A 124037-nucleotide genomic window follows, 5' to 3' on the forward strand; every position below is an offset into this window, starting at 1 on the left:
CTTCTACGGAGTCCAGAGAGGATCCAAGAAAAACCTGGCCCGCTGTATCAGTGTGTCAGTTGTGTCTACCACCCCAGCAGGCTGCATACAAGATGTCAACCCCAGTGACAACTGTTACGGAGTGCTCCATGTAATTTAATTCAAACACAAAATCACAGTCAACGCTAAAACCCACAGGACAACAGACACACAAACACCTGATATAGAATATGTTTGTCCAGTAAATAATTCCAGAGGGTTGGTTCCCGAACAGTAGAATTCATGGGAATTTGCCCAGTAGCAGGATCTAATCCAAAAATGTCAAGCTATGGGTAAATGAATAATGGTTTGGAAGTGTCCTAGTTTGAGGATAGCCCAAAAGATTTGACAGCATTTTGGAAGCTGTTGTGGTGAAAACGACCTGAAATTTGCCCATTGGGAGCTGCTGAGACTAAATCATGATACTCCAGCGTCATGACTGACTCTGCGATCAGTTCTTAGCACTTCAGGTTGACGGCCATGGGGGTGGACATGATGCTGAGCAGTCATTACCTGCCCACCCATCTGTAAATAAATAAAAAGTAAGTTCACAGTTACTGTTGTTATTATTAGTGTATGAGTTGGAACACTTGCTGAATCAGTTAAAGCCAAATGTAATAATAATAAATCATGACTTGCAAGAAGAATGTGGCCTAAAGTTGCATTTGAGCTTCCGCTCCACTGGAGAGACCGAAACAGAACGCTGTGTTCCCTTCGTGGCTTTATCTTTGCTTTGTGTGTTGGCGGTCTGGTGATTTTGTTGCATCTTCGTCTTCTGTTTCATTTCAAATTCGCACTACATTTGGATGGCTGTTGTTTTCCACGCATGCCAAATGATCTTAACTATGCAGCCATATTCTTGTCTTTGTATATTTGTGTGTTTGAACAGTCCCTTTGTTTACAGGGACATGCTTTGTCCTGTAAGGATGCACAACGAGCGTCTTTGTCTCGCCTGCACTGAAGAACGTTCCTCTGTTCCCCAGCAGTAATCCATGATACATGCCGCAATGACATCAGCAAATGTGCCCACGTGGAAGTTCCTGTAACTGACGTCCAAAGTGTAGAAGATGAAAAGAAATGAAGCAGAACATAATCTTTGCACAGCGTACAGGCCGCGGTGTTTGTATGTAAGGTCTGAGGCCCGCACACTAAATAAACCTGTGATTTGGTGAGAGACTTTGTAAACTTAAAATGAGTCACTGGAGCTGGTCTCAAGAAAGTGCAAGTCAGTCTGCATCGTCTCATATTAATTTCTGGAAAATAAATGCTGTAATTACTTGCACATCCTTGTTATTGTTTATCTGATGCTTTGAAAAACAGAGTAAGCGTGAGCTCGGAGCTGCTGACTCGCTATCAGCCGCTATCTTCCTTTGCCGCACTGTCAGCCATTAGGCTGTAATTTGTGCTTTCACACTCTCAGGGCCTCATCCTCAAAGCAGTGGCATTGGCATCCGCGAGAAAGTTTTTTCGCTTTCACTCTGTTGACGACTGTATACATTGACTGATAAGCAGAATCGTTGACTTCACGCCCACCGCAGGTGTTCGAACAAAAACGAAAAGGGTTCCCATTGGAGAGGAGGTGTGAATTAAACTCCGGCTCAATTTGGCATGAAACGTGACACACTTTTAAAGGTTAGTAAAAAAATAAATAAATGAAAAAGAAAGCCTGACAGACTCTGAATGAATATAATGGTGATGAAGAAACAGGAGCTGAAGCAGCTTCTTGGACACATTTATAGATTTTAAGCATTGTCAGATCAGCAGCAGAGTTTCCTGAAAGGAGCTCTCAGTGGTTTTTGCAGACTCGCTGCGTGCGAAACTATCTCAGCGTATAGGAAATTGATCAAGAGAACTAGGGAAAAGACCGCATAAAGCTGTTCTGTACACTGGACCTCTGAGAGAGGAGAGAACACTCAAAACAAATTGAGCTTGAGGTCAGGCATGGAACTTCACACATGACTGCGCCTTCCCATAATACATCTATTTTAGCCAACCTTGGGTGCAAATAATCCTCACAAATGAATTTTCATCATTTTTTTTTTTTTTTTCATTCCGAAGTAAGAAGGCAGAAAACACAGGGGGTAGGTCAAGGTCTTCTCAGGATTGCTTGTTGAAACATCCTTTTCACTTTTATTTAAATTCCTAGAAGGCCACGTTCACCATGCTAAGAACAACTTCCCAGCACGAAACCCACATTTTCTCAGCGGAGTCTCTTGATGTGGCCTGAGGCCGTGCTACTTCTCCTTTTCATCACTGAGCTGTTTTTAACACGCTGCCGAATGAGAGTCCGACTCCAAATTAGTGTCCTAAATCCAAACTCATTAAGTCTCAAACCGAACCAATCTGTGCCAGATCGTCTGCATCCTGATGTACGTTTGAGATTATCAGCATTATGATTCAGGCTTATTTATTTGGTAATCTGTCTGTGTGAGGATTTGTTCAGCTGTGCGCAGCGTCTTCCGTCAGACTGCATGTAAATTCAGAAGGTGCAGACGGTTTAGCATATGAGAGGTGCTGCAGACGGAAATAAACATGCCAGATAGTTTTGAAATCATCCCTGATATAATAGAAAGGTTTTTGCCTTTCCTTTGGGAAGTAGCCTAGTTTCGGTCTATTGATTTGTGCTGGGGTTAAAAGGCCCTTTGGTGTTTCTACCTACGCTGAGACAAATATCATTTGCAGTATTTTCTGTGCTAATCCAGACAGATTATGATTGTAATATTTGTCTTCTAATCTCCACACTTAATCTGTATCTTAATCTTTGGATAATAATCCAAGTCTTAGTTTATGTTTTTGTTCTGAGTGCAGTGGATTATTTTCTGAAAGCTGCTACAAAGATGGCTCTCACGATGACATCGTATGCTATGAGGTAAAAAGGTGTCTGAAATGATTGTGTTGACTGATTGTGTGATGATTTATATACGTGCCCACGATCTGGAAACGGACCTGAAGGAAAACCTTCCAGCATGCAACAGATTGAAGGACGTTCCCGCATTGTCACTGTTCTCATTGTGTTTAATGTGTCATCCTACCTTAATACCTCAGTCTCTTCAGTGTTGAGACACGTTTGGTTATTAAAGGGGAACTCCACAGAACTGATGCAAGAGTTCAGGTTTAAATGTCACATGGCTCACTAGTCACAAAAACCTACTGTCAAATGTCGCCTGAGACTCTGGACGAAGATTTCAAAAGTCTGAAATATTCCTAGGGGTAAAACACACCCTGATCATGAAAGCAGTTTTAGCCATCATAATAATAGACGTTAGATTGCACAGTTGTTCCTACCACAACTTTGCGAACTCTAGCAAATATATGACTTCTCTTCCCAGAATGGATTGCCCAAGCCTCCTACTGTATATTGGAATGGGACAGTTACTTCACTTCCATAGTGAATATTTCAACGCAACATTCAATCATTCTAATTGAAAAAGCATCGAGAAGGCAACAAAGGGATGGCAAGTTACCATTTGCCTTTGCCAAAAAAAAATGTAATCATAATAAAACACATGAGGACATAAAAGAAAAGAAGGAAACATCAGCAGGCTCAGCCAGCAGTAATATCTGCAGCAGGATTTCCCCCATGCCTTTGATTCTCTATGGTCGGTATAATTTAATCTTGTCAATACAGTTTGAGAGAATTCTCTGTGTAGCCCATTGTGAGGACGTCTATATATCCTGGCACCCAAAATTTCAAACGAAAAGCCTTAACGTGTGTAGTTTCAAAGAGAGACTATCGAGATGCATCGCGGGAAATGTAGAATTCAGTTGCGTTGATGGAACTCCATGCACCGTTCTTTATGCTTTGTGCTGCTTTGATTCAGGCCGTTTTTGTTTTTTTTTAATAAGGTGAGTTTCAGAGTTTCGTTACACTCTATACATCAACCCCAGTCACAACGGCATGACAAAATGTCTCTTCCATAACAAGCCGGTCATGTGAATATCCACTCCTGCACTCTTACATGTGCTCACATCTGAGAAAGCAATGACCTTTGACAGTTCAAGATTCCCTCCTGACGTGTTTTAAGCTTCAGGTTTCTCATTTGATGACGCACTGAAGTTATACTTAATATGACCCCCTTCCTTGAACACTATAATGTTATAAAAGCTGGAGCACATTAGCTTGAGTGATTCTTCCCTACAGGCTGCAGTTTGCTATAGCAGGGCCTTTCTCCCTCCAAATGCTTCTTTGCTGGTAGCCGGGATTTAAAGAGCAGCTGGTCTTACTTACATTTCCTAGAAAGGCTGAGATGATGAAGTTATGTTTTTTTGGTGTGTTTTTAAGGTAAATCACTTTATGTTTCAGCTTTTATGTATGAAAAGTTCTATATAAATACATTTTTATTAATTGATTGATTGATTTAATGAACAGCCACATAGGTGGAGTCTTGAGGGACATCATCAACGCCTGTCTTTGCAGCTTTCCATTTCATAGTTTGAAAAGGTCTCACTGGTGACAACTGGGATTCTCAGAATAATCCGCTGTTGCTGCTCCGTGGAGCTGAACCAACTATCTGCCTCTCCTACCTCCAACCTCCCCTCCCAGTGTCATCTGGCGGCATCGTCTACGGTACATGCAAGTGACTATAAGTTGCCTCGTGTGATTATGTTATAATTATAGTAACTTAGCATCACTGTACATTTTGTAGGAGGTGTTTCAGCGCCTTCCCTTCAGCTCAAACACCCTCAGCCGTTCAGAACAGAAGCTTATATCTTCACAGATTTGAATCTTACTTTTCCATAGCTGATTATTTTTGTCATCCAAATTGACCAAAATCCAAACAATACATTCTCACATGCGGTGGCAAACTCCTATCTGAGCTTCGTTTCTGGACCTAGAATAGACTTAAGGGGGACTTTTATCTCGTAATGGAGTCTCTTAACAGTATGATATTGGTGCTTTTTTCTCATAAAAAAAATCAATACTTTCTCATGCGATGCTTATTACATATATTTGTCCTCTTTGGCTGAGCCTAAACATTTGTCTAATAAGAGCAGCAGGTAAGCAGCAATCCAGGCTTTCGAGAACAATCAATAAACATGTATCACTGAATCGGGCAGAGAAGATGCTTTATGCCACAATCCAGTCCAATCCAATCCAGTTTGTATGAAAATCTGATTATCGATCTTTTGATCAAACAAAGAAAAATTGAGAAATAAAAGTTAAGGGCTTCATCTGAAAGCAGCACGTTCTGTTTTTACATCGTCTCTCATCCAGAGCAACAGCAGTGAAGGTGACGACTTTGCATAAATGTTGTATTGATCTCTTGTTTAACATTTTCTCTGCCTGCTCAGACTGTGTCACCTTCAGAGACATTTTGTGGCCGGATGCCTTGCTCAGGGGCACTTCGGCAAGACAGGAAGCAGAGGCAAACAATGGTTTCTTTAATGCCAGGCCACCCCGCTCCTCAACGCAAATGTTCATTTGGTTGTGAGGAGCTCGTTAAAAAGGGCCTCCGAGGGTCTCAGGTCAGACTCTGGGTTGGGGAGCACTTTGCTAAAACAGACCTCCACTCTCCACACAATGAAACTGTCTTAATCAAGCGGTGTAATGGCTGCTGGAGGGCCCCTCGTCTATGTCGGGGCCCTTGTTCGGAGAGGCTAATGGGCGGGGATCTGTTTGCGTGCCTTTTTTGAAATCCTCCAGGTCCCTGCTGCGATGCGTACTGCAGAAGTAGGCTGGGGGCGCACACACGCTGCAGCGCCACGCACCGCGCGCACACACTCACACCATTTCCAGTGGAGACTGGCACAGAGACGCAGCGCCACGACCACTCCGATTTGTCTGCCTGCCACGGACTACCGAAACTTCTGAGACAGAGAGGCTAATAGGTCATTCTAGCTCGCCGCAGATAGCGGATTAAATTCACGCTTTCCTTTCTTTGCTTTGCTTTTTTTCCCCCCTCTTTTTCTCCTCCTCCTCCTCCCCTGGTTTCGTGTTACAAAGCTCTGGGAGGGAGTTGCGCGGAGAGCCAGTTCTTCTGTGTAGAAACTGAATGACAGGATCATATGGCTTGATTTGCCTTATAGTCCAAACATTTACAATCACAGAGGACACAAGAGGAAAGAGGAGGCAAGCCGCGGACGAAAGCATCCGAGGCTGATGAAGATGTGGAATAATTTATAACTCAAATTCAAGAACAAACGCGAGATAACGGGGAAAGAAGAAGAGAGGATACTCGGTCTGTCGTCAGAGAACGACGGGGAGGAAAGCGCAGGACGCGTTTGCCAGACATCATCACCACCAGCACCGTAATAATATGGTAAGTTCGCAGGCGTCATTTATTAGAATGGTGCTTGCTGCGCTGCGAGGTTGGATTAAAAGTGAACGACGGAAGCAGAGCTAGAAAACATCCAGACCCGGAGCGTCCGGATCTCCAACTGTTGCCACGAAGCCCTCGTTTTTTTTTTTGTTTGCTTCTTGGAAATAGGACAGCACAACGCGTTGTCTAGACAGATCTTTGAGGTGTTGTAGGTCGCGAGCGTTGGGGCTCGACGTGATGCAACTTTATCTCCTTTTCGCGCAGTGTAAACACAGCGCACTGCGGTCAGGAGCACTTGGAGAGGAATCAACTCCGGGGGTTCACTGTAGTCCGTGCATCTATGTGCGTATACTCTCCAGCGCCAGGTTTGTGAGACAGTGTTAGGTGTAATATGTCAGAGTTACCCCAATGTGCCGCTGTAAGGAAGCCTAAATATTGCGTAAAATGCTTAATTCTTAATGTTTCTTAGTGGGGTTTGTTCCCTCGAATGAACTTTTAGGCACCTTTGTTTGCCTGGTGATACCTTGTATCCTCAATGTAATATCACCATCCTACAATATTCCAAACTTACTGTGCGACTGCTGTTGTTTGACAGTAGTTGGTAGAAATTTTCTGATATATTTCAAAGTGCTTATGCAGATGTTTTGATCAGAGGGTTCTGGGCGTCCTGCTGAAGGCAGAGGCATAGGTTTTGATTTCCTAGTGCCGGAAAAGCAGTGAGTCCCTTCAACTGCTGCCTGTTATTCCCCGCCTTACTCAGCTGACACTCAAAAATTAAGCTCTTATGGTGACAATAATCCACTGACTTGCGATATTACTTTTGGAGTGTTTTTTTTTTTTTTTTTTTTTTTTTTTAATGAGGTAAGTATTAGTTTCAGTTGAGTGATTATTGTAATTACCGGGGAGGAGGAGGAGGAGTGGAGCTCAGAGCAGGGGGCCAAGCATCCATCCTGGGCAGTGAGCAAGGGGTTGTGTAAAAAGGTGGTGGTTCAGACTAAGGAGTTTTTTTTTCTTTAATTTTATGTTATTTTTTACAAGCTGGATGGTGCCACTGACAGTTAACTAACAGACAGTGCCGGGAGTGGGGGAGGGGGGGTTGAAATAGACACAGTAAGTGTTGTGGGATAAGTAAGTGGAGGCATGTTATTGTGATGTGGGGTGGAGTAGGGGGGTTATATGAGAACTTTTGTGTGTTTTGTGAGGTTACACTTGCGTATCTGCTGTGATATTTGTGCTTCAATCCCATGACGGTTTCGAAAGATTTCTTACTCATATGGTCTGTGAGCAGGTAGTTCAATATCTCTCCGTGTTTGTGCACGCTTGTCTGTGTGTGTCAATGCGCCATTTGCAAAGATTAATGAAAGTAAAATACTCGTAGTATTTAGCGTTAGCAAGTTGACATTTGCAATGTGGAGGGATGTAGCTGAGTGTGATTCTGCCTAAATTCACTTTACTCACCTTTTCGTTTGTGGAATGAAGTTCACAGACCTTGTACATATACATGTACATGTACATGTAATCCTTAAGATAAGCACACACAGTAGATTATGGAGGGGTGACGCATGTTACTACCAGATATCTCTGAAAACTAATTTGGTTTGGGAGGGATTCCTCCTGCCATCAGCATTAGTCCAATACTGGAAAAAATAAATCTTGAAAATCCAGTTTTATCTAAGGCAGTTGCAACACACACGCACACACACACACGTTCACACGCACTGCAGCCCTCTGGCCCCAGATGTTAATGCCTCCTTTGAGAGAGCCACAGGACTCCTGCCGACTCGATCTCTTCATTGTCGAACAGACAATGGGCTCCACATCCTGACAGCCTGACTCCTTCCCATCTTCCCTCACACACTCCCTGTGCTGCTCTTCACACACGCACACACATGCACCCATGCAGTTAAACGCCACACAGTCATGCAGACAAAATGCACACGCATTAAACTCTGCAGGCATGTGCAGATTTGTTCTTATATTTTTATTGTGGGGTTGCCGAGTACAAGCTTGACAGAAGGGGAACGTCTTAAAACTTTTATCTCTTATTTGCTGCTTGAGTGTGTATTTATGCACACTCACGTCCCCGCCGATGGTGCCATCCGCTCCTCTGCGAGGTTGCAACTGACTATTACTCTCAAGTTAATCTCCTCTGATTCATTAACTCTTTAGAAAATGTTGGCCAAACAAAGAAAAAATATTGATAAATCATTTTGTTTCTTTACAGAGCCTCAATTAGTCAGCAGTCAAAATACTTCTATAGAAATAGTTCTATTTTCTATTTGCTGCCTGCATCAGTGAGTGTGTTTCTCCCTGCATGGGTGCGTGCGCACATATATGACAGAAGCGGTGTGTTTTGACACCTGAGGGTCGACATTGCGTCATAGGTGCTACACCGCTGCCGCACCAGATGTCTCGTGTCTGCTCTGTGCCCGTTCTGTTTGCGTGCGTTTAATTGTCATCCCTGTGCCACATGTATCACGTCAGCGCTACGGATGCTGTGGCCCCGCGTGGCGAGCAGCTGAATGCACAGTGAAATCCCATGATAACGGGATCATTTCTGATTATGTAACGGTGTATCTTCACATACAGGAACAGGCGCGCAGTCTGCTGGCTGTGGTGTCGTGTGAGCGCACGGATCTCAATCCGCTAACGATGATGTATTTAGATGGCTTTTTTTCTTTTTTTTTCATCCACATGCTGAGCAACAGTTAACTCGCCAGCTTCCCACAGAAGCCTTTTTTTCCCCCCTGAATATCCTTATTGTATCTGCCTTTCTCTCCTCCTTTAAAACGCCTATTTCAGAAACCGAACTGGTTTTGCTTTTTTTGCTGTTTCAAAACCGGTGTCCCGCTGAGCTGAAGGGAGCCTGCATCTCGAGCCTTGCCCTCTGTGTTCTGAGGCCGCCCGAACTGAATTGCACCGATTCTGTTTTGTGATGCTCCTCAGCATGTGTGTGTGTTGAACAGAGATATGGTTCACAGAAGGCCAGATGCGAGGTCTAGAGAGCTGAAGCAGATGGTTCGTGTGTGTGTGTGTGTGTGCTGGAGGGGAACAGCAGGAGGCAGGGCTGGGCTGGGCAGGCTCGTGTTTGGAGAAGAAGGAAGGGAAGCGGCCTGTTTACGAGAACATCATGGTAAATGGACTTTGGCGGGAGGGGGGAGGGTCAACGGGATATAAACTCGTGCTTTAGCGCCTTCGGTTTGTGTGAGGCTTCGTATTTTACATTAATTCGGGCTCCATTAACAAAATAAGGTCATGTGTGTAGCTGTGATGTTTGCACAGCTGCTTAAAAATACACCGAAATGTGGAGTCGCACTTAAACAAATACGAAGTACGCTTGCCAACTTTAAATAAAGAGGGAGAAACCTTCTATGACCCTTGGGATACATCTTGCCTTATGAGTGGTTTTGACCGTGACATTAGCTGTCTCTGTCTTGGCAGTGGCTGCGGTGAGGTACAGGAGGTGAGCAGGTGACATCGAGGCAGACAGCTATAGCAACCTCTGAGGGCGTCCATCACCCCTCTAAGCAGCCACACTCTCAATTATGCATGACTTCAAACCTTAATGTAAATTAAATGGATGAGTTATATGAAAAGTCACCCTGAGTACAGTTGTCATGAACGATGTAGTTAGCTACAGACACCGAGGCTTAGTTTTGGGGACAGACTCTCCGTTGGAGCCAGCCTCAAGTGGCCAATCGGGGAACTGCTGTTCGTCACATCTGGCGGTTGCCACTTAGTCGCACATTTGCCTGTGTAATTGACAACAATCAAAGCTCATTCATTAGACTGTTTCCTCTAAGAACAAAACCCATGAGCCCCCTCGTTCTTGTGATTTTAAAGCCTTTCTTTGCGCCTGTTTTTTTAGTTTTGACATATTTTTTTAAATGTTCTATAATTCCACCATTTATAATGAAAAAAAAATTAAACAGTGCACTCTATATCGTCTATGCTCTCAAGCAACTTTCCCTCTGCTGTTAATCAATCCACGAGAAAAACTGCAGTGTCCAGGAGAGGTCAGTGTAAAAGGAAACACATGCCAATGATTCCAAATGCTTTCTATGTTAAACCGTGCTCAGATAGTGTGCAGTAAACCGGGATGCAGCAGTTTGACGGTTTGTGATTTGTGAATGTGTGTCTTCTTTTTTCTTCAAGTAAATGTAGGAACCTGACCACCACCATCCACTGTCACCATTCATTAGAGGATGCCGTGTGTTTCGGCAAATCGTCCAGTTTCTTAAAGCCGGTGCGGTTGCATTTTATTGGTGAAATGCTGCAGATGGCTCTGTATCTGTAATGTAGAACTCAAGCTGGACAAGTGATACACAAACACACGAGTGCACAACCCCCAGCCCCATCTCAGTGGCTTTAAGGCCCACTGAGAAGTTTCCGTCAGGCAGCGAGGATGAATCCAGAGGGTTTTGGCAGCGGCCGTGATTGCAGTTGTTCCGAGACGAGAAGCTCCGGCTCTTTTGCAACTTAGCCTTCCCTTTGAGCCTTCTCTCGCTCTCTCCAGCGCTCTATTTCTCTCACCCACTTATGCACACATTTTTTTTCCCATCTTCCTTTTCCCCGTCTGTTTCGCCTCAATCCTGGTAGCATAATGAGGTCATTTTTGCATTGCCAAAGTGTAAGCGCTTACCACTTATATGGCTCAACTTTAATTGAACAGAGAAGTATGTATTCAACCTCCTGTGAATGAAAGCTGTGTTGGGATAGAGGAGAGGAGTGTAATTCTTTTGGTGGCTCTAATAGTGGTGCCAGCATCCTGAATCCCCCGAGGGCTGCCATTATGGATCTTTCTCTCTTTCTCCCAAAATCAATTCAGTTGAATTAAATGAAGTCCTATTGACATTATTGTCAAAAATGAACAATATTGCCAAAAACTGCTCTGCTCTCAGCATAAAGAAAACAAAGCGGCAATACATATCTGCCAACCTATGAATGATGCAGCTCCAGATCAATAAATAAATAAGTCCTCAGGGAGGAAAACTGTTTCCAGGACAGTCAGGCTGGTGGAAAATCCGATATGGAGCATACTGACACTCCTGGAGGCAAATGTGGCGGGGGCTGTGTAGCTGTGTGCACGTGTTTTTCAAGCAAGTGTTTAGCAAGTGTTTTTCTCTCCCGCCATGTGGAAGTTTTGTTTATCGAAGCTTTTCTTCCTGACCTGTAATTTCCCCCCTGTCGGCCTGATCAATGCCATTTTTAAAATGTCAGAATGCAGCAGTGAGAGCCATCACCCCAAATCTAATTACTGTTGTCTCAAACAAATGAACAAACAGATGGATGGTAATCTATTGCTCCCTGCTATAACGTAAAGGTTCGGGCTTTTCCTCAGCACAACAAACTCCATCTCCCTTTATGGGACTTGCTCTGAGAGTTAGTGGAGGCCTTTTGAAGACGCTCTGTGGAGCTGCTCTGGGTGGCTGGGGCCCTCTGCATTATTTATGAGTGGTAGAGTGGAGGTGGAGGAGAGTCCTGACCTGCTTGTTTGTTACCAGCTGACCACTATTGGCCATCTGCTGCCCGCCAGCCTCGCGCTCTCTGCCACTGTCTGTCCCTATGTCTGCTGTCATTAACTGTATTTTTATTCCCTGTCTGAAACAGGACACTTGGCTAGCTTGATATAGAGAAGTGTTCTCAGTAAAACCAGTATAGTAGTTATGGCAGAGAGCAACTTCCAGGAGAAACTTTGCAGGAACTCTTTACACAATTTTGTTTCCAGTGTTATTATACCATCAAAGAACTACTACTACTACCATCTGTGTCTTATCCAGTGCAAAGAAATGAGCGGACATCTAGCGCAAACGTTCTGTGCCTTCATGAAAGAAAATAGTGCTGCGGAACAGCAGGTGGCAGTAGTCCGTATTCGTCATTCTAAAAGGGAAACCAAAATTGCTACTATGGCTAGTGAGCTAGGAAGATCTACAAACCATTGTAGAGTACAGGCCGATCGACAGTTTTTCATATTGGAGGCTGCAAGGATCCAGCTAGTGCCAACGATGCATGGAGCAAAAACTAGGGTCACATCGGTTCATTAACAACCAAGCACCGTTAAACGGCCAACCCTTGGGTTGGTGTGTGGCCCTTTGAGACAGATCCAGTGCAGCTGTTTCATCTGCATTCAGAAACATACTAACTGTCATTATTTTGCACAGTCACTGCCACTGGAGTGAATGCTTTGTGGTTCCGTCTTGAAATTTTGGATGGCATTATGGGGCGGCTGTGTAGCGGTTCGGTCCTGGGAATGTGCCACATACCAAAGTGTCCTTGAGCAAGACACTGAACCCTGAGTTGCTCCCAGTGTGTGGCACTGGTGTGTGATTGTGTGCGTTCTTGTGTGAGTGAATGGGTCGATGTGTCTGTGACTGTAAAAGCGCTTTGAGTACCAGAAGGTAGAAAACGCTATATATATATAAGCGCCATAATACCATTATATAGTGGTTTGTTCTGTAAGTTCCTTTTCCAGAAGCAGCTGGACCCATCTGTTCTGTTTGAGGCTGCTTCCTGGGCCTGTCTTTGCTTGACTGTGGGTGAAATTTTAATGCTGGAATGGAATGAGATAGGAATACATTGGGCCGAACAAAAAAAAAAAAAAAAAAACCCTTGTCAGTGGGCCAGCTGTGTTTCGGGGCCACTGTGAAAGGTATTTAGCATGTTTTCTGAGGCCCCCCGTTGGCTGCTTGTTGTTTTGTTTGTTCCGACTCAGCAGATGTTTTCTGGCTCAGTTGTCCACACCGTGTTCCATGTATAGAGGGGCTGTCGGAATTGTTCTCTCTCTTTTTTTTTGTTCTGGTTTTGGTGACGCGTCAGTGCTGCTTGGACCCAGTGTGAATGCAGAGGTTCCTATTCTTCTCTGATAGTTGCAACATCGCTGTGTGTGTGAATGTGCGTACTCTGCATAGAGTGTCCATGCATATTCAGCGCTTGCTGCTTGCTGTTTTTCATCCATTATTTCCTGGATAGCGTATGTAAATGTGTGCAGCCCAGTAGCAGAGGCTAAAAAAATGAACAGCTGAGATTGTGAATATGGATGTAGCTGTAGTGGTTGTGTAGAGGAAAGTAGGGCCCTGCCCTCCTCTTCCCTGTGCTAAGCAGAGCATGGTAGTTTGTTTTTATGACAGCCTTTTTTTGGCATTGTTCTGGTCCGATGGAGCTCGCCCTCCCTACCGTGGGACCGGCCGTTAGTGGGCAGGAAGTGCCGGGAGCACGCAACTGGAGCGCACACACACACATACTGTATGGCCAACTCCAACGCCCAGCCCCTCCCGAGCTATCGCCCCACACTCACACATTAAGTTTTGAAAGGACAATAAAATAGTTGCCCTGCGGCTCACAGGCTGGTAAGCTGCAGCTTATCCAGGAAGAAGCTGCAGCCGAGCTAATGACCTCTCTCCAGGGTAGGTACAACAGAGGGGCCCGTGCAGGCGTGTAAGCAGCATGAAGGCCCCTACATGACTGCTCTCTGAGATCTCCTCTGAGCTTGTGTGTGGGAGTAGCTTAGCTTGCGTGGCTACCCTGCTTATTTCCTGCTGTGTTTGCTAGTGTTATCTTGGCCTGTAGGAAAATAAATGTTAGTCATTAGTCCCTCTGATGAAAGTATAGATGTTTTCCCGGTGTAGCACCTCTAATTGTGGATTCAAAGTTAACCTAATGTTCCTAATGGCAACTGGGAAGTCAGTCACTTACTGCTGGAAAATCAATGATAGAACAGTGTGGCTTTTAATTCTGCCTATTTTGGGCACAGTGTGTGACTTTTGGCAAATTGGAAGACGATGATGGACAATGTGTGCCAGCCACACTTGTCCAAATATCTTCACAGCTGCGGTGTATTTCTTCACCTTAATTGGAGATGTCTCCGTAAAGAACCAGCATGAATTGTAGTTTCCCTGTCCCCTGACAGATGAAACGTTGCCACATCCATGACGACTCCAGTGTGATTTGAGCCCATGCATCCCTGCTCCTGTCCTTTAGTGTAGCAGTAGCGGATCTTTACGAGAGAGGTAGCCTGTCACTGTTAAAAGGATTTGTTAAACACAGCCTTTTTCTTCCTCTTACCCAAATGAACGGTGAACACAGGCTGTAATCTATCATGTCTGCATATCCTAAACCCGCTGTTTGTTTTTGTTGACGATGCCACCTCCCCACCTACTCGTCTGCTTAACATATTGCCTGCGTTAGATGTGATGAGATCGTGCAGACAGGAATACCGCATTCAGTAAATACCTAGTGTAAATGAGGAGATCAAACTGACATATCTGTGCATTGATATGGAGAGCGTTGTACTGAGTGGAAATAGTGCTAATGTCACTTACAGTAAAGCTTTCGTCGTAAAATACAATGGTAGGTAATGACAGTGGCCTGCACACTGACACCACTAAGACGGATGAAGGCTCAGGAGAATCTCTTTAACCTCTGTCGTTAGATTTAAATCTAGCTTTATTGATTCACTTACTTCAAGTCTCCTCTACATGACTGCTAGCTTAGCTCAGTCGGTTGTTAGTGACCAGTGCTAGTTGCGGTTAGCACGTAATTGGGCTCACCTTGAATCCGGCCCCACAGCCTCCTTTGAGTCCAGCTGTATCAGCTGCTGCAGCCACAATAGTCCTGTTGTTGAGGTGTTGGTCTGGCTAGTGTGCTGTGGTGGGGGTGTAATAGAGAGACAGATTCAGTGCTTGCCCCTTCACCCACCCGAGACCTGCTGCAGACTCACCTTTGACCCTCGGCTGGTTGTGCCCCCACCCTCTCCGTCTCCCGCTGTTCTTTTCCAGTCCACCGCGCTCTGCGTGATGTCTGATTCGTCTAAAAAAAAAAAGGGGGGGGGTGGAAAAAAAAAACAAGACAGAGATTCTCAGTGGGACGAGGCCACAATGATATGACAGAAGGGAGATAAAAGAGGAGAGGGACAGAGATTGGGAAAATACAAGGGCTGGCAAGAGGATTAAAAAAAATAGAGAAACAGGTTGCCATGTTTGGTCCAGTCACAGAGAAAGAGACACAGATTGGAAACCAAGAAGGAAGCCAGCTCACTCACACAACAGCCCTGAGAAACCACGATAAGAGCCGACCAGCAGTCAACAATTACACCATCAATTTCCAGCCTGGCTTTCACCTTACTTTCTCACTAGCCCCTTCAATCTGTCTCATCTTTTGCCTCCCTCATATTCTCTTTCCACCACTTTAGTCCGCACGCTTAGTGTATTATTGTAATAGACCTCTCCAAAGCTATTCTGTTGCTTCATGCCTCAATTCATGCTTTCCAACAACATTTAGTCAAATATTGCAATTGTCGAGTCATGTGATACTTGATGTAATTTATGAAACATAAGCAAATGTGGATTCAATCAGTGTTTGATGTAGCGAAATAAGGAAAATTTGGAAAAAGAGTGGTGATAGTATTCGTGGTCCAGTTGCATGCAAAAATACACAAACTACTCGTGGTTTCAGACGCTTGGAAGAGAATCAGATGAAAACGGAGGGCCGGGCCGGTAGCATCTTCTCAGCCATGCACGCTCTCACCTGCGCTAACGCATTCGCACGTTGCTTGCCAAATGTACGCATTTGCACGCACACCTTTGTGCGCTCACAAATTGACTTTATCTTCTCTCCCGCTCACACTCAGCGCACACACAGATTTGTGGCATATGGAAGAGTTTATCTGGCAGAGTGTGTGTCTTTTTTTCTTCTTTTTTTTCCCTCTTTCCATGCCTATTAGGCAAAGTCTTTTTTAAGAACACCAGGGAGGAGAGAAAAGCAAACTCTTTATTATGATTTTTTTTTTCCTTCCTTTTGCCCGAGGTAAGACCAGCCACGGAGGGCACACGTGCACGCCCCTGACACACACTCACACACAGACCCAACCTCTGAATGTACGTGGCAAAAATCAATAATGTGTCTTTAGAAACAAAACAAAAAACAAAAACTAATGAAAAGTGACAATGAGGGAGTGAATGAGGATGATGATGAACCCCAACGCACACACCAGGTTTAATGCCTTTGTAACTTGCTCACTTGCTCACTTTCCAAATGCGTGGATGGATGGATGGACAGCAAAGTAGGTGAGCAAAAGCAGTCATGTAAAATTGAAGCGTCAGACTCAAATTGGCTTCCCTCTTTAAAATTCATTGATCGTCCGCCCTCCATCCCGCCGTCCCGTCATCCCTGCCTCTATCCATCCTGTCCGCTCACATCTCCGCAGCTGAGCAGCTCTGATTTGTGTACCAGGATTAAATTCCTCAAATTTGTCTTTCACTCCCTGTGGGAGAGGACTGTGCTTTTTAATTAATTGATTTTGAAATGAAGTTAGCTGCTGTGCCTCTGTGTGTGTGTGTGTGTGTGTGTGTGTATGTGTGTTATCATTTACGCGTGGTTATGGTGGAGCGTGTCTGAGTGTGCCTGTGTTGCTCAGCGGGTGGGGTCGTAGCGCACGCGCGTCTCGCCTGCGCCCTTTGTCCTCATCCACTGTCAGAGGCGAGGGAGCGGATGTCTGTGCCCAAATCTCACTCACCTTCCATTTATTTTTGTTTTGTCACTATTTCGGGGAACTTCCCTCATCAAGCTGATCGCGCTGGTAGCAGCTGACTTACGGTGGACTATATTCATCTTCATTCTCCCCGTCTTCTTTTTTAGACTAAGGTTTCCGGCTCACAGTGATAGACGCACTATCAAGTTTTTTTGTCTAATGCCTGCTGTAGGATCACATGAACCGACACGGCTCCAACAAGCAGGGCTGAGCTGCTGAGATAAATGGTATTCATACCCTTCATGAATAAGGTTCCCCTCAGCATAATTACATGCTTTTACATCTTTTCAGCCACCCACTTCACCTGCGTGCCTCCATCTTTTTTTTTTCCCCTCGACCAAATTCGACCTCCAGCTCCTGAAGTGTTTTTAACTCCTGGTCCTATTAATGCTTTTGTTTTATTTGTTTCATATTTTATTTTGCGGTTATCCTTGAAGCCCATGGCTAGTCATTGAAATTTCCACCTGAAAAACATCCCCGTTTTCTGTCAGCAGCAGATTCACAACTCTGAAGCCAAAATGAACAACCTTGGGCTCTACTTTGGAGAATTTTGAAATGCTGCGAAAATCCGCATCTCCATCTCTAGGCCAAAAAAACTAATTTCTTCTGTGTACACAGTAAATAACAGCCTTATAACGTCGAGTCAGTAAACAATATTTATACTGAACCATTTCCGTTTTTGTTATATAGGCACAAAGTACCCTCACTGAATGTGCAATGTGCAAAAAAATGGAGACGGCCTGATCTGGGTAGCTGGTCCTCCAGGCTGGAAAGAGTTGACAAGGTCACTAACTAGTTTTGTAGTTACTGTAATATACAAATAACATCACCACAAATCAACTTTAAGTGCAGGAAAGAAACCTGAAAAACAGCATTGCTGGACAACGGTTGTTCTAGATGAAGTTCAGGAGGATAAAATCATACGCAGGCAGGTCAAGGGCAGTGCGTGGGGTTGTGCCAGGAGGCGGTGTGTGTGTGTGTAGGTGTCTGTATATTCACACATAATTAAATCCCTCGCTCTGTGTGAGGGCCTGAGTGCGCTGCTCTGCTCCGCGCGTTCGTGTGCGATTTCTGTCTTTTGCAGCTGCGCGGACGCTCGCTTTGTTCCACAGAGCTGCCGCGGCGGTGTTCAACATCTCCCGCATCACGAGGAGCACAAAACAAAACGGGCCTCTCTGGAGCCGCGTTCGCTGCCGCCGCCGCGTCGCCTCTGCGGTTGTGGTGCGCGGGGATTGTACAAAATTGCCGTGCGTGACATATGTGTGTGGTTTTTCCCTGCTGAAGTGTGTTTGTCTGCTTCTTTGTGTCTGTGTTTGGACCCTTTTCCTTTGTGTCTCTGAGTCTGTGCGCCTCTTCCTTTGTGTCTGCATCTATGTAAGTGTGCACAAACCTGTGTGCATCTTTATCTCTTTGTGTCAGCGCGTGAGTGTGCACCGTGCGTATCTCTACACCAGTGTGTTTCTTCTTGTGTGTGCGTGTTATCCCAGTTATCCTAGACTTTATTAACAACATTTACTAGAATCTCTGCTGGGTTTATCTAAGCCAGGAGATTAAGATGTGCGCACACACACACACACACACACACACACACACACACTGAAAGGAGTGACTCACAACATCAAAGACTGTGGGTTTGGGAAGGAGATCCAGTGTGTGTGTGTATGTTTGTGATGGAAGCGTGGGGGGCATTGTAAAAATCAACAAACACATGCACTGTTGCATTCCGACACCTTCATACACACTTAGCTTTCGCATATTCTTGTTCTGTCGTACATACTGCATCACACCTCCCACACGCATACACACACCTGCAAAAACACACACACACACATGCACAAAGGCTTGTAATTAGAAGGACGGCTTTAAATGCTTTTAGTTATGATTAATCTCTGTCTTTTATCGCCTGTGCCGTAGCTCTCCGTGTGACAGGTCTTGCACACAGACATTGGAGCACCTGGGAGAGAGCACTAGGGTGTCATTAGCAAACTATGAAGACATCAGTGTGTCTCTTTGTCGCTGCGAAAGGCGCGAGTGCCTTTGCTGCATTGTGCCGTAGCAGCAGTTCAAGTGAGTCCATTGACTTATTGGTTCTAGCAGAGGGGACGTGGGGCCGTTCGATTCCTCATCATTCTTTTAAATGGAGGGACTGCACAGACACTATTCAAAAGCGTAAAGTTAAGCAGGAATTGTCGAGTGAGAAGTTCAGCCGGCATGCGGTGTATTTTCTCCCTTCCGAGATTGATGTGGGGGACGTGGATAGATCGTTCTTATCTTCGTGTGTCAAGTAGAGAGCTGAGGTCAGCATGTGGATCTCCAAGCTCAGCAAAAAAGACTGAAGGCACGGGAAGGCTAGCTTCAAAGTTGAAAAGCAAACCTAACACTTCCAAAGTATCTATTTAAAGTGACTAATTAAAATGATGCGTCTCTGTTGCGTGTGGATTATTCAGGGAGCTGGACACTGTAACTGTCTGCGCGATGCTCCAGCTCTTGGATTGCAAACTCATCCTCAAGCGTGCACAGAGAACTAAATAAAAAAAAATGCATAATTTGGGCGAATGTTTAAATCATATTGCAAGGAACGTGTAAGTTTTAATTAAATAGCGTTCCTGTTCATTTACCCAACAATATTGTACTATTTCTAGTGTCATTATACAGAAAGCTGCTGGACCCGTCCAAGAAATAATCCAGCCCTTGAACAGATTCATTTGTGACATTTAAAGGTTCTTGGCTTTTTTTAAACTTTGAAACAGGTTAAGTGTTTCCACGTTTTCAGTCTTTATTTTAAGCCAGCCTAACTGATGCCAACCTGCCGCTTCGTGTTTAGTGTGCAGCTGTGTTCTTGTGAGTTTTGCGTGATCATGTGACACCCCATCTTCAGTCGTTCAGACCGACCAGCACCCTTTGAGGAGGCACTGGCACACATGGGTGTATTCTAGGTGTGATGGTAGTGTATGCTGACGTCGGTGTGATGGAAATGGTTGAAATTAGCCCATGTTTGACAAATGGTTTGCCCCAGCACCTGCCAAGCATGTTTTGAAAGTTTCTACTTTTCCCCAAACAGTTTCCAATGATACATTCTTTGTAACAAACCATCTGCTGCGTCAGGCGATGAATCTTTTGATCTCTGCAAGAAAGCAAATAAGTGTGTTTCCCATGGGGTTGAAATAGACATTCAGAGAAAGTTTACTCAACGCAGACATGGAACGCAGACAGGGATGTCGTGTCAGGGAGCTAAACAAACTGAAAAAGGGAGAAAAAAGGAGACAGAAAGTCAGAAACTGGCAGAGGAAAAAACACAGCGGAGGCTGAAATGAAGCAAAAAAAAATGGAGAAAAACTTATAGAGAGCGTATGGGAGCCTCAGATGTGCCTGAGATGATGAAAGACACTCGGGAAAAAGTGTGATAGAGTGAGGCAAGCAAAAATGGGAAAGTGGCAAACACTTCAGATAGAAAACGCAGGGGCAGTGTGTGTGATTTTTGTCGCCTGAAGCTCACTGACTTCTACTTGGTGACCACAGGCCTCCTCTGCACTTCATTTATTGTCAGTCTTTATTTGATTTCTTTGCACCGCTGTCATTTTCCTCCACTCCCCGTTTGCCACCCAGACACCCTGCCGCTTTTGTTTTTCCATTGCAGCAACAAAATGGCCTAGTTCTTCTCTCCAACATTGGCTTAAAGGGCCAGGGAGTGCTCATTGTGAATATTTTATTGTGACGTGCTTTAATGTACATTTTAATCAGTTCATGTCAGCAGCTTCAGCCTTTGGACCATGCTGGATGTCTTGGCATGTGCTCTAACGTCCATGCAAAGCGATGGAAGAGAATGATAGCTGCGTCTTGGAGCTGACACATCCTTTTTAAGCGTACCAATTTGTATTTGCATGCTGCCTTGTCTGGCTTAACAGTCAGCCCACCACTGGGTTCGGTTGGGTGCAGATGTGGCTTCCATTTGCCAGACTGAAGACATTTTTCAATCTGAAATTGACTGCTGAGCTTTTGATTCAAGGGCTGACAGCATGTGTCAGCTACCAATGAGCATCGCATCTATTTGCAGGCAGGTTTGTTTATGTTGATATTATTCAAAATGGCCTGCAATTTGTGTCAGTTGATGGGAAGTTGAAAACGCTTCCCAGTGACAAAGCTGCATGTGATGACAGTTTGCATGAATAAATTACAGGTTCTAGAGGCTGATCTTTATGTTTTGGTTGAAATAATATTAAGACGAATTTATTGGGGCTCCATCTGGGATTGTGATGTAGATGGTGATAATTCTCGTCTGCAGCTTCTGGGCTCGGAGCCTGTAAAACTCTGCAGTGAAACAGCGTAGCGTCTGAAGGAGCTGCAAACCCACCCGAAGCAATTTGGCGTCAGTGGTTTTTATTAGTTGTCACATGACAGCGTAAAGGCAGCTTGTGATTGCTGTTTTTCACCCTGACAGGGATAAACTGAATCCACGTTGTTCTTTTGCGATTCAATCTGTCAAATTTCTAAATCCTGTTTATCCCGAACCCTGACAATGTAGCTTCACACTAAAGACATCAACCTTTAAAAATCCAAATCAAACTCCCATCTCTAACCTCGCCCTTCTCTAAGTATACTTGGAGACTTACATAGAGATTTATCCTTACAATATTACAAGCACATCGAACAGCCAGCAACTGCATTTAACAGGTAGCATTACACTTTAACACGGTTTCTCACTGTCCATTACTGCACCATTGATTTCAGTTAGGCTCACAGTGGAAATGGATGAATGTAAGTGAGCTGAGGGTTCGAGTGGAGAGTTTCATCTTCTTTCCCCCTGGTCCTGACCATTTGCTGCAAATCAAGCAATTGGCTCCAGGCTTGCTGTGATCTCATGACTCTCATGAGGTGATATAATCCTTGTTATTCATGGTGTCTGGGTTGCCAGTAGTTCACAATTTAGTGAGTGAGGGGGCCTGGCATCTGTGTCTGAACGTGATTGGATTTACATCTACTTATAATGTACCTTTGAGAATACATGAATGTGTGCCTAATGGTAGCAAGGTACCGTAGTCGTCCCTCAAGACCACAGGCACATTTAAGCTCTTGTATTCTGTGAGGATGCATCAGAAAATGGGCACATGTTGGAGAAATATGGCATGGGAGGGCCGAGAAGCATAACTCATACCAGCAACACAATGTGCTCAAGCCCAGCTGGCAGCGTTTGTGTTTGTACCCTTGGTGTCTTTGCTGTATCTTCACTCTGTTGCGTCTCAGAGATGCACGAACGCCATAAAACAGCATCGTTGAGGTGGAAAAAGAAATTGCTTTTCAACTAAATGTTAAATGCAGCCTAACCAGCGCAAATGGTGAAATTCACCAGCTGTTCTGCATTTACAGAGCAAGACGATCCACTGAGGTTGAAATGTGTCACATGCTCCATTCCTGATCTCCCTTGACGGTCTGGGATGACTTTCAGTTTATCTTGTTACAGAAAGTACATTGTGTAACCTATGACTCTCTGCATTATATTTTTCAAAAGGAAACATTTTGCACACTTATCTTTATTCACTTAAGAAAAACACTCGCGTGGTTAAACATACATCCAGTTTATTAGTTTGTTGTTCTCAAGCTTCGCTGTTGTAAACACCGTGTTATGTAAGTAGTGAAAAATCCTCTGGAACAAGTAGTATCATGGGAAGCAATGCGTCTCGTATTTGGCAGCAGGAACAGCAGTTTGTTTAAAATGACGAGTGACACGGTGGTTATAAAAGCAAAAGAGTGCCATCTACAGAAACCCATTCCTATCAAGCAAAAACATATCTATCATCTTTTTCTAGTCTATTTTCAGAATTATATTACGGTATTAGCATTGTATGGAAAGCCACAGCCATTTACAAGGCAACGCTGCATCGTAGAGGGACGCAAAAGGTTCCAGCAAAAAGAGGTGAAAGGTTGTGAACCTGCTTGAGCCAAGTTTCAATCTGAAGAGAGTGCTTTATTTGCAGGAGATTTAACCTCTGCTCATTCTTACAGATAACACAAGGTCATTTAATGTTTACTGAGGTCCTTAGCTACCAAAAAAAAAAAAAAACTGATATAGGTCAGTGAGAACGAAAAAAGCATTTAGATGAGTGGTGAAACGTCTTTGAGAATACTAAACCAAGTCCAGTTTTTTGCTACTTTAGTTGTTTATACGAGTTACACGTTTGGGTTTATGTGGTTAACATTGCCAGATGACAGAATTAGGTCCAACATAGGAGCTGTGAGTTGAACTGCTGCTTCTTTGGGTTTAATGAGTCTATTTGAGGCAGCTTGGGCATCTAATTAGAGCCCTTACTGTTGTTGAGATGTTCCATGCTCCTCCAACTGTTGAGGCCATGGGGAAAAAATTCTTAAGATGCTGCCTCATGGCCTACGTGACCGAGGAATGCCTCAAAACCAACCAGTAAGAAATGTCAGAGGGGCTATCTTACGCAGCAAGATTCCACCACAACTTGAACCTGGAGCTATTTCAAAACAAAAGCATTTGCGAACGATAGAAATGAACTCAAATTAACTGTCCTGTTGTATTGTTAACCATTTTGAGGTTTGATAAACACTTTCTTGCCCGTATTTCATTCGCTACTTCCTGTAAAAGGCCTCTGCTTTTGACACAAAGGAATATCCACCTGCTCAGACGCTCACATCCAGAGGAATCAGGGAGTGTCGATCGGAGTACTGAGGCCCTAGTCCTCCATCACAAGAGGTCTCACAGAGACAACGTCACACGCACACAGCACAGAGATGAGCCGAGACATGAGAAATAAACACGTTTTATCAGACCTTGATGCAAAATTTAGCTCTGTTCCTCTTCCACATCGCCCACACACACACACACATACGCACACACTCACCTGTCCTCCTCCCTTAGGCATGTCTTGTAGAGAACCATCCCTCTCCTTTCCTGTCAGTGGGAACAAATGAGCCGGGGCATGTTTCCTAGTGTGTGTCTGTGAGTGCCTAAACTTCCTGTCCGTCTGGCCTTCCTCTCTCCAGTTGCCCCCGCCTCAAAAAGCACATAAACACATAAACATGCAGGCATAAACACACACACAAACACACACACACCTGCTCCGCACTGTTACCCTTTGACAGATCACTGACAAGCTGTCTCTAGGCCATCCTGTAGTGTGTGTGTGTGCGCATGTGTATGTGTGTGCGCGCGTGCGTGTGTGTGTGTGCGCGTGTGTGTGTGGTTACAGACACCCCCCCACTGTGTCAGTCTGGCAATTGCCATTTCTCAAGGAGCTAAGTAAGGGAGGGAGCGTGGAGTAAGGGCGGAGGGAGGGCGAAGGCCTTGATGTAAGTGTGTTTGTTGTCAGAGGGTGTATTAATAAAGATGACCTCAGCCAGCGCTGCACAGAGGGTGTGTGTGCGTGTGTGTGTTTCTTTTCCACTCTTTCCTTCTAATTTCTCTATTTGTGCCTTTGTGGCCTAGTCAGATAATTATTATCTTGAGAAACAGAACGCCTTTCTTAATGTACTCGTACATACATGCATTTCAATACCCACTCCTGTCTCCTTGCTTTCTCCCTTGTGCTTTCTCCTCGTGGCAACGCTCTGATGTGCTGGCACTCCGTTTGCGTGGATTCGTAATGCGTCTTTGCAGCCCTTGCGTGCATGGAAGCTCATCGGTGCATTTGTGGGCGTCTGTGTGTGGGTGGGCGTGACAGGGATAATCCTTCTTGATATATCTCCTTTGTGTCTCAGCGTCCGTGGATGTGATTATGTGCTTCATTATGTCGGGCTAAACAGGTTGAGTCCTCTGCTTGCGTGTGTGCAGAAGTCAGTCACCCGCTGTGTGTGTCGGGAAGAGCAGATGTCCTCTAAAGAATAGTAAGATGAGTAGACCCGTCATCACTCCAACACAAGCCTGGTTAGTCAGTGCGGGGTCAGGTCTCAGATTACACCAGGTCCGGCGGTATCTGACCATATAGAGAGAGCAGGAAAACGTAGGTTTCCTGGATTGTTGACCCCGATACTTTGGATACTTCAACACAGAGAATGACGAAAACCAGAGGTTTCCTTGTGAGCTAACCCTGTGTCCACATAGATATTTCTCTTTTTTGGTATTTGTAGGCTTAGATCTCAGGCAGAACTCATGCTGCCTTCTGACCTTATTAGCAATGGCAAGAGCCTGAAAACTGAAACCTTAACAACAACAACAAACTTTAAATTCAGGATAGAATTCAGCAGCAGCACTTAGCGTTCCCATTAGCCACTTGCAGGTGCTGGTGGTAGGCATGTCATTATTTCTGTTTCTCCTGTGTTGATGGGATGTGACTGGTTGCTTTGCACTGGATTCAAACCGAGTGTCTGGTTTTACTGCAACACTTGAGAAAAGCAACACACACTGTTAATAACGACATCCAAATGAGGTGCGAGATACTCTACTCGAGACAAAACGAGTTGTTAATCATTTGTGAACCCCCTCAAACAACCGTGCAAGATTCTTAGCCAGAGAAGGTTGATAAGATGTATGGAGCCGGGTTAAACCGAGGTAGATGTTGTCAGCAGTGGAAGGTGATCTCATTTGTTTAGCTGTCGAGCTCTCCCCTGGATCTGTCCCAACGGGTTGGAGCTGGAGCCTGAGTGGGACAGCCAGCCAAGCAATGGGCCCCCTGGGGCTTGGCAGTTACCATGGAGGGAGATGGCGGGGCTCAATTTGCCCTCTGTCTGCCCCACCACAATGAACACTGAGGCCAATGGGGACAGGGTCCTCCTGCAGCTATGAAATGAGATAATGCACTGTGCTCACACTGCTGCTGTCACCCACACACACACACACGTATACACGTCTAGAGGCGGCTGTGGCTATGCTCACGTGCACCAATTAATCTGCACAAATGCATAACACCCAGTGGGAATATAGCTGCGATGCACGTAGGAGCGCACTCACAGGAGTAGGTGTATGAATTGATCCGCGCTCACATATATTACTCTTTAACCTCGCTCTCTGTCAATAATCCTCAACCCATGTAGGGCTCCCTGGCTGTTTGCTATTTCAGCTGCAGCTCCTTTGTCGGACAGGCGGCAGCAGGCAGCGAGAGGAAAACTAATGAAACAGGATATCCCTGCCTCTGGTTATTCCACAAGAGAAAAAGAAGACGAAGAAGAAGAAGGAAGAAGAAAACTCACATTCGCTTTGACCTTGAATGAGTCAATAAAATCACAGTATTTCAAAAACGCTTGCATGTTCATACAGTTGAGTTGGCCCACGCAGGACCTAAGACGCCCTGTACTCCCCCGTAATGGGTTTCTGTCAAAGAGACACTGAAATATACCAGTTAGTAATTTTCTGAAGGGTTCAATCACATATATGCAGGAACAACTCTGTGAAATTACAAAGGGATGGGGGAAAAAAAATCTTTTAATGGATGCTTCTTTTCTCACTGAGTGCGTCAAACCCACAGAGAATGTAGCATATTTGTGTTTCCACTTAACGACAGCATCAATGGAAAGTGAAGGACAAAATCATTCATTAACACTCACATATTATTACCCCATAAGGTAAGTATGGAAAATGTGCTAGCAAAGACACATTTACAAAGACACTGAGGAGTGCTAGCTTTTGTGGTTTGTTACTGGCAGCCTGACTTGCTTTAGCTTAGTTTATTTGGATACTAACTTTGTCTAAATAGTGGTTGATGCTGGACTGCAGGGTCACAGTTAGTTTAGAAGAGTAGTAGGTGATTTAGACTTCTGCCTTATGTGCCGTAACTGACCAGACTATGCGCTGCGTCAACATAGACCACAAGAGCTGTGATTGGTCCGCTTGGTAGTAGCTTATTTCCACTTCCCGACTGCTTTCCAATCGATTGTTTTCAATCAATAAAGAATCACAAAAGGTTAACTGAGGAGGTTTGGAGATGCAGATATTTGTATGACTCATGTCGCCACAGTTGAATGAATTGAATGAATTTGAAACAAAAATGAAGCTGACTGGCAAAAAAGACACAGCGCCATCCAGCGTTTGGGTGGTGTTGTTACAGAGCGAGCCAGAGTGACAAGCGCACAAGTGTAAATGGCCTCGCACCGGCACAGATTATGTGCGTAAGTACTCTAAAAGAACCTTAAACCAGTAAAAAAGAAGCAGTAACATTAAAGATTATGAAAAAAAAACACTGAGCTGAAAGACACTAGATAATAATACACCTGAGGAGAACCAGTACAATCAGTTCAGTTTTTCCTTACTAGACACGTTCCACATATTATTTTAATAATTTTTTTTGATAAAAAAAAATTTGAATTAGTGCAGCTTTAATCTAGTTTTAAATAAAAACAAGTGTCTCAACAGGCAGTATTCAACAAGGGTTGCTCTTGCATCAAGATGACCTATTTATTTGCTGGCTTTTATTCTGCAACCGCACTTTCACAACATTCACACTCAGATAGGGCACTGGAAAAGTGCATGGAAAAGTTGACTTGCAAGTTTGACACCCATAAAGTGCGAGCGGCGAGAAAAGCAGAGACCCAGGAGTGAAGGCGGCGCGGTGAAAATCCGCCCATGGAGCTCTGAGGGTTTTATCAGAGGGCACATCGGCAGGAGGGATTTGTTTGGCTTTTCTCCTTTATGAGACAAATATTGGGATGAATCTCCTCACAGCGCCGGGTTTTGTTGTGAAAAGGCCAGGGCCCAAGCCAGAGCTTTACCATCACATCCTCCCACTAATGTAAACACATGTCTCATACAACACACACATGCATGCGTGCACACAGACACCTCTCAGCCCGTGCAGTCATCCCAATCATATTGCAGGGCTTTCATCTGAAATACATTTATACTAATTTGAGTGAATGATCCCTCTCGCCTCATGGCGTGATTTCATCCCCTTTCACTTTCATTACCCCTTGATATAATACTCTTGTGTGTATTTTGTGGATCGAACCTTTTTTTTTTTCCCATCTCTGCGGGTCTCTTCTTCAGTTTAGCTCGCACACCAGGTGCTGCTCAGTATTTTGTGTCCACTGTGGCTCCCGTTGGTTCTGGCACAGTGAGAATAATAATCACAGCGCCTCAACTCAAACCAATATCAGCTGCCAAAAGCACCAACACAGGCTCTGCTCTTCACACAGGAAATGAGTGGATGATAGTGGTAGGGTCCCACTTCACTGAAAAAAAAAACAAAAAACAAAAATCAAAATCACTTTTCTGTCAATGCCAGCTTATTCAGAGCATTGTTTTCGCCACGGTGCAGAAACAATAAGAGTTGAAATTCGTTCGTTCACACCAGAAACTCAGTCGATGTGTTCTGATGGACTGCAGTGCCAGAGTCTTTGATAGCATCTGAGCTCTGGGCTGTAGCTACAAAATAGGAGGTGACAGGCTGGTATTTTACTCTTGCGCCGGCAATGTTGGAGCAGTCATGAAATATAAATAGCAAAACCTTTACTGCCCATCTCAACAACAATGGGTCCAGCCGCTCTCCATTTTAGCGAACTATTCATCTTTTAATGACTTTCTTCTTTGAGATTTCATCTCCCCGTCTCTATTTCAGACACGCTCGCATCTTTGAAAGCCTACCGATCTGAGAGAAACACATCTTCCATTTTTCATCATAACAGTTGTTGTCACCAAGGGGTTATAAGTTGTGAAAACTGACTTTCTGAGTAATTAGTGCTTTCTAGATCAGTTAATACCTTTTTTAGGAGAGCACTCCGCCATCGTATTATTATTGCACTCCGCGTAGCAGACTAAAGATGTTGTCTTCCTTTTTCTAAGGGTGTGGCTATTGAAACGTTTTCAGAATTAGCTAATTTATTTCATCACCTGGTATTCTTCAGCCCAATTCAACGCTAAGTAAGGTTGGATCATTCGCGGCAATTGATCATGAGCCTTTTACGACTTTTTTTCTAATCTCCCTTACACCTGCAAACAATCTTTGATGTATAAAGTCAGCACACTTTTATTTTTAAGAGAAAAGTTTGCACTGGTTAGTGTTAGTTTGCACTTAGTGTTTTATTCCTGGTAGTAATAGTGCAAGTAGCATGAGCCATGAGCTCATGCAACTTACAGAATGATTATATTATTATATTTAGATAGATATACCATACGTTGAAACAGGCTGGTAACAGAGCAGACATGATGCTCCACGTACAGCTCAAAGCATGAAGGAGACAATTGCAGCACTGTCTGCCGTGTATCCGTCATTTCAACCGTACACAGACTAATAAGCCCTTCAGTTAAGTATGGAGTGAAGACCCTCTTGGGCAATCTCAGTATGAAATGACTGCAGTTGGGCTGATAATAGCTTCGGCAAATTGCAGCCATCTCTAATTTTGGCCTGTAAATCACAACCATCGAGTAATGGGCTGCACTTAGCGGGGTCAAAGTTACGAGTGATTCACTATGCAGGACGAAGCCTGTTTTTCGAAGATTTTCATGGGGCGGGTTGGCAGCTGGAGTTCACCGCTCCGGTCTCGCTCTGCCTTTGGCCAGATGTCGGCCAAGAAGGAGCGAGTGTGCGTCGATATATAGCGCACGCGCGTGTGTCTCATCAGACGGGTTTTGGGAGAGTGCTCGTCTCTAATAGGGACTGGCAGGCATTTTGTTGGGCTTTATTGCCACATGCCTCTTCCAATCCTGCCGCTGATTAGAGCTGCCATTACTGGCACGCAAACGTGCGCACGCAGTCTTACAAGGCAGACTTTGGCACATTCTCAAAGCCCTGGCCTTTGCATATCATTAGCATCCCATTGAGTTGTCTTGTGCAGCGATCAAACGGAGCACGCGGCTGTGCTCTTGTCGAAGCCCATTGGAGGAAGTGACGGGTACAGCTTCGCTCCAACTTTTATACTGCTCATCAGGGTGCTGTCGTCTTAGACAATGTCAAATTTGCTGCAAAGCAATTAAAGACCCGGGCTGCCACAATTGAGCCTGATAGGGAAGGCTCATCAAGGGGTGGCATGCAAGCGAGCACATCAACACAAATGCAGATTCAGGTCTCCTAAACTATGTTCACACATGTGGGTATGCAGCACATCCACCCACACACACACACACATATTTACAATAAGCATGCAGGCGATTAGCTCAGAAAGTGCAGGTTTAAACTGTTAGTCACTGTGGATTCACAAGCAGCTGGCTGGCTTCCACGCAGCCACTCACCGTGCTGCCTGTCAAACGCGCAGGCAGCCAGCAGCTGGAGGTGTCTCCGTGTTTGTGTATGTGTGATTATATATGTGTGCAGGTGTTCTCGAAATCCTGAATTTTAACCAGTCCCCTCTACTCCCCCTCCGCCACTTTTCCTCCTCTCTGGCCTCACGTGCAAGCGTGTGCGCTTGGGGAGCGTTTGTGTGTGCGCCTCGGTTTTAATGTGTGGACGTGTGCGCATATTTATATGTGTGTGTGTGTTTGTGTGGAGCATGGCTTTGGCAGCTGCGTTCTCCTGGATGAGGCCAGTGGAAAGCTGAGGTCTGGATGACTTACTTATTTAGGAAAAATTCACCAGAGATGGCCCGCATGCTGCTGCGCTGTCACATAGTGGAGTACGTGTGCGTGTGTGTGTGAGTTCGAGTTCATCCAGCCTTATAGGTAACCAAGCCAGCGACCTCGGTAGCAGCAACATATTTCATCTTTTTTCTCTCTCTCCCTAACAGCCTTTTAAGTTATTCTGCTGCTGTTACGGCTTCAGCAGACACACTATCAGTTGGGTCCCAGGTGAAGTCTCTCACCGAAGGGTTAAATGCTCTACCAGAAGCAGTTAACACACATATGCACACACGCACGCGTCCTCATATGCTCATATGCTCAGTGCCGCAAGGTTCCCGATTAAGCCTAAATTCACTTTCCAGCACATTTAATCATTTAACTCAATTCTGACGGACCATCAAACAGAGTTTCAGATTTTTACGTAACTTGCTTATTACCTTCTAGGGGAGAACTTATCCTGGGTGTTGTTCTCTAGAAAAGCATGTACATTGAGTCATTACTGTCCAATGAAAACCATGAAAGCTGCCTTTGGGAGTTGAAAAGTTTCTCCTACTTTGTACTGTAAACAAACCTTTTTTAATAACTCACGTGGTTATTTGAAAAAAATGTCTTTGTGAAATGATTAAAATGCTTTTTTTTTAAAAAAAAATTGGAGATTTTTAGCTTTTTTATGCAAGAACACCATTCTATCCACAAATAATGTAAATGAGAGTGGTTTTATTACATATTTTTTTAGTGCAATTATGAAAGTATGCCAAGGCTCTGTGTACACTGTGTTTCATTTTCGTGTGCATGTGTGTTTAAATCAATAAAGTCTGATGAACAAAGCAGTTTTTTTCCAGTCAATATAGTGTAACAGCGTGCGCCCAGTGTAGCTGAGTTTTCAGAGCCTAGTTTATTGACATCAGTGAATGAACTATGATAGTGTCAGAGGTTTCGGTGTTGCCTTTGTGTGCTCCCTCTGTGTAACACTAGCTGGCCCATACGTTACTGACAGTTTCTGCTCGGCCCTTGGGGCCCTCGGTGAGGCATTGAAGTTGACATGAATCTCGGCCTGGCAGGGACTTTGCAGTTAGTTATGTGATATGCAGTGTTAACCATGAGACGCAATGAATGTGAGCCTCAAAGGTTGAGGTGTTTTTTCAGAGTGTGTCTTTCATGTGTGTGTGTTAATACCTGGGCACAGGAACAAACAAAGCAACAACATTTCAGCTTTTAAGGCAATTGTAATAGCTTGATAGCTGTGTTGCTACTTGGTCTGTTTAATCTGTTCCAGAACTGTGGAATGAGCATTCTGAGCATTTACATTGAGAAAGATTTAGGCACATTGCAGAGAAGTTTACCATATAAGTTAAAAACAAATGGCTTCTAATACAGCACAAATGAATCATTTCTTAGTATTTAAAATGACTACTGCTTCCATGAAATGGGAATGAAAGAGTGGGTTGTTGAATACCACCAATGAGAACCTTATATAGTAATAGATGTCTTTGTTGATGGTTACCATAATAGATAAAAACTATGGAACGTGGAACATGTCTGCCAGCCCATCTATCCACCCCAACCTCCTCCCCTTATGGACTGGCTTTATAATTATAACTATTTCTTCATTTCAATACGATATCCATTAGAATGTGCTCTCTCTCTCTCTCTCTCTCTCTCTCTCCCTCTCTGTATATGTATTTACATGTATAATCTGAACGGCTCTTCACAAGGAGCTGACTGCATGAATACAGTGTAGGGTTGCTTCATATGAAAGGACAAGTTTCAGATGTGTGTTCATGTGAAAGGTAGCAACTAGTAATTACGACACATGTGTGTTAATGGGGTTGTTACTTATGAATATGTGCAGATGGCCCAGCTCTGACAGGGACTTCAAAATCATTAAGGCTGCCTTCCCGGTCAGACATGAACATATGTGCACACGCGTAAATGCTAATAACCTCCACGTTCACTCATTACCCCTCTCTTCCTCTTCTTCTCCTTTAGCCCAATGTGACCTTCATCTGAGTCAAGTATCTTCATTCAACGCTCAAAGAAGACGGGAGCAGAAAAACACTGGGAGGCAGATTAAGAAGAGGGCAGCCAGACGCGTGAGGGAGGAGAAGAAAAACAAGTAAGGAAGTAAAAACAGAACAATGGGTGGAGAAGAAAAACACGGCAGCATCTCGTCTCTCCCTCCTCTGAAACCTTGCTCGGCAAATGGCACGAATCAGAGAATACAAGCGGGGAACGTAAGAGGAGGAAGGGGAATGGGGGAGGGCATGTGAAATGAGCGAAGAATCAAAAGAAATAAGAAAGTGAATATGAGGAGGAAAGGGAACACCGTGCGTGTGTGTGTATGTGCGTGTGGTGGGGATGGTTGGGGGCAGTTGTCAAAACAGGACGTGGAAATTACAGACATTTCGGGATCTCCCAGAAAGAAATTATTCTGGGGGCGAGACAAGAGGAGAGATGCAAGAGAGCCAGAAAATAAAAAGGAACCCGAAAAGAAAGAAAAGAGATAATTTGTGTGGGATATTGGATTTCAGATTTCAGAGTATATTGTTAAGGTAGATGCTGAAGGTTATGGGCATGAGATTGTATGTGTGTGAAGCAGTCACACCTCTTCCTGGTTGTCTATGTGTGAGTGAAAGTGGAAAGTGGTCGTATTTCACCTGTAGTGGAAAAGTGGAAACCAAGGAACAAAGGGAGGGAAGAGAAATATAGATTGCAGCACTGCCACAAGTAAGTACAATGAATCTGACCAACTGTGCACGGAATTGAAAGTTTTGGCATGCTGCAGATATGTTTTGTCCTCATTTCCATCCTACTCCGAAGCCTGAGTCTAAATGCGACTTAATTACAAAGTTAAGTAAAGTTGCAATTTTTAGTTTTAGTTTGATTTACTCTCCAAACTCCATCTGTTCAGGCCTCCTAAAATTGGAATTAGAAGGGACCATGGAAGTTGATAAAAATGTCGATTGTCTTTGATTATCACTGTGCACTTAAGAAGCAGCAGTAAGTGCTTAATGGCCTTGGGTTTGCCTTGAAGTTCTTGACACATTCTGCCCAGGCTTTTTGATGAATGAGAGTTTTCTGGTAGAAACATCTACAGATGTAACAACACATTTAAAAAAGGCACTATGGCAAATATAGCCCATTATGGATAAAAACCTTGCTGCATGCCCCATTTACTTATGTTTAGGGACTCACATTCTTGTCGAGAGTTTGATAAAATGACTGATATCACTCATACTTGAATGTAGATGAACATGAAAACAGGAAAACAGTTACTGGCTTCTCACTTGTGTTTGTAGCACTGAAAAACAACAAATGGCTTTTACATGTTCAGCTGGTTGCAGTGAAAAAAAAAAAAGAAGGGAGAGCAAACTGGACTCCGTCAGCTCTCCTCCAATCACTGCTCAGCACACAGGAAGCTGAAAACCAAGGCACCCTTGCAGGCAGGGAGGACGCACAGTGCTACACAAGCAGATAACACACGCCACATGATGCCCGGTCATAACACCATGTTCAACCAGCAGATGTATGCTAGTCATTGCGAGATGAATAGAAATTGACAAAAACATACCGTGCTAATGCTATTGGGGCTATTAGCATGAATGTTCTGCATCTTGTCCTTATGTACTCTCAGAGAGTTTACAGCATGTGTGAACAGGGACATTCTTTATGAAATAAAAGCCACACACTGCTCTCAAAATTAACACGAAGGTAAAGCAATTGTACAGCTCTTAGGAAGGCTACTGATCAAACCTGGATGAGAGGGAGAACACAGAAAGGGTGACATCTTTACTCTCGGTATTTCTCTTGACTGTGCCTAGAATAAAGGGATGATCCATAAGGAGAACTGCAGCTGAACTATAGTCCTTTCTCTTCTGAAACCACACCTATGCACTTCCACAGCGCAAAACACTCAGTCACTGTGTGTGATTGTGCGTATGTGCAAGTTAGCAGGTGGCCATCTCCTGTTTGAAGTGTGCGATGAAGGGCTCTCTCGTTTACGATGTGGTGTCTGTTTGATGGAGCGACCGGGAGCGCCGGCAGACTTTAGTAAATTGCCTCTGATGAAACAAGTAATTTGTATCTCAACTTCTACGTACAGAACACAGGGACGAGACGGCAGGAGAGGGATGCACTCAGACGCACACGCACGTGATCCGTAACAGCAGCCCCGGCTTTGCAATCACACAAACACAGAACTGTGAAAAAAAAAAAAAAACGCTTCTGGCAACATTCCTCTTTTCCTCAATCCATAATTTTTTCTGCAAGCGTGTGTTCCTCTCACTCTCTCTCGCTCTCTGTCTCTCACAATGCACTTATCCCTCGTTCTCTCTAATAATTCGGGTTCTCTCTCTCGTTCTATCTGTGACTCTCACAGTGTGTGTTTATCTCAGTGAGGATATTGGTTGCTGGTCATAAATAGCTTTTCTCTGACAGGGTGCCATCACAGACACAGAGAGAGCTCGGGGGGGAGGAAAAAGGGGAGGGGAAGTCGGAGGGGAAGTGGAGATGGGGAGGGGAGGCAGTTAGAGGGGAGCGATCTAGAGAGCGATAGAGGGAAGAAGACAAGAAAAAGGCAAGAATGATGGAGGTGGAGGTTATGTACATCATGCCAGCGTGACAGGTGTCAGGGATGAACAGATAAATGCGCTGCACTTAAATGCAAGCGCCCCTGCACACGGAACGACACGTAGCGCGACTCAAGCCAGCAACCTTAAATCCCCAACAGTGAACGTGGCTTTATTTACTGCAACATAGCAGGCCTTTAGTGAAAACAGGTTTACTGTGGACTCCCGTTTTAATTCTGTGTTCATGCAGCGTGGTAATATTGCACAACTATTCAAACAAACACAGAACTTTTTCTGTGTTTACACTGTTAAAGTCAGTGCAATCCACTTTTCTTTTGTCACCAGACATCAACCATACAGCATTTTTATTTTTTTCCCCCTGTAGCTCTTAGCTTAGCTTAGCTTAACTTAGCTTAGTTTAGAAGGCAGAGCTCCTGCATTATACTGATTTAATAAATAACAGAAGTGATTCAGCAAAAACGCTTACTAATGAATTCCAGTTAGATCTGCTTTGTTGCTTGTTTGTTAATTTTTCCTGCAACTGTGTTTCATATTAACAGCCTTTCAGTAGTTTTTACACCATAATCCTCTGTGCTGCTCTGCAGCATTTCGTTTTGGCTCTCAGCGATTTATTCAAAAGAAGCTTTGAGTTATACTGGTGGCAGATAAAATTGAAATTAAACAAAAATAAATAAATAACGCAGCAAAGCAGAAGCTAATGGAAGAAAATTAAATTAGAGAAGTATTTTGATTAGTCTGGTTGTAGTGATAGAATTGTACATTTGGCTGAAACGAGGCAGTGGAGTAAAAGCAATTTCTTCGTTTTTATTTGTTAATGTCAAGCCTTGCTTCGATTGGTCATTTTTTTAAGCTGTTGTTGATTAGTGCGATGCAGACACACACACGCAAAAAAACGAGATGAGTCCTGCCCCTGTCGCGCGCACACACACACGCGCGCACCGGTTCTGCTCCATCAAGTTTGATGAGGTGAACGAGTGCGAACCCAGCGCATTCCTCCATCCTCTCCCTCCACGCGGCTGCAGTCCTTGTCTTTCTATCGATCCCAGCTTATCTTCCCGTAAACCTGGACCTTTTTTCTCTCCTCCTCGCCTCGCCACCTCCTGCCCTCCTCTCCCGCCTCCCCGCTGCCATCGATCAACCCGTGTGTTCAACAATGTAGAGAGCAGGCAGTGGTTAATGTAGAGCCGGGCCGGAGGAGCCCTTCACGCGGTTTGAATATCGCCTTTCTCTCTTAATGGGCCCAATCAGGCTCTAATAGACCCTGGGTTAGAGCATCGAGGCCCGCCACTCTCTCCTCACTCCTCTCACTTTTCACTTCTCTTCGACGTGTATCTGTCTCACGGCGAATGTCTGCCAGGAGCATTTTGAGCTGATGACCGTTGAGTTCGCTAAATGATCCGATTGCTGTAGTTGGCATTTATATATATATATATATATATATATATATATATATATATATACACATATATATAAAATTATTCATTCGGGAAAGGATTTGAAAGGATTTTCTGCTGAGTTTGCACATGTGTCTTCAGAAATGTCCTGCCTTGCATTTTTTTACAGTAATGCACATTCATTCGTAGGGAGCTGCCCAGTAGAACCACAGTGTGCTAATTTTGACCTCTGGGAACTGCCCGATACCAGAAGCTGTAGTCTTTTATTATCGTCTGACTTCTTTCAGTCACCGAGCACATTCATTCGGACTGGGTTAAGTGCCTTGCTCAAGGGCTTTTTTCGCTGCAGTACAGTAGTTGTGGAGTCAGGGGGAAAGCGTCTTTCACAGTTTTCCTTTAGAGGTCCTTCTTGCCTTCCAGGGATATGACATGCTCATGAATGAGTAGTTTTGAGTTACACAAATATGAATCTTATTTGTATTAGAAAACAACACGCCTTGTGCTAATGCTTCAGAGGCTAATGTTACCCAGCATTTTAACCATCAGGGAGAATTAAATAAGGCATCGTTCCTTGCACAGTTGAATTTATATGCGAGCATATACAACCATCGTGACTGGAAATCTACAGAGGTGCACAGGACAAGCTATTTTTTTTTTTTTTTTTTGGTGTCAAAACAGAAGAGATTTCTGTTTGGTGGGAAAGAGCTACGTGCATCACAAGTAGCTCCCACTTTCATTTGAGGGGTCACAAGCCAAAAATGTTGTGGGAAAAGCTGCGTCTAATTTGGAGAGAAACGAGCACACTTGAAATACCAATAGTAAGTCCAGTAGGTCAACGGGATGTTTGCATGCTGTGACACGCCGGGTAATAATTCAGGCATTCACCTTTGTTCTCTGCTTCCTGTTTAAAACGTGTCTCATCATCTGAACCCTCATGTCGTTTGCCCTATCTGACTTCTCTTGAGTGGCGTTCCCACATCAGAGCAGCTACGTTCAAGTGGAATTATTTTTCAGTTATCGGTCCTAGTCATATCAGGTGTCCTCGTTCGCATCGCATGGCTTAAGCAACAGTACACACTTCAGTCCGATGGCGTGGCTCTGCGATCTGAATCTGAATGAGATGGACTGTTGCCGAGCGTGACATACACAGCGCCTGATGGACGCACACTGAGAGAAACATTTTACATTCAGATGAATCTAAATGCTAATACAGGCGGCAGGAGCTTGAAGGAGTTAAATGGGTGCAAAGCAGGGAGTGGTGTAGCATTGCAGCGTTCAGGATTGATGCATGCAGAAAGAGAGCATGTATGGTCCATCTAGTGTTAGAGTCTAGCCAATATACTCTATATATGGACAGCATATGTGCCTATAAAACAACTTCTAGCTACTGCAAGGCCCCTATTTTATGTCCATGAATAAAAACTATAAAACTTTATCTGTAAAACTTTATATTTTATAATAGCCTCGACTCGCAAAGTCACTTTTGCCCTGAACATTTACACTTCAGCTTTGTTTCTGCTGCACTGGCTGTCGTTCTATTCATCTCTCTGTTGGTGCCTCCCTCCCCACCTTCTCGCCACTGAGAGGTGTGTGGGCTGTTTCTATAGGAGTCCAGCTAGGTGTAACCTTTCTGGCCTGTGGCACCTCACTGGGATCCAGGGCTCTGAGCTCAGCGTGAACTCCTGAACTCTTCCAGACAGAACAGACCTGAGGAGAGGGGAGAGGACACAGAGAGAGTGGGAGGCAAAGTAAAAGAGCGATATCGGACAATTAGCCCCCCTACGAGCATCGTAGGCGGTCTCCCCGAGCCAGAATACACTGAGAGCCAGAAGGGGAAACCAATGTGAGGGTGAGATAGTGTGTGTGTGTGTGTGTGTGTGTGTGTGTGTGTGTGTGTGTGTGGGTGTGTGTTGCAGAGTTTTCTACTCACATGCCCAGCGGTTGTTGTTTCAAAATGAGACAGAGCGTCAGCTGCCCACAGGCGTCAATACGGCCATTTCTATTATTCAGAGCTGATTACAGCGCTAAATCATACAGCAGTGAATACTTTTTAATGAGCTTTGAAATGCAACAGAGGAAGTTTGTCAGCCTTTTTTGTCTGAACGTGGCTGGCGGGCGGAAAAGAGCGTATTTGCCGGAGTGATTTGATTAGTGCGCCGGTGTGTGAGGAGCAGGTTGCAATGTCTGTGAGTGGTGGATCTGAAAATATGAGCTTTGCGTGTGCGCGTATGACACGTGAAAGGAGGTTCCTTGAGTCATCTGGTCCACGTGAATTTGTTCGACATCCAAGATGTTTTATTGCCGCGTGCGCAGTAGGAACTGCAGTTCAGACCATACAATGAAAATCCTGCTTTGCATGTCTCCCTTCCTAACAACAGTATGTGAATAACAGAATTAGAAAACCTACAGAGAACAAAAAGTAAAATACAGAAATCTTGAGAAATCAAACTCTAAAAAATGTTGCAAGCCACAGTTGCCAGTTGATTCAGTACACTGTAGTCAAAATGAAAACGAATATCCAAAAAGATTATTGCCCAGCGATGGAGACCCCGTCAGGACACTTCCAGGGCTCGCTGGCTTCAGAGCTTTATGGATTTTTCGTATTTGGAACTGTCTTCAGCAAGAGTGAGCAAGGCAAAGTCAAAAACTGTCCAAATATGGTAGAATCTGGTATCTGATTTAACTGATCTTTTGTACAGAATGCAAGAGCATTCTTTGTGAATATGGAATTCTACTTGGTCGGTTGGTGCAGGGGGGTGGGATGGGTTGGGTGAGGGAGGGGGTTCATTTAAAAAATGCAGTTGGCTAAGTTGTAACATTTTTTTTTGTGTTGATGTTTAAAAAAACCGAATGAGAAAAAACTGTCCTGCACTAAATCTTAACTTGATGAAGACTATAGTATTAATCATTTGTTTAAATAACCGAGAGAGCATTTGTAAATGTATATTAACCATAGTGTTTCTCGGTGTGTCTATGTGTGTGTGTGTCAGTCCATTGCCTTGAGAGAGCTTGCTCAACCTGTGACCTCCTGCTGCAGCGACTGTGCACCAGCGCGTATGTGTGTATTGATGCCAGGTGAAAGCTCTGTCACGGCATCCCTTAGACCTACGCACAGGACAGCGAGGTCAAGGCGGGGCATGTGGGCTTTACCGTTTCCCGCTACACTCATGTGCTCATCAGAAACAACATATGCTTGGCTGACAGCACAAGGCTGGCCAGAGATAAAAGCAGGCAAGAGAGACCTAAATGGAGAGGATGAGGAAGAGGAAACACAGACAGTGTGTCTGTTTGCACGGAACTAACCTGGTTATTGTTGTTTGTGTTTTTCTGCTGTAATCACATTTTCTCATTAAATGGAAACGCTCCATCAGGTTATTACGAGAAAGCTCTTACCAACCTAGGTGATCCAAGCAAGTCCAACCAATCAGCCCACTCATCTGTGTTAAGTGCATAGCATTTATGTTCATTTTCAGAGATATGTGATAAACCGGCTTAATAAAGAGGTTTGCTTTTCTTTAACTGTTATTTTAGCTCTTGTAATCGTCGCTTAACTTGTCGGTAATGACTGACGTACCTGCCTTGTGTCATCATGTTCAGTTGGCAAGGAAGGTGTGCTAGCTTGGGGCGGTTCGCTTAATGGCTGATATTTCTGTAAGTGGATTTTCAGCAGCATCAACCTCATTTGTGCTGTCATCAGTTTTGCTGCTCTGGCGTGTGAACAGATGCCGTTCTTTTTCTTAATCCTGCCTTCACCTATCCTTGCATTCATCAGGACATATGTGTCAGTATATCATGATATGGGTCTGGACTTGCGTTGTCCATACATGTCACAAAGTGTTTCATTTAAAACCCTGGTCAGGTTTTGCTCATGTTATTGATTAAAAATTTTACAACGGAAGTAGGTGAACTGCTGAAATTAGCTGCAGCTGTGGGATGGCTGGAAATACAGCTGTGGCCCTGTAGGGCTCAGAGTTGAGAACCAGTGATTAAAGCCGTGCGTGAACAGTACCATGACAACTCTTCACTGTGACTCAAAGTTGAGAGTTGTTTTGGGTTGTTTCTCCTTGAGATAGATAAGGGTAGCTGCAAACTGATTTCCCAGATTCAGTCAGACACTGTTGAAATATTGTTTTGTTTAGTTTTTTTTTTTTTTTTTACACTGCAGACAATGAGTACTCTCCTTCTAGCCGTTGTTTAGTTTCCACTTTCCAGAGAGAAACTTCTTTGGTGCTGCTAGTGCACAGTTCCTCGGTTTATCTGAACTTTTCTGCTGAAAACAGCTACGTGTGGTAGATGGCAGCAAGGCCGATGTGAAGGGTGAATCCAAACTGAAATATTAAAGCTAAAAACAGTAACTAAAAGATGTTAAAATTCGTGTCTGAAATTGAGGGAGGCTGTGCAGGACTGCTGGCAGTGTGGCCATTCTAGGTTGGTTCATCAAGATGCCTGATGCTTTCCAAGAACATGTAACCATTTGATCCATTCTTGATGTAAAGTTGTAATTTGGTGGTGCAGCTTTAACATCTGATGTGAAGCTGTATCGGCTTCTTATCAAATAAATGCGACGAGTCATGGTTCAGGTATTCTTGAAGCTTTCGTGTGTGCAACGTACTCCTCAAATATTTAGTGGTCAGTCAGCGGTCTAGCATCATGGTCTAACATCATCCTGTATGCGTGCCCACCGCCACAGAGAGAAAGCACAGATGGGCTTCTTGTTGTCTGGACATCAGTGCGTCCAGTTTCATCTCGCCGTCTCCTCCTCCTCCTCTATCACTTCCTCAGGTCTGAGCAGGTGTTTGGCCTGCAGTCAGAGTCCAAATCAGATCCATTTCATCTGTAATCAGCTGGAGCCCCTGGCACTGATGGAAGAGATCAGAGCGGCGATCAAAGAATTATAAGCCGACCACGCCTGACCAGCCGACCGTGGCACGGACAAGGAGGGGTGGTGGGCGGGGGGGAGTGTGGGTGAGCAAGCATGAGCTACAGTAGGGATGAAAGGAGAAAAGATGAAGATTTGAAGGCTAGCAGAATATCCCAGGGGAGAGACATGAAAGAGCAAGGTGCTGGGGGGAGGCAGCAGTGAGGGAGGCTAAGACGTTACACTCTGAGCTCTCATGGGAGGGTTTCTTTTTTGACATTTCCATCAAGAGGAAATAGGTTGTTTAAAGTCAAATGTAGTGCTCAGTTCCACTTCAAATTGAGGTAATTAGGATGGGGAGTGAATTCCAATCACCACGTGGAAGGAAAGTCGGTGACATTACCTTGAAGCATTTGAGTTGCCTGATGCCCCGATGCTGCTTAGCAAATCATTAATAATATGCAAATAGGGGAAATCATGCGCTCAGGTTCATAAAAAAAATTGATGGGTGGCTCACACATTGATGATAGCATCTCTAAAGGGGCATTTCAAATGGGCTTTAGGGGCCGTAGCAAGGTACTGGAAGTGTCAGAGGGACACTACAGCAAACACACACACACAGACACAGACACACAATCCCTCTTTGATTATCAGCCTTTCATCTGTGCAAGCTCAACACAAACACACTGCACAATCAGCCAGCACACACACACACACACACACACACACACACACACATACGAACACACACGCAGGTCTTTAATGTGGGCTGGTCAGCATAAAGGCTAACACCCATTGGTTTACACCTGCCTGTATTCACAGATATGCTAGATAATGCTATCACTTAGATGCAGACGCGGCCGTGCTTAGCATTGCTTGTAACTGTGTATTCAAACCACACAACCTGCGCACAACCTTAAGTGTCCACCTGTGTCTTTGTACCGATACTCTGAGACGCTGAGTGTGCATAGTGTGGGCGGATGTGTGCGTGTTTCACTGTCAATGGAGTGTCCACGGTTGCTCCATTAACTCTAGGAGCCGGATAAAAGCACTGCGTCAGCTTTGTTGCTTCTTGTCATGTATATGGGAAAAGCTTCACACTTTTTTTTTTTCTCTCAACCCTGTTAAATGCATGTCTCTGGAGCACTATAGGAACAAGTGAGGAAAAATAGCAAAAAGAAAAAAGAAAAAATAGAGTCCCTCACACAGCTCATCAAATTTACCAGGAGCACTGAAACGGGAGGTTTTTTCACACAGATTTCACATCCGATTTGCTGTGGACTTGAACCTGGAACCCTCAAAGCACTTCTTTGATGCATTGCCACAATTGGAGTCACTGTATACTTTTGCATTTATATTCCAGACATTTAGCCAAAGCTTTCATATTACAGAATGGGAGCTCAGACTGAAATCATCAAAAATGATTTTGAGGGACCTCTGTGCTTTAAAGACTGATCTCTCGGCAAAACCTCTCTGCTGTAAAAACTCATCAAAATTGGAGAAATTATCATATGATACATCTTCTCCCAAGGCTCTATGGTGAGTTCACAGACACTTAGATAACATTTTGAACCCCTCAGAATGCATTCAAATCATGAAAATTAAAGTCGGTGAACTCGGGTCACAAATTATCATTTGGCGATGAATCATTCTGTGTGAAAGAAGAAGGTGTTTTGAACCATTTGTCTTTAGGAGCTGAAAGTAAAGTTCAAAAGGCTGAACTGTGCCACAAATTAAACTTTTCCTTTTTCAGGACGCACTATATTTTATTCCAGGGACATCCGCTGCCTGTAGGATAATGCTTGTCAAGTAATCCTTGTCATTCAGTTTTACACGTCCTTGAATTATAATTATAATGTGATTCCAATAAGCCAGTCAGCTTTATGTAGTGCACTTGAACTCATTCTGTTGTGGTGTCCTGTCTTGTTTCCATAAAGTTTTGAAAAGAACTGAAACTTAATGGAAAGTTTTCCAAGACAAATGCCAAAATGCAGCATGCTTATACAGTGGGGGAAATAAGTATTTGATCCCCTGCTGAATTTGTAAGTTTGCCCACTTCCATAGAAATGATCAGACTCTGGTTTTTATGGTTGTTTACTGGTTATGGGTTTAGACAGAATATCAGTCGAAAATGCATAAAAAACACACAATCTAAAAGTTATAAATTGTTATGTATTTTATTAAGGGAAATAAGTATTTGATCCCCAACAATTCACTTAGAATTCAGGCTCCTACAGATTGGCTGGTGCGCATGTGGCACACAGCTGTGCTCAGTCAACTAATTACCAATACTCCTGATCTTAACTCGTCATGTATATAAAGCACACCTGCTCTAAGAATCAGTTTCTTACATTCCAACTTCTACAGCACCATGGGCAAGACCAAAGAGCTGTCAAAAGATGTCAGGGACAAGATTGTAGACCTGCACAAGGCTGGTATAGGTTACAAAACCATCAGCAAAAGGCTTGGTGAGAAGGTGACAACTATTGGTGCCATTATTCGCAAGTGGAAGACCCATAAAAGGACCATCAACTGTCCTTGGTCTGGAGCTCCCCGCAAAATCTCGCCTCATGGAGTGAGTGAGATGATGAGAAAGGTGAGGGAGCAGCCTAAAACAACACGGCAGGAGCTTGTTAATGATCTGGAAGCAGTTGGGACCTCTGTCACCAAGAAAACAGTTGGCAACACACTGCGCTGTTATGGATTGAACTCTTGCAGTGCCCGCAAGGTCCCCCTGCTCAAGAAGGCACATGTACAGGCCTGCCTTAAGTTTGCTAGTGAACATCTAAATGACTCAGAGAAGGCTTGGGAGAAAGTGCTGTGGTCTGACGAAACCAAAGTTGAGCTATTTGGCATTAACTCGACCCGCCGTGTTTGGAGGATGAAAAAACGTGAGTATGACCCAAAGAACACCATACCCACGGTTAAGCATGGAGGTGGAAACATCATGTTTTGGGGCTGTTTTTCAGCAAAGGGTACAGGGCAACTTCACCGCATTATGGGGCCAATGAATGCAGCCATGTACTGTAACATCTTGGACAAAAACCTTCTTTCCTCAGCAAGAACACTGAAGATGCCTCGTGGGTGGGTTTTCCAACATGACAATGACCCAAAACATACTGCCAGGACAACAAAGGAGTGGCTCAAGAAGAAGCATATTAAGGTCATGGAGTGGCCTAGTCAGTCTCCAGACCTTAACCCGATCGAAAACCTGTGGAGGGAGCTGAAGCTCCGAGTTTCCAAGAGGCAGCCAAGAAACTTGAAGGATTTAGAGACTGTCTGTAAAGATGAATGGGCCAAAATCCCTCCTGCGCTGTGTGCAAACCTGGTGACCAACTACAAGAAACGTCTCATCGCTGTGCTTGCCAACAAAGGTTTCTCTACAAAGTACTGACTTGTGTTGTGCTTGGGGATCAAATATTTATTTCCCTTAATAAAATACATAACAATTTATAACTTTTAGATTGTGTGTTTTTTATGCATTTTCGACTGATATTCTGTCTATACCCATAACCAGTAAACAACCATAAAAACCAGAGTCTGATCATTTCTATGGAAGTGGGCAAACTTACAAATTCAGCAGGGGATCAAATACTTATTTCCCCCACTGTACATCACCAGCGACATGGCTTTAACAGGTTTAGTATTTCAATTTTGCCTGTTAGCATGCTAAGTTTTACGAATACTGAAGATGATACGGACGTCATTAGTTTTGCAAATGAACTAAACTCTTGTGCAAGCGAAACCTGACAGTGGCTATGCGATATATTTTCACACATTACACTCAAAAGTCTGGGAATCACTGGAATTCATCCTCTACGAACCACCCTTTCTTTTCATTTGAATCAAGTTTTTGTACTAGTATTTGTACTTTTAATTATTATAACTACCAGTAATTTTACAGTAGAATAATTCTAAAGCGTTGTTCGTCCTTGTTCCAGTACTTTTTCAATCCTCTTGCTTTTACAGAGACTACCCCGATAAGACTATTATTCAGCCAGGAAACTCACTTTTTGAAAGAAAAAATCAGCTTTGGGAGTTTTAGCAATCCATATGTGTCCAACCCTTAACACACCGCTGCTGCTTCTGCCTTGCACTATGATGATTGGAAGTGTGGAGAACGCGGCATAAAAGTCCTTGAGCTGCTCTCAACCCCTTTCGTCCGCGAGGTGTGAAATCGTTTGATCCAGCTTGTTCCATTTAGGTGAAACAGCCTTTATGGGCGTTTCAGAGTATTCATTTGTGTGTATGTGTGTGTTTTTTTAATGCTGCCGGAGCCGTTAAAGGTGGAGGGAAAGGGGAGGGTACAGGGTTGCCGGCAGTAAGGAAGGAAGGAAGGAAGAAAGAAAGGAAGGAAGGAAGGATAAGAGCTGACGGTAGTTCTGTGTTTGTTTTACATAGTGGCGAGATGAAGGGTGGGCTCTAGTCCATCCTGTCTCCGTGTGTGTACTGAGGGGGGCAGTTAGGGGAGGTGGGGGGGCAGTTACGGGTTAATGGACATTAAGTCTGTCCCAGTGTGGCGGTCGGGGTGGAGGGCGGAGGGTGAAGTGCTCTGACACTCTGCAACTCACATAAAGGTCAGAGGTCGGGGTTAAAAGTCAAACAATGCCTGGAAGGACTAGTAATCAGTTGGGACTACACCAGAGGTCTGCGTGTGTGTGTCTTTGTGCCTGTGTATGTGTGTTTTTGCTGAGGGTGGGGGTGTGGAAAGGAGGGGCAGGAAGAATGAAGGGCACAGGAAGAGGACAGCGGAAAACAGAGAGATACAATGGTGAAGAAAGGAGGTCAGACAGATGGGTTGAAAATGTTCTTTGCTCAGCCCCCCCTCGACATCCGCTTCGGAGGAACGATCCAGCTCCAATTCTCCCCACAGGGACTCGTCTTACCTCTAAAGACGCTGTGATACACCATGAATGTGCACGAACTACAAACGCACACACACATACACGCAGTGACACAAATTGAAAGACGCAAGCAGGAGCTCGGCAACCTAATCAGAACATGTGGCCGATTTGTGTGCATGTTTTAATGAGCCCTCCATTGTGGAGTGCTGACTAATATTATTATGCTGCCGTGCCTCAGCTCATTAGCTAAACCAGGCTCAACAACAACACCAGCAGCTAAAAGATGATTTGATACCGCCTGCAGAGTTATGTGACACCACAGGACCTTAAAGAGGCCGTGGTGAGAGACAAAGCAAATGAGTTAATTCGGTCATCAGGGGAGAGTTAGGCTACATCTACGTTCTTACGACACAACGAGGGAACATAAGCGAAGGAAAGAAAAAGAAGAATACATCATCAGACAACTTCAGCCGCCTCCCCCTGCGCTCGTAAAGATCCCTGCAGATGCGCCTTAAAGATTCAGTGTGCAAGTTAAGAAAAGTAGTCAACAATGCTCAATACAAAACGGTGCTGCAGGTTGTTAAACTTTGTGCACTGTTTGAACAGCTAAATGCACAAACTTTTAATTGCAGAATCTGCTTTGCATGTTTTAAAATGTTTCCTCTTTTTCTCAAAACTAATCAGGTAGCCTGTTTTCTGCTGGAAGTGACAGAATGAAGTGTAGTGGAGATTATAATACAAAACATTATAGAAGATAAACATGCTCCATATTTCAAAATATTTGATGTGTTTAAGTATATTTGGTTGTAAGTTAGTCTCCTTTTTCTTCAGCTGTAGTTTTTAGACCAACAATTGTAGACTGTTTGCCTACCATACTGACAGTTTCCAAGAGGCAGTTTTATTCATGGAGATTTAATTAAATGACTCAATGTATAAACCTTGTTCTAAATTTAATTCTTAAAGTTTTTGCAAAAGCTTCCAACTGTGCCTTCTACAGTCTCTGAATTGTGAAGTTGTGATCGTGATATAATTTAACACACCACACATTTTAAGAATTTCAGAGGTCATTTTGCGAATGGTAGACATTTGGAGGAAGCAGGAAGGTAACACCTGAAGGTGTGTCATTTGAAAAAGATATAAACAGTAGTTTCCTGGCAGTCAACATTACAAGTTTCATGACATAATGTTTAGGCGTGATCCTTTTGAGACGTCTCTGTGATATTTTGAGAAGAGTAAAAAACCTCTCTGTTCCGTGTCAGTGGTTGGAGTTCACCATAATGTATTTACTTCTTTGCTTCATTATTTAGCAAAATCTTACCATTTTGTTGTTGCAAAACAGATCTTCAGCGCACAATATTGCTAAAATCAGGTGTTTATGTTCAGTTCTCTTGTGTTTATTACTTGACATTGTTGCTGAGGTTGTAAAGCGTGTTTTTTGTCCTTGATGTCAGTTAATGCACCATGAGAGACGGAGGTTATGTTAGAGTTGAGAGTTTGTGCCGAGGGAGGGCCGCTTAGTAGAAGTGTCGGACTGACAGTTATTTATGGTGTTGACATGGTCTATGACTTTCAGTAATAGGAAGAATATTATATATATAAAGCATTAGCAGTAAGCATTACAGCAGTAAGCATTACTTACTACTGTGTTTTTATGTGTGACCTCATCACCTAGTTAACGTCAGTATGACTTTCACCGGTCGGTCGTTCAACCCAACTGATTTCCAAAAACAATTTTTGAAGAAGAACAATTCACTTATTATCCCTCACGGAGAAATTATTTTTCTTTGTTTGACACATCCATTTAACGCTGTAGCGTGTACACTCGGAGCCGTGGGCAGCCACTTGGGTAGGGCCCTCACCCTACCTAACCCTAGCCCTTTGGTCTGGGATCCAACAGTATACATTGTTGGACATTGTTGATCAATAAAGACAATAAGGAAAATGCACTCCGAATTGTTTAAGCTCCTCTGCAGACAGACAGAAGCCTTGAATCACTGCCTCCGTCTTCATCCTCTTACCCTCTGCCTCATCTTCCCCTGTGGTGTTTACATGCTGCCTCTTCACTTAATCCGGCCTTCAGGATGCCAACTTCACTTCGTTACCTCTCAGCACACGGATGGAACAGTGAATGCTGAGGCAGATTTTCTTTTTCTTCTTTCTCCACATCCCGCCCTCCCTCCCTATACACTCATCCTTCTAGCCCTTCATTCCTCCCTCCCTCCATCTCAATCTGTTCGCGGCTCACTCGAGCGTTGGCCCGGCAAGGCCTCCAGCATCGATCCAATAAAGCTGGGAGCCAGCACTGGGAGGCTCGGGGAGCTTTCACCCGAACCTGCCGTTTAAACACGCTCATTTAACAGCACATCGTTGTGATCTGATCTGGGGGAGGGGGGAGGGGGGGGGGGGGGGGGGGGGGGGGGGGGGGGATTTGAGAGGGGGATTTTTTTCCGAGTCTCTCCTTATTTTCCACTCAAAAGTATAATCAATAACAGTCGCACTGCTTGGACGTGAACACACACACACACACACACACACACACACACACACACATCTCTAAACCTCAATTACCTCCCCTGCCAGTCCACCAAATAGACCAAATGTTTGTTTGCCAGTGCTGGAATTTAATATTCACACATGGGAATAGAGAAGGAGATGCATGTGCACTACACGTACTGAGGCCATTTCAGTCTTTAGGTTAAAGTTTGACATTTTGTGCCTGTTTAAAAGTCAATGGGTTCCCCTCTCCAATGAGCACACATCATCAAAGGCACCATTTCACTCACTGATACACAGCAGCAGCAGCAGGTGCAGAGAGGGAGGCTTACAGATGGTGTGTTTAAGTGTGCGTGTGTGTGCGTATGTGCTATTTACATTTCAGTTCTTACAAGAGTACTTTCTCCTCCTCAAATGAATATTGACATTTAGATGCCTCCCATATCTCCCGTCTGCAAGTTCATTAAGTGGTTTAGCAACTAGCACTTAACAAAATTATAGAGATAGTGAGCCGAAGTTTCAGGTGCTGACTGTAGATACATTTGAAGTCTAAATCAAATTCAATTCTTCAAAAATGAAAGAGTAAATACATGCAAGTATTACTAGTGATGCGTCATCTTGTGAAGGTTTGCATGTTGTGAAGATTTGAGATAGCGTCTCTGAAATTCGTGCGACAGAAGTGAATTGACGTTTGCTTGCATTAGTCACAGCACTTAGAAATTGACATTTAGAATTGTTCCAGTGAGTGTCCCAGATATCCACAGGCCTCGCCATGTTTTCTACCTCGCAATAAAGAAATAGTCCTTATGAAAACTGTGGACAAAATATTTTTATCGATTTTCTTTAAGACCTGAAAACAGGGTGCTCACCAGGCCATGTAACCCAATTTCCAGTGGCACAATCTTTGATAATTATGTTGTAACTGGGACCTGAACCTGAACCTGTAACCAACTTGCAAGCTCCAGCTTTTCATTTTATTTTATGCAGTTTGCAATCAGCTAATTCAGCTTCTCCTTGCATGTACAGCTCTATGAACAAACTGAACGTCTTAGAGGGGAAAAGCTGTCGGAATCTTTTTAGAGTTGTCTCAATTTACCATTCCTTGTGTCAAAGCTACAAAGAGCTGTAGAGATCAGGGAGCAGCCAGGAGGAGGCGGTGACAGTTTTCCAACAGGTTCTGGGTTAAGACGGGGACAGGTGACATGATGCACAATCTTTAATTAGCCGTTGGTAATGGGGCCAATTTTGTGTATTTATGTTGCTGTTTCGTATTTTAAATGTATGTCTTCTTTTGTTTTACAAAAAGAGTCCCTCATTTGTTTTTGTATTCATGAAGCATCTGAAAACCCCGGTGACAGATATCTCCCAACCTTAATAAAAGCATCTATATGACTAAACACTGTGTTGAAATTTTCTTTTGTTTTTTGGAAGCGATGATTTTTCTTCTTTCTCCTTTGCATCTCTCTCTTTCTCTGCGTTGTTAATTAGTATTCTCGCCAGCAGTCGGACATAATTTAAGGCATTATTTTTCACACCGACTGTACTAGCAAAGAACAAAACATTTGTTAAGGACTGACGTCTTAGATTTGAGGCTGCTACACACCTGTAAGCGCCATTTCAAAATGACAGTAAGCACGAACACACTTTGAGGTTTAAGGACTGGCAGGTCCTCAGGGGTATACAAAAGCTAAATTTGCAGTGTGTCATTTCATTATGAAATTCCTCCTATTACCTTGTGCATCAATCTCACCTGCAGCATTTTAACAAGTCAATCATCCTGTCCTGTTATTTTGCTGTCATGCTGAGCTGTAGCCGCACACTTGATATGTTCATTAGGTATAAACCAATTCATTTACGACACAGTGCTATTGGATTGTCCTTGCCTCGACATTCATTTCCCAACACATTGGCGTTTGATGCGTTGCCAGTGGCAATTAAGTTTGATAACTCAGCCCCAGCCTAATATACTACCACTCAATTGGCTTGACAAGAGTGCGGCGATAAGCTATTTCTGAGCCTTCCGAGTAGCGATAGCTGGTTTATCGCTCGCAGTGAGGGAGGGACAGGGAAAACTTTCTTGCATAACCTCTCCGGCCAAAAGTCATTAACATCTTTGGTTTGTTTTTGTTGGCAGATGTGCAGACTCAAAGGGGCACATACTCTGATTACAGCTATGCCCTTGTAGGGTTTAACGATTTGCATAACTCTTTCCTGTTTTGATGGCTATGCTCAATTCTGCATTACATGTTTTCAAATTGATAGATTAATCTTTCGGTGCAGCTTGAATGTGTAAACCATTTTGCGTTGCTTTTGAGATCTGTGCATGTTGTAAATACTGAATGATCCTGATGAACAGCTGAGCCAATAAAGGAAGTGTATTGCTTCTTGCAGCTGATGTGTTGTTTTTCTTTCTCTCTGTGCAGGTTGCCAAAAGCTGAGTTGCTCCGTTGAGTCCCTCTAATCAACTGATTGATCCTTCGATCCATCACTCAACGCTCCAGTTCTTACGAATGGGAGCTGACATGGGAGCCATGGGCGGGACCAAGGTCTTGCTCCTGGTGTTTCTGGTTGGATGGGAGAAGTCGCTAGGCCTCAACTGGAACCCAGTCCCGCGCAAGACTGTTCGGTACCAAGGTGAGTGACAACTACCAGCGGATAGATGGATAAACAGAATCCTTCCCTTTGTTACTTCTGTCGGTAATTTGGATTGCAAAACTACAGAAATAATAATGGCCGGTGTATCTGTTTACCATTATTGGCTGAGATTTTTCCTTCGCTGCTGCAAACAATGCAGAATTTGGGGAAATGAAGTTCAGAATGCTTCATAACACTTTGGCTATTCCCAGGGCTAGTGAACTAGAGTAACCAACATGCTTACATGCTAACTCTCAAGGATTGGTTAGGTATGTTGTTAACAGGACATATATATATGTACCTGAAAAGTCACAACAGGTGTGTTCGTGTAGGACACCAGCTCTGCATTCACTCAAAGATCAGCACCGCTGTTGATCAGTGTCACTGAATCTGAACTTCTCAGGTAAAATCTGTGTGTTTTTTGCAAAGCTCCTTGCACATTCACTGGCTGAAACACTTTCCTTGGCATGAATCAAGTCTGCTGAGAACTTTCCTTCAGCTTTAAGTGCTGTTGTGACTGAACCTTTTAAGGATATTTATTGAACTGCCAGATGTTGGTAGAATTCTCCAACTTGTCTCTGCATTGATGCATCTGGTCAGACACCTGAAGCAAAACCAGCATTCCCTTACAACAATCAGGGAGAATTTTTCCATTATATCAGACGTGGATGATTTCTGGCTCTGTGGTAAAGAGGCCCACATGGTCCCTCAGTAAAACAACACATCAATCCAAGCGCTCAGCTGTATTTGCACCCTTTATCTCGGCCCTCCTCTGCAGCTAGACCCTGCTTTCTCCACTGAACAATGCCAATTGTCGAAAGCTGAGAAACAGTCTTTTTTAATCCCTCAAAGGGGAAGTGTTGCATTTTCTCTCATGGGGATTATGAAAATCCTATAAAGAGAGGGAAGAATATGGGGGGGAAAGTATATTTTCTCACCTCTCTGTTCCACCTATCCCACCTTTCATCCAATATCTATAACCTCTTTCCTGTCTGTTCCTGCTCTCTACCTTTGCCTTTTATCCACCCCTCTCTTCTTTTGCTTTGTATGCTGCTGCTCACCGTATGAACCTGAAATGCTCTTACGTTTTCACAAAGAGCTCCGATTTCAGCCGCTCTTGAGGTGAATGGCGCTTGGCGGTGGCGGAGGGGGAGGAGGTATGGTGATTGGGTGTGGGGGTATTTCAAAAGCCGCTATCACCCACCAGCCTTCCCCTCTTGCTTTTATATCCTGGAGCCCTCCTCCCTCGCTCTCATTCCTCCAATCAGCACTACTGTTGTGGTGGGATATGAGGACAGGGGAACTGGGAGGAAAATTAATCAACAAGGCGTCAATAGTTTGCGGTAAAATGCTCCAGTGAGACAAAGCCAGTGTTGGCACAGACTTGAGCAGAACTTGTGCTAAAAACAAACGCACTACTAGAGCAGAATCTCATTTTCGGTACTTTTCTAGGAAAAAGAGCAAAGTCACAGATAACTCCCCTCGCCTTATTACGCAGCTTTGCTTCTTGTACGGCGTCGTCTCGTCACGAAACACGGCAGAAGGCAGATCACGTCACTTCTGTCACAGTGGATTCGAGTGTGGCACTCGGGTGCAGAAAGATTCTTGACGCAAATTGATTTGCATTCAAAACAAGTGGGATTATCTCACCCGCTGACAGATTTCTCCACTTGGTTAAAGAAAAATGAGATTTTCAGGCTCAATACTGGGTTAAATGACTTATATGGATGGGTTCTCGCAATAGTGCTGAGGAGGAGATAGGACAGAGAGAGAGACAGAGAGAGACAAAATGGAAAAAAAAAAAAAAACAAAGCTGCCGAAAGAGGGAGGAATGGATCAGAGTGGTGAAGCGAAATGAAAAGAAAGAGTGGACATGTATAATGGAAAGAAAGGGAGACAGAGAGAGAGAGGGAAGCCAGCCACTAACTGCCTTAAAAGGACAGAAAGTAGCTTCAGACGAAGGACAGAGAGAAAGGGAAAGACACACTGCAGGCCGTTCACCCGGGCTCAGTTTGGTCTCGCACTGAAGCTACTCTGCACAGCATCCATATTGCAATGTGTGTGCATGTTTGACTGTGAGCTGTGAGTGAGTTGTTGTTTGCGAGCAGCGTGAGCGGTCAAAGGCAGACGCACAAAGACTGGCAATGGAAAACCGGAGTGAGAGAAAATATAGGGGCAGAACAATTTATGTAGAGAGAGAGGGAGAGAGACAGTGTGTGTGTGTGTGTGTGTGTGTGTGTGTGTGTGTGTGTGTGTGTGTGTGTGTGTGTGTGTGTGCGTGTGTGTGTGTGTAGCCGTGAATCAGCCTATCTAATCCCCCTTTGTTTATATGTGTGTGTGAGAGAGTGTGTACTGCTTAGGCTGGCAGTCTGAGGGATTTGGAGCTCCAGGCGTGTGTGTGTTTTTGTGTGTGTGTTTGTGTGTGCGAGTTATGGTGGGGCAGAGATGGTTGAAGAGATAATATTTACCCCCACCCACCAGCGCTGCTCCACCCCCACCCTGCAATTACATGAGGCTTAGATGGGGTTGCAGAAGAAGAAACACAAACATCCTGTCTCTGTGTCCTCCCCTTTTTCATCCTCTTGTCTTACTTTTTGTTCAAATTTAGGCTATTGTCATCCCACACCAGAAACTCGCCATATTTATGCTGGGAAAAAGGAGTCACTGTTGGCTTCTAATGAGACTTTTTGTGCACACACATTATGTATGGCTCTCATAGAGCTGCTAATGAGTGCTGTAAACTTAAATAGGTTTAGTTTTGTCTCATTATCCCTCATTTTAATCACTGACATATTGCAGGGATCTTGCTCATAAAGAACAAGTTTCATCAAAAAGTTTTCTCATCTTTCCGTATGTTGGTATTCTTTAGTGCCCTTACTGTCATGAGGTCTCTTGAAATCCACCCATGGGTGGGTCCATCTTTCATTACCTTATGAATTGCCCACTATTTCTGTAGCACTCCGAGCCCACTGGTTCTTGGAAGACCAAATCTTTAGCAGCCTGTCATAATTAGTTTCACGGATTTCCGACATTAGCCAAATATGGGGCACTTCATGGAAAGATTGACACACATTCAGAGTATGTACAGCGCCGACACCATGTATGTGGGACACTTTGGCAATTTAAAGCTACTGAGATGCAAGACACAGTGGATTTAAATATATCAGCCTTTGGCTATAAGGGCAAAACTTGACAGCAGGATTCAGGTCTTTTGGGTCATTGTTTTACTTGTCATGACTGAATTTAACGTTCTGAAGGAAACCAAGAACAAAACCTTCCAGTTCATAAAATGTGTGTTTTGAATCCCAAATTGTTGTTGTGGAAGTAATAATAATAGCATTAATTATGTTATGCTACCTTTGCTGCTAACCACCTGTCAGCTACTAAAAACTAAAATACTGCTCACAGTTTTTCAGCTAACATAATCTTTTCTGTTAACACCAAGGCTAGCCTCTGCTCCCTTAACTTTCCATAGTTACGCCAGACTAATGTTTTGAACTAACTGTAACTGAAAGTTTGTCTGAACTCAGCTTGACCCAGTGATATGAACTGAGTCAACACATCTGGCAGGATCAAGTCACTGATGGAACCTTTGGTGGGATTTGTTGACAACAAGAGAAACTGAATATCACCTGGCCTTGTCCTTTAATCTTCAACATTAAAGAGCAGGGGATTTGAGATTTTTCTTTTGTCCTCGCCTCACATTTGAGTCTTTCATTTTCTATGACTGACCGGCTCAGTCTTTTTCGTGTTTCTTCCCTTCCCGAGATGGCCGCAGCTGATTGTAGCATCCATTATGTTGTTTTAAACTACTTTCACACTCTTAACCCACCCTGTTTTGCATTGACCGCAGAAAATACTTTGCAACGCCACTGTGTTCTTCCACTCATTTCTGGCTCTCTCCCTCAAACACCATCCTTCATTTTTTCGCTTCTAGCTTTCCCCTGTTGGAATCGCACACACCACAAACACATACAACCGTGCAAGAAACTCTGCAGCAGCTGTGGTCAACGAAAGAAAGTGAGAAAGCGAGAAAGAAAGAAAGAAAGAAAGAAAGAAAGAAAGAAAGAATCTTTAGAAATTTGATATTTTGTTTGAAAACCTAGCCAGCTTTGATGTAGCAAATGAGCCTGTATCTTTAAAGAAAAGCCAAAGCAAATGTATGCCTCTTGATTTTGAAAAAGAAAGATTGAATGAGAGATGGTGGGTGAAAAAAAAACAAAAAAAAAAACAGGGAGACTGGAAAAGGGCCGGGCCTATGACCTCCAGAAACCACTCTCTTTCTCTTTCTCTTAACCAACTCCCCAACCCTCCTCTGTTTCTCTGCCGTATCTCTCCAAACCCTCCAATTACAGTAATGAGTGGTTGAGAGCGAGGCAGAGGATGCAGAAAGAGGCTGTGCGTGACTGGGAGGATAGATGTGGGGAGAGGGAGGGAGGCAACAGAAGGAGGAGATTGCTCACCGCATTTTTATTTATTTTTTTTATCTACTACGAGTGCCACTCATCCCCTGACCCTGTGCTGATTGGTCAGTGAAGATTAACAGCCGGGACCAGATGTCAGGACCTGGAGTGCTCTCTGGTGTCATCCTGACTTTGTGAGAGCTGATGTGTGGGCAAGTGGGCATGTGGATTAAAATGAAAATGCCACTCTGAGGCCGCTGTTATACAAAGCACTTTCCTGTAGCAGAAGTATCATGGTTGAATTAATTCATCGGTTTGGCACTGTTGACATTACTTTGAAAACCACTTGTACCCGCTGTGCTTTTCCTCAGAGCTATAGTGCAGGGCTTTAAATATGAATTAAAGCTAGTTGAAGCCAGATAAGTTCACACAATGCGGTTTGACCTTATCAGCGCCAAAAAGAAAACTCTAAACTATATTTTGCAGTGCACCAAAATCTGGTTCCTGTGGTGACATGGTCGTGTTGGTGCACTGCAGCGTTGTGTTTTGTCAGCCAGCAGTGATTTTTTTTTTTTTTTTGCTGAAGAGCAGCCGTGGAGATGGTCGCAGAGCGGACCACAGCAATTAGCGGTATGGGATTCTGTGAATTCACTGGCTCTGGCTGTCGCAAAGAATGAAATACAGTAGAATCTCTCCAAGAAAGGTGTCGGACGTTCCAGAGATAAAATAACCTCACCGTTTAAAAGAAAGGATTTCAGGCTGAAGTGATTGCTGCTGAGGACAAGCACCGGTGTTGAAAGAGTCATGTGCACACTAACAGTGTTTGTGTAATAGGTGGAAAAAGGTCTTCATTGTTGTTATATTAGGAAGATGTTTCACCTGATCTTGTGATGTTATTCCCCTTGGGAATACAGTTTGATTACATATTTACTTCATAACTTTTGTAGTAAATGTGCATTTAAAAAAAAAAACTTAAGTAATTAGGTAATCAGTGTAACAACCAAATTATTTATCTGTCTAATTTCAGTTTTGATAGGCAAAGCATACTGTACAATGCATCTGCAACTTTTAAGAATGTGTGGCTGTTCAAAATACAAAATGCCACGTGTAGGAATTGTCAAAACTTGGACGCTGCATACTTTTAAAGCTTAATAGAGGATTTGTCAGACCATAACCCTGAAACCTCTAAAGCAACATCTCTCCAAAGGCACTAGAAAACGAGCGGTGAATATTGTATGTTTTCTGTTGCCAGGGCGGTTCAATACCTAAATAATCCTGCTTGAACAAAACCTCAAATCGTTTCAAATCGACAAACGTGAACAATTTGACCAGTGTAGTACCTGTTTATGGATCAAATTGGAGGCTGGGAGTAATCACTTATGTAGACACCTGAATCAGTTGTGTACAGTATGAGTATGAGGATATTTAACCATCGTTATTGTGGGTTTTGGTGACTCACCATCATTGCATTTAAATGAATCAGTGAGTCAAATTCCAACAGTCATGCAGTGTCATCGAACTCCTCAGACTCCCTCTGTCTGTGTGTGTGTGTGTGTCATCACCACCAGTATTATACAAAAAAAGGACTAATTCTCCCCAGCTGGTGCCCACCGCTGTACCAGTCAGACATGTTGAACTAGGAAGCTGGAATGGAAAAACCTCACTTGTGGCATCAACCAGCTCTTGATTTGTTCTGCTTGTGGTGGATTGCGATGGCGACCCCCCACCACGCCAGGCTGTTTCACCCCCTACCCACCTCCCCCTTTCATCTTCCCTCCCCAATAACCATCCCCCCACTGAGCTCACTTCTTCTGTTGTTGCGTTAATCCACTTTTACCACTTCCTCTCCTCCTACTCCATCATGCTTTCTTCCTATTCAGCCGCTCAATTGGCATGACTGTGTATCAGATACAGTAATAATAAACACAAATGCTCCCTAAGCTGCAAAGAAGGCTTTACACATTGGAGTCATGCGCAGATAAGAAATTATTAAGCTTAAATACAGATACTTCTATTCTAATCATTCTGATTCAGTCATGACCAAGTTAAGTACATGAATCGTTTGTCTTGCTGTTTGAATAATCCCATAAATCTCATACATTCTCTATTAATTTATTTGCCCTGAGATGACAATAGGTACTTTTGCAGATCCGTCTAGTGCAAGCGTGGATATCTTTCCCTTTTTTGTCTCCCTCCGTGCTCTCATTCTGTCGTACACCTGACTTTCCTGTGAACTGCATCCTCTGTTCAGCAGACGAAGATTGTGTATCCACGTGGGAGTATGTGTGCCTCTGTGTGTGAAGTGTAGTTTTATACCTTCAAAGAGGGTACCTGCTCAGATGACGGTCTAACGACGCCGTGCGCGCTCGCATCTATCTACATGTCTGCGTGGGTGCTGCGCAAACTCCCTCCCTCCTGCCTGTCTGTCTGTCTGTGCCTCTCATTCGGCGTTTGTCGTCATTTCAAAGCTCTCCCTAAAATAGGCCTTTAATCATAGTTTGGTGTGCAAGTGGCTCGGCGGTTACGAGCTATAAGAAGAGGCTGGGTGTATTTATAGCAGACGGCGAGAGGGAGTCGTGGAAGCTGATCACAGACTCGTGGCCCGGATGGAGAGCTTTGCAGGCCGCCGTGAAGCAACAGGCACGCCCTCTCATCCCCTCTGCTTTCCTATCCTCCTCCACCTCCATAGGGAGTGCTGTTTGTTCTGGCTCGGGTAGGCATGGGAGGCAAGGTGATATGTCATGTGATATGTATAAGATATGTCGTGACCCTTTTATCCTTTCCACGTTGAAAATCCTTGGTTGACACGGGATTTTCAGATCTAGGTCTTGTGCTTTCACGTCGCTTTCACGTCTCCCGCTGTGAGAGCCGTGTGTCTGTTTTTAACTCCCTGTCATACGTCATTGTGTCGACAACGTCATCATTACACATTTAAGAGCTCCTCTTCTTCACCACGGATGCAGAGCAGCTCACATCGCCCAAAACTTTGCTCTGTTTTTGAGCTACTCGCAGCCCTGGAGCTACTACAATGACACAGTCTTGACAGGCCGTCCAGTGACAAAATCAGAATGTGACAGGCAGGTACATCATTGTCATCATGTAAACTAGCGAGTTGAAGGGACATTCCTGTTCACATCATAGCCGAGCAGAGCCGATAAAATCCCGGGTCAATTGCTGGGTCGTTCAACCCGGGTCGACCCTTTCACATCGCACGAAAAATCCGGTTCAAATGGTTTTACCCTTAAGTGCAGTGTAAGCATGCGTACATACACGTGTACTATATGGGCACGCAGTTTACAAATCCGTTTCCGTGAAGTTCAGTAGCTTGGTTTCATAACAACCAGCTATCGGTATCTTTCTAAACTAAAGGATCATGTTGTTATTGGTTCGGTTTTGCATATTTTAGACCTCTTCTGTTTATTTTTCTTTTGGTCGTTTTACAAAGAGGCCCATTCTATCTCTGCTTGATTTCCCACATTCAGCCTTTGGTTCCAGCTCATTTATTATAAAATCAATGCCACTCCATCAAAGTGAGCATTTTGTCCTTGATGCCGCCTTCCAAGGCTCTGATATGCTACCTTTTATGATAACAAATGAACAAATTCACATTATTAATTCCATTCTGACAAGGTTTTCTTAATGCTCGCTGCACCGGTCTCTTGATGATGTTGCATTATTGTTGCAAAACATTTCGCAGTATCTTCTCAGTGGTGCTTTCAAGGGCACACCGACACACCGACACATGTCGCTATTCTAGCATTGGGCCGATTTATCTTGTTGGGAAACTTAAATGCACAAACTATACTATATGTGTAGATGTATTTTTTTGCAATGCACTATTTTAGCTGTAGGCTCACTGTACTTTTGTCACTTTTCAGTTGCTTGGAGATATAAGCTGGCAGTGTAATAGTTTTCACTCAGTGACCGTCTTGAGATTTCTTATGTTTTGGTCTAGGACGTCATTATGTAAATGCAGACAATCTCCCCTTGTGCTTTTGCTACACTTTTATTGCAATTCCAAACACATCTAAATCCAAATAGCACACAGAGCCGAAGAAGAGGTTTTGTATTGCAGCGATCATCTCTGTTACCACTGGTGCTGACCTCGGTCAGGCCATCTGAGTCGTCTCTTTGCTGTTCTCCCTTTTATTCTGGCTTTCTATGTTTTCCCCTTTGTTTGTGTTTCTTCCATCGTCCGTTGAGCTCATTATGCCTCCCCTCAAGTTTGTCATCCACTTCTTATTTGTACTCTTTTATTTGTACTTTTCTTCTGCACCCTTCAAACATTTGTATCCAAGCATCAAAGGGCTTGTAATTTAAACCCAGCCGCACTCAGACATACACACACTCACCAGGTCCTTACAGTGATGGAGAAAGTCTTTAAACACTACTTTAGGGCTTTAAACAGCATTCAGATGTCTTATACAAGGTAATGTTTGAGCACATTCTTTCCAGTATACTGTGTAAGGACAGTGTCATGTGCAGTACTTTTCACAATATGCTCCTTTCGTGACTCCACATGATTGAAATATATCCTCCTTATTTCTTCTTCTTTTATGCTCAATAAGTAAGTGCTCTGAAATTTCTCAAACTTACAGATGCTGCTATCATGAATTTGAACTCACACAAGGTCTTTCATCAAACACGCACACTTGTTAACCTGCACACGAACACCGATGACCCACAGCTGTGTACAGTCTTGTGTCTGTTACGCAGGTTCCAGCCTCACACACACACACACACACACAGCGGGTAGCCTCAGGGCTACCACAGTGTGGTGGCAGATGGTAAGCGCGTCTCTCCGTATCACTTCTTAATGACAGAGCCGCTGATCACTTCAAACAAGCCACTCGGAGCAAAACTTTCCTTCTGTTGGTGTAGAGACGTTGAAATCACTGAGCAGGTACCCTGGAGAGATATTCAGGACTCTGCATGCAAGAGCGCGCGCGCCTGTGTGTGTGTGTGTGCGCGTGGGAGGTTGGGTGCGTACAGGCGCGCACTGGTTTGTGTGTGTGTAGTCACGCACCTCTGCACAAGTGTGAGGACGTGTGTGCGTGCGCCTCAGTAGTGCAGCATGTCAGCTCTGAGTTTTTTTTTTTTTGCCCGGCTGTGTGGAACACAGCAGATGTGCTCAGTTCTCCCCCGAGGAAGCCGTCTCCCTCCCTTCACTCACTCTCATCTAGCGCGCTCATCCCCACATACCCTCCAATGTTTATACGCTGCTGCTCTTCAGATAATAAGCTGACTTCAGTACTTATCCCTCTTCCTTCCTTTGGTCGCTTATTGCCTCCTCTCCTCTAGCTCTCTCCTTCCATCCTTGTGTACCTCTCAAAACACGTCGCCTCTGAGTTTTTTTTTTGTTTTGTTTTTTTTATTATTTTTTAACCTGAACTTCTCCAGTTGGAGGATTTCCGTGCCCTGAGACGGTCACACTGCTGCTTCAGAGATGTGGTGCTTTTCCAGAGTGGAATTCTGCTATTAAAAACATTGCGAAGATAATATCTGTTTTGTCCTCATTTCAAAAGTCTTGGTTCAAGGGTCTCAAGCTCTGACGGGGATCTGTGTGTGCAGGAAATCTTTGTGTTTACTCATCTTGCCAGGAAATGAAATGATGATGCCAGGGACAAATGAGTCAATGTAATTAATGTCACATTAATTAGCAGGCCATATGTGAACCATGAATATTTAAGATGTGAAATGAACTCTGGTGTACACACACACACGCACACACAATTTTCATGGGACCTGCCTTCTTGCTAATGTTAATACTTTCCGTTACACTGAGAACTTTCTTGTCCCAAACATCAAGCTAATTTTTCTTGATTTCGCCACCACCTTTGCTGCAACACGTTCAGTGCATCTGCATGTAAAAGGCCTGTAAAAATTTGAACGGGGTAAAGGTTTACAAAGGGATTATCTTGTTTTTGAAGACGCAAAATTAGCATCCTGCCAGAACTGTCGTTGAAGGACATTAAAGTTAATTAGTTACGCCAGCAAGCTTACTATGTTCTTCCCTTTCCTGACCTTGCTTTCTCTTCTCTTTCAAACATGCGTGCACACGCAGCTCCTTCACCAAGAACAGGCTTCTCCGTATGTATAAGTCTATTTAGCTCCAACTAGGCCACAGCGTCACATGAGCACTTAGTCACACCATAAATCACACTTGTTCCTGCCGTTCCCTCCGCGGATTTCAGCTGCTATTTTCAGTAGGGGAGAAAAAAAAAAAAAAACGTCAAAAGATGTGAAAATATTCATGGTGCAGAAAACAAAAAAAGAGAAATATTCCTATTCAGTTTATGAGATCGCATTACGTGCGGCGCGGGCTGTCGTCGCCTCGCGTCTTGCACACGTTCTATCAGCTCAGATAAAGTGAGAGAGGGGAGGAGAGGGAGGAACAAGGTGACACTACAAGCAACAAGAGTGTGGATAATGAAAACTAAACGCCATCCCTTTTCTCTTTCCTTCTGTCTCTGCCTGCTCTGCACCACTAGTTTGTCTGTATGCTACTCAGGGGGCTTTCGAGTGGCGTATGTGTGTGTGCGTTAGGGTGTGTGGGTGTGTGAGAATGGCAAACCGGTGGGTGCATCTTTTTAAAAAAATTTTCATGAAAAGAGTCAGCTCAAAGTTTTTGATTTCCTGTGATCTGTGAATGTGAATGCTCGTGCACGAACTCTGCGAGCAGCACAAATGAGAGACAACCCCGAGATAAATGCAATCTTTAAACGAATTAGACGATCCTGGGAGAAATCACATCGATTCATCCATTTGTTGTCAAAGGATCAATAACTGGCTTGACAAGGAGGCTAATATTCTGTTAATACTCTGAGTGATAACCTAATCAGAGTAAAAGGCCCCATTTAAGCTTTCTATTAAAATGCAATCTGCATATGGATGTGCAGGCCAGATAATGAACAATCTAATCACCCCCGTAGACTTATACTCATTATTAGTGTGCATTTAAATGCATTCTTCTTCTCTGCATTCTCCCCACGTTGTCACTTGGATCTCATTTTCCATTTGCAATAATGCAAACTCTAATTCCCTGTATTGTTGTGCGTGGGTCTGCTGTATAGCCTGGATTAAGCGGCTCCACTTTGTAATGCTGCAATGCAGAGTGTATAAGTCTTTTAAGCAATCTGAAGCCTGAAAGCTGTGTTAAATAGAGGCAAAGCACAATTTGAGTTGTTTTGCCAAACAGGTTTAAGCAATTTTCTTAATTTCAAAAATTACCTGTGTTGATGGATTTTTTATTGAACAAGTGCACGAATACAATGTCTTGACGTCTGGCTCAATAACAACCTCACTTTTACAACTCACTTTAAAGCGTTGGCTGATTTAAATTGTTCGTTAGACTCTCATGCAGCCTCTATATCACCTCGATGCCATGCTTTAATAGCTCCTGGTTTTCGGGAACCAGTATGCTGTTGAATCCTCGCTGGTGGCTGTAGTAGTACACACCACTGCACAATTCATCAAAACAAGGGCTGGTCCGAGAGCATCATTGCTTCGTGTTTATTTGCTCAGCCTTTCTAAATAGACGGCCACCTTATCTCCCTTCTGACGTGCAGATCTGGGACTTATCAGACCTGCCTTGAACACTGGCTTCTGCTCCAGGTTCTTAAAGTAAACACCCGGGCTTGGGAAGTGTTCCGTGCCGCGCTCCATCCTGCGGGAATAATTTACAACAGATCTCGAAGCGAGATATTGCGGGTATTTGCAGCAAACTTGTTAGGACCTGATGACTTATATGATGATAATTCTTCTTTTTCAGGACATGGAATTATGTGACGCTGCCTGTAGATTGAGTCAATATATGTTGTTTTATTGTAAATGCACTATGTCGGCTGGGAGCATAGCAGGTGTGTGAATGAGGTTGAAAGGATTGAGAGGGACTGAGAGAGCAGTTCATTATCTCTGAAGAGGACAACATGACAACTAAACAGTCATTTTGCTAAACACATAATGTTTTATACCAGTGCTGAAAGACTTTTTGGCAGGTAATGAGATGTAAATCAAAATGAATTGCAACTGTGTTAGCAAACATATGTCTATTTACATATTCAGCAGTCACTGAAAAACATTAGTGTATCTTTATAGCTGTGTGTCTCCCCACCTGGCAAATCTATGCCGGTCCAATATTCTTCTTCATTTGAGCTTCTAAAGGAAAAATGTGGTTCTTTGGCCGCTAAACGCAGTAATCCACAGCTAGCTTGATCTTGATAAGAGCATTGAGAACATATACTGTACCAATCAGCCACAACATTATGACCACTGACAGGAGAAGTAAATAACATTGACCATTTTGGGAAACTTTTGGACCTGGCATTAATGTGGAGGTCCTCCATCACTAGATCTCACTAGATCCCAAATGATCCACAGAGGCCCCTCCCCTCAACCCACAGGACCCACAGACCAATACTAAGAATATTCTGTTCCCAGACACCACAAGGCACCCTCAGAAGGTCCAAGTCTATTCCCTGATGAGTCACAACTGTTTTAGAGGCACAAGGGAGACCTAGACAATACTAGGAAGGTGGTCATAATGTTATGCCTCATCGGTGTGTAGCAGCAAACCCTAAAAACCAAAACAATTAGCTAAAAGACCAATAAATGTACTGTATAATTAATTGGAACTGTAATTTTTAATAAAATGTTGTTTAAAGAGTAGCTTTAGGCATCACATTGGGCTACGACATAGGAAATGGATTTCATAATATCAGGTTTATATGGGAAAATGAGATGGATGAAGATGAAGATGAAGAGAAGATCATGAGCAGATTATCTTACCACGGTGCTGTGATTTTCACAGCTAGTGACTCTTAGGCAGCGTGAAATACAACACACGGTTCTCAATGAAAGGAGTAAAGGTTCTCAGTCATTGAGGTTGTTGTCTATGCGAAGGCTAAAGCAAGGACGTCAGACTCTCGAAGACGTTTCACCACTTATCTGAAAGCCTCCTTCACTCTGAACAGACAGGTGGGAGAAATGTACAGTGCAGATGGCACTAAGCTGTCCGTGGTTGAGCTGGTGAGGCTCTGTGGTGAGAATAAGCAGAGACATCCACAAATTTCAACAAGGAAAGTGTGAAATGTTCTTCTCAGGTTTTATTCTGTCATCTGTCAACAGATCAGCTGACAGGAACCACGGGATACTTTGCAGCAACGTCATAACAGCAGTCTAATGTAATGGTGTAATTGTGTGTCTTTGTCCAGATGTGTTGGACAGCATGGCGAGATTCAGCGTGCAGGGAGTGTTCAACTACAGCATGCTGACTCTGTCCGACCACGAGAGGGTTCTGTACATCGGAGCACGGGAGGCGTTGTTCGCCCTGGACCCCAACGACATTAGCAGACAGCTAAGACCGCAGGTAACACGTACACACGCACTTTGAAGCAATTGTTTCTGTTGAGTAAGGACAAAGAAAGATTTCAAGCAGAATAATTACAGCCTAACTGACGACTACACATTCTGAAAGGCTTCTGTAGAAATGCAACAAATTAAATGATAACACACAAGGTTCAGTACCACAGGGCTTCATGACGGACAGGGTGGAACAAAACACATCCTCCACACGGGTTGGTTACTGAGCACTGCCGAGATAAACACACATTTCAAATACTTAATTTAAAGAGCCGGAATTCAATTATGATATCAATTGTGATAGAATTATTATAGAACATTTTCAATATTCAGCTTGGATAAGCAGGAAACGAAACATAAAACATAATCTGGCCAGGCTATTAACTTACAGACTGACCTCTTCTTCTTTCTTCTTCTTCTTCTTCTTCTTTTGGCAGATATTAAAAGAACTTCATAGTGCTCTCTAATAATAAGTTGACTGAGTCACACCAGTTGTTTCATTTTTGGTTGGTCTGGCCTGTATTTTTTTCATTTATTTTTTATTTTTTTAACAAGGCATCTTAGATCAGACAAATTGTCAAGTGAATTAAAAGCTTTGCAGAATATATTGAGGCGCCTCTTTGAAGGCTCCACCGGGTAATAACATTAATTAATTCCAGTTTTTAGCCAAGAGGTGTGTTAGCTGTGTCTCCATTACGAGATCATTTCTGCACAATAATTTTTTAAATAAAATGTGTAATAACATATATCAACTTAGAAGATAGATAGATAGAAGATAAACGATGTATAATATACTGAAACATTATCATATAGGTTGAATGAAACTACTTACAATATTGTTAGTTAAATTACAGAAAATTAATGACAATACTGTGGTCATGGAACTGGAAATTAGCTAGCTCATGTTTTATCTCAACAGCTAAAAGGTATAAGTTGCTGTTGGCACTACATTTATTACTTAAATAAATTGTGCTTGAAGCTGCTGTTTAACCAGTAATGTTTGCAGTTACGTTAACTGTACCCAAAATGATATTTTTAAAGCACCGCTGTGTTTGATTTAGTGACATCTAGTGGTGAGTCAGTGGTTATTTTTGTCACATTGAACTACAATAGAAACTTGGCAGTGCAATATTAACCAACTCTTTGAAAGACAATCCGAGCTATATTTAAGCATTGGCTAATTTGTATCTTGATACTTGTACTAAGTTGATCGTAGAGATATATCATACACATATTTTAGACCTCTTACAAGTCTGGATGCTTAACTGCAGTGCTTCAGTTGAGACAGAAAATTGCCTAAAACGTGCTTCATAACAAGAAAATAATCCTTCAGACATATATATAGATATTTTCACACATGCTTGTTAATCAGGAGTACTTTGGACAGATGTTACACAGACATTTGCCAGGTTATGACTTTATTTCGAAGTTATTTCTGCTATCTGTTCAACAGTAATAGTGTGGGTAAACTGCCAGCTATTAAGATCATTATATGTGCAGCTATTGGCTCCAATATTTCACAAATATATCCACTGTTGTGAATGTGTGGGAGTTGACAGGCACTCACATAAGCACTTGCACATACACACTTGCACAATCTTTGGCCCTGTTTCTCTGAGTTTGCGATGCATTTACGCAATCCTGAGGTGTTTTTTTTTTATTGTCCTTGTATTAATTTCTGTATCCTGTTTCACTGTGAATCCCTCCAGGGCAAACCTGTTCCTATCCAAAAAAATTCTTGACTTAACCTTACACACATACTCTCACTCATACAGAGATGCTAAACCTTCAGAGAGTCTGCAATCTGCTTCTTTGCTTCATTCCCTCAACAATTGGTCCATATTGCAATCAATACAATTACAGCGATGCGGGGAAGGTGTAGTGAGCAGCCCGCAGTGGTTTGGGGATTGCTATCTGATTTACTACCGTAATGAGCAGTTATTAGATGCACGCACACATACTCATACACACACTCTGCCACTGGCTGTTTGAGTGAGGGTTATGAGCCTTACAGTAATGATAAGACCACCTGTTGTCAGCCCCTAGCGTGCAATGTGGAGAGAAGGAGCCAACACAGAAAAATGACAGAGCAAGGACAAGGGAATAGTCCACCCCCTCTGTCACCATCTGCCCATCACTCTCTCCCCCCTCCTCCCCCTTTCCTTCCTTTTAACTGCGCCGTTTTTATTTGATTGCTGTAGCCCGACTTGCTGTCTTTCTTCAACGCTTTAATGTCTTGATGTTCATCTCTGACTTTCCGTTAGACAACAAGCTCCCATTTGTGTTTGAAGAACTTTTTTCTACACTAATTATCTAATTTCTTTTCTCTGATGATTTTGGATAGCTTTTCTCATTTGATTTATTCAAATTCATTTTTAGTTTTGCAGCATCAATGCACCGGTCCTTCTTGTTCGTGCTTTTTAGAACGAGCCCACTCCTGTACAGCAGACTCATTGCTCGAGTCTTTATTTGAATAACTAATCACAACAAATGATACCAGGCGGCACAGTGGGGTGGTGGTTAGCACTGATGCCTCAGAGCAAGAAGGTTTGCGGTTCGTGTCCTGGCCGTTTTGTGGAGTTTGCATGTTCTCCCTGTGTCTGTGTGGGTTTTCTCCGGGTACTCCGGCTTCCTCCCACCACCAAGACACGCTCGTTAGGTTCACTGGTGATTCTAAATTGGCCGTAGGTGTGAATGGTTGTTAGCCCTGCGATAGACTGGCGACCTGTCAAGGGTGTGCCCCACTTCTTGCCTGATGACAGCTGGGATAGGCTCCAGCAACCCCCACGACCCTAGTGAGGATGAGCAGTAGTAGAACAAATGATGCCAGATTTAATTCCTATTTTATTCACCCATCTCATTTTTCCTCAAATGCCAACCGGCACGTGAATTCCTTGCAAACTAGTGTTCTTTTTTTATGCATCTGCTAATGGCCAAAGCGTGGGCTGAATTTAGTTGTGCTGACGTAGTCAGAGACTAAACGTCAGAGATTTGCACATGCCTCTCAAAATGGCCATGTAATAGCGCTGCATGGGTCTTTCCCAAAATAAATGTTTCCATTTTGACCTTAACCGTGCTTCATTGTATTCTGTCTGTCACACAAAGATGTATCTAGATACTAATGTGGAGGGAGCTGAAAAATGTGCTTTTAAGTTTTTGCCCATTATTCGTGTGGTGCATTAGTGTGATATAGGAGACATTTACCTAGGCAGATGTGTCCTTCCAGGCCATTAGTTATTGACCCTGAGAGCAGCTATTGCTTGTTGATTGCCTCTTCTACCTTCAGATATTGTGTTTGGTTTAATACCTGATTTGTGCAGCGCAAATGAAGAGTTCATTTCCCGAGGGCGGCTAATGAGAATCCCTCGGGGACAAATTAGAAGTATCATACTGCTACTGTTGCTATGCTTAGCGGTGGCGGTGCTTTCTTTAAAAACGAACGCACTTTAAAAGTGCATTAGTTAAAATCGAGGCTCCTGCAGGTGATTTTTCACAGCCACTGATCCTAATTATTAATTCAGTTATTAAATCTTACCCACCGTAACTCCATCACCTCTCTAGTGATCATAGGACGTATGAAAATGAAATGTGTCTGGGGAATCATTTTCTATTGATTGATTCTTTATGTACAGTATGTAAAATGGATTGATCAAGTATTGAATTATTGTAGAAATACTCAAAACTGGCATTGCATTTCTTGCATTTCTTATGTGAGTCTAAATGGTAAATGTTGATATAATTGTTAAGCTTTAGCTCCCAGCATGACAATAGCCCATTGTTGGGTTGCTGTTTGTTTATAACCAGTCAAGTAAGTCAGTTTAATAATGAATTTGAAGCAGCTACCTGCCTCTAATTGCCAACACCATTATTTCTAATGGTGTGGAAACCTCTTAGTCTTCGTCCACGAGGCAAAGTTCAGCCACGTGTCAGTTAAAAATAAAACAGCAGCCACTGTAAATAATGCTACAAACTAAGGTCACTGGTTAAACAAAATATAAACATAGTAGGTGAAAGAGTGGGGCTTTTCATTCAGAGAAACCCTTTTGTTTCAGTTAAATTACATGTTTTGAAGGATAAAAGCCCCTAGTCGTACTTTCTACAAGCATATCGCAGCACACTCTTTTAAGGCTCTCTTTGATACTTCAATCAGTGGTATAAATGTCAAAGAACTGCTGTAAGGACCTCACCATTTCCTACCTACCACTGTTTGATGGGGCCAACACAGAAACTCAACTCTGGTCTATGCAGCTCAGTCCATTGTTCATTTAAAAATAATTATGGTCTAACTTACATTTGTGAAACATTTTTCTATGTATTCAGTGGATGGAAATGTGTGCATTCACTCCCATTAGTGCTTGTTATAGTCTGTCTATAAGACTTTCAGTGCTGAAACAAGTTTGTAAAAATTTACAGCTTTTGTGAGTCTGGGGTGGTTGCTATAGTTACGGCAGCTATAGGTCAAGAGCAGAGAGCCTTAAGCAAAAAGTGTGAAATTTCTTCGCAGTGATGGGCCTCAGAGCGCATCTTATTAGAGACAAATGATGGCACATTCTTTCCTGTTTAAATTTGGTGTAACTGCTCCGTTACATACCTCCAGAGGTAATACATGTGGGCGAACGCCTGAATTCACATTAGTTTCTTTCTCTTCTCCAGATCGACTGGCCGGCTCCACAGGATAAGAAGAGGGAGTGTGTTGCCAAGGGAAAGAACAACCAGGTAACAACCAGGGTGATACTTGACAAAGCGTTGTTGGGGTCGCCTGCCTTGCTCAAAGGCAGCATGGTAGTCGTTTCTAAATCAATGTTTTCTAAGAGCATAGGTCCTATTACTTGCTTCACTACTCGCTCAATTACAGTTTGTCAAGTCAGCTCGGGGTTTCAGACTGGAAAACTTCCAGTCATTACATTAGCGCACGGTGAAGTGCATCTTCCAGACAATGGCAGGATCAGCAGCTTTTAAGGTGGTTCAATTCAGGGTGTGTGGGTTTATTTATTTATTGAGCAATAAAAAGCCTGTGGAAGTCTTGTTCCAAAAAGGATAGACTGTGATGAGTGACCTGCAAAACAAAACAATTAATGAATTAATATTAAAAAAAAATTAATTAATATTCTTTAACTATATTTTATCAACACATGTTGTCTCTAGACGCTTCACAGACCCCAGAGCCTGAAACTCCCAGAGCAAACACTAAGGTGATGGTGGCAAGGAAAAACACCCTTTTAACACCTTGAGCTGAGCCCAGCTCATACGGGAAGACCCATCTGCTGGATGCTGGTTGGACAAAAAGACAGAAAGAAGGGACATGCAGCATATACAGTATGCATGATACAACCAAGATTAAACGATTATATATTATATTAGAATTACCCATCATAATACTGATCAGTATAACATGGTATAATATATAAAATACATCTCTGCCTGTACAGGTATTAAAAAGTTAAATGAGAAGACGAGCTGCAGTGTCACGTCTGCATGATTAACATGAAGATGTAAAAGACACTAATGTAGGAAAAAAAATAGAAATGGACATGAACGTAGTAATAATACAAATATGTATGGATTAAACAAACTACGTAATATATGTAGTTAATCTTCGAGAGGAGATGGTAGGCTATTTGTTTCTGAACGTCAACATGAACATGCAAGAGGCGATGGTGTCACAGAGGTGAATCTCATCATTGTGCATCAGACGGCACGATTCGCGAAGCGCAGTGACGAGGGAATGACTGGCTGGGAGAAGATGGGCAAATAGTTCAGTGGATGGAAGCAATGACGTAGCAGTCGGAGACGGACTGATTGTGACAGCGTGGGGAAATGGAAGAGATAAGGAAAGAGAGCGACAGCCAAACATTTACCAGAGGGGAATGAATGGTGAATAATTCTTCCTTATTGAACTTTCGCCTATGTTTCATCTATAGCACTTTGTAAACACAGATATGAGTCGCCCCCAGCCGGCTCCACGCTTGATTCTCTGCGAGAGCTTTGCAATGTGCGGGTTGCATAATGTACATTTGCATGAAATCTCTTCTAACATTTTGTGGAAACACAATGAGCTTCTACAAACGGACTTGAAAACTTTCTCGCCGCACAACAGTAACTTCGGATGACAGAGGGGAAAATGGTTCGTCGAAGTGAAGATAAAACTGGCCCCAAGTGAAATAAAAAATATATGTAACTGGATTCTTAAAAACACTTCAGGTGCTTCAAATAATCATCAAAAGTTAACGCACATTTAAAGTTTACCTTCTGAATACGGACTGCTTCTCCACATTTCTGTGTAAGCCTTTAAACCCAGTGTGAGCATTTAGTGTAGTCCTCCTAATTTACTCTGCACATTTCCTGTAGTCCAGCGACAAAAAGGCTCTGGCAGTGGCTACGAATGCTAACAGGAATTTACTCACTACGCAAGAATAACCATATGGTGTTTACAATGCCTGTCGTTACTTTTAATTGCTCGTCTTTTTATGTAATGTTGTAGAAAGAAGCCGGTCTGCCAGACACATCCCGATGATTCTCAGTCGCTGTCGAAGCTGTAAAACTGAATTCTTAACCCGCTGCATTGCTCATGTTACAGCCTTGAGATACAGTTATTGTTTTGATGCTTCTTCATCGACTGGATGCGCTGGATTACTCATTCCTTTAGTATGCCTCTTGTGTGAGCATCTGTTTCCATTTCCCGTCAAAGAACTTAACTCCTCATCACAGCGCAGACATTAAAGGGCGCTTCCCATAAAATTGTGCATAAATTATTCTGTTAATTATACCCGTATTCTTTGAATGGAACTATCAGTCACTTTCTTGTTCAGCTGAAAGATTATTCAGATAGCGTGACAGAACATTGGGCCGATATCGCACACATTAAAATAACAGTGGGCTGACTTTATACCTTCTTAATGTCACGACAGTATCAGCAAACATGATCTTGTTTCAAGGTTACTGTGGCGCTCCCGCTGACTGAGTGAAGCATTAGAGAAGAGTTTTTCAACCACTGTGTGAGAGATCGTCAGGTGTGCCGTGGGAAATTGTCCAAATTCACCTCATTGACAACTAATTGATTATTACCTGCCAATGATGCCATTGTGGAGTGTCTGTGCTGTAGTCTAATAGTCACTGGCAGTGTAATCATGTAATACTCTTCCTTATCACTAGATGGCAGCAAGTAGCGAATTGCATTGTAAGTTGAGACAAGAGAATTAGTGATACATGAATGCGACAGGTAACGGTGGTGATAGCATTGTGGCTAGCGAGACTGCGAAGACAGTCATGGAGAAGTTTTTGAAAAGGAAAAACGCTAACTCCGAACTGGGCCCCGGACAAAATTCGGACCCAGGTGAAGCCACAGCGAGACTTTCACCGGGCATGCTCCATTGTGCTTGGTGTGTGGTGAAAACTTATCCAACAGTGCTATGGTACCAAGCAAAGCTAAAACTCCATCTCCAAACCAAACAACATTGCAGACTATTTTGTTCTCCCGCGTGAACACACGGAGAAACAGGCAACTTTTATGAGAAAAACCACAAAGGTAAATGAGAGGGCCCTTAAAGCTAGTTAGCATCTCTTCGCATTTCTCAGTGTGGAACAGTGACATTTTCCCCAAATATTATTGCTTCTGTCAGAATAATCCCTGCTAACAGAGTGCTTTTGGACAGAAGTAGAGTTTGCGAAACACTTTGAAGTTTTCTATTACCTCTTCAGTTTTAAGACCACGTTGTTGTGTCATTTCATGTTCTAGTTGTATTTTTGAAGTGGACATGTTAATTGCACTTTTTATTTGAAAGAAGAAATATAAAGGATGATAAAATACTCTTTTTGTGTTTGATTCCCATTCAAGACACTTTGATGAGAATGGCTATATTGTTAATTAAATTGCCTTTTCAATTTGAAAGAAGAAATATAACAGATGATAAAGTACTTTTTTCTTTGTGTTTGATTCATATTCGAGACACTTTGATAAGAGTAACAATATTGTTAATATAGGCTACAGAGTATCATTTTTTTTTAACATCTTTGGTTGGTGGTGTGCGTTGGGATTTTTTTTCAATGAAAATAATGTACCCTGGCTCAAAAAAGGTTGAAAAACACTGCATTAGAGGACGGTTAAATCTCAGAGCGTGTGTGGGCATACTGAAAGTGTTCATGCTAAAGTAGGCTTCGCCTTAGCAGAGGACCAACAGCACTGATTGCCCCTTTAAAAGAAGGACAACAGCGCTCTAATAATTTTTTCCTCACTCCCTCGCAGACTGAGTGCTTCAATTACATCCGCTTCCTGCAGAGCTACGACAACACGCTCCTCTACACCTGCGGCACCTACGCCTTCCAGCCCAAATGCACTTACGTGGTGAGTATGCATCTGTGTATTTGTGTGTTTTCCCTCGATGGTGAGCCACGGCGACCCGGAGCTGACAGGTGTCAACTTGAGATGCCTGCCATCTGACCTGAGGCTAAGACCACTGTGTGACAAAATAAAAATAAATGCGATGGAAAATGAGTATATCACGCAGGGTTAGCTGAATGTGCGAAAGCCTGTGTGTGTGTGTGTGTGTGTGTGTGTGTGTGTGTGTGTGTGTGTGTGTGTGTGTGTGTGTGGGTATGCGTGACACTGATGGGATGGGACAGTGTGGCGAAGGTGAAGATGTGGCCCTTGCAACAGACAGACAGAGCTTGCAGCTCCACCGTGTGAGCCATAATACATAGTGACCAATAAACCACCTGTGTTCCTCATTTCGTGTGTGTGAATCTGCGTGCGCTTGCAGAACGCCGACTATTTCACCCTCAACACTGGAGCCATGGAAGATGGGAAGGGAAAATGTCCATATGACCCTGCCAAGGGGCACACTGGCTTGATAGTGGGTGAGTAGAAATGTATGATTGTTTCCCTGCACGGGTTTCAGGATCATTTTAACCAAAAACAGAGAGATTTGTCCTCAGTTGGAAATCCACTGGCATCCATAATCGAGAACAAAACACCCAGTCAGCCTCTGTTGTTCCATGTGAGCAGTGTGTATACTAAAGTGAACCGCCCCATGTCTTTACAGCTGTAAAGGAAGCATAAAATGCCCATCAAATCTCCAAAAACTGCTCTTGCAGAATTTCCCATCTGTTTCGCTGCTGTGCGATTGCATTGAGAGTCCAAGAGTCCAATTAAACTTTGCACGCTGCCTTCGTTTCATTGTAGACAGCGTCACTGAGCCTACAGGCACCCATTCTCCATCCTTCTTTGTGTCTCCCCACTGAATCACTGACCTTCTCTTATTGTGAGCCTGTAAAATTGTTGCTAAAAAAGACAACGTAACGCAGGATTGAACTGAAGCTTGTGTTTTGTTGCTACAGATAAGGAGCTATACTCGGCAACGCTCAACAACTTTCTGGGTACAGAGCCAGTCATTCTGAGAAACCTGGGCCAGCAGCATTACAGCATGAAGAGTGAATACTTGCCCACCTGGCTCAACGGTAAGTGGAAAAAAAAGACACGAGGAAAACAAAGAAAAGTGAAGTGGCAAAGTGAAAAGTTAGGAAGGAAGTGCGAAACCACTGAAACCACAAGATGCAATGAAGAAACTTACCATTCACCTTCTGCATTTCTGAAAACATACCTAAACACAACTCATGAATTCAACCTTTCAGAAAATCTCATTTCTAGTCACCAGTTAGTGAATACAGTGTGGTTAACATGACCCTATATAAATGCAGAAGAATCACTTGTCCTCCTCTAGTATTGCTAACTTTCTGTGCATCCTAGCACATAAGCTCCTTACAATGATTATGACATAGCTGAAAGTCCTTGATAATGTCGTTTTCACACAGAAGTAAATAGGAGCAGATTGTTCTGTTATAGGTATCAACCATCAGTTTCGGAGACAGAAATGAAGAGTGTTGCCTGCAGATTGCGTCGGCCGTAGCCAGCTGGCCCATCTCCAGCTCATCTCGACCTAATTTTTTCTACCGGCTTGTTTTAAAATGCCATGTATGTAACTGTGTTTTGTGCGTTCGTGTGATGCCGGAGTAATTGGAAAAATGAGTCTTTGAATCAAATTGACTTGAACAATTTTGCAAAGTCGGAACAATTTGGAAAGTCGCCAAAAAGACTCGGTACTCTCGCACACACGAGCATTTAACACCACACTTTTGAACAAATACAGATGTTGTTTTTAAGATTATGTGAATTTCCGTTGCTCCCCTAATACGTTTCCTTTGCTCTTCATTGTTAGCAAGTGCTGGTAACATTTACTGTTCCAGTGTGTTGTTTGAACATCTTCCAGATTTTGTTTTGCTGGTCACGTTGTTCTCGCTTATAAGCACATGAAGAATCAAAGTTAAAAAAAATGGCGTCTTTCCATCTCAGGAATTGAGATGAGTCGAGGAGCACTTGGCTTGCCAGGCATGCTTCAACATTTAAAGCTAACCCAAGGCAGATGAACTCACAGTTTAATGTGTCCTTTAAAAGTACTCAGTGTGTGTACCGGTGGAAATGACTAAGATGACCTTCATTACTTTGATTAGAATCCCATTGGACACCACGTCTGCTCTAGCTGCAGCACGCAGCGTGGAGATGTGTTGAGAAAACTGTCAAATTATAAAACTGTAAATTAAATTCACAGGAAATGAAATAAATAAAAAAATATCAACTGATCGATAGAATGTAGAATTAAACTAAAATATTCTGCATTAATTAAGTTTATTGTGTTTGTCTGCGGTACTGACCGCCGCCTTAACTATGCATCCTAAAAACGAAATAAAGAAACATCACAGAAAAGTTTGATGAGGTTGGCTTCTTTTAACCGAGTTTCATTAAAAAAAAAATAATAGCCAGAAACATGCGAAAGAACAAGAGAAAGCGAAATGAGTTGCAGGAAATGAAGCGCGGGCCTCGGCTACAGCCAGGGATCGTTATCTTGTGGGGGGAGGAGGCGGGAGAAAGGAGGGAGCCACTCTGAAAGAAATGAAGGGGAGAGAAGAGGATGAAGTCGCGGCGGGGAAATGGGTGATGAAAGAGGAGACATTAGGATTTGGCGATGAAAAGATAGAGGACGAGGTGAGAGGAACAGAGGAAGGAGAGAGAGGAGGAAGGAACGCAGGGTTTTGGAGCGGTATGCGCGGTCATTATTCATGCTCATACTGAGCTTTTATTAAAAAGTAGATCTGCAGCGAGGCTAGCCTTAATTTGAGCAATTTACTGACCATTCAAAAAGCGTTTAATTGGCCTTGGTTTTGAGGGAGATTTGTGGCGTCTCATAATAGCTTAAAATGCTGCTTCAGAGGTTTTTATAGTGAAAATACCTGTCTATCAGGCTGGGCAGCGTATCTTTGTAATTGCAAAAAAAAAATGTCTGAAACATATCATTCACGACCTAATGAGAGCAGGGCATAGAAACAATATCAGAAAGACAGCAGTCGCTGGAGGAAGTAGGGGAAAAATGTCCGAACGCTGGCCGTTAATCGGCAGCGCTGAAGAGGCAGAGAGTGAGAAACGAGTGGAGAGGAGGTGAGAGGAAGGAGAGTGGTGAGAAGAGGCGCTGAGGAATGAGATGAAGGTGTCAGGCTTATGTATCTATATACCATACGTGCGCGTCTCTCCTACCAGCTGAGGCTGTGTCTGTGCTATAAGTACTGATATTACTCTTCTGTGCGCGCAGAGCCAGACTTCGTGGGTTCAGCCCTGGTGAGGGAGAGCGGCGGCAGCAAAGAGGGGGATGACGACAAGATCTACTTCTTCTTCAGCGAGAGGGCGATGGAGCTCGACTGTGACACGGAGCTCACGGTGGCCAGGGTGGCCCGCGTCTGCAAGGTAACTCCACCGATCACCACCAGAACCGATCCCGCTGCAGATTCAATTAGGAATCTCCTGCCACCGCCCTAATCTCAGTCCCCTCACTGTCTTGTCTGTGTATGTTATGAACGGGAAAAAGCACAACTGATTCTAACTGTAATCAATCTGCTAGTGGCTACGAGTGCGCAGGGACCGATTTGACTGCAAAATCATAGTTTCATGCACACTTGGCTGGAAATCATCTGTTTGCTATTTTCTCCAGCTGTTTCAGCAGCTGTTTCGGAGCACATAATAATGTGAGACAGCACTTGCAAACTGTTTTGGGCTCGCACACTACAACAGCAGAGGCCCATCTAAGGAATCAACTGGTGGAGCTGTTTGTAGCCAGATACAGTGTGTAAATATACTGTATGTCCCGCTGAAGTCGGTGAGTCAGCCGGAGAAAAGCCAGACGTTAGAAACTCTGCTCATTTTTTCCAAATATAACGGGATGATGTTAATTTTAGATCCGAGGCTTGCTCCGCTCTTAATTGTATTTCCATGTAAAGGATACGAGCTGACAGAACTGGAAGCACGCGCTTTGAGCTTTGAGCTTTGAGCTAACACAAGGACCGAAGCTGTTCATTTAAATCTTCTTTATAGGACACAAAATATCCATAATGGTTATTTTTTCATTTATTTACGGACCTCCACTTTCATTTCTTCACTTGTAAAGCGATTTGGGCAAATTTTGTCATTGACTAAGCTTTCATTAAACCATTCTGCCCATCTGCCGTGGCATATGCAGCCCTGGTTATAATAAAAACATGATACTTTGTAGTTCTGTTATAAAAGCACAGAGAGACACAAGAGTGTATATCAATGTCAGTGTAAAGCACAGAGAAATGCACAAAGGAAAATAGCCGTGCTTTGTTTTAATCTGACCCAAAGCATCAGCAGCAGCAGAGTTTCAGCTCTTTGCCAGTTTACTAACAATGTGTTATGTGGAGACGGTCGCGCTGGCGTGGATCTGTTTGCCGATTAATGCATCCATTTGCTAAATTAATGGCCTCATTAGGGCTGCTGATTAGGTTTGATATACCACAGCGATTGCGGCCAGATATGCTGTTTTGAGGAGGTGCAAACGGTTTCTTTTTTTATTTTCTTCAATTTCAGTGACCTTTCTGTTAAGGGTTTAGTGTCAAGTTACACTCACTTATGCGATCGTGTAATCTCAGCGTAACCTTTAAACAGAGCAAACCAGAGACAGATTGTTAATCGTCTGTGGAGATGTGTGTAATTAAGTGTGCAATATATGCACCGGTTTATGGGAAGTGCCCTTTAATGCCTGCATGGTGACGAACAATAAAGCCATTTGAATGAAACCAGAAACAGATGCTCTCTCATGATGTGTACTACAGCAATGAATAATTCAGCGCATCCTGCTGACATTGCATCGCCATAATATGAGCATTTGCATTTTCTGAATCCGTTTCTTTTTTTACAGCCTCTGCGATCACTGGGGATGATGAGAATTAGACGTAGCTGGCATGAATGCCTCTTGAGCCCACAGAATGACAAATAAACAGTCTGCTTGTCCATATATGTGTCACGTTTATTATGCAACTGAATATTATTGTTACCATTGTTTTCAATTTCAATTACAGACGTGAACGTCTCAGGGTCTAAATGCTCCTTAAAAGCCGTTTCATGCGTGACAGCAGCTCAGTTAGACAGTACGATATCGGTATCGATACAGTTTAAAACCATGTGTATACAGAGATATTTGTCATTCATGGGATGGAGCTAATCCATCGTGTTTTTGATCTGTTCAAGAAGCATTGGAAACAATTGGAAACACGTGTAAGTTCGCAACATGAGTGCGAGGATTTTACTCTGAACAGACAGTGGAGAGCTGTGTTTTTATTCATTTGTTCTTTTATCCTGTTTATCTATATTCATAACATGCAGCACATACTTTAACGACCCAGCAATAATAAACAGCGTGAGTTTTTTTTTTCCTGCACGCAACAAGTAATCCGACTTCAGCGAATTTGATTTTGGGTCCTGGTGATGCACTGATGATGAAGGAAGACATCAACAAAACAGTCCAATCAGTATGTGTGCACGGCTTGATGTCGTACAGGCCGATGTTGTTCAGTGCGAATATGAACCAGGCCTGAATTAAAATTCAACAGTGCATCACATTGTAGTGTTTTACCCCGATATGTCTGCCTGATCCAGCCTGCTGGTTTCACTTAAAAAGACAGTATTTTTGGTTAAAAGCTCGTGGCAGACTTTCCCTCACAATAATATTTAATTAGCTCTTTAGATAATCTTTAAATTGTATCACTAGAAAGGGTCATTCTTGGAGTATTAAACTGAGCTTCACCGCTGTCCATTTAGAAGATGAAAACAGCCATAGTATCAAACTAATAAAGCTTCAACATCCAAAAGTTAAACAGTCATCCAGGTCACAGTACGACAACCAACAAGAAAACCACCGAATGTTGACGTGAATAGCTTTGGTGATGTCATTACAAATAAAGTTCTTTTGGGAAACCAGCTGAACATTGTTGGAGACTCAGCACATGCCCACGGCAACAGCAAGTGGGTTTTAATTGAATCTTCTTCCATTGTTTCCTGGTCTAAACATCGGTTCAAACCAAACTGGGATACACCCTGTGTTCTTTCTATCAGAACCAGCCTTAACTCTGTCAGCTACAGCAGCTCATCCCCCGAAATGAATCACTCACTCTGGGAACAACCCACTAGCAGTATAGTTTTGCAGATTCTCTGTCAGAGTGTCTCAAATTCCTCTACTCAATCTTTTTTCCTGCTTCTAACACGTCAACTTTGAGGTCAAAATGTTCACTTGCTGCCTAATGTATCCCCACTAATTACAGGGGTCGTGATAAACAGATAATGGGTGTTATTCACTTGGCCCGGTCGTAATGTCGTGACCGACTTGTCCCCTTCTCAGGGTGATCTGGGTGGCACCAGGACCCTGCAAAAGAAGTGGACGACTTTCCAGAAAGCCCGGCTGGAGTGCTCCCTCCCAGAGCGCCACGTCTCCTTCAACAACCTGAGGGCCGTCTTCACGCTGCCGGGGCAGGACTGGCGGGGGACCACCTTCTACGGCATCTTCCACGCCCAGTGGTAAGCCCAACGCCTATCACTCCATTCTGGCATCGCCTCCAGATGAATATGAGCAAATAAGTGCATATGCTATCTTCTGCCGCTCTGCCAACATGTCATATACTGGGCTCTTTTATTAAACTCAGCCATGGGCCAGCCACTCACTCTGATGTGATGGCTTTAATTATGTACTTCGTGTGACTGGGTATTTGCTGTGTAATTGAGTCTTTAATATAATAAGCCTTTAGCTGACACTAATGTCAGTTATTTTGAATGGATTTTGAGTGCCCAAAAATGTTTCATTGCCTTGATTTGAGATTGAATGTCACACGGATTTAATGTAGTAATGTAATAGTAATCCCATTTGCTTAACATAATCTAGTTGATTGAATTAATTTGTTGACCACAGAACACAATTTTTCACTGCAAGACTTGGGCCTTTTTTTAAAAAAAAAAAAAACTGTCAGGAGATTCAAAGCTTTAGTCACTGGTCAAGACAAAGTACATCAGACGAGAAAAGAACAACACTTTTCCAGTGTCACAATTCAACTATATTTTCCTGGGAGCAGCAGTTGTACAGGTCTGCAGTAAATGTGACCCTCTAAAATTCTCCACCAGAACCTTTTTGCTTATTTATTTATTTTTTAGAGAAACAGAAGAGCTGACAATAGTAATTCTGTGACCTTGGTATTAGTTGGTATTGGACTATTGATAAACGGTTAACAAGTTACTCATCAACAAAGAAATAGGAGCAAGAGCAGAAGGTTTTCTTTGGGAGGAAATTTGGAGACATTCTCTGTCTCTAGGCGCTGCCCTTTGATGTATGTCTTTTGTGTTCCTCGATAAGATAGATATCATATCACAAACTGAACCAGCTTTGAACTTCAAGCCTTGTTTCTGTGTTCCTACAGCTGCAAGAAAAAAAAAAAGCCTAATCCCTTTTCTCTGCGTGACTCTCAGGGGATTCCTTAAAGCCCCCTGGCTTTGATAGAGATAACATTAAGATAATTGGACATTATGTAAATGATGGCTCTGAGTTCAAGCTATAATGTGACTGAATGGGTCGGCTTTTTCACTTGCTTTCTTAACATGAAGACATCAGTGACGTCCTCTAGTTTTGACATTCACCTCTAAGAACGTGCTCCACATTAACCAAACTGCTCCCGACTGAAAAAAGTACTTCCCTCACAAATCATACGACACGGGCTGATGAACACAAACCGTTATTTTCCTGTTTACGGCTTCTAAAAAAACGCATTTCATAAGGAGAAAAACACAATTTACAGCAGTGTGTACGCAGTGTGTAGTCCACTTAAAGCTGCAGGCTTCCACGACTCTTTGAGCAAATAACAGCAGCAAATTGTGATGTTGCTACTTACCGAATACCAGGGTGCAAACTTTCCACGAAACTGTGCGCATGCCCGCGTGTCGCAATGTTGGCGGCTCAATTTGAGAAATAATTTAAAAAAAAAATCATACTTCTGTCAATGAGCGTGGAAATCAAACGTCTAATGAGTCCGTGTATAATTTAATGTGTGCGGGTCATACGTCAATACCCAATTTTGGTCCCAGCGGGGGTCTGAAATTGTGGTGTAAAGTGCTCCCGCATCCTCTGCCTCACCGTTAAATGAAATGCATTTCCAACTGATTGATTTCACTGGCATATGAAGGAAGTGATTACGTGTGCATCAGTTTGCCTCGCCGCAAACAGAGTGGAGATGTGTCAACACATGTAGTTCTTGCGGCTCACTCGATAAAACACCTTAGGTTGTAGAATTAATTATATTTGCGGCGTGATTATTGAGAAATTGATCAAAAGCACATTTGCTTGCTGCGACAAGATGTTTTTTTGTTTTGTTTTCTGTTTTTTCGCTCGTATTCGACGCATTTGACGTGCAAGTGATATTTCTATTTCCCTTTATTTTCACATATCCATCCTGTTTAGTTTATCTCTTGTCAGTGGATGACAGGTAATTCATCTCCCGGTTATTACTGCCACACATCGCTGATCCCTGATTCACCACCTTGCCGGCATGTTTCAGGGGTGACGTGGACGTGTCGGCCGTGTGCCAGTACCAGATTGCCGACGTGAAGAAGGTGTTTGAAGGGTCCTTCAAGGAATACAGGGAGGCGTCCCAGAGGTGGGGACGCTACACGGGCACAGTCCCCAGCCCACGGCCTGGATCGGTAAGGAACCGGGAAGCCTCGCAGTAGCACATGCGGTATTTCGTTTAATAAATGCAACCTCCAGACTGAATCAGGAAGCAAGAAAATAGTTACAGAAAAATACTTTCTATAACCCTTCTGCAAAAGGATGAATGAGAGGTGTAGTGATATAATGAGAGAGGAAGGGGAGAAGCACGGTGGTGGCAAATAGCGAAAGCTGGCACGACACAAAAAGCTAAGGATGTAATGATCCAGGACAAAAGAGACGGAAGCAGGGAACAGAGCGTGATGGCAGGCGGAGGTGAGAGTGAGAGAGAAGTAAAATTGGAGAAGAAGAAAGGAAGGAAGGGAAGGAGGGAGGGGAGTGATCTCCGAGCCAGCTAATCATGCCCACCTGTTTAGGCTACATCTAACAAGTTCCTCTCTTACCTTCCTGGCCATCTTACGCTCCTGTTTTCCTCCATTCCATTCTCCGCTCCATTTCCCTACCCTGTCACTCCTCTACCTCTTTCTGTACTGCAGTGTATAACGAACTCCGACAGAGAGAACGGCTACAACAGCTCCCTGCAGCTGCCTGACGCCACGCTCAACTTTGCCAAGAAGCACCCGCTGATGGAGGACAAAGCTCTGGCTCGCCCCCTGCTGCTCACCAAGGGCGTCAACTTCACGAGGCTGGCGGTGGATCGGGTCAACGCTCTGGACCAGCGCGCGTACAACATGATCTTCATCGGCACAGGTACAAGTTCCAAGTTTTGCTGGAAACTCGGGCTTCATCAGACGGTCCACACAAGACACATTTTACCAGCATTAGTCCAAGTACTTAAGCATATTCATTTTTGATTTTTGACTGGGAGCAACCTAGCTGCCCACATGGCTCGGACCTGTGATGAAACCGTTGCACTTCAGAGATAGCTCTTACACTTTCTTCTGCCTTCTTCTACTGAAATTGCAGCTTTCAATCAACACCTCACAGACAAACCATTAGGATATTAAGATATTTTAGTAGCACTTGTACTCACCAACGTTTGCTTGGTAAAATATATCACAGACCAATAGAATATCATGAACTGCATCTCCAAAAACAAAAGGGAAACATGTTGAATCGTCTCCTTAACAACACATAGTGTTGTGTGTTTGTATTGGATTGCATTGTATTATGAGCCAGTCTTGTTGTTATGCACAGTAGTGTGCTCTACTTTGTGTGGAAGCGAAAATCACCCTATGCACACAGTCTTTCTGCATATTCCCCTATCCCTGTCTGTGGATGAATGTGAGTGTTTGTGTGTGCTGAAGGGAGTTGCACACAGTGTTTGTTGAAGAGCTGAGAGCACACAGACCAGGACGGCAGACAGGGACAGGTACTGGCATTAAGTACGGTGGCACGAAAACAACATGCCATCTGGACAGACTTCAGCTGGGTTTCAATTAAGGGCTCGATTTGCATGTTGAGAACCATCTTCATCCATCAAAGAAAACTGTCTGTGTGCGCGCCGCTTAATTAATACCTCCAGTCAGTGGCCATCGGGCCGTTATGCAGGTGTCCGGTTTTGGCGCGGGGCAGAAATCTTCCAGAGCTTTAATCCCGAGTAAAACAGATTTGACAGTGGATTCCAGTGAGTGTGAATTTGAATGCAGCTCGTCTCATGAATGGAGAAGGAGAGACCGGGCTGCTTACCATTCAGATCACTGCAGAGGCAGAGTGACTGGGGCAACGCTGACAGTGTGACAACAGCGGACTCAGGGCTCCTCTGCTGGCGAGCGGAGAGGCCAGTCCGGACACGCACACACACACGGACACACAAACGCATGGGTGACAAATTGACACACGCACATACTCGCACTCCCTGAGCCAAGCGCAGTCATCCCCGCTTGTCGTGCTTCACAGCACAAACTCAACAGGGCATTGGCAGACGTGCGCTCATAGTGCCAATTGGGCTGCGGGCTTGATTAGCTATTAGCTGCAGCATAGCGACAGCTGATATGAGAGAGAGAGAGAGAGAGAGAGAGTGTGTGTTGTCGGGTTTTCTTTCTGAAAGAAACAGGCTACAGGATTGAGGGATTAGCTTACACTGGCCCCTGATGCCACGAGAGGGGAGGGAAATGATATGCCTGCTGTTTGCTGTGCCTGATTTTTTTCCCGTGTATCTAGGCTAGTTCCTTCTCTCCTGCCTCCCTTTGGCTTCCGGGTTAGCTTTTCATATTATCCGTGACAGCCTCTTAATCGAGAAGACCACACAGGAAAGCACATGTCAGCATGTAACACTATTCCAGCTTTAGACACACAAACACATCAAGGTCACCCCGGCAGCTGTGCCCGAGATACGGTACCTTTCATCGCGGCACATCTGAACTCGTTCACAATGCCTTACATGAGTGGAGGCTCAGGGTCTCTTCTTCCTCCTGACCCAGCATCATCTGGGGAAAAAACTAAAGTCTTCCAAGGTGTCTGATAATATTATTGTTACTTAAGGTGTTAAGGGCCAGGAACAGCTTCTCCTCTCTTTTAAACTCACCTTTAAATGTTTTGTTGTTGAACTGGCGCCCAGGAAGCAGCTGGATGTTCTGGCAGGAGAACTTTTCTTTTGTTTATTTTGCAGCTTGAAATTTTAAGCTTGAAACTCTGACACCGGTCCAGCTGGCGTCAAAGTTTCACACATTGATGGAAGCTGCAGACAACTTCATGACACTGCAGCTTTTGGCATTGTGGCAGTGAGCGCGGGCTTACACTGTCTCCTCACGTGTGATCGTTCTCTTCTCTCTATGCAGCAGACGTTATTAGCCGCAGGTTTTCGCAGGTGTGATTATCAGCATTATTGGCAACCGGCTCATTCGCATCCTGCTCTGTGGCGCGACTCTGCCGAGCAAACCGACGTGTTTAATGTCACTTTTTTAGTTTCACCTGCACTTGCTCTGCTGTGACAAGCCAAGCATTAAACCTCAAAAGAGACGTTGCTTTGTTTATTTTTACACGGCGCAACTGAGGAGCAGAGCGTGTTTCTGGCAGTCCATTCGGGGCTGCAGCTAAAGACGACGTGGACGGGGTGTGCGGCGTTTTTTCGGCTCGTGCGTTAATATTTAAATTGTTGCGTTTGTATATTATCATAATTCATCATTAGAATTCAAATGTGCCATGCGGTCACAGGTGCTTGTTTGTGAATATACCAGGATGCGATTAATATTTAAGTCAAACAGTGCGCCGTCACAGGTGCTTGATCTGATCATTAATATTTAAATTGTCTGGTGGGCAGTCGCGGCTGCAGAGGTCACTTTGCGTTAGCATGTCATTATTATACAAATGAAGTGATGTGCTGTCACAGGAGTGTTTGTCAGTATTTTCTAGTATCATATATATTTAAATGAGCTGCTTGGGTGTGAAAGGTGTGTGTTTATCAGGCATTTATTATGGCAGGTTTTGATGAAATATTAATGCGCGCCATGAGGGAATGTCTGCTACAATGAAGCGAGTCTGGATTTAAAGTTTGACTGAACAGAGCTCACCCCTCCTTCCTCTTCCTCTTCCTCCCCGTGCTGCAGCGGAGGGCTGGCTGCAGAGGGTGGTGATCCTTGGCACCGAGGCGCACGTGATAGAGGAGATCCAGCTGTTTGAGACGGCCCAGCCGGTGGACAGCCTGACCATCTCCCACGCCAAGGTAAGAACACAGGGATTTATCTCCGCTGCTGCCAGTCGGGCACATTACGATCAGTTCACAAAAACTCAGCGTGTGGAAGCAGTTGTATTGCATCCCCTGTTGTGTGATGAGGATCTGCGTCGAGTCTGAGAGATTATCCCCCAAGATGGAGCCATCAGGTTTAGCTCAAATTGGGTTTGGGAATACAAATCTTTGCTTTCACCAAAAATTGGAAGCCAGTGAGACAGAAACTCACCAGTCTGGAATGTAAGTTCTTATATTTTGCCTCAGAAACTGTTACAAAGAGATACACCGATCAGGCATAACATTATGACCACCTTCCTAATATTTCTCTCTGACTCTGTGACAGAGAATGGACATGGGTCTTCTGAGGGTGTCCTGTGGTGTCTGACAACACAGTTGTTAGTGGGGGTCTTTGGGTCCTATGGGTTGAGGGGAGGGGCCTCTATGGATCATCCCTCAGATGCTTGATCAGTTTAGGAGCAAGTGAATTTGGAGGCCAGGTCAACACCTTGTGCCCACCTTATGTTATTCAGAATTATTCAAAAATAAAATAATAATAATAATAAAGAAATAGAGTCCAAACTAGTAAAACAGGATTTCTTGTCTGCAGTGTTGACCAAACTTCCAACAATATTCACCAGTACCTCAGCTCACTTCTGAGCACTTCTGGAAAGCAAAAGTGTTTGAGCCTGGCCACGCTCAAGGGTACACACCCCGATCAATTAGTATTACTATTAACAGTATTAACAGTCTCTCCTGGTATTGATTTACTGCATTGCAATCGGTTGATTTTAGTTGGAGCATACCGGTGCCTTAAATGACTCCAGTGTAACTTGTAAACACTTTGCCTTCATTAAGTTTGAAATAAAACCTGTCCCTGACATTTCAGTCGAGTCATCACTGCCTGGATTTCCTAGGAACATAATATCAGACCAGACTGAATACAGCAAACACAGTGAGGGAGAAGTGATTTTATGAGAGGAGAGCAGATCATTTTTATTAGTATTATTATTTGAGTATGAGCATATTTCTTTTTACATGGACCCCAGGCTTTTGTCTTCTGTCCAGTATCTTTGAGAGAGTAGGTTAGGAGCTATTTTGGATGTCTTTGTTGTCATATCTCATTGGTATTCAGTGACAGCAGTGGTACTTTATCTTCCGCTGATCTGTTAATATCTCTTTTGCCAGACGCATTGACGACAGACAGGCTGTCAGCACGGGGTCATTGGTCTGGTGAGCCCAAGCAGATGTTTTTATCAGCTCTCGCCCATTTCAGATAAAGCGATTCTCCTGAATCCAGAAATTCTCTTCACAATAACAGTAATCACAATCCTTTGTCACGACAGGGAGTTGAACCTCTGCCCCGATTTGTTTTCCCCAGTCTCTCTGCCCTGTCGACGCAGCCTTCGGGTTGATGCCGGCCATGTCCCCGTGACTCTGCGGCAACATGTCTGCCGATCGATGCGGTCCTGACGGGGCGTTCCCAGCCCTAAACCCCACTGCTTATCTCATTAATTCTGGCTTAGCCGCCACCAGACATTTTATAACAGCTTTTGCGAAAAGAGCGCAAACCAGATTGGATGGGAATAGGGTCGGGAGGGTGAATGTTATTGTAATTGAGAGTGATTATCCCATTATCTCCCCTAACCCCTAACTCTCCCCCTCTCTCTGTTTATCTTTCTTCTTCTTTTTTTCATCTCCCTCTGGTTTCTGTCTCTGGGTGGATGGCTGGATCTGCTCTTTGTCTTCTTCTTCTTCTTTCTCTCTTCTTTCCCCCTTTGTTCCCCCGCAGAAGTACTTGTACATCGGCTCTCGGTCTGAAGTTCTCCAGCTGCCCTTGGCCAACTGCAGCCGCTATCAGTCTCAGCAAGACTGTCTGCTCGCCCGGGACCCTTACTGCGCCTGGGACAGCGAGGGTCGTGCCTGCGTCCGCATCGACCTCCACAGAGGGTGAGACCTGCGCCTACACATACTTTATAAATTCTGTTAGATTAGTAGTTTTTCCCAGGTTTGGGAACAAATGAAGCTGCTGATCTCAAATATTAGGCCTCTGAAAAAATATTATGTGGGCCTTTAAGTCCACTAATGTTTGAGTGAGATTTATAAAAGCAGCTCCTCACAGCACAGTGCTGCTACTTTTATTGCAGATTTTACAGCCTGAAGCTGTTGAGTAAAAGCTTTCTGCTTCGCATGCTGTGATTTCCCTGCTCAGCCCTGGGAAACAGACATAACCACTGAATTGTTTTACATTGATTCGGCTTGCTGTGTATTACTAATGTTATACAGTATATAACAAACTGGCCGTACAGTTGCTGGACTGGATGTTTCTCACTTCTTCCCTCATGCCTCATTCCACTCTGCCTTCTGGGCTCCGCAGGTCCACCTCCTCCCTCTCACAGGACCTCATGCTGGAGAGGTTCAACCGGGGGAAAGCCAAGTTTGATAAACCCATCCCCTTCCCCAGCCCTGGTGAGTATGAAGCCACCCCTCACTAGTGGCCCCTTGTGGGGATTGACTGTCAGTGTAGAAACAAAGGCAGTAGAATGGAGTTGAGCTTCACTTGGTGAATACATTTGGATTGAGTTGAATAAATTGCATTGAGCAGAAGATAGCTGCCTGGTGCAGAATGTGAATTGGATTTTTTATGAATGACACTTAACGTCTACTCTCGTCTTCTCTTCACTCCTCCTTCAACTCTCCCGTTCCGCTGCAGAGCACTCCCGTCTGAGGAATGTGACGGTGGTCGTAGGGTCTGACATGGTGCTGCCTTGCCAGCTGGTCTCCAACTTGGCTCAACCATACTGGGTGTTCAACGACCGTGAGCTCCAGCTCGGCGACCCGGAGGCAGGAGGACCGCGCTTCGACCGGACCCTCAAGGCCCTCGTCATCCCAGAAGCGGCCCCAATTCAAGCGGGCCGCTACGTCTGCTTCTCTGAGGAGCAGGGGGTTAAGTTTCAGACGGAGCGCTACCAGGTGGCTGTGGTCGCCAGTGCTCCGGTCTTCATGGAAGCCCGGGCACCAGACAGCAGCATGGGACTCTTTTGGGTGCTAGTTATCACCCTCGGGGCGGCTTGTGTCCTGCTGCTCGTCGCTGCTCTTTACCTGCGCAGGAGGCTGAAGCTGGCGCTAGGAAAGGGAGCCGACATGAAGCCCCTCGAGAGCACCCTGGTCTATCCCATCACCCTCCCCAAGGAGCCGCCCACCTTCGTTCCCAGCAAGATGCCCACCGACGAAGACCGCTTCTGGGAGACGGGCGCCAACTACTACTACTCGGACGGCTCGCTGAAGATCGTTCCCGGCCACGCCCTGGGGCCGAGCAGCGTCAGCAGCACGGCGTCGCCCAGCGCCATTCCCGGCCAGCCCATTCACTCCCCCAGCCGGCTCAGCCTCACCAACATCCGAGGCTCCGGTAGCAACGGCTACATCCGCCTCAACCTGAGCACAGCAGGGGAGGAGAGGGCTAGCGGGGCTGGCGCTGGGGGCGGCGGGTTGGGAGGCCTGGGCATGGGCGGGAACGACTACTCCAGTCCCTTCAAGGAAGAGCTGAGACGCACCCTGCAGCAGAGAAGCGTGCTGCCCGACGCAAACCCAGAGGAGTCGTCCGTTTAGGCTCGTCCTCCTCCGTGTCGAAAAAAAAAACAAAAACAAACAACCAACCTACCTCCCTCCTTTTGAGGATGCCTGCTCTTCTTTCAGTGACATGCTGTCGATTCCCCATGCACTCTCTCTTTCTCTCTCGCGCTCTGCCAATGCCTGTTTGGCTCACTGTAGACATTTATAGCACACAGCATGTTCAATATACACACTCATACAACGTGTTTGCCGACATGCACTCCTGTAAGTATTGTGTATTGTGGGCAACAGGCAGTCAATGGTTGTGACTTTCTCTGCTTCCACTGTGCAATCGCCACTCGTGTAAATTGTGTATTTAAAAAAGGACGGACGCAGGGGAGAACACCTCAAGCATGGATATCAAACAAACGGCGTTACGTGTTTTCAGAAGGGCACATTTCCTTTGCATTGAGCGGACCAAGTGAGGCGTTTAGGCCCTGTGCTGGAACCAGTTGATGAATGATGAGGGCAACTAACTGGAAATATATTGAACTGATTCCCTGTCCTTCTGTTCCTTTGAGACTTTTTAGATTACTGCACTTAAGAACTGGAAGCGCGTCTTCCCTTTTTTGTACTTGAGAGCCGAGAGTGCGAGAGCGGTATAAAAAGACTAATTAATCTCCAAGCAAGACGACAATCATGTCCCCATAGCGGGAGCGCTGTATGGGACAAAAAAGGAGAGGAGAGAGAGAGACAAAGAGAGAGGAAATTAAATGGAAAATGAAGGGAATTGCAGTGAAAGACGCAAGAGGGGGTTTTGAATGAAGGACAATCTCTCAAGACTTTCTCTGCTCAATTTGTATTTTTTTGCCCCCCCTTGTTGTATTTACCGCCTGGAGAAAGTCTTCGATCTCTTCCTCTTTAATTTGATGTGACGGTTGGTTTGAATTAAGACGTTTCTGGTCGTTCTTTTTCTGTGTCTTACGGACTGCAGCAGTGTTCAGACGGTGACTGATGGCATCCCTCTGTGAATGACAATGCGAGGGCAAGTGCTCGATGCTGCTCCTCGCTCAGCCCCGCACGGTGACCTTCAAACGTACATTCGTGTCCGATGTACAACAAGTGCACTCCATATGATTTATTAGAGTCACAGTGTGTCAGAGACAGGTGTTTCAGCTGAGCCCTTTTGGATGTTTGCTCACCACCTTTAAAAAAGAAATAGGCTATTTGCATTCAGCTCCGAGCAGCAGAACAATAATTGCACACTTAATTCCAAATTGAAGTTGACATGAAGACATTAGGCATGGAGAATGTAGTTGAACCCTTGCTGTTGCGACCGCTGTGGATGTCTCAATAAGTGCTTTATATTTTATGTGTTTGGTGAGGGTGGTGACTTGCACTGCCGAGAAGGAAGCTACGCCTCACACACACTCGCTTGTCCTCTGAATCCCAACCATCCTGGACTACTGTGTGTGTTTGCGACACACCCTTAAACCTGATGAAACCCTATCCCCAATACCGACGCCCAGAGACTGACCTGGGGCTACTGTGGACTTAAACGGAGGAAGAGCACTGTAAAACACACCCAACACACACAGTGTTGATGGGAAAATGGACAAACGGACAGACTGATTGCTGCCATGCTGACAAACTACTGGCTCCAGGCAGGAAACGGCCGTGGACCAGTGAAAGGTATTGTTCCACTAAATTAAATTCATGCAAACAGATTTAAGCAAAGTCCTAACCTTAAACGATTTCCAATTTAGCCTTTTAGCTGGTGGCACTGAGCAGTGTAGTGTTACCAATTATTTTTGTTTATGTGGCTCCTCTTGTAGTCCTATCGCACGGTGTATAACCTAAAGGGATAATTCAGCATTATAAGAAATTCAGTTGCCTTGTGTTGAGAATTAGTCGGGGAGATTGATACCAGTAACACTTGTGTCTGGTAAATGTGGTGCTACAGCCAGGAGGCGTGTGCCATGTAGTGGCATCAAAATTGAAAATGACTCTAAACAGCAGCCAGTTTGTTTAATGCAACGTCTAAGAAATAGAAAGTTGTAGGCCAAAAATACTGTCTTATGTAACTAAGCATGGACATACAGCATTAAAGTAGCCTTCCAAGCCGTTTCTGTAGGTTTACTAGTGTTAATGCTAAGCTAAGCTAACCCAGACTCTAGCGTCATATTTGCAGTACTGACCTGAAAGAATAGTATCAGTATTTTCATTTTGACAGCCAATAAAGCAAATGACACACCAAAGTGACAGCTGGTTGTTTGCCGGTGTCCAACAACTAACAAGTTATATAAAAGAATCATTCTGGAGGTATTTCCCTCATTTTAACAAATAGTCCTACCCATGGCAGTAGAGCACGAGATGAGGAAAGGGAAGTTGGTTTTTCATCTTTGTCACATCTGAACATTCAAATACATGAATATTTTCACGACAGTACGATAATGGGGACAGAAGATCAGCTATCGGTATGATTCAGGAGAGGCCTGCCACGCTTAGCAGCTCTTCCTGGCTGAAGCTTGGAGCAAATACTTTCAAATTGGCTTGTGTTCACTGAGTTGCGCCAAGGACGGCAGTGGCAGTCATGTTACCACGAACTCACAGACAACCATGTTCAAAACAAGATGAACTCAACTGTCTCTAGTGATCATTCGACTGGACGATCACATTTTATATTGTACAATAATTTAGGTTTTTTGCAAAACGCCTTTAAAAATCATTGCGATGTGAGATATATCTACAGTACATCAGCAAACCACGCTGCCACTGAACTGTATATGTAGAGTATATACTGCATGTACAGCCTGGTCCAGCTACTTACCAGCATGACTGGAGGCACTAAGTCATGTTATATAATATATACCATACCTATATGAGACCAGTCTCTTCTAATCAAAGGTGTCCTTGAACACTCTTTTATGAAACTGTTGAGGGACAGGTGCATCAGGAAAGCTATGTTCCTGGCAAAAGATAAGAAAAGATTCAGCACACAGCCCGAAGCCAGTGCGCTTTATTAAAAAGAAAATGCTCCAGTCTGGCAAGCATCAAAATAAGTTGACCTGAGGTAGACCTTTGTCAGACTGAAGCATCTGTTAAATAACAATTTCTTCTCACAAGATTGAGACGGCACTGAGATCCTTTTTGTATCTTTCTCCTACTGAGAACTGACAGATACAACAATTTATTTCTGTTCCTGCTGTTTCTCTGTTACCTTTATGTGGCGTCTACATAATTTTCATTTCCCCCAAATGAACTGGGAAGTTTCAGACTAGATCAACAAATTCATTAACAGGTCAATGCCACCTACATATGATGTATTCCATGGTGAAGCAATGATGTCCTAAAAATGTAACCTGCTTTCTGATCTCATTTCCAGCGAATTTTGAAACACGGCCAACTCTCTAAATATGAAAGTTATATTGTGTATACTTCTGGCTGTGGGCTGTTGCTAACTTTGCATAATCTTGTCCTCTTTTTGTGCTTTGTCCATCAGGCGTGGCTTTTTATTTTTGGGACGTGTCTGTCGGGACCGGGGCAGCAAAGCAAGAAGGATAGGGGAGGACAAAAATACTTTGCGTTTCCCCGAATGTGTACAGGGCGCTGAGAGAGATGTAGAATATCAAAAACATCCCAAGGTTGGAGAGGTATTCAGCCATCAGCACTTCATCCTCGTGTTGCATGATCCTCTGCGAGTGGACTGTACATCTTTGATATGATCATCCTTGTACAAGTGCACCATTTTGACGAACCGTTTTTGGACTTAAGGACACTGATGTTGTGCAACACTAATGCTCTCTCTGAAAAATAAAAAACAACAAAAAATATGTCTTGATTTTCTGGCTCAAGAGTTGTACAGGAAATTCATGGCTGCATTTCAACATGTTTACTTTTTCTGTGCCTCTTCACCTTTTGGATAAGCCAAAGTAGACTGCAGTTGTGTTTTATTCTCGTTGAAATACTTTGATTAATGTTATTTGATTCCCGATTGATATTTAAGTCTTAGCAGTCCGTCCACTTTGCTACACTGAGCTGACATCTGCAACCTTTCGGCACATTTTATCTGCAGCTAAATTTACCCCCAAGCAAAAAAGAAAAAAAAAAGATTTTCTGTTTGTTTCCTGTTTATATGTCAGCGCTGACCTTTATCCCTTCATTTTAAGAAAGGTTGACTAATGTACCAAAACTTTATTTAATTTTTTCAGCCCCTGAAAGCCAAATACATGCTGCTGGTGACTTTCAGCAGATCAATGATACAATCTGTTCATGTTATAGTATTAAATTCCCTGAAGCAGAAAGCTAAAAACGCATTAGCTCCTCATTGGTACTCGCTTATGTCTTAATATTTTTCCTCTTTACAATCAGCCTTTTCTTTCAATGTGACATGTTGTAAAACTAAAAAGATAAAGGAATACAGGTCTCAAGCTTGAGAAAAAATGCATGTTTAGTGTAATTTATATGCCTTTCTTCATTTCCCACACATTTGGTTGCGTATAATAGTACTTTTCTCCCACACAAGGCTTTAAGTTCTGCTGTTTTCTCTCATTATTTGTATTATTCTATTATCGCCCTAATTTTATTTTGCTCCATTTTTGCTTGTCTGTTATTGGTCTATTATGATTGTTTTTAAAGTATGTTAAGTTATTTCATCTGTAAAAACATGTTGATATTTATTACCATTGTATATATGTCCTTATTTTTTATATGTGTACATATACACAAATAAAAATAGAGATATACTGGAGGTGTGAAGGTTTGTTTGTTAAAACTTAAGGTGCATATCTTGATACAAGGTCAAAGTTAATTGATCTTATTAAATAAAATGACATGTATCAGTTTGCTGCCCGGAGAGTTACGCAACAGAAACAAATAGTGGTGTATACAGTGATCCCCCACAACATTAAAACCACTGACTGACATTGACAAACTTTTGGACCTGGCATTTGTGTGGATGTTACTTAGACATGTACCACCCACCAGACTAGGAAACTCCACACCATAGCAATGAGACTCCTTGATGGCAGCAGCCATCCCCAGCAGGGTGCAGCCTGACATAGACACACACAAACAGTTTAGGAACATCTCAAAACACATGAAGAACAGCACAAGGTGTTGACCTGACCTCCAAATTCACTAGATCCCAAACTGATCAGTATCCGTGGGATGATCCATAGAGGACCCCCCCCCAACCCATAGGACCCAAAGGTCCCCACTAACAACATCCTGTTACCAGACACCGCAGGGCACCCTCAGAAGACCCATGTCCATTCTGTGATGAGTCACAACTGTTTCTGCAGGCACAAGGAGGCCTACACAATATTAAGAAGGTGGTCATAATGTTATGCCTGTGTCAATGTATAAGGAAAAGCATGTGCTTTTATAGGTAGAGAGAAACTTGGTTGCATTGTGGGAAATGTAGTACCTAGGTTTGTTTTAATTGAACTCATATGAATATAAGTTGGGTTATCTCAGTCTTTTATTTATTTATTTTTTGTGTCCCCAAACTGCGTGGACTCCCTATTAAGATAGTGATTTCCACCCAAGTGTACTTATACCAGAGTGACACGTACGCACTTATATATGTCTGGCAAAACTTCTTTTAGTGTTTGTGATTTTTGGTGAAACATAAAAATGCCATGGTACATTATGTTAAAACAATGTCTAATAACCCTCCACAAAAAGGTGCTGGATAAAATAACTCCCACTTTCATAATTACAAATAACATTTACAAAGTGTTAAATGACATGAGTTAAAAAAAAAAAGTAAATCAGAGTAGCACGTTTGGAACATGACACATGAAGGTCAAGTAGTGCTTCAGCTCATCCGACTGGGCTGGAAATCTAAAAACATGTTCATTGTGATCAAATAAAAGCCTTGAAACAGAGTTAAAAGTATAAAAGACGGCTATAAAAACATCAGAACTAACAATCTCAAATGTTGTACAGCTGTTGATGTTAAGCAAGTATCTACTGTAACTGGAATCTTACCAAAAAAATAAATAAAAATAAAATAGTTGTTGAGATTTTAGTGGATTGCTTTGTTGTTTTGGTCAGGCACTCATACTCATATTTTTTCCACCTTTGGTTGTCTATGGTTGTTTCATGTCCCTTGCCTCTGCTGCACAACAACAGCCTCCATCGCCCCCATGTAGTGTCAACAGAAGAAGGCACATGCTTCGTGTAGTGTGGCAGTCCCAGCTGTGGAGAGAGGCTCACAGTTGCCTCTGATCTCAGTGTACTCAGCTGCACCACAGATCTCAAACCTCACAAAAGGAGAAGATGTATGTGCCCTAAGATTGCTTGTGTGTGGGTAGGGTTTACTGAGCTTTCCAGCAGTGGACCACAGTTCATCCACCTGTTTAGGTTTATAGGTGGTTTGAACTTTCTGAACCTACTTCCACGAAACCGTTGTAAGCCACACCACAATAAGTTCATATACATTATTAGTCGCACTTCCATGCTGGTAATTGTTCAAATTGAGTGGTAAAGAGGGAGGTATCAATGTGAGCATCAGGTCACCTACAAACCAACCGACAGGTGGACCTATGCTGTCACGCTCCAGCTGTTTTCAACACAGCCAACAGCAGATGGAGCCCTGTCAGCTAAATCCAGTCCAGTTGGATCCCTGTTAAAAAGGAGGCAAAACCTTAACTGTGCCTTTTTTAATTTGCCCTAAAGCGTCAGAAATGAAATGCTCTAAATCGCTTGTTTTTGTGTATCCGGGTTACGAGTTTGCAAAGTGTCAACTGAAACAATATTTCAGACCAGAACTATTTTCTGTGTCAGGTTTAGATGGTCATGTGGTATCTCGTCTGTCACTCCTATTGGCCAATTCATATTAAACGAGTTCCGGTCGTTTTGAAGCTTGCGAAATAAATACGGAAGTTAGGCACTCGTACGCGATACAGTAACTGATTTATTATTGTGTTTTTTTTTGCGAATAACCAAGTAGCTGTTATTCTAAGCATTTCTTAAGCATATCAAATAATACTGTGCGAGTTTTTAATTTAATTTAGTTTAGTTTAGTTTAAAAATATTGACTTTTTCGCGGAGGGATCTGTACGCAGTCCGTTGGCTCTGGTGTGGAGGGTGATTTGAATCGCTTTCTGCTTCTTCACTTTTTAATGATTTTTATTTCGTGTACATACGTGTTTTTAGAGATACCAGTGCCATTATATGACATAATACTATAATCGGTTGTTTTATGTATTTTTTAACGACAAACGTCGGTTTTTGTTTAGATTAAATTTGCGAGGTAAGTGTTTGAGTAGCATCTTCAACTCTTACGTTAGTTATTGTTAACGTTCCCAGTGAGGAAAAGCTCATGACAAACCAGCGTTAGTGTTTTTTTTGTTAGCTTGTTTTGTTTTAGTTAATAACGTAGCTAACACAAGGCGTCTGTAGCTCTTAAAGTGTTAACGAGCCAATTCACTTAACAATTTCATAAATAAACGCACTGAATATACTAGAGCTACCTTAGCGTTAGCGTGTTTCCAAATGTTTTCCTGTAGTACTCGGCTAGTCATTTTAGCATCTTGGGACCATTTCTTATTGCACTTTAGCACAAAGTTTAGTTTAAACAAAATGTAATTTCCAGCTCTTATGGTCTATAAATATGTGTCTTGTTTGAGTAGTTAGTGTGGGCACGCGGGTGACTGATGTGCTGTCATCTTATAGGTAACGTTACTGTTTTTAACTTAACATGTGGTTGTAGTCCATCTGCATCTCAACTCTAAGACGTGTTTCTGTTGTCAATTCAGATGGCTACGGTGGAGATGAACACTGCAAGCACTGAGGGAGATCAAGAGAAGATGCCGTCTCGCTCAGAAGAAGACGACCTGCCAGGTGTGAATGAGACCTCCGGCAACGTGGATTTCTCTGAGCTAACACCTTGTCATTTTGGCATCTCAGTCCAGAGTTTTACCACAGGATGGTCATCAAACTGTAAAGGTGAGAGGACTGACCCTTCCAAAACACAGAAGTCATTACTTGTTAACTCACTAAGACAATGAGAAAGGTTTAATACAGGGTATACCACAGGATTTGTTATAATTATAATATAGGGATTATATACGGTCCAAGAAGTACAGTTGCTACGTTTCCATTACCCCTAGAAATGTACAAAACCTAAATATCGCAATAAAAAACTGGTAATGGATACGTCTGCATTTCGAAAGACCTCTCCGATACCGCTAAAATGTTTTTACGCTCTCATTAGGTGGTTTTTCCATATAAAAGTGAATCGAAAAAGTGCATTGGAAACACTTGCATTTTTCACCGGTGTCACTGGATAGACACACGGGCTCATGTGACCAGTTCATCAGAAATCCATCTTTGTCAATGAGAAGTCTTGCAAGACAAGACTTTAGAGAGTTACAGCTCATCTGCAAAAGACCTTTCAATAGAAACACGTACATAGTGCTGCTTTATTGAAAATGTCAGAAATGTCGCTTTTATTTTGCTAAAACAGTTATGGAAATGCAACTAGTAAATCTCCTTTTGGAGAAAGCACCTCATATGCATGTAAAGGGGGGCATTAAATGGACATTTGTGTTACCTCTATATAATATTAATCAAATGTTTCTGAACATTCTTCTCCCTCTATCGTCAGATAAATCGTTGAAGGCACACATAAAATCGAGGCGGAGGTCCAGTGTTGGTGTCCGGGGCTCCCCAGAGACAAATTCTCTCATCCGCTTCATAGCGCAACAGAGGATGAAGACTCCCAGGCCCTCACAAACTCCTGAGGTGAGAGTCAGACACTGCCTTCACATCATACTGAGCTCTTGGTTTGTGCTCTCGTGTATTGAAACAGGCATACACTCACTGACCACTTTATTAGGTACACCTGTTCAATTGCTTGTTAACACAAATCGCATGGCTGCAGTTCAATGCATTAAGCATGTAGAGGTGATCAAGACAACTTGCCGAAGTTCAAACCGAGCATCAGAATGGGGAAGAAAGGGGATTAAAGTGACTTTGAACGTGGCATGTTTGTTGGTGCCAGACGGGCTGGTCTGAGTTTTTCAGAAACTGCTGATCTACCGGGGTTTTCACGCACAACCATTTCTAAGGTTTACAGAGAATGGTAGAAAATATCTAGTGAGTGGCAGTTGTGTGGATGAAAATGCCTTGTTGATGTTAGAGGTCAGAGGAGAATGGACAGACTGATTTGAGATGACTGAAAGGCAACAGTGACTAAAATAACCACTCGTTACAAACAAGGAATGCAAAATATCATCTCTGAACGCACAACACGTCCAACCTTGAAGAAGATGAGCTACAGCAGCAGAAGACCACACCGGGTGCCACTCCTGTCAGCTAAGAACAGGAAACAGAGACTATAAATTAGACAATAGAAGATTGGAAAAACATTGCCTGGTCTGATGAGTCTCAATTTCAGCTGCTACATTCAGATGACAGGGTCAGAATCTGGTGTAAACAACATGAAAGCATGGATCCTGCCTTGTATCAATGGTTCTGGCTGCTCAAACTGGTTTCTTGAACATGACAATGAGTTCACTGTACTCCAGTGTCCTCCACAGTCACCAGATCTCAATCCAATAAAGCACCTTTGGGATGTGATGGAACGAGAGATTTGCATCATAGATGGGCAGACGACAAATCTGCAGCAACTGCGTGATGCTATCATGTCAAAATGGACCAAAATCTCTGAGGAATGTTTCCAACACCTTGTTAAAAGTATGCCAGTATGAAGAATTAAGGCAGTTCTGAAGACAAAGGGGGTCCAACCTTTTATTAGCGAGGTGTACCTGATAAAGTGGCTGGTGAGTGTATATTGCTGTCACAGTGTATACCTGTCTAAAGAAAGGCATATTTGCACTCTTATTCATAACTAGCTCTTGACAATTTAGTGACAGCCTCAGCAGGTGAGCCGAGAGCTGATCAACACACTGAATCTGGCACCAAGTAAACTCTTATATTATTTTTGCACAGGACCATGGTGAAATATTGTTGTTTGTAAAGCCTGTTTAACAATTACATCAGTATTTACAGTTAAGCTTGTACTGTCCCCACCTGCAATACTTGTTCGGCACTGTGGAACTTCACATCATCTTGAGTAAAATTAACAAATCGTAACCCAAGAGCAGATGTGCTATCTTGTCTTACACGTAATACACAAGTGCTTACGCTGTTCAGTGACGCACTGAGTTTCTGAGCGCACTGATAAACAGCCTGTAAAAGCTCACTCAGAACACGTTAATATCAACGGTGGCTTTGTGCATCAGCGTTAGCTTAACGCCGCATATGAACAGAGGAGAACAGAGAGTGATGGAGCTCCTGCTGCGACAGTACCGTCTCAATGACAGAATGACGTCTGGTAAATGCTGTTAAATAAAGCAGTATTATGTACATGGGATTACTGTGGTGCTGAAAAGCTTGGCAGCCTGCTACACATGAATAATGGAGGCAAAACGCAACATTAAAATGCATTCTACCACTTGTGTGGCTCAGTTAGTCTATGTAAATCTGTGTAACATAAATCTAGATACAGACTAACATTTCAGTTAAGCCTTACTCATGTTCACATTTACATGGTCTGAGATTAAATTATTATGATGGGTACGAAAATTATCTAAAAAGAAAAAGGGACATGTATACAGATGATTATGTGAGGAGTGTTAAGTGTTTATAAGAGTGATGGCCTGTGGGAAGAAATGATTTGTGTATCTAGTTGTTTTGACGTACGGTGATCTGTAGCAAATATGTGAGGGAAGGAGTTGAAACTGGTTATGATGGAGCAGCAGTGATGTTTTACTGCATGTTTTCTGTACGCAAGCACACAACCTGGATGGAGGGAAGACTACAGGCTAATTTAAAGTACTGCAGGAAATAGACGGCGTAACTTACGCATGTAGCCTACGCTGGTGCAAGCCATTTATACTTGTGCGCTTGTCAGTCTGGCTCGCTCTGTAACAACATCACCCAAATGCTAGTTGGTGCTGTGTCTTTTTTTGCCAGTCAGGTTCGTTTTTGTTTCTACTTCCTTCTACACTTTCAACAATGATGACCAAAACTTTGGGCAAAGACAAGTCATACAAATGTTTGTATCTTTGAACTTCCTCAGTTAACGTTTTGTCAATGTGTTCTGTCTTTATTGATCCAAATCATTTAATTTGATAAATGTGGAGATGGAGAAGCAGCTGTATATACTAAAGCATGCTACTACCAAGCGGACCAATCACAGCTCCTGTGGTCTGTGTTGCTGTGGCGCTTAGTAACGGGTACCGTAACGGCACAGGTGCTGACACAAGCGGTAGTAACCAGACCGAAAAACAACGCAGATTTCTGTGCCCCTGAATTTTAATTAATCACTTAGCTGTGCCGACACTACACATGACATCACACCAGTTTTTCATCTGCATGGACGGAAGTAAGAATTATGACAGAAAGTTTTATTTTATGTTGTTTATTTCTTAGTTGTATTTATATTATTTAAATTAATATTCTGTTCAACTTCATCATCACAAAATACCTTAAAATAAAAGGGCACCGTTTTAGGACACAGTTTATATATTTTCAGTTCTTTAGGCACTGGTTTGCCACCAGTATCAGATAAAACCCTTAACGATTCCCATCCCTTGACGCTTAATTACATTTCTGCAGAGGTTCACATTAGACTACAACATAGAAGTTGTTGTTGTTAGGCTGCATCATTAGCTTGTTGTCAACACATTGGAGAACAGCTGTCTGGTCTTCTTCTTTTTCTCTTCCATGTTGAATTCCATCAACATAGTGCACTGCTCTTCCTAACATAAAGTAGTACGCCACAGAGAACTCATTAATGTGACATCTCACCCAATATTTAATTATTAGAGACTTGCACTATGTAGGCCTGAGAGTTTGATGTTAACACTTACTGGATTTCTTCTCAACAGAGAGCAAAGCAGTGATAGTTTGTCTCCAAGGAATAAAAACACCCCCTATTAAGTCCCCTCTACACCATAATCACTATATCTGCTGTCCATAGTTGATGTCAGTGTGCACAAACCAAAAGAAACACATTTTAGTTGGACTAAGGAAGTTAGGTGTTAGTGAGTTACAATAATTGTTTGGCAGCACAACCATACAGCAACTTAAACTCACAATTTTGACCAGCTGAAGAGTTTTCTTATTAATTATACTGTTAAACTTAACTGAAACCTACACACAGACACAGACGCACAGGCTTCAGATAGCATATTTTTGACCAATGAAGCACAGGAGGTGGGCACTAAAGAGCTTAAGCCAATGGCAATAGTCTGCTCACATGCTCAAGTTTGCTAACTCAGATACATTCGTGCATTTAGGCACATGTTGGCGTCAGTGTGCATGTTTTAAACACAGTCAGTATATGATGGCCAGTGGAGAGGCGCAACATGTTGCAGAAGTTGAAGAAGTTTCTGTGGACTTTTTTCCATTGTGAAAATGATCAGTTTTCAAGTGGCCATGAGGTGAGTCTGAGACGGAAGACTGAATCTGAGTTGAAGCAAAGTATTCTGTTACTGTTGTGTGAATGGTAATGAGACAAAAATATTGTCATGCATGTGGCTCAAGGTGACTTGCCTTTTAAATCAAGTCCTTCTAAGCAAAACATAACACCTGTGGACTGAGGGGGGACCTGTGATAGATGTCCTGCCTCTCAGTAATGCCACTTTCGTGATTTCAGAAGTCTATAACCTGTCAAGTTGCATCACTGAGCACATATTTTTATTTTTGCTGTCGCAACTCTTAGCTTGTCAGGAGTAGCCCCTTCCTTCCCCGGGTCGCCTCCGCACTCAGGAAGAAGATGGCCTCCTTCCAGAACCTGATGGATGTGGACGAGAGCGACGCCTCTGATCCGGTGCCAGCGCAGGACAACGACACCGGAGGATGCATCAAGACAAGAGATTATCTGTCTGGTGAGTGTCTCTCATTGCAGCAGGATTAATAGTTTCATTTCTCAGTGAGGATCTGTGCCAGAAGGGTTTCTTCATGATGTCTGGAGGCACCGTTCAAAAGCAGTGGATTAACGCACTGCACAGTATAAGCCTCTTTAACAACATCTCATAGCCGTCATTTCTTCTGAGCACGGTCAGCTTCTTAAATGGAGCAGTTTGCGAGCTGTTTGTTGCTGAAGTGAGATGTTATCTCCATTCCTTTGATCATGCTTTTTTTTCTTTTTTTTCCCCAGTTTTGCTTTTTATGGTGTTTATTTGATGTCTGATAATTTATTTTTATTTAATTAAATGTCCCTAAGTCCCATTTGTTTTTGTAGGCTTATGTAATTTTCCTTTTTGGTGGATGTATTTCCCTCCTCAGATGGGAACAGCTGTGGCGAAGGGAAGGAGAACAACCCACCAGTGTCACCCACGCCCAGCAAGAGGAGGCGCCTGGGCCCCCTCGAAGGCTGCAGCGTGGAGATTAGAGAGACCGACACTCCTATCCTCAAATCCAGTTTGAAGGAGCAGGAGGTACACTCAGTCTGACTCACTCAATTCTTGCTGTGAATAATTTAACTAAAAGGTTTTACCTCTCTGTACGTGGCTTCCCTTGAATCTACCGATTATTTTTAACTTCTCTTGGTGCAGAACAGGATTTTCTTTTTTTTGACTGTAAGCATCCAGACGGGGAAAAAAAGCACTTTACAACACACAAACTTTGAGCTGTTTGTTCCATTGCTGCCTACTGAGGTTTATTCATTCGTTATTTCATTTTTGTCTGTTTTGTTTTAATTCTGAACTCTGAAGTTATATCCTGTCACTTTTTGTTTTCAAGTTCTAAGCTTTATTCCCCCGCAAAGAACCAAGAGAGCAGGCCCGCTTGCTGCAATAAATGTCATGTTAGTGTCAGAATGACTTTACATACTATAAAGATATGTCTTTGCCAGTTCCATTAGGATTTTGGCCAAAAACAACCCACCCACTGATGAACCGTGATGTCGTTTTCTGAATGAAACATTGCCCACAGGGTCCCTATAGCGCGCTACCTTTGCAGAGCTGCAATCAGCTCAGCTGTGGACGCAGTAGGTGATAACAAGGCAGACCTTTAATATCAGTGCGCTGCTGCAGAGCTGTGACACTCTCCTCCCCTCCACCCAGAGCTGCCTCGCCTTAAAGTGCTCGCCATGTGTGGTCAAGCAGGAAACTCAAAACAGTTCCCCGTATTTAGAAATGCTGCAATGTCTGCTCTGTTTTACTTTATCCATATCCACAGATCAGGAGAGGGTAGAAATGATGAGATAAAATCGGTTCAGTTTATTTCACCTTCCAAATATTATGTGCGGACGTGTTTGTGAGTATGAGATGGAAATGTCTCTTCTCACAGTATATTCTGCGGAACACCTTGTGCAGCAGCCTCATGCATTATCTCATGCATTCCCTCTTAACAGGATGGTGGCTTTGAACTCCAAAGCCCCAGCCGACCACTGCCTGATGATCCCGCTGCCGCTTCACCGCCCCAGCATTCCCCCTCCTCCGGCATCTCCTCCTTCCCCTCTCTAGTGGAGATGAAACACACAGGTAAACACACATTGCTCTCCTTGGCCTTGCTGGACTAACTGGCCTTTTATCTGGGTTTAGCCTTGCCTTTGAGGCTCAGTGCAGTGTTATGCTTGTTCCGGTGTAGTTTAGGCTGCTGGCTACACTGTTGTATTCCCAGATAGAATGTTTGACTGCACTGGACCTTTGTGTTGGAAAACATGTGTGTTTTTGCTATAAGCAGAGATTTGAGACTTTCAAATATCAGCCCAACAATCAGATAAACATACAACGGTTGTGCAAATAGAAGCCAGAATCCATCATTCCTTAGCACTCTGCAAGGGCGGCTTCTTCTTCTTACTCATTGATTTTTATTTGGAGGCTCATCTCAACAGTGTAAAACGTAAGAAACTTCATTACGTTGTTACTCATCCAGTGCTCCATTTTTTATTTTCAATCAAAACACATGAACATGGGGAAATAATTCAATAATACAATATTTCACATAAAAATACAGATCTTACAGATCTTGGATTGTTGAAGTTTCAATAAGAAAGTAATTCTTTCCATAATATCATAAATGATATCATACCATTCTTCTATACTTGGGATGTCAGGTTTAAGCCATTTTTTTGTAATTGCTTTTCTTGCAACTAAACTCAATATTCCAATTATTTAGTTTTCACACTTACAGTGGTTGAGTCTACAAATCCAAAAAGAATAATTAAGTCAAGTTAAATGTAATATCTGTTCCAGATATAGTCACCAGTTCTGTAAAGATTTCTTGCCAGAAGATATTTATTTTTAGACGGGCCCAGAACAAGTGGAAATGATTGGTTCCCTGGGAACGACATAACCTCCAACAGGTGGAAGAACCTGAGTGGTGGGATTGAACTGGTGTAATAAAGTACCTAATGATACTTTTCCAACCAAACGTTCTCCACGAGTTAGAGCATGATATCCTCCACTGAAACCCACAGTATTTCGACCAGGCGTGTTTCCGAAATGTGGGTATTGGTTTCGCTGTCCCATTTTTGCTTTATGTAAGTGGTGTTTGTTTTTTAATCTCTTGAAGTCAGCTATAAAGTCTAGAGATCACCTTATGTCTGGAGTCTGTCCTGTAGGCATTAATGAATATTTTTAATAGACCGTTTTCCAACGCCTGATTTTTTGGACATAGAACTGTTTAGGTGATGGCGTACCTGAAGATATCTAAAGAAGTCTCTGTTATTAAGGCCATGTAGTCTCTCCAACTTCTGAAAACTCTGCAGTGTTGCAGGAGACACCAAGATTAAGCCATCGACTGTCAATTATTTCTTTAACTTATCAATACTAATTGATAACCATACCTCCAACTCTTCCATTAAACATCCAACCTTCTGTTCAAGCCTTTTTTTCATAATGACAAGTCATTTGGAGGTTAGAAATTCACACATGGTTTGATGATTGGGATCAGGCCTTTTCACATAAAGTCTCAACATTAAACATCAATTAAGTGACACAATCAACATAGTCAGTTCTGTCGACGTTGCCGTTGCATTTCCCTACATTGTCCTGGATTAACACACTCAGTCATCCCAACATTGACTGAAATATATACTTGTAGCGCAGTATAAAAGTACAGCAGTACTCGTGTCATTGATAAGCTCCCTGTGCACTCAGCGGTCTTGCAGTGACAATTTCAAGTGTCTTTGAGCATTCATCGATACCAAGTATGTGGACTTGTGCACAGTTTGACTCTGAAGAGCAGACGGGAGACAGCAGTACGGTTATTCTGTAATGGGAACAAAAGTGTATTTGATGATGCCTGTGAAATCTGGTGATATGTACTGTAGAATTAAGGGTTGATCTTAAGCGTATATTGCGAAGTGACTTTACTTTCTACCTCAGATGTTGTGTAATAAACGGGTAAATGACTTATTTGCAGATTTAAGCTCCGACTCTCTTGCAGGAGAGGATGACTCCACCAGGACGTCCGCAGTGAAGAAGAAGAAGGTGCGCTTCGGAGGTCCTCTCTCTCCTGAGTTTTTCGATAAGAACCTACCTCCTAGCACCCCTTTACAGAAGGGGGGCACGCCGGCCCGATCCCTCACACCAGGGGGGGGCTTACAGCTGCGCTCGCTGTTGAAGACACCACAGAGGAGTGAATCCCAGACGCCACGGCCTCAGCAAGCCTTCTGCAGCCCCACTATGTTCGGTGCTTCCCCTGTACTTACACTTCCACGCAACCACAGAATGATGTCTGACAGAGAGGAGACTGAGGAGGCAGATGTAAAGGTACTACTGATGTCATTATATATCATTACTGTGAATGACATAAAATAGTAGTTATTGAAAGTTTATTGAATATTGAAAGTTTTCATTGATATTCTGAATGATCAAGTCGCTCTTCGCCCAAGAGTTAAAAAAAAACTACCAAATTAATTTATTACTGTCATTCCATCCTGTGTGAATGTGGTACAGTGTCATTTGTTATCTGATATAAATATCACTAATTGTTACGTGCAAGAACCAGGACATGACCCCTCTCTTTGCTTTTATGTTTTCTCAACTTAGATTGCTTTTCCTTCGATGGAGGAGGTTGACTCAGCAGTGACGAGTGATACAGGTTCATTATTAATATTAATACTGTGTGTTTAGTCTGTGTCAAGTTGTCTTCAGCAGATTTAATCTATCTCTGTATGATAACAATTATTTTCACTGTTTCAGAGTGTACATGGGACTCTCAGGGGGTGAATTTAAACATTGCGTTCCATGACGAGTCTCTCATTCAGACTGTCGCAGGTGAATTGCTGTTTCTTTTTTTGTTTATTTTTACTATCAGTTTACGCCCTGTAGACTTCTCAGATCAGACATTTCATTTTAAGTTTGAGGTTTCAGTCTTCTTCTCTGTGTTTTTAGAGTCCTTTGATTACTAATTACCAAGCAAACCCTCAGAATCAATAGTAATATTAACTACAGCTGAAGACTTAAACAGCTGTCAGTTATAATACTGTACACTGTTCCTCAGAATCTGACAACATGCCCAGCACAGCATCACTGATCAGTGTCCTGGATGAGGTGGAGAGGCAGTCTGATGCAGATGTTGAAATTCCAACTCCAGTGCGATCCGGCAACAGAAGAAAAAAGGTACGTTATGACCGAGAGCGTTTTCATATTTAAACTTTCTCGGGTAGGTCTTTATGGACACTGCAGATCTATAACAAAAAAATAATTATTACTCTCTCCTACAGAATCTCATACTGCGAAATTTCCCTGTCATTTACTCATAATTTCTGTCATTGCAGCGAGGACCAGAGCAGGAACCTGCCAGTGAGGCTCCGGTTCGCTGCAGCAGCCGGAAGAGAAAGGTCTGCTATTACCACAAACTGCTCTCAACTTGATCTCCATTTACCAGACAAGATAGTCTTTTTAATAATTTAGGGGTCATAACATGTTCCCATCTAATCTCCTGTTTAATTCCGCTGGATCTGAACTTAATCACGTTTGAGTTTTTCCACTTTATGTGTGTGGGAGAGTGCGGTAGAGAGACAGTCTATATAATGTATCCTCAGGCAAAATTTCTGTTCCCCCAGCAGCCGGAGGAGAGCGAGCCTCTGAAGAGGTCGTCACGGTCGGCTGCCAAGTTGGCCTCTGGGAAGATGAAGGTGAGCTGGCTGTGTGTGCTCATTTGATTTCTCTTTACATCGCTGCACTGAGGGCTCTGCAGACATGTCCTTCTGTCTGGCATTCATGGAGCTAATGGTTTCACATCCTGACAAGACGCTTTGCTTGAGTTCAAGAAAAGATTTTTATGTGTGCATGTTCAGTCACCTCAGACCCATCAGGCTTGCCACGGTATCATAAATAATAGGAGTCATGAAATTTAAATCAATTCATTATGTTGTGCCAAGTTGCATGTGAGTGGAGAACCTACACCACTGTCACAGATCAAAGAGGCAGTTTCATTGAATTGTTTAAGACATACATGGACTGATACGGCTTCCACTGAGAGAATGATTTAATGCAGTTTGTAAAAGAAAGACAATAGCTTTAAAGTTTGACAGACACTGCACATTTTAATTGACTATCCAGAACTGCACGGTTCAGGTAATCAGCCATAGTTTGAAGCTGAACAGAAGCATGGTACTCATGGTGCCAGTTGAGATTGTTGTAATATTTCCTCAAACAGTCAATCATTATTATTTTTGCTATGTTGTCAGTATGTAGAGTGTACAGAGAAAGAACTGTGATCATTTTAATATGGCATTTTCCAAATACATGACCGAAATGGTATTTTAAATATCTCTGCTGTACCTTTTCAGTACAGTACAGAACTAATTTTTAAACATTAGTTCAACCTTCAAGGCTTTGACCTTCCTGTAGGTGGTAGCTAGCATTTCCCCAGCTTGGAAAGCATCTCATTTATCTGCTAATTTTACCCACATCTGTCTATGACTCACTCTTGATGCAAGTCAAGATGCTTGCCTCGGCCACATGGCTACCTTCTTAAAGAGGCTGCTCCTGCCAGTAACACATTATCCATTACCACTTATTTGAAACCCCCAAGCTAGCAAAATGAACAAAACCAAACATCTTTGGAAAGTTTCCTTGCGCAGGGTAATGTTTCCCCCATTACCCCTAGATGGGTCCGTCTCGTTGGACAGAAACAAGCTCAGGGCTCCCACTGATTTAGCGTTTTGGTGACTTATATTTTTCATGCACTTTATATTTGTTTTTGTGGTGTATTTTATGTTGAAGGCATGTTTAACCTTCATATTATTATGACCAGAGAGTGTGGGGCTGAGAGGCCATTACTTATGTTACAATGTTACGCGACAAGGAATAGCCACCATCATATACACTGGTCTTAAATGCAATAATAATAATAACAATATATTCATATTTATTTTTCATTAAAATTTGGTAGTAAACTAAATATATATATATTAACTCGACGCAGCTTCGATGTGAACAGGAATGCCTTTTTGCATTTTTTTCAGTCAAACAAATCAAATGTGTTGTTACACGATTATCAATGGAAGCACATAGGTGAACGCCGACTGTGTTTATATACAGCTTGTATAGCGATCTCCCACACTTTTTAAACGATCATGGCAGCGCTCTGCATCTGAGGAAAAGAGGATATTTGGCGGCAGATATCAGGCTCTGTGCAGGACATAGTGATTTATTCAAATATTAGCAGCCTTTAGAAGGAGCGGGGATTTGACCGGCCCATTCTTCTGGTCATCAACAAACTGCAATGTTATGTGCAATGTACGCGATGATGTATGAGGGAGTCAAAAACAGGCACACAGCTCTCACAGCGGGAGGTCCGACACAGGAATTCTGCCGATGTAAAATCGCACCAAAGCCAAGACGGCCAGTGTCGTGGAAGCGCTAAAAAAAATAAAAAAAATAAAAAATAAAAAAAGCTTGTGGAAAGCCCTGTATTTATCCGCCACACCTTAAACACTGGTCTGTGAAAATATTGTCTGACATTAAACTGGTCTGTGATGCAAAAAAGGTTGGGGACCGCTGCCTTATACCATAGGTCTTCCACAGGGGGTCTGTGAGTCTGCGAAAGTACTGCAGGGGGGTCACAAAATCTTTGGTTGATTAGACATTCTTGTATATATAATTTTTAATTTTTTTAAACAGGTTAATGTGAATCCAACATATTTTGGTAAAGGGATAAATGGAGGCAGAAGATGCTATTTTTCTTTCAGCACTTCCCTCATTCAGTGATATAGGATCTCAACAGGGTACTGTTTTACACAGAGCGCCACGCTAACCGGGGCCTGTCAATCTAAGCCTCCTGCAAACAGTAGGCTCTGCTCCTGTCGCTGCTGAGCCAATCACGAGGCTGCATATTACACTGACTATGTCAGGTTCCCTGCAATTAGCTGAGAGCCTGTTCAGTCCCCAGGTGAAATCCCAGATACACGCTGCAATATTAGCAGAAGAGAAGCTAACAGTGCTGTGTGCTCCCATGAGGCCAAAATGGGCCGCTTTGTTTTATTTTCTTGATATGTCAATTTCCAGCTCGGGCCTTTCTGGGTGGAGTTTGCATGTCCTCCCTGTGTTTGTGTGGATTTTCTCCGGGTACTCTGGCTTCCTCCCACCTCCAAATAATGCTCGTTAGGCTAATTGGTGGCTCTAAATTGACCCTAGGTGTGAGTGTGAATGGTTGTTTGTCTCAGTGTTAGCCCTGCGATAGGCTGGTGACCTGTCCTGGGTGTACCCCGCCTCTTGCCCGATGCCATCTGGGATAGGCTCCAGCAACCCCCGCAACCCTAGTGCAGGATTAAGCGGTAGCAGAAGATGAGATGAGATATGTCAATTATATATATGTACACACCAGTTAGGTACGTTTAAGCTTCCGTCTGTTTCCTGGCCACCCTACTGTTGTATGTGTTTGAAGTTAAAATATATATATCTATATATATATATTTATATATATACATATATATTTGAACATTATTTGAATAGCTTCATATTGAATGCAAAATGATAATAATAATGTTTATTTATAAGTAGCACAAGGCTGAGTTTTATATAGAAGGTATGAGGTCCCTACTTAATCTCCATCAGTTTGGGGGTCCTTGGTCTGTAAAACGACCCCAGCCTTAAGCATAGAAGAGGCAGGCCTATCACTGCCAGATCATTTAGTTTTACCGGTGTGACTTTGGTGTGTTATCTCCACTTTTGGGTCTAAATGTATGTGTTAAAATAATGAAACCACGTATTAAATCGGAACTATTCAGAATGCACAAAGTTATTCACCCATGGAAGGGATAGCCTAGTGCTATTTGATACCAAAAAGCCAAGATACTCTGGTTGTATAACAATTGCACAAGCAGACAATTTCCATATGTCTGAGCCGTGTACTGGAGGCAGCAGTGCTGCAGGTGAAGGAGAAGCTCAGAGGGAGGGAGGGACATGAAAATGGGCTTCATTGAAATTAGTATGCAACCCTGAATACAGAATGAGTCATCAACATTTGTAAATAATTTTCCTGGAAATAACAAACTAATATAATTATGAATACGTAAAATGTTTTTTTTTTTGTCAGTGTTGGACCTGATACTGGTTTATACAGCAGGCACATATATTGCAGGACATGCTTTACAGTCCATTAGGTACTAGTGAGAAGGAGGCTGTGGTTTTTAGTGCTGTTGAATTGTATTGTGTTGTATAAACACATGTGTCTGTCATTTTGGCAAGTTTAGTCAGTGGGCCAGGCTAAATAACACATTTGGTGCAATCCAGTTTAACAGCAACACAAACTACATTCAAAATGATTGCACAGCTGAGTTTTCACTTTTCTGATGTTGTTTCCACATGAACTCTAATAAATCATATACATAACATAAAACATGACAACAATCATGAAAGGGCATTTAGAACATGACTTGTATTAAAACACATTCAGTTTCACCAGTGTTGTACCTAATGTTTTGTCAAGTGAATGTAAGAATGCTTAAACGTCTTTCCCATATTTCCTGTCTCTCTCTTCTGTCCCAAACAAAGAGGCGTGAAAACCTTCAAAAAGAAAAGCCAGGGTTGAAGGAGGAGCTCAGAAAATGAGAATATTGTGAAAAACTTCTGTATTTTTGATCAGTCACTTCAGAAAGTGAAACTCGTATATTATCTAGATTCATACAGAGTTAAATATTTCAAGCCTTTATTTCTTGTCATTTTGATGATTATGGTTATAGATAGTGGAAATCCAAAACTCAGTGTCTCAAAAAAATTGAATATTACATAAGAAAGAAAGAAAGAAATTAAAAAGGCTCTAAATACTTAGTTGTGGCTCATTTTGCCTGAGTTACTGCATCAATGCGGTGTGACGGCATGTGGCTCTGCTGAGTGTAATGGAAGCCCAGGTTGCTTTAGTAGCAGCCTTCGGGTCATCTGTATTGTAGGGTCTGATGTCTCTCACCTTCCTCTTGACAACAGCCCATATTCTCTGTGCTGACCAGTCAAGCACAGTAACACCATGGTCACTGAAGCAGCTTTTGGTACCTGTCTACTCCTGCTGGAACATGAAATCAGCATCTCCATAAAGCTCATCAGCAGAATGAAGCATGGAGTGCTCTAACATCCATTGGTAGATGGCAGCGTTGTCTTTGGACAACTAACTACCATTTTTTTTTTTAGGTAGTGGGAATACTACACATTTCCCCAAACAACACCTTACTCCTACATAAGAATAATTGCATTATTTCTTATTTTTAGTGTTATGAAAAGGTCTGCAAGAATCAATTATGTGTATCACGTCCCTTGATGATCAGTGTAGTATTGATTAGATGTACTTGACACATCACTCTGAATACCTTAAGTAGATATTGGACAGCTATTAAAATTCAACTGACATGTCAGCAGAAGCTGTTCTAACGATGCCGTTTGTTGCCCTACAGGTCACATCTGCAGCCGCTCGTCAGTGGAAGAAGGACGTGGACCGCTCCCTGTACAGCTCCCGTGCATACGCCTCCAAGAACCCCACCCTGAGCCCCATCACTGAGAGGCTGTCCTTCAGCAGCCAGTCTGCACCGGCACAGCAGACTCCCTCTGTAGTCTGCACGGGTAAAACTGACTTCATTTCATGAATTATGGTTCATTATTGATTGTGCTTGTATACTACTGGGTTGGAGAAACATTTTTTCCCTACAGTTTGATATATATAATATATATATTTTATTTTTTTTACTATTATTATTTCAGAACGCTTGGATCTAATCGAGGGCATGTTTTCTTCAGCAGGTTCACATCAGGAGACCAGTTTGAACCCTGAGAGTACGGACAACACTCAAGTGAAAGGTGACCTTGCTTTCACAAATACCGTGGAAACTGCTTCAGAAGAGTCTGTCGCATCTCTCAAATCTAGTAAAGTCAGACGAATTGGATTGAAGAAAAGAAAGGTCAGTACTCCCAGCATTAACGTGATAAGTGAGGAGCCTCTGGAGCGGACTGGAGGAAAGCTAGAGGAACACTGTGAGGACAACACCAGCACAAGCTCTGAGGCGTCGACCCCATCAAAAAACACTGTTCAGCAGGAAGAAGTTGCCTCTGAAGACCTCTGTGCTTACGCAGATCCACCTTGCACAGACTCAGACAGAAAATCAGAATGTCATGTACCCACCTCAGACTGCCCAACATCAGCTGATGCACCCAGCAACACGGCACAAAGAAAGGCCAAGCGGGGCAGAAGGAGCTCTATACACAGCTCAGCCCTACAGAAGCAACATGAGGACGCGGAGGAGCAGCAAACCAGCCATGAAGTGGATGAGAAGGGACAAGGAGTCCAAGCAGCTGTCCAGCAGGAGAACATCCAGTCCAGCTCTGACAGCCAGGAGAAAGGGGCTTTAGTTGGTGCGGACTTTGCCCCCTGGCAGTCTGACTTTAATTTTGAAGATGTGTTCAAACCCATTGCCACTAGAGAGCATCGCTCAGTACGCCGCAGCCTAAGGAACCAGAGTAACTCTGAGCACAGCGGGAGCAGCAGCAGCAGCAGCAGCAGCAGCAGCAGCAGCAGCAGCAGCAGCAGCGCAGGACTCGCCTGGCTGCCCCTTACGTCCCCTGACTCCTGTAAAGACGCCTCCAGGAAGACCCGGGGCCGACGAAGAGCTGCTCTACCTGTCCAGCCTTCACTCCCTGAGGAGACACAAGGCGCCTCATGAGATCACCTGCTCGTATGAATGAACTGAGATTAAAGGGAGATAACTAATACATTCAATACACCTTCTTACATTTCTGCCTTTTTTTCCGATTCCAAAGAAGTTGCTGGTTGTTTTACATTGGCCGAAACATTGATGCTTTTGTGCTCAGTGAATTATTAGAGCTGACCAGCAATTTGTAACCAGTTTCCCTCCAGTAACTAAGCCCGTCAATACGCTGAGAGCCCAATCATCTGTGCTGAACACCTCCTAATCAATATCGTACCACTCAGCTGGTAATCACAGTGCATCTTCATTCTCCCTCTCCAAAGTCACTGGATCAAGAGCGTCTCCAAGTCCATATCGACTCTAGTGGATTGATGAAGATGGCTGTGCTGCATTCCCCATCTGTCAGCCAAGGCTGCGACGCTTCACTCACAGAAATCATATTAATCCTCTTGAATAATTTTGTTGATTTGTGGTTGCTGCTGTGTGTTTTTAACGATCTGAACAGTTTTCTCTGAGTGTAGTGAAATATCAAGATGTACCCCCTTCATTCTGCTTCTGAGTTAATGCATGGAAAGATGACACATTAGTCCGAATGGTGTTCATCATTTAGACTCATTTGGAAGGAATTCATGCAAATAAAAAGCGTCTCCACTGTCTCAACAATTGTGTTGTTCCAGCTGTGTGGTCATTTCAGTTCAAGAACAGCCTCTTTCCTTTCACATAAGCCGGAACCTTTGGCCATAACGGAATGAATCCGTGTGCAAACTGTCATTCTGATCCCCGTTTCCAACGCAGCCAAATGTGTGGAAGTAAATTGGCCTCTAACCCCTCGGGTTCTCCCAGTTATAGACTCAAATCAGCTGATCTTTACGGGCTCCATCCATCTGTCAGGGTGGATCAGAGAGAGCAGTAACAAATTGAGTTTCATATTCAGTTCACATAGGAAAATTGGCTCGCGGAATGATGCATGACTGTAATCTATCCATCATTGAGTAATTGACTTCCTCTTTTTACATAAAGTCGGAGTCACTTGGCTGAAGGACACCAGGGGCTTCTGGCTGCCAGGGTCTCTACTGTATTCCCTCTGGAGGAGGGGGTGGATCTGGGTGGATGCTGTGGTGCCACGCTGCCATCTGGTGGCGGTTTGATAAACTGCATGCAGCCAGTTCCTCATCTGTCAACTTGCCTGACTGAGAGTGGATGAAAGAGGTCTCAGAAACCTGATGTTATCACCAGGAGAGGAACTTACTTAGCAGAGAGGATGAGTCGGAGAGGAGATTTTGTCACATTTTTGTTGCTGAAGAAAAATCACTTATGGTCGTTAAGATGTCTTTTTGTCTCCTCAAGATCGTGTGCTCAAGTTATGGCCGTGCCCCCCCCCCCCCAGCCCTGCCTCATTTATAACTTGTAGCACCTTTGTCAATAGGCTCTTTTATTGTTGAGTGTACAGCCAAACCGCTTCACCTCTATACAAGTGGGTGTTGGGTGTGTTGTCTGCGTGGGACAGAGCGGGAGAGAGGGTGTGAAGCCCCCCATCCCTGGCAGACAGGCATAGTGAAGACGGCTTAACACGAGAACAATGGGCTCCTTTGACCAAAACGACGCCCCCAAGACATGTGGCCTCCTGTCACCGTGGCAACCCCCCCCCCCATGGGACAGAGAGTGGGGTGACAGCTGGAGAGGAGGCCAGACAAAAATGGAGTCCATTTTTTTCCACTGACGCTCCCCTACTCTATATCTTTTCCGTCTTCTCCCTGTCCTCCTCTGCGCCGGGCCCTTATGAATGTGGGTTACGTCTCACTTCACAGCTTCATGTGATTGACCCTATGGGCTCCACTCGCGGCCCACAACTCCTCCACACACAAAAAGAATTAGAGGGAACACTAAATCAGGTCTTTATGGGCTCTTGTTGCTGTCAGTAATAACAGAGCGCCGGGCTCATTGACGAACGCACGGCCGAGCCGCGAGATTTCGCACTCACTGTACACTTGATTTTACGCCTCATTTTAAAACGGATGAGCACTTTCTGTACCGGCACAAAGAGGCATAATCAGTTATTTGTGCTTCCAGATTTAGAGACTTTCGTCTTTCAATTAGTTAATTAGTAGCTGAATGGTATTAAGTTGTCCCGCTGCCTCGGCCCTTTCTGCGCCCGGCGCTTTGAGCCCCTCTATTATTGATGCTCAGAAGCACGATCTCTAAGCCCCGCGTAGCACTCCTATGGAGCTGGAGACAGCGGGAGGAGGGCAACAAAACAAAAGCAGGACAACAACAAGAGACCCTCCAGCTACTCGGTTTGCTTTTCTGGCCCAGTGTGTCTGCACGCTGCAGCTGTGGCTGGCTCAAACCTGCTCCAGACAGCTGCCTCCGCACGCAGCGCACCGACCACAGGCAACAAGGCGAACAAAAACTTTAAGATCCTCTGTAGTTCGCCGGGGAAGAGCTCTTTGTCATGTAGCATGTAGCAGATTCACATGCTGTTGCTGCCGTCGAACCATTCGAACTGTTTTATTAGCAGGGCTACGACAAACAGTTAGTTGATATGCAGGGTATTGTTTTGCCAGGGGAAGAAAACTAATTTAACTTCTCTCAGCTATTAGCAAAGTTTTAATTCCCTTCTTTTGGCTTTAACCCAGTAGACAAGGTTGCCATCAGAGTTTCAGCCATGAAATATTTTCATTTCATTTGGAGGGACCCATTCTTTGTACTAGCTGGGCTACAGCTCGTATTTTTACTCTAAAGATTGTTCAGACAGGTTGTCTGGAGCTGAAAAGAGCTTGGAATATATATAAAAGAGTTGTTACAGTATGTCAACCATTTAATACCAACCCATGTCCACTGAGATCCGCTTATGTTTGAAGACTGACTTTAATTTGAGGGTGTTTGCGTCCGAATTGGAGGGAATGTCTATGTTCAGGGGCTCAAAGTGATTCGACAGTTGATTCAAACGCTGCTTCATGGACAGATGTGGGAGGATGTTCCTTCGTAATTTAATAATCTGTTAAACGGCTGATAAATCCCTATCTTCAACATGTTTGATTAACAGAAAGAAAAAAAATCACATATTTAGACCAAAGTGTTTGTACCATAACCATGCGTGGTGAAGAAGAAAGAAGACAAGTCGTCTCCACGGCTGCGCTGCCACCACATCAAAATCAGGCATCACTCTGTTGCAAGTTCGTGGAGTTTGAATATTTTAAGAAAACATCATTCACCGCTTTAGTAAATTTGGTAAAGTATGATTTTAACCAAGTTAAACAATTACCGTATGAGCACAGAAAAAAAGGACAGCTCCCAGCTATGTGTGCACCCTCCTATCGCTAATTCATTTTGGTCCACATTCAGTTCCTTTTCTGACTCGCTGTCAGCGCAGGCATGTCTGGGGTAACGGTGAGCACCTACACAGAAAAAGTTCGGCACCAAGAAAGTACTTCAAGTTATTAAAATAGATTTTTGAAAGACGCCTCCGGGAAGACCCGGGGCCGACGAAGAGCTGCTCTACCTGTCCAACCTTCACTCCCTGAGGAGACACAAGGCGCCTCGTGAGATCGGCTTTTGATTTGAATGAACCAGGATCAAAGCTGGATAACTAACACATCCATTACACCTTCTTACATTCCTCATTCCAAAGAAATGTCTGGTTGTTTTACATTGGCTAAAACATTGATGATTTTGTCTTCAGGGGTTTTGCATGAACTTTATTTTTTTTGCTTGAACACACATTAACGTTCAGCTCAGATTGTGTCAAACGTTTCACCTTCAGTGCTTTCCCTTGCTGTCTCAGTCAAGGAAACCTCTTTACATTTCATCCTCTGTTAACCCAACACATCCAAACCTCCTCCCTGAACCTCCGCAGTCGAGCCGTAGCGCGAGTCACGTGCAGTGCGTTCCAGGTTCGCACAAAAGGAACAAGAACGCGGGCCGATTCTCTGACGTACGACTCAGATTTTCAATTATCTGAACCGCTGCCTCTTTTGTTTATCAGAATTACATGTGTACTGAAGCAAATGTGTTTACTGGACAGAGACTGATTACGTTTTAAAAAGAGGGCTAAAGGGCCCGATGTAAGTGATACTGTCGGCATTCAGAGCCGTGTGTTACAGAGGCCACGGAGCTGCCCAGTGACATACCTGCACAAATCCTCCAAATGTCTGGACATGTCTCAACTCGACTGCACCAGTTGGAGAAACTGGGTGTTCAATGAATGTTTGCTCGACTGTTAACTCTTCAGTAGATGCTAATGATACTGTAATCTGCTTGATTAATGTCCAATGTCTGTGTCCTGAGACACTTGGAATTTATTAAATGTCTTAAAGGAGATGATTAATGTTTAATAAAAAGTTATCTTCCCGTTGGATGCGACGATGTGTGTTGTTTTTAACTGTCTGTGCAAGCCTCGTGGTATCAAGATAAATATTCATTTAAACATGATCCTTTTAATATCCACAGAGACATGCTGGAACGGCTCTAACGTAATGGTAGGGTTAGCACGGTCGAGCGAAGAACGAATCTGCTGAATCTCAGATTCTCTCCACGTTCCAGGAGCACACAGGCCCTCCAGGTGTGGATGTGAGTGATCCCTTTTTCGTCTCTTTGCTGTCACGGACTGATGATGTTTCCCTCCACTCCGCGCATTGCATGCTGGGGAAACGCATCAGATCCACTCCTGTCTCTGCGTTTAACAGACACGGGAAAAAAGGTAAAGCACGACACTGCGGACACACTTCATAAATGCATCAAAGTCTCGTCTTTCCGAGGCATCTGTGCGTTCTCTGCCGCAGCAGGGCTGAGCCAACATCACCTCAGCATCACCTCTCCGGAGAAGAAAGGCAGCCTGCCAGGGCAACTTTTCTCACAGCCGTCCCCTAAAGATATCTGTGTTGACTCTGGGTTCAACTCTGTGAGCATCAGCCTGGAGGGCACAGACGGCTGCTACTGTACTTCTCAAAATGTGGCCTCGGAGGTTCAGCTCACCAAGTCTACACTTTATTTCCTTTTACGTCTCGTACATACAGGCACGGAGACTTTTGGCCAAAAGGAAAAAAATCGAACCACAACTAGTTGGATGCATTGCTAAAAAGTTGTTGAAAGACACTGAGGGTACTCTTCCACTCTACCCTCTACAGTATCGAGAGAAAAAAAGTCGAAATGCAGTATTGAGAATAAAGCCGAAACATAATGTCAAGAAAAAAGTTGACCTTTCGAGACTATAACAACCAGTGGATGTGACTGCTTCTGCAAAATGCCGTGCAGGCAGTTAGATGAAGTGGTGGAACTGTAGTGCAGACACGGCTTTAGAAACAAAGAAATACTTTCTCTTTTAGCTCATAAACACAGTGTAGTTCTCAGTATTAGGACTTGGCGCTCAGTATTAGACTGTTAGACACAAACTGCGACGAGCTTGGAAGAGGTGGCCTCATCGGTGCGAGTAGAAATAGCAGGCGGGTAATAGAAATAAATGGATAGATAAATATATGGTTGTTATAGTCTCAAAAGGTTGACTCTTTTTCTAGACATTATATTTCAACTTTTTCTTTAACAGTTTGACTTTGACGAAAATAAAAAAATCTTCCTGCTATCATTTTGTTTTTCTTTTTTCTAATGAGTGGCCCTAATACTCTTCCAAAGGAGGATGAACCCTGATTACTGGCTTCTGTTCCTCTGCTGGGATTTTGAGCCTATTGTTGATATGCTAAAAGAAATACTTCTGTCTTTTGCTTTTGCTTTTTCAGCCCGACCACTAGTAATTCTGACCGAATGTATGCATAATTAGGCGTTTATCACTAATTTTATTGCTAATGTATGCTATGGTCACAGCATAGGCCTTTTTGCATAGATTAAATATGCATTGTGGTCGTCGTGTTAAAATGTAAATAGGATGACATGGTAAACCTATATTGCTCAATGAACCCTGAGTTGTACGTGTTCAACTCTAATTAGCAAACATCAGCATAACAATACATGAACTAAAATGGCAAATGTAATTGCGTGTTAACTGAGATTAGCACCTTGCGCTGTATAGTGTTTGCTGTCCTTAAGCTACACAAACACACACACACACACACATATATATATATATTGTAGCATGGCAAACGTATAATATTAGCATGTTGGAGTTAGCATTTATCTGGGTGCAGGTGTTCTGGTGCAGTGTTTTCTTAGTGTTTCTTAGTTTCCTACTCGTTATAGCATCTGTATTTGTCATGTTCCTTCACTCATTTACTCTAGCTTTCCTTTATGCTATGTATAATGTACAGTATTTAGTACAGAGACCGGTAGCTTTCTCAAAAAATGTTTTTGCAAAATACCAGAAAAGCTAATAACTATGGGAAAATGTACACATTGTGCAGCACATACTGGTGTCTTTATGGGACAGGATTTGCCTAAATTGCCTGCCAGAGTGCAACCACAATCAGTACAACCAATGTATTTTGAATTTCTAACATCCATGCATGCGCTTTGGCACCGTCCATCGCTTTGCAATAAAAAGCCAGTCATAGCACAAGCATTACTTTGTAGATCATTTGCACTCAGCTCTGTGTGTTTTCTGTGCATTAATCTGCTCCCCAAAGCCCACCCAGTCCCGGAGGTGACCCGATCAAGATCTGCGCTAGCTGGCTGGGTCCTCAGTGAGAAATGGGCCAGGCTGACATGTGTCAGCCGTGATGAATGAGCAGGTGTTTGGGTCGGTGTTAAGTAAATGGAGTCATTATTGATGACCTCAGAGCTCCCTCTGTGCAGCCAGTATCAGTGATGACTTCCAGGCCTCCGCCGCAGTAAAAGGGGATGCTGTGTTGTGATTCTCTGGGTCGGGGAAGGACTCGCAGCCTCGGGGAACTGGCAGCACCGTCTGCCATGGTGGGGTTAAGTTGAGTAGCCCGGACTGGTGACCTCAAAGAAGGAGGGTCACTGGCACTGGAGCTCTGTAGAGGCCTCAGCGTGGACTGGCTGCCACTTGATCCTGTCATGGGGGTTAAGAGTTGCATCCAACTTTTGTTTATATTGAGAAACAGTAACATTAATCAGTAATGATTAATGTTAATATTACTGTTGAAGCAATAGTAATCCAAGGTCCAAAGTTCATACAACATGTGCAGAGAAATAAGAAAGGGTAATAATTTGAATAAGACCCACTCAGTTGAGTAGAAAGTATGCCACAATAGTTTCTTTGGTTCATTTATTTATATATTTATTTGCCAGTGTTTAAAGAGGAGGTAGCATACTATGTAGTGTGGCTGAGGTGACAATGTTTTCTGTCCGGAGCTCCTCGGCTCTAACATCTACTTAAGATCTACTTTGTGTAAATGCTAATTCAGTTTAGTCACTTGCATGAAAGATCCAGTGCGACTGCATATATACAAAACACATCCAGGAAATATTAATGTTGGCAAACCAACATTCTCAGGGCGACATGTTAACATTTGCTAATTAGCAAAACACACAAGCTACACTTGCAGCTGACAAGACTGTCTTTCATTATGTAGGCATTTCTCATTCCGACCTGATGACAGCACAAGATAGAAAATATTACCAAAGGTGTAATTAGTCCAAGGGGACCAATCCGGAAGTGCAGTTCCTCAAATGGCCACTTGAGGCCGACTCTAAAAGCGAGCCAGTTCCCATAGACCTCCACTTTAAAATGTGTGAATTTACAGCAGAAATAAACATGTTTGGAACCTGGTGCAAAAAGCGATTTCCAACTAAATAGCTGATCTTCCTGTTCTTGACAACTCATCTGTTGTAATTATGTTGGGGCTTAAAGTACGGGGCTGCTTCGAGGTACTCATGAATGAACTCATAAACTCAAACACATTTTCATGGTAAGCCATGAATAAATATCAGTTACACGGAAGAAACATCAGATCCTCGAGGCAAAATCAGGACATGACCAAAGTCAGAAGGATTCGTCAGTTAGGTACCATGAAATTTCCAGCTGAACCAAAATGATGGACCAGTCAGCCCACACTGAAATATCTGTATATAAGTACGCATGCATTCAATGTACATTCTGTGCAGTGCATTCAGATTGTGTTGTATTACAATCTGCACATGGTAAAATTTAAATAAAAACATGTTACAATGTTAATGTCAATGGTTTTGACGTGAGTTCACCGTTCAGCGTTTCCTCCAAGTAGATACTGTCTCCAGGCAGGAAATGTGTTTGTGGAAAACCTGGATGGATGAGGTGTGATATGATCATCGCTCTCTGCTGCAGTTTCTGTTGTCTTTCTCCGTATGAAGAACCGAGCAAGCCCTCTGTCACTGTCACATGGGCCAGATACTGCTATCCAGAAGGACTGAAGGTATTTATCACGTTCAGCATGATATGTGTGTCACTTTATTACACGTCTCTCGGGATAATCTGTGATTTTCATTTACATCAATATGGTTACATAACATGCTCCATCTGTTGCTTACTGCTAGCACAGGGGGGAGACAAACATGCATATCTTTACACAGACAAGAATCTAATTATTCAATTAGGGACTGTATTGAATGAATAACCGATTCACCACAGTTTCCATAATAACAACACAGATCATTACTGCCTCTCTAATGCAATTTAGTGCGACCATGGAGGCCCATCATTCATGGGAACGTACACTTTTTGCTCCCATTATCCTGCAGTAATCTTAAAGTGGCATCATTAATATAAATGACTGTGGAGTGAATGGCTTTTAATATATATTGCATTGATTAAATCAAGGAATCACACATCATTTGCGTTCGCTCGCCCATTAACCAACATATCCTTTCTGACATAAATCTTGTCCCTGACTCTTAATGGAATTGATGAAGAGGTCTTCGTGGTCCGCTGTGAGAAAGTCCTGTTGCCTGTGTAAGTAAATGAAAAAAAAAAAAAAAAAAAAAAAAGTGGGGGTAATACTGAGTTGGGGGAGAAGTAGACAAAGCCTGCTGAGCTCCAGAGGTTAGTCCCCACCACCACCACAAGGCCCACAGGAATGTGTGTGTGTGTGTGTGTGTGTGTGTGTGTGTGTGTGAGTGTGTGAGAGTGCTGGAGGCTGCATTGTTGTCTGTGGTGCATCCTGCTCTGCAAACACTGAAGAGCTGCGATACTCTGAGACTTTGAGGCATGGACTTGAGAAGCAGCCTGTAATGTGGGAGGTCTGGAAATCCAACAGCCAAACAACGCACCATGTGATATAGTTGCTGTTTGTCGTGTGAAAGCAGGAAAAAAAAAAAAAACTCTGTGGTGCAACTGTTTAGTCATGATGATTTTCTTCTCTCTGGAGAAAAAAATAGTACTTTGATCTAGTTAAACAAGGTTGAACATCTTCACTGTTTCCTGTATTCCGCTCTATTGGATGAACTATTTTCAGTGTGTGTGTGTGTTGTCCTTGGTCTCTGCTTCAGACTTCAGATTTCTCTGCTGTATACTCTTTTTTCACTTCCATTCTGTTTGCAAAACTTTGAAAGCTTGAGAGGTTAAGTGGAGGCAAGGCCGCTAACATTAACAACTATGCTAACTTTCCACAAGTTTACAGCTTTCAGGCTTTTTAAAAGTTATTTATTTATTTATATGTAGGTAGATCATTTTGACTTGGTCGTTGAAAGCCAAAAAGTGCGGGAACCCCCTGGGCTTCATCGTTGTATGACATACAGTATTAAGAAACATCGTTATACCAACCATCAGCTGGATTTTAGCTCTCTTCTACATTCCTGTTGGACAGATTGAATGAGTGTGTTGTACGATATCTTTACACTGCAAAATAAGACTTATTTTAGGCAATCAATTTAGGTCTTTTGTTATCTTAACCTCAGAATAAAATAAGTGTGGCAGGTACGGCTATTGTTACTTTGAGGTAGTGTCAAACTTTAATCATTCATTTTTTGTCTTTTGATTGTTGGTTCTCTAGTTGTTGACACGTTGTTCCTGTCGCCGTCTTAATGACCCAAACCTACTGTTTGATGAAGCTACTCACTGCATGTCTGTAAGTAAGACACAGGTGTGTCAGGGGTGCTCCTCCTTTACCTCTCTGTGTTTCATTACTGGCTCCTTCTCTGTTCTACTCCGCGGTGATAAAGTCAAAGCACTTTGTCGATGTTAAATCTGTTTCAAATTTGCATACACTTGAAGCGACTGTTAACCACAGCAGGACAATTGATTTGTCAAACAAAGTAATTTCCCTCCCCGTGGCAGCGTACAAGTGTACTCTGCAGCACTCTTAAGCACTTCTCAGTTCAAGTGAAGGAGATTCTGGAGTGATTTCAGGCAGGAGGAGCGCAAGAGGTGTCTGGCTTGACTTCCAGCTCAGCGCCCACAAACTACACTTCACCTTCCAGCTGCTCTCTGTCCCTTCGGATTCAAGGCAGGGGCCACGGGGAGGGACGGAGGAAAGAGGAGGGGTTTGGGTGGTGGTTAGTGGACGGGTGGGGGCACGCTCTTGGGTGTATAGGCCCTGGAAATTTCCGTTGTATGTTTCAGTTCTTTTCAGGATGGGAGGGGTTCGCAGTTGGACTTTAGGTGTGTGTATGTGTGTTAGGGTGGGGTGGGGGGGGCTTGAATTTGGGTCTGGGGACTTGGCAACCAGCCAGCCACAGCAGGAAGCTTTTGCTAGTTTCACACGGACAAAAAAAAAAAAAAAAAGGTAGTGGACACTGCTTGGTTATCTGAGCCTAGCACTCCAGTCTTCACCCCAAAAAAGCGAAGAAAACAGGAACTCATAAATGTGGTGTTGGAGGAGGCACGGACTGACTGCTGCTTTCTTACAGCTGCACTCCGCGCCCACACTTCCTTATTTTTGCATTGAAAAAGTAATTTGATAATGTCCTTTTCTCCAGATCTCGTGTGCAAACCTGACTTTTTCCTTTGTATGGGACAAGTCCAAG

General features: G+C 43.3%; 2 protein-coding genes across 6 annotated transcripts; both read left to right on the top strand.

The window, feature by feature from the left end:
• Positions 1 to 5592: 5592 nt before the first annotated feature.
• sema4c (sema domain, immunoglobulin domain (Ig), transmembrane domain (TM) and short cytoplasmic domain, (semaphorin) 4C) lies at positions 5593 to 93824 on the top strand. Of its 2 annotated transcripts, XM_047591441.1 has the most exons (17): positions 5593 to 6278; positions 32231 to 32357; positions 50843 to 51053; positions 64669 to 64823; positions 69470 to 69532; positions 73059 to 73157; positions 73573 to 73669; positions 74150 to 74269; positions 76453 to 76604; positions 79549 to 79724; positions 81746 to 81890; positions 82392 to 82605; positions 85404 to 85519; positions 87315 to 87472; positions 87900 to 87991; positions 88236 to 90766; positions 92577 to 93824. In XM_047591441.1, the coding sequence occupies exons 3-16, from the start codon at positions 50930 to 50932 to the stop codon at positions 89129 to 89131; spliced, it is 2607 nt and encodes an 868-aa protein (XP_047447397.1). In that variant the 5' UTR covers positions 5593 to 6278; positions 32231 to 32357; positions 50843 to 50929; the 3' UTR covers positions 89132 to 90766; positions 92577 to 93824. The 2 variants fall into 2 exon arrangements, with proteins under 2 accessions (XP_047447397.1, XP_047447398.1); XM_047591442.1 differs by lacking the exons at positions 5593 to 6278; positions 32231 to 32357; positions 50843 to 51053; positions 64669 to 64823; positions 69470 to 69532 and adding an exon at positions 71922 to 72341.
• A 2143-nt stretch (positions 93825 to 95967) lies between these two features.
• cdca2 (cell division cycle associated 2) lies at positions 95968 to 113849 on the top strand. 4 transcript variants are annotated; one of them, XM_047593056.1, is made up of 14 exons: positions 95968 to 96335; positions 96841 to 97030; positions 97692 to 97828; positions 101817 to 101982; positions 102383 to 102534; positions 103452 to 103581; positions 105491 to 105816; positions 106096 to 106147; positions 106249 to 106323; positions 106550 to 106668; positions 106827 to 106889; positions 107115 to 107186; positions 111942 to 112107; positions 112282 to 113849. In XM_047593056.1, exons 2-14 carry the CDS (start codon positions 96841 to 96843, stop codon positions 113199 to 113201), a joined length of 2568 nt encoding a protein of 855 aa, XP_047449012.1. In that variant the 5' UTR covers positions 95968 to 96335; the 3' UTR covers positions 113202 to 113849. The 4 variants fall into 4 exon arrangements, with proteins under 4 accessions (XP_047449012.1, XP_047449013.1, XP_047449014.1 ...); XM_047593057.1 differs by having other exon boundaries at positions 112285 to 113849; XM_047593058.1 differs by having other exon boundaries at positions 107118 to 107186.
• Positions 113850 to 124037: the final 10188 nt, after the last annotated feature.

The sequence above is a fragment of the Mugil cephalus genome, chromosome 8 (assembly GCF_022458985.1).
Source record: "Mugil cephalus isolate CIBA_MC_2020 chromosome 8, CIBA_Mcephalus_1.1, whole genome shotgun sequence".
NCBI classification, from domain to species: domain Eukaryota; kingdom Metazoa; phylum Chordata; class Actinopteri; order Mugiliformes; family Mugilidae; genus Mugil; species Mugil cephalus.

Coding starts and splice junctions, on each gene's coding strand:
- sema4c (XM_047591441.1), top strand. CDS start 50,930: ATGGGAGCTGACATGGGAGCCATGGGCGGGACCAAGGTCTTGCTCCTG. Junction 73,158..73,572: donor AGCCCAAATGCACTTACGTG/GTGAGTATGCAT, acceptor GTGCGCTTGCAG/AACGCCGACTATTTCACCCT. Junction 85,520..87,314: donor TGACCATCTCCCACGCCAAG/GTAAGAACACAG, acceptor GTTCCCCCGCAG/AAGTACTTGTACATCGGCTC.
- cdca2 (XM_047593056.1), top strand. CDS start 96,841: ATGGCTACGGTGGAGATGAACACTGCAAGCACTGAGGGAGATCAAGAG. Junction 97,031..97,691: donor ATGGTCATCAAACTGTAAAG/GTGAGAGGACTG, acceptor CTCTATCGTCAG/ATAAATCGTTGAAGGCACAC. Junction 102,535..103,451: donor CCAGTTTGAAGGAGCAGGAG/GTACACTCAGTC, acceptor CCCTCTTAACAG/GATGGTGGCTTTGAACTCCA.